Here is a 144,179-nt window from a genome sequence, read left to right as displayed (position 1 = left end):
GACGTAAGATACAATAGATTAAAATATATATACCAAGGAGACATAAGGAAGGACAAAAAAATAATTTTTTTTAAATTTTTTATTGGTTTTACTTTTTAAATATATGACAGTGGAATTCATCACAATTCTTGTTACACATATAGAACATTTTTCATACCTCTGTTTGTATATAAAGTATGTTGACACCAATTCTTGTCTTCATACATGTACTTTGGATAATGATGTCTATCACATTCCACAATCCTTCCTAATCCCTGCCCCCTTCCTTTCCCTCTCACCCCTCTTCCCTATCTAAAATTCATCTATCTATTCCTCTCCTTATATCAGAGAAAACATTCGGCATTTGTTTTTTTTTTTTTTGTTTTGTTTTTTTGGAGGGGGGGTATTGGCTAACTTCACTTAGAATTATCTTCTCCAACATCATCCATTTACATGCAAATGCCATGATTTTATTCTCTTTTATTGCTGAGTAAAATTCCATTGTGTATATATGCCACATTTTTTTTTATCCATTCATCCACTGAAGGGCATCTAGGTTGGCTCCACAGTTTAGCTATTGTGAATTGTGCTGCTATAAACATTGATGTGGCTGTGTTCCTGTAGTATGCTGTTTTTCAGTCCTTTGGGTATAGTCAGAGGAGAGGGATAGCTGGATCAAATGGTGGTTCCATTCCCAGATTTCCAAGGAATCTCCATACTGCTTTCCATACTGGCTGCACCAATTTACAGTCCCACCAGCAGTGTATGAGTGTATCTTTTCCCCCACATCCTCACCAACACTTATTGTTGTTTGTCTTCATAATAGCTGCCATTCTGACTGGAGTGAGATGGTATCTTAGAGTAGTTTTGATTTACAGTTCTCTAATTGCTAGAGATGTTGAACATTTTATCATATATTTTTTGATTGATTGAATATTCTCTTCTGAGAAGTGTCTGTTCGTGTCCTTGGCCCATTTATTGATAGGGTTATTTGTTTTTGGTGTTTAGCTTTTTGAGTTCTTTATATACCCTCTAAAAACTGAAATAAGACAGAGATGCCCTCTTTCATCACTTCTATTTAACATAGTCCTTGAAACACTGGCCAGAGCAATTAGATGAAAGAAATTAAAGGAATACATATAGGAAAAAAAGAACTTAAATTAGCACTATTTGCTGACAATATGATTCTATACCTAGAAGACCCAAAAAGCTCCACCAGAAAACTTCTAGAACTGGTAAACAAATTCAGCAAAGTAGCAGGAGATAAAATCAAAACCCATAAATCAAAGGCATTTCTGAATATCAGTGACAAATCCTCTGAGAAGGAAATGAGAAAAACTACCCCATTTACAATAGCCTCAAAAAACAAAACAAAACAAAACAAAAATCCCTTGGGAATAAACTTAACAAAAGAAGTGAAAAATCTATACAATGAAAACTAAAGAAATAAATCAAAGAAGACCTTAGAAGATGGAAAGATCTACCTTGCTCTTGGATAGGCAGAATTAATATTATCAAAATGACCACACTTCAAAAAGCACTATACAGATTTAATGCAATTCCAATCAAAATCCTAATGGCATTCCTCACAGAAATAGAAAAAGCAATCATGAAATTCATCTGGAAAAATAAGAGCCCCAGAATAGCTAAAGCAATCCTTAGCAGGAAGAGTGAAGCAGGTGGCATCACTATACCAGACCTTAAACTATACTACAAAGCAATAGTAACAAAAACAGCATGGTATTGCCACCAAAACAGACTGGTATACCAATGGTACAGGATAGAGGACACAGAGACTAACCCACAAAATTAGAATTATCTTATATTAGACAAAGGTACCAAAAACATGCATGGGAGAAAAGAGCCTGTTCAACAAATGGTACTGGAAAAACTGGAATGATATTACACAAAATGAAATTAAACCCCTATCACCATGCACAAAACTCAACTCAAAATGAATCAAAGATTTAGGAATACAACCAGAGACCCTGTGTCTAATAGTAGAAAAAGTAGGCCCTAATCTCCGTCATGTGGGATTAGGTCTCAACTTCCTTAACAGGACTCCTTTAGCACAAGAATTAAAACCAAGAATCAATAAATGGGATGGACTCAAACTAAAAGGCTTCTTCTCAGCAAAAGAAACAATCTGTGAGGTGAATAGAGAGCCTACATCTTGTGAGAAAATTTTTACCCCTCACACATCAGAGAGAGCACTAATCTCTAGGACAAGAAAATAAAATTTTAATCCCAGAAGTTCCATACATTTCCAGGCCTGTCCCTCCCCAAACAAGTCTCTTTCTCAAATCTATTACTTCCAAATTCCTGAGAAATCTGCAAATCACCTGTGCATTGTTAATTATTCCTTCAATAAATAGATTAAATAAAGATACTCTATTTTGACAAACCTAAATTTTAAGGGACATCCCAGTGCTATCAGTGATGGTTGCTCCTAACCAGATAATGAAGATCATATCAACTGGAGAATCCTAAGATCAACCAGATTACCATGAACTGTCTTGATATCAACAGATAGACTCATTTCTATGTACCTCTATAACCAGTCCCCACCCAATTTCCTTCAAAAGTGCCAGGAACCCTAAAAGAATCTCTCAGTCTCAAGATGCCCAGCATTCTCCTTTGAACGTACATTCCTTGCTTTACAACAAAAGGCATCTCTCTTGTGATTGTGCATATTCTCACTTGAATATGCTTTTTAAAATACGCCTGCCTATACTTCTGACAGTCTATGTCTTGCGAGTGTTGACATTCTTTTCCACCTTGCAAGCCAAAAACCCTGCTGTTCCTGAGTCGAGTTCCCCCTCTTCTCTGGGAATTCCTCAGATTTTTCTCCAGACATACCTCTTCTCTCATGGCATTACTTATTCCTTAGACTGTATGCTATAAGAGGGCTTCCATTGTGCCTACCTTATTCAGATTTTGCTTTAGCACCAAGCAGAGTGAATGGCACATGGTATTTCTATAATAACTATTTTTATATTGTTTATATTTTTATATTGTTGCTAACATATATGGAAACACAGAGAAAATAAGTGAATTACTTATTAAAGTGATTACTTTAAAAGAGTCACATGGTCAGAAAGCTCCAAAAATCAGAGCCAGAACCCAAACCCAGACTGGTATGGATTTGCAGAAACCAAACATGGTCTCACTCTCTGTGTTGTGGATAGAAACAATAACTGAATTGAACAGTCAGCTATGATGCAAAATCTTAAGAAATCTACTCCTTCTTCTCAAGGCATTTCATTCTCAGAAAAAAAAAATTAAAAAGATTACTTTAAAAAATAAAAAGTGGCCAAGTTGATAGTTTAAGGAAGAATATAAACAAAAACATAATGCTGCTGATATGACAATTTTTATCACCCTGTTATTGCTATTTTCCTTCTTTCTTCTTCTTCTTCTTTTTTTTTTTTTTTTTTTGTTACAGATTCTTCAGGTACTTATAAGCATGCTTTGAATTTAACTTCCACATAATGTAAGCTCTTTTAGGAAATGAATATTCATCAACAATTAGTATTTCTAAGGATGCATAGTTGCCTGTGTCGCCTTGTGATTTACTTTTATAAATAAGAGTGTTATCATTTAACAGTATTTATGTTGCCTCAAATATGAATTTCTATACATATAAAAGAAGTTTCCCTGAGAGCACTGCCTCAGCAGAGGTCTGCAGGCCCCTGGAGCAGGGCAGATTGCCCTTAATTACCTGAGGGTCTGTAAACAAACTCCCATAGGTATGGTTGATTTTCTTTCAATTTCTGAGACTACTGGAATTAATTGAAACTCTCAGAGTTTATGTCCAGGCCATTTGTGAAGCAATGCCATGCACATTTTTTAAATGCCTCATTGATTGAAAAGCATATCATTAAACTGTTTTTCCTCCACATATTCTGCAGCTGTGCATTCATGATGTTTTGTTTAAGGGGAAAAAAAGTCTTCTGAGAAATTAATTGATACAAGCCAGAACTTGGCCATTATAAGCACTTATCTTTCATTGTCTGTAAGTCCCACTTAATGAATAACTAGCTCTATTAGCCTCAAACCCTAGCGATTCAGCATGTGAATACCACATGAAATGTGACATTTTCTTATCCTGTAATACCTACTTGAAAATGAATGAGTGCTAAATTTTGTTTTGCCTAGGTTTTAAATGCTAATTTAAAACTGACTGTTTTAATGCAGATTCCAGATAAGGTTCTGATATGACTAATCAAAAGGAGTTAACCCCTGTTGTTGTACCTTTATTTCTGAAACTCAGCTAGAGTGCAACTCTTTTTCTAATTTGCTTTGAGTCCCTAAAATATGCATGAGTTTAAAAGGAAGATTTTATTTGTATACTACTTAAGTTTTATAATTCTACCCAAGAGAGTCTATTATTTTCTATATGAAAAAAAATAGACTTGGGAATTTTTTTATATTAAAGAGAAGAAAATGAATTCAAGGATATTTAATTACCATCTGATCTTTCCAAATGAGATTATGTTTGTTATGGTTTGGATGTAAGGTGTCTCCCAAAAGTATATGTGAGACAATGCAAGAAAGTTCAGAGAAGAAATTTTTGGGTTGTGAAAGCCTAAACCCAATCAGTGAATTATCCCCTAGGTGGGAGTAACTGAGTGGTAACTGGAAGAGGGCGGGGTATATATTTTTATCTGATGAGTAGAATTGTTCTCTCTGATTTCTGATCATCATGTGAGATGCTTCTCTCTGACAAATTTTCCATGTTGTTCTGCCCTACCTAGAGACCTGAGGAATAAAGCCAGCTGTTAATGGACTGAGACCTCTGAAACTGTGAGCCCTCAAATAAGCTTTCCCTAAGGCAGAGAAATGAATTACAGTAGATGGGGAGGAGGGAGAAGATGGGAGGGGAGGAGAGAGGAGGGGGGATAGTAGAGGATGGGAAGGGAGAAAAATAAATAGATAAATAAAGTTGTTCTGGTCTTTAAGTCACAGCAGTGATAAAGTTGACTAAAACAATGTCCTTCTGACCCCAAAGTCAAAGCTCTTTTTTTACATTATAATGAGCATGGTGAAGTGTGATAATATGACTACAGTTTTAGCATAAGGAATTGTATAAGTGGTCAGATCCAGAGTTTTGTTTCAGTACAAATCGACCTTACAAGTATCAGATACAAGAAAATAAAGAAAGTCATCCAGATATGCTTTCTTCAAAGAGCTTAAAATCTAACTGAGAAAACCTGAATCAAATCATGATAAAACAAATCCAGAGATGAAAAGAGAACGTGGGCAATGTTCTTTCATAATAAAAATGCAAAAAAAAAAAAAAACATTACTTCAATCAGAGAATACTACAAATGAATTTTGATTCACAGATGAGTAGTTTTCACAGCAGAAAATAGAAAGATAAAGAATGAAGAGACATAAATGGGGAAGTGAGAAACCCTGAGGAAAAGCAAAGGATGGATGAGAACATGACAGGTACATTTTGGAAAAAAAATACCTTATTAGCTTCAACTTCAATCTGATGAAAAAGAGTGGGAGGCACCTGTGGGAATCCCACCATTGGCTGGAAAATTTGTCCTTCCTCCTTCTTTACTGGACAAAATCCTACCCTTCCACTTTTTAAATCATCCAACATAGATTCCTATTCTTCCTCCTGGATATCCAGGTACCAGAGGTATTTTAGCAATCTATAATTGAATAACAAAGTATCCCCAAAATAGAGCCACATACAACAATAATACTTTATTATCTCCTAGTTTCTATGAGCTGGGATCTTGGAAGATGATTACTGAGTGGTACTGGTTTCAGTTCTTCACGGGATTTCAGGTAAGCTCTCAGCCAGAGAATCCACTTTCAGAGTTATCCATGTAGTTTTGACTGGCCTCAGTTCCTTGATAGCTGCAGGACTGAGAACATAACTCCTTGCCACATCGTCTTTTCATATTCATCTTCAGGCTTCTCATTACCTAACAGCTGATTTTCCCCAAAGTGAGTGATCCAAGACAGTAACCACAAGTTAGAAAGACAGCATCCAAGATGGAAGCCATAGTCTTTATAACCTAAATTTAGAAATCATGTCTCATCACACTGGGGGTGTGGCTCAGTGGCACAGAATGTGCCTAGCACATGTGAGGCTATGGGTTTGATTCCCAGCACTACCAGAAAGAAAAGAAGAGGAGGAGGAGGAGGAGAAATTATATTCTATCACTTCTTCCATATGTTTTTCATCAGTGAGACCCATCTTGGTAGAGAAGGAATGGATTACACTAGGATTTATATATCATAAAAAAGAGATCATTGTGAAACATCTTGGAAGAGGCTACTAATGTGGATTAAACAGTGTGTTCCCATTCAATGTTCAGATTTTGAGCTAAGATGGCCAGTGAGCTGTTGTGTTCTTACAAAATCAGTCCAGTGCTGTGAAACTTTCCGTTTATTGATTTCATTACTTGCTATTCAGAACACCAATCATTATTGTACATCTTTAACCTCCTTTACAAGAAAAAAAAAAGTTATATAATACTATCTGCAGGTTTCTGGAACCCCCAGATAATTTTATTCTCTTTCTAGGATTTATGTTAAAATTGTATGCGTTAGAATCTTCTTCCCCTATATAGTTTTAGGGGGGCTTGATAACTGCTAATTCACGCTAGCATTGATGAGAATTTTTTTCTCTAACGCTATCCATTATTCAACAAAATCAGCATCAATGTGATTCATTAAGCAGTAATCCCGTCTATTTAAATCCTTTCTCTCCACAAGATCTTCCTAGACTTATTGGAAGGGATAAGCTTTCTAAAAGCTATTGCATCATAAAAGCACAATTGATTTCTATGTAACATACACACTTAAAGTTATTATATTTTAAGATTGAATCAGTTGGTTTGAAGACAAGAACGGGAGCTAATGACATTATGTTTACAATTATAGATTTAGAATACAGTAAATTTCATTTTTTTCTTATAGGCAAGAATTTTTCACCAAGAGCAAGGGGCAAGAAGGCCAAACCTGGAGGAAGTCAATTAGTAAATAAGTATATAAAACTATTAAAACTCCTGACAGAGTAGTGTCAGGGTATACAATACCTGGACTTAGTCAGAACACTTGGATTTGTATTTGGGTTTGCTACTTAGTAAACCTATGACATTGAGTAATGTACTTGCCACTTCTGATGTTAAACTTTCTAATCTAAATAATGAGTATAACAAGTATCTATCAGTTGATAAATTTAAATAGCCAATGTAAATGTACCTTAATTATATGGAAATTACCATAAATCAAAGTATGTATAAATGTTGAGTTTATATTAAACCCTCAAAGACATAGCTGAATAGTTTTAAACCAATGTCAGACTCATATACAAGTAATAAATGATATATATTGCATAATAATTTGTATTAAAATATGCACTAACTACTTAACTATGTTTAATTATCATATGACTTGCCAAAGCTTAAATATTCCTGGGGAGCAGAGAATGCAGCATTTTTATTCAGTAATCTATACCTAACACTTTGCACATTGGTACATTATGATTCATATTAATCATAAAATTATCTACCTATTTAATTGTATGAAGAAGCAATTATATTATAAATATTATAATAAAATCTCATATTTTTATAATATTATAATAATCATTACATTTTTTTTGACTCAAATGCCTGATATTGCCCAAAGGTCTTAGAAAATATAAATCACTCTTTAATATAGAAACCAATGTCAAATAGTTATGCACTAAGATACATTTTGACATTATTACATTTTGGCAAGAGTTTAAATGTTCAACAGAAGAAAAATTATTAAGAAATTGTATGCATTCAAGAATACATTTTATAGGGATTTTAAATGATGGTTATAAACTTTATGCAGCAACTATGAAAATATTGTTTTAAAAGTGATACACAAAATTACATATACAATATGACAAGCATGTAGAAATATTAAACTTCACATGATGTATTATACTGATTTCTAAAAACTTAAAGAAATGGAACATTTTTAACTTTCTGCTAGTTTTCAAATTATTGAAAACATTAGGCTAATTTTACCATGAAGAAATAATAAAATATAAAATTCAATTTAAGTAATATATATTTTCTCTTTTAACCAGTAATTAGATTATGAAATAGTTACAATATTTAGTAACTTGATGTAAATAGGCATCAAAATCAGCATGTTTACAAGAAATTAGGAAATAACAGTAAGGCTTTACTATTGAACAATATTCTAAATAATACTGTTCTATAGTACTGCTTGTCATTTTATTGTAAATAAACTTTAAAATGTATGTAGAAACTTGCATTCATTTTCTATTATTGCTATAATAAATTACTAGAAAGTTGAGGTTGTAAAACAGCAAAAATTTATTCTCTTGGAGGTGTGAAGGTTGAAGTTCTGAAATGGGTGCTGTAGAGCTAAAAGCAAGGTGTTAGAGATGCTGCATTCTTTGGACATTCTAGGGGAGATTCTTTCTAGCTTCTAGAGGACAACAGCATTCTTTGCCTTGTAGCCCCTCCCTCTGTCTTCAAATCAACATTAAAACTTCCATTTCCATCATCATCTGAATCCTCTGACTTTGAACTTCTTGCCTAACCTCTCTCAAGAATCTTCCTGTTTACACTGAACGAACCTGCAAATTCCAAGAAAATCCTTCATCTAAGGATCCTTTACCAAATCACATGAGGAGAATTTCTTTTCCCATCTAAGATAACATATTCACATGTTCTGGAGATCTGGATGTGGATATCTTTGTGTCATTATTCTGTCTGCCACAAGACACAGATGGGAATTCATTATGGAATGAAAAGCTCCACATAGAGAAAAGGTATTTCTATGAATGTTCTATTTTAAATTTAATATTTACATGTAATAAAGAGAGTGATTTGATCATTAGAATCATAGGGATTTTAAAAAAGATTGTCACTGGAAACTCAAATTGTGTCCGTAGAGAATGTATTAATGCAAGCATCATGAAACAAGCATAAATGTCTCTCTCTTAAAATCAAATCAGCATTCATTCTGTTTTTGTAATTTCTCCTCTATTGCTGCCACTCTTTAAAAACAATAAGAGCAAATACCCTTTTAAACTTTAAGTATTATTTTATTGGCTATATCTAACTTTATACTTTAATCAGGAATAATGGTGATTGTATTAGCAGTTTGTGCTTATAGTATATTGCTATAATTAAAAAGACATTAAAATATTCCAACTTAATATTTCTACCATAGTTATTTTATGCATTACCTTAAAATTCATTTTCTGTAATACAAAGTCATTTGTACAAATGCATTCAATTGATTCAATTAAAATAATTATAAGCCAACTGATAAAATATATATGCACCTTGAGATGGAGTTACAATTTGTGTTTAGGAAATAGCAAATCTATGTTTGCAAATAAAATTTTTTATATCAGATTTAGTGATGTGCTTGCATAATTATGTTTATGCCTGGTAATCAGATATTTTTAAAACTTTATCTGACTTTAAAAATTCAAATAAAGTCATTTATATGATATATTGTCATCTGATGATCCTGAGTAATAGATCATTTGGGAATCAAATCACATTATTATTAATGGTGATTCAGATATAATCAACAAAAAGGAGGCTTTGTCCACACAAATAATTAAATCATTCTCATTAAGTAAATAATAGGTTACAATATGTTAAAAAGGGTAATCTCTCTTTAAAATTCTACACAAATTTCACACAAAGCCATGATTCTCCACACAGGCCATATAATTAGATCTTCTATCTTTCCAAAGCTTTTTGGGAGCATCATCAGATTAATTGGGTGGTATGGGAAGCCCTTGGCATTATTATATTTTTAAAGGCATCAAATAATATCATGTGCAATCCAGATCAAGAACCATTACATACACTGAACAAATATTGATGAATGACAACATGAAACAGTACTGCTTAGTCATTTTTAGTTACCAACACTTTGGAACTAAGTATGTTTTCAATTCGTTAATAATTATTTGTATACACAGTGTCTATGTGTATATATATGTACATATATACATTTTGTTACTTACATGCTATATATATATATATATATATGTTATAAACATATTATAAAATTATAAATACTGAAAATATTTTTTCCTTTTGAGTCTATTTATTAATTTTTTTACTACAATTTTTCAAATTAGATTAGATTTTTAGTCTAATGCAAATAAAGTGAAATCTAAACCCATTAGTGACAGACACAGGAATAGTTTCCAAATCCTTGTTTTGCATGATAATCAGTATCATCTTAATTTCTGCAAAATTATAAATGTTCTAAAGAAATAAAAATTTAAAGATTTTTTTTTATTGTTTGCATATGGTTGAAAGAAGTTGCCATTAAATAAACAAACATGGGGCTGGGGATGTGGCTCAAGCGGTGGCGCACTCGCCTGGCATGCATGCGGCCCGGGTTCGATCCTCAGCACCACATACCAACAAAGATGTTGTGTCCGCCGAGAACTAAAAAATAAATATTAAAATTTCTCTCTCTCTCTCTCTCTCTCTCTCTCTCTCTCTCTCTCTCTCTCTCTCTCCTCTCTCACTCTCTCTTTAAAAAAAAAATAAAATAAATAAATAAATAAACAAACATTTTGTATCTGTAGTTCGGATAATTACTGTGGCTAACTTAATCTTGAAAACTACCTTTGAGGTAAATTGTTGCTGTTTTAAATTTGTTTATAGCAAATTTAATTTTGCCCTGATACATAGTTACTTTCATTAAAATAATTCAAATAAGTTCAGATATTCATACAATATACATACACATATTTCTGTAAAGAAAATATTTTTATGGTTTTCTATTACTATAATGATATATATCTACTTTCTTTCTTTCAATCTGTTTTTGCTTTTGTTATTGTTGTTGGGACACTCTCTTATTATGTTGTCCACACTGGCCTCAAACTCTTGATTCTCCTGCTTCAGTCTCCCAAGCAGCCTGACTAAAGCATGCAACATTTTCTTTCATTCTCTTGATCCCTCCTCCACCTACCTCTCTCTCTCTCTCTCTCTCTCTCTCTCTCTCTCTCTCTCTCTCCCTCTCTATCTCTCTCTCCACACACACACACACTCACACACACACACACACACCTATTGTTCATTTATTCTGTCTAAAAACATGTGCTTTGGATATTCATCTTGATTAGTATATAAGAATCTTCATCAGTCTTAATTTGTGCATTGTAATCCATACAATGGATAAACAATTTATTTAACCATTCCCATATTGATGTCTTTTAAGTTGTTTCCAGTTTTTGCTATGAAACTTCTTGTGGAAACCATATTTCAATGAAGAGCCTTCTTGTGGAAATTGATAGGTGTTTCTGTAAGGTAGATTCTGAGAAGTGGAATCACTACATCATGGAATGCATGTGATTTTTATGTTAAGGGGTAAAGATGGCTGGAAGTACAGCATAGTGACAAAGTACATGATTTATATGCATGAGATCCTAGGTTCAACCCCCAGCATCCCTGCACAACCCAAAATAAAAAGTGATAATAATGAATTGTCTTACATATATGCTATTTGTTCCTGTTAACCATCAATGATCATGTGTTTTACCATTTTCATAACAGATCTTGATATCATTAAACTTTGATTTTTGCTGTGTGAAAAATCAGCATCTCCCTTGTTATAATTTTAGGTCCATAATTATTAGTGAGATTGAACATTCTTGCATTAAACCAATGGCTAATAAACTTTTAGCTATTTATTTTCCGTTTTTTATGAATTACCCAATTGTATCACCTACCTCTTTTCTATTTACATTACTAATCTTTTCTTCATAATATTAGTTATTTGGATATTACTTTATGTATATTACTTTATGTATATTTTCTTCCATTCAGTCACATGACTTTTAACAAGAGTTAGGGTGGACAAGAAAAGAAAACTAGAGTGCGCTGCGTCACTGTGCGGGAGAAAGACGAGGTGAAACGGATGAAGGCTACCTTGGTGGGAATCCCCAGTGAAATTGAGGTGCTCCAGAATCTAGAGGACAGAGTTCCAGCGCGCGGGATTCAGCTGCAGGGGCTTGGTCGCGGGTGATTTCTCCGCACGGAGGGAAGCAGTACCTGGTCGGCGGACCGCCCCGTGGATGGAGTCTGGGACGCTCCCGGGATTGCAGCGAGGCGGATTCTAGAGGCTCCTGCCAGTGGCGCACTGGCCGCGCTGAGTGCTGAGTTCCAGATTTGAAACAGAGGAGAGAACCGGTCCAGTTCGAATCCCGACGCCGGTCGGAACACGGAGGAGGACAGCGGCCGCCATCATGGAGAGCTGATGCAATCATCCCTGTTTTCTGCTGATCTCAGCTCATTCAGCTACGGAGCAGGTGATTCCAGGCTGGTATTTGCCTGCGCCGCGCGGATGGATCGCTCTGGCTCGGGACTGGAAAGCCTGAGGAGAATACTCTTCGGGCCTCACCCCTGGCAAGGCGGGCGCCGGACTTTGAGCGGCCAGACTCTGGTTCCCCGGGTTGCTTTGGCCCAGGGCGGGAGATCATTCGGGGACTCCGGGCGGAGGCCAGTTACAAGTGCATTGTGCCCTGAGGGGTGGCGTGGCTCTAACTCCCGGAACAGTTTTGGCTCGGGGCCAGGGAACCCGCGGGGACGGCGTCTTTGACCCTGCCCCTGGCTGAGCATACGCTGAGCTGGGAGAGGTTGGAGCTGCTAGGCTCGGGCTCCCGGGGCTGTTTGGGCCTGAGGCTGGGGTACCTCTGTGGAGCCGGCTCCTAGCAGAGTGTGGCAGGGATCGGAGAGGCTGGGTTCTGGCTCCCGTGGCTGCTTGAGCCCAGGGCCGCGGAGCCTGCGGGGACCGCGAGCTGAGGCCAGCCACAAGTGAGGCTTGCTACGAGGGGCAGCGGGACTCTGTCTCCCGGAACAGTTTTGGCCCGGAGCTGGGGAGCCCGCGGGAAGTGCGTCTTAGTCTCTGCTCCCAGCGGAGCGGGCACCGAGCAGGGAGAATCTGGTGCAGCCAGGCTTGGGCACCGAGCAGGGAGAGTCTGGTGCAGCCAGGCTGGGGCTCCCAGGGCTGCTTTGGCCTGGGATTGGGGAACCCGAGGCGGTTGCTCTGAGGAGCCTGATCCTAGCAGAACGAGGCGGGGATCAGAGAGACCGGCTCCTGGCTCCCGAAGCGGCTCTGGCTCAGGGTTGGGGATCCTGCGGGGACTGCTTCTTGGTCCGGGTCCTGCTGGGTGCTGCGGGGGCCGGGGGGGCAGAGTGGAGCTGCCTCCTGCGCCCAGAGCAGGCTAAGGGTCCCGCCGGTGTGGTATCGCGACACCCCAGCTGCAGCTGGGGCCGAGGAGAGTAGCCGCCCACGCCTGGAACAGGACCAGCGACCCGACGGCAGGGTAGCCAAGTCAACCCACTTGGAGTGGAGGCAATGAAGAGCCGCCGTCTGATCCTGCAAGGTAGGCAGTCCTGCATCCCACTGGCAGGACAGGCTCGGCAGCCTGCCAGTGTGGTGGACGAGTAGCATCGAGGCAGTCACGTCACACTGGTTGGAGTGGGGGTTGAACAGAGCCGCCGCCAGCGTCTGGAAGGAGTCCAGAGACCCGTTGGAGAGGCAGTTAGGTACCCCCACTGGGAGTGGGGGTTGAGCAGAACTGCCGCCCAGGCCCGCAGGGTGGGCAGATCTGAGACCCACTGGCTGAACAGGCTTGGAGGCCGACCAGCGTGGTAGACACGTCACATCATCTGGAGTAGGGGTGGAGAAGAGCTGCCGCCCACATCCGGATCAGGACCAACGATCAGAGGACGTGGTAGGAACGTCACCGCAATTGGAGTGGGGGCAGAGTAGAGCAGCCACCTGTGCCCGCAGGGTGGGCAGACCTACGACCAACCAGCGTAGTGGATAGATCACCCTGATTAGAGGAGGAGCACAGCCACTACCCGCCCTACAAGAGAGATATCCCAACTATACAAGAGAAATATAAATAAACAGGGGGAAAAACTTCAAAAACACAACAGTTTCACCAAGCAGAAAGAAACGCAAGCAATATGAAAAGACAAGGAAAGAAAGGACCACAAGCAATGCAGGTCAACTCAACTCTAGAAGAGGTAATAGCTGCAACAGATGGAATGTCAGATAAAGAGTTCAGGATATACATGCTTCAGATGATCTGGACTCTCAAGGAAGACATGAGACAGCAAAATCAGACAATGAAAGATCACATTGACAAGGAACCACAGAAACAAATCCAGGAAGTAAAAGATCAATTTCACAGGGAGTTAGAAGTAATAAAAAACAAACAAATAGAAATCCTAGAAATGCAGGAAGCAATAAACCAACTTAAAACCTCAATTGACAATACTACCAGCAGAATAGATCACTTAGAAGATAGAACATCAGACAATGAAGACTAAGTATTTCAACTTGAGAAGAACATAGACAGTTCAGCAAGACTGCTAAGAAACCATGAACAGAACATTCAAGAATTATGGGACAACATTAAAAGACCAAACTTAAGAGTCATTGGGATACAGGAGGGCACAGAGCTCCAAACCAGAGGAATGAACAATCTATTCAATGAAATAATACAAGAAAACTTCCCAGACTTGAAGAATGAAACAGAATCCCATATCCTAGAAGCCTACAGGACACCGAAAGTGCAAAATCATAAGAGATCCACACCTAGACACATCATAATGAAGATGCCCAACATACAGAATAAGGAGAGAATTTTAAAAGCTACAAGAGAAAGAAAGCAGATTACATTTAGGGGCAAACCAATCAGGATAACAGCTGATCTCTCAACACAGACTCTGAAAGCTAGAAGATCCTGGAATAACATTTTTCAAACACTGAAAGAAAATGGGCTCCAACCAAGAATCGTGTATCTGGCGAAATTAAGCTTCAGGATGGAAGATGAAATTAAAACCTTTCACGATAAACAAAAGTTAAAAGAATTCGCAGCTAGAAAACCATCTCTTCAAAAAATCCTTGGCAAAACATTACAGGAAGAGGAAACTGAAAATAACATTGAAAACCATCAGTGGGAGGTAGGACAGTAAAGGGGGGAAAGTAACCAAAGAGGAAAACTAATCAGGTTTAGTAACATAAATAAACAAATATGACTGGAGGAACAAACCAAATCTCAATAATAACCCTAAATGTTAATGGCTTAAACTCACCAATTAAGAGACACAGGCTAGTCGAATGGATCACAAAACAAGATCCAACAATATGTTGCCTACAGGAGACGCATTTGATAGGAAAAGATATACATAGACTGAAGGTGAAAGGCTGGGAAAAATCATTCCACTCATATGGACTGCGGAAACAAGCAGGAGTGTCCATACTCATATCAAACAAAATAGATTTCAAGCCAAAGTTAATCAAAAAGGATAAAGAGGGACACTACATACTGCTCAAGGAAACCATACACCAACAAGACATAACAATCATAAATATATATGCCCCAAACAATGGTGCAGCTACGTTCATCAAGCAAACTCTTCTCAAGTACAAGAGTCTAATAGACCACCATACAATAATCATGGGAGACTTCAACACACCTCTCTCACCACTGGACAGATCTTCCAAACAAAAGTTAAATAAGGAAACTATAGAACTCAACAACACAATTAACAACCTAGACTTAATTGACATATATAGAATATACCACCCAACATCAAGTAGTTACACTTTTTTCTCAGCAGCACATGGATCCTTCACAAAAATAGATCATATATTATGTCACAGGGCAACTCTTAGACAATATAAAGGAGTAGAAATAATACCATGCATCTTATCTGATCATAATGGAATGAAACTGAAAATCAACGATAAAAGAAGGAAGGAAAAATCATGCATCACTTGGAGAATGAACAATAGGTTACTGAATGATCAATGGGTTATAGAAGACATTAAGGAGGAAATTAAAAACTTCTTAGAGTTAAATGAAATCACAGACACAACATATCGGAATCTATGGGACACATTGAAAGCAGTTCTAAGAGGAAAATTCATTGCTTGGAGCGCATTCCTTAAAAAAAGAAAAAACCAACAAATAAACGACCTCATATATCATCTCAAAATCCTAGAAAAAGAAGAGCAAAACAACAGCAAAAGAAGTAGAAGGCAAGAAATAATTAAAATCAGAGCTGAAATTAATGAAATTGAAACAAAAGAAACAATTGAAAAAATTCACAAAACCAAAAGTTGGTTCTTTGAAAAAATAAATAAAATCGACAGACCCTTAGCCATGCTAACGAAGAGAAGAAGAGAGAGAACCCAAATTACTAGCATACGGGATGAAAAAGGCAATATCACAACAGACACTTCAGAAATACAGAAGATAATCAGAAATTACTTTGAATCCTTATACTCCAATAAAATAGAAGATAGTGAAGGCATCGATAAATTTCTTAAGTCATATGATCTGCCCAGATTGAGTCAGGAAGATATAGACAACCTAAACAGACCAATAACAATAGAAGAAATAGAAGAAACCATCAAAAGACTACCAACTAAGAAAAGCCCAGGACCGGACGGGTATACAGCAGAGTTTTACAAAACCTTTAAAGAGGAACTAACACCAATACTTTTCAAGCTATTTCAGGAAATAGAAAAAGAAGGAGAACTTCCAAAGACATTCTACGATGCCAACATCACCCTGATACCTAAACCAGACAGAGATACTTCAAAGAAAGAAAACTACAGACCAATATCTCTAATGAACCTAGATGCAAAAATCCTCAATAAAATTCTGGCGAATCGGATTCAAGATCGTATCAAAAAAATTATACACCATGATCAAGTAGGATTCATCCCTGGGATGCAAGGCTGGTTCACTATACGGAAATCAATAAATGTTATTCACCACATCAATAGACTTAAAAATAAGAACCATATGACCATCTCGATAGATGCAGAAAAAGCATTCAACAAAGTACAGCATCCCTTTATGTTCAAAACTCTAGAAAAATTAGGGATAACAGGATCATACCTCAACATTGTTAAAGCAATCTATGATAAGCCACAGGCCAGCATCATTCTGAATGGAGAAAAATTGAAGGCATTCCCTCTTAGATCTGGTACAAGACAGGGATGCCCTCTCTCACCACTTCTGTTCAACATAGTTCTCGAAACACTGGCCAGAGCAATCAGACAGACGAAAGAAATTAAAGGCATAAAAATAGGAAAAGAAGAACTTGAATTATCACTATTTGCAGACAATATGATTCTATACCTAACAGACCCAAAAGGGTCTACAAAGAAACTATTAGAGTTAATAAATGAATTCAGCAAAGTGGCAGGATATAAAATCAACACACATAAATCAAATGCATTCCTGTATATCAGCGACAAATCCTCTGAAACGGAAATGAGGACAACTACTCCATTCACAATATCCCACCCAAAAATAAAATACCTGGGAATCAACCTAACAAAAGAGGTGAAAGACCTATACAATGAAAACTACAGAACCCTAAAAAGAGACATAGAAGAAGACCTCAGAAGATGGAAAAATATACCCTGTTCATGGATAGGCAGAACTAACATCATCAAAATGGCGATATTACCAAAAGTTCTCTATAAGTTCAATGCTATCCCAATCAAAATCCCAACAGCATTTCTTGTAGAAATAGATAAAACAATCAGGAAATTCATATGGAATAATAAAAGACCCAGAATAGCAAAAACAATGCTAAGCAGGAAGTGTGAATCAGGCGGTATAGCGATACCAGACTTCAAACTATACTACAGAGCAATAGTAACAAAAACAGCATGGTACTGGTACCAAAACAGGTGAGTGGACCAATGGTACAGAATAGAAGACACAGTAACCAATCCACAAAACTACAACTATCTTATATTTGATAAAGGGGCTAAAAGCATGCAATGGAGGAAGGATAGCATCTTCAACAAATGGTGCTGGGAAAACTGGAAATCCATTTGCATCAAAATGAAATTGAATCCCTTTCTCTCGCCATGCACAAAAGTTAACTCAAAATGGATCAAGGAGCTCGATATTAAATCAGAGACACGGCGTCTGATAGAAGAAAAAGTCGGCTATGATCTACATACTGTGGGGTCAGGCCCCAAATTCCTCAATAGGACACCCATAGCGCAAGAGTTAACAACCAGAATCAACAAATGGGACTTACTCAAACTAAAAAGTTTTCTCTCAAAAAAAGAAACAATAAGAGAGATAAACAGGGAGCCTACATCCTGGGAACAAATCTTTACCCCACACACTTCAGATAGAGCCCTAATATCCAGAGTATACAAAGAACTCAAAAAATTAGATAATAAGATAACAAATAACCCAATCAACAAATGGGCCAAGGACCTGAACAGACACTTCTCAGAGGAGGACATACAATCAATCAACAAGTACATGAAAAAATGCTCAACATCGCTAGCAGTCAGAGAAATGCAAATCAAAACCACCCTAAGATACCATCTCACTCCAGTAAGATTGGCAGCCATTAAGAAGTCCAACAACAACAAGTGCTGGCGAGGTCTATTCCCTAAAGACCCCTTCTCGGTCTATTCCCTAAAGACCTAACAAGAGCATGCTACAGGGACACTGCTACATCGATGTTCATAGCAGCACAATTCACGATAGCAAGATTGTGGAACCAACCTAGAAGCCCTTCAATAGATGAATGGATTAAAAAATGTGGCATTTATACACAATGGAGTATTACTCTGCATTAAGAAATGACAAAATCATAGAATTTGGAGGGAAATGGATGGCATTAGAGCAGATTATGCTAAGTGAAGCTAGCCAATCCTTAAAAAACAAATGCCAAATGTCTTCTTTGATATAAGGGGAGTAACCAAGGACAGGGTAGAGACGAAGAGCTGGAGAAGAAGATTAACATTTAACAGGGATGATAGGCGGGAGGGAAAGGGAGAGTTAAGGGAAATTGCATGGAATTGGAAGGTGAGCCTCAGGGTTATACACAATTACACATAAGAGGAAAGGAGGAGTAGGATAGAAATTATACAAGTGTAAGAAACGATTTACAGTAGAGGGGGTGGAGAGAGAGAAGGGGAGGGGAGGGGAGGGGAGGGGAGGGGGGATAGTGGAGAATGGGATAGACAGCAGAATACATCAGTCACTAGAAAGGCAATTTGTAAATCAATGGAAATGTAACTGATGTGACACAGCAACCTGTATACGGGGTAAAGGTGGGAGTTCATAACCCACTTGAATCATTCTGTGAAATATGGTATATTAAGAACTATGTAATGTTTTGAACAACCAACAATAAAATAATAAAAAATAAATAAATAAAAAAAATAAAAAAAAAAAGAAAAGAAAACTATTGGCCAAGATGCCTGATACACACAGATGCAAAAATATGAAACAAAATAATAGCAATCTTCAACAGTATATGCAAATGATCATTCACCAAAATCAAGTGGGGGTTCATCCCAGAGATGAAAAGGATGCTTCCATATATCTAAATTAATAAATATGATACTCCATATTAACAAAACAAAAGTCAAAAGCTATATAATCATCTCAACAGGTGTAAAAAGAGCATTTGACAAAATTCAACATGTGTTTATACTAAATACTCTCAAAAAATGAGTATTGGAGGAATGTACCTCAATATAATAGAGGCCATATGTGAAAAATTCACAGATAGCATCATACTCAAGGAAAAATTAAAGGCTTTACTCTAAGGTCAGGAAAGAGACAAAGATACCCCCTCTCACCACTTCTATTCAACACAGTTCTAGAAGTTCTATCCTCAGCAATCGTGCAAGAAAGCAATAAAAAAGCATCAATACAGGAAAGAAAGAAATAAAATTCTCTGTTTGCTGATGACATGATCTTATAGAAAAACTTGTAAACTCCACCAAAAAATTGTTAAAATGACCAAATTCAACAAAATAGCAAATTAAAAAATATACAAAGATCAATAGCATTTCTATACACCAACAATGAACTATCCAATTGAAAGATATTAATAATTTCATTTACAATAGCATCAAAAAGAATAAAATACTTAACATTCAATTTAACCAATGATATGAAATATTGGTACACTAAAAACCATAAAATACTGATGACATGTTTTAAGAAAATATAACAAATGGAAAGATAACTCATTAATGGATTGGAAGAATATTATTAAAACGTTCATATTATCCAAGGCAATCTCCAGATTCAATGGGATCACCATCAAAATTCCACTCTCATTCTTCATATAAATATAAAAAAATCATTCTAAAATTTTTAGGGACTCAGAAAAGATCTCAAACAACCAAAGCAATCTTGAGTAAAAAGAACATAGCTGGAGGCATTGCACTCCCTTATTTAAAAATGTAGTGCAAGGATTTAGGGATGAAAACAGCATGACACTAGCATAAAAACAGAAACACCATCCAATGGAATAGGGTAGAATCCTCATAAATAAAACCACATTATCTATAGTCAATTAAGTTTTAACAAAATTTCTAAGACCATGCAATGGTGAAAGAGCAGTCTCTTCAATAAATGATGTCAGACAAGGTAAATATACACATGTATTGGTTGGATTGTTATCTCATCCCATAGATAAAAATTAACTCAAAGTGGATGAAAGATTAAATCTGAATTTATAAATCTACTAGAAGAAGATACAGGAGGGAAGCTCCATGCCATTTATCTGGCTAGGAATTAAAAGCATAAGCAACAAAAGCAAGCATAGATAAACAGGATTATATCAAACTAAAATTTATTTGCACAACCATGGAAATAATTAACAAAGTAAGGAGACAACCCAGAAATTGGGAAAAATATTTATAAACCATGCATCTTATAAGGGGCACGTTTATGTATTCAAGATAAATAAAGAACTCAAATAACACAATGGCAAGAAAGTAAACAACCCAATTACAAAATGGCAAAGAATTTAAACAGATAATTCTTTGTTCAGGAAATGAAAAAAATATGAGTGATCAACAGATATTTTAAAAAAACTGCTCATCTCCAATCATCAAAGAAATGCAAATAAATTCATAATGAGATATCATTCACACCTCTTAGAATGGTTATTATCAAAAAAATGAATAATAACACATGTTGGCAAGAACATGGAGAAAATAGAAATTTTATGCATTGTGGGTAGAAATACAAATTAGTAAAAAATTTTAGAAAACCCTAAAGTTGTTCTACAATATAATCTAACAATCCTAGTCCTAGGTATGTTTGCAAAGGAATTCAAACCAATATGTCAAAGAAATATCTCCACTACCATGTTCATTTAGCCAATATTCACAATAGCTATTAAAGCAACCTAAGTGACCATCAGTGAATAAAAGGAGGAGACATAAAGAAAATGTGAAACACACATACATATAAACACACACACACACACACACACACACACACACACACACACAAATACAGTAAATACTATTCAACCGTAAAAAGAAGGAAACCCTGTCATTTGTGACAACATGGATGAAAATGGAAGACATTATTCTAAGTGAAATAAGCCAGATACCGTAATACAAATACTTACTATGAAATCTAAAAATGCTGAATATAAAGAAGCAGAGAGAAAAATGATGACCAGAGGCTAGGGTGGTAGGGGACAGGAGAAGTGGGAGCTTCTAGGCAAAGAATGTAGAACTTCAGGTAGATGAGAAGAGCAAGTTCAGGAGATCTATTGTACAATATGGTGACTGTGGTTAATAACTATGTATCCTGGAAATTTATTAAGAGGGTAGATTTTAAGTATTTTCACCACCAAAAAATGATAAATTAGTGAGGTGATAGATATGTTAGCATGATTAAATCTTTCTGTAGTATATACATGAATAAATACCACATTATAACCCATAAATACACATGATTACTATCTGTCATTTAAAAATTAACATTTAATTTTTAAAAAAGAAGTCATACACACAAAAGCCTGGATGCAGAATTGCATATATGCATAAGCTCAATGATAGAAATATATTATGAATAGAAAAGAAGCAGCTAGCAATATTTATGCATAGATGAATTATTGAATAAATTTTAATTTGTATGAATGTTTTCTCTATATTATATATATGTATTTTTCAATGAGCATTTATCAAAAGGAAAAATAAAAATGTAAACTTTTGTCTCCTCAAAAAAAAAAAGAGTTAGGGTGATGTTTCTGGTAAATTAGTTGCTAATTTTTATGCAGTCCCAATTATCATTATTATCAGTTTCCTTTGTTTTTTCTTTCTTCTCTTATTTATGTTGTTAGGCTTTTTGACTGTTGTATGTTATTTAAACACAGCTTTCTTCTACACTCAAATCCATCAACATAATATTTTCAACTATTTTAATACTTTATATTTTGCCTTTTTATGTCACATTTCTCATTTCTTTGAAAGTTATTTCATGAATTGTGTGGAATAGGGGTAGATTTAGTTTTTCTAATGGAAAATAAATTATTCAGATAACATCTATTAAATGTATCACTTTTCTCCTACTGATTTGAGATCCTGTATTTATTATAAAGTTTCCATATTTATAATTTTAAATATGAATACTGTATTCTGTTCTGGTGATCTAGTGTCTATTCTTGTGCTCATACTGTATGGTTTTAAAATGGATATTGTTATAATATTATAAATCTTGACCTATATAGTAGGATGGTTCCCACTTGCTGGTTCTTTTTCAGGACAGTGTTAACTATTGGCTCTTTCGCATATGGATTTGGAACAGACTGTCACATTCTATCAAACAGCTGTTAGAGTTTTGACTGGAATTTATATTGGTTTATGAACTAGAGAAATTATTGGATTTTTTAATGGTATTAGACCTTTCTCTCTATAAACATGTCATTTCTTCCCACTAATACAGATCATTTTTATTCATGAACAAATATGTATTGTTAAAAGAGAAAAGGATCTTCTAGTTTGTTGTTGTTGTTGTTGTTGTTGTTATACATGACAGTAGAATGCATTTTGACACATCATACATAAATGGAGTATAATTTCTCATTTTTCTGCTTGTACATGATGTAGAATCACACTGGTTGTGTAATCATATATGTGCATAGGGTAACAATGTCTGATTCATAATACTACCCTTCCTATCCCCTTACCCCCTCCTGTCCCTTCACTCCCCTTTACCTAATCCAAAGTTTCTCTATTTCTCCTTAGCCCCCATGCTTATTGTGAATTAGTATCCACATATGAGAGAACATTCAGCCTTTCGTTTGGAGGGATTGGCTTATTTCACTTAGCAGGATATTTACTAGCTCCATCCATTTACTTGCAAATGCCAGAATTTCATTCTTTTTTTAAGGCTGAGTAATAGCCAATTATGTATATATACCACATTTTCTTTATCCATTCATCTATTGAAGGGAATCTACATTGGTTCCATAGTTTGGTTATTGTGAGTTCAACTGCTATAAATGTAATCAGCATCACCATAGTATGCTGGTTTTCAGTCCTTTGGATATAAACTGAGGAGTAGGATAACTGGGTTGAATAGTGGTTTCATTCCAAGTTTTCTGAGAAATATGAAATGATTATTGGGAGGAAATCTATAATTTTGATGCTATGATGAAGCAATACTTATGTCATTTTATGATTGTTTTATAGAAAATATATTTTCTCAGTAGGAAATAAGGAGCTTAATTTTCTCATCTGTTTCTATGAAATAACAGGTTATGAGTTATATTGTCATTCTTGCCAATCTGTGAATCCGGGCAAGCCCCATGAGTAGTGATAGAAGTCAAATTCCAATCCTTGCTGGTTAATTCTCTTGAATACCTAAATAGTTGCCCAGAAATAATATCATCTGAAAATATTGACACAACTATTTTTCCATTTTCTTTTTTTTAATCTTACCTATTTTTGTTGACTTGGTATATTTTCTAGAAGCCTCAGATGTATGTTAAATACTAAGGTTTTAGTGGAAATTTCTATTTTTCCTTAATATTCATAAGAATGCTTTTATGTATCACTTTTTTTAAGTTGAAAGAAAAATTATTGTAAAAGCTAAGGAAATAATCTTCCTTCAACTGATTTTTGATACTTTTACTTCATTTATTTTGAAAGAGAACAAACTAGCACTGGTTACATATATAAATAAATATCAGTAGGTTCTTAGAAATCTTTCTAAAATAATTATGATAGTAATAAGAGTCACAAATTATTGTATGCCTCAAATGGATGTGACATATAGATATTTTATGTACATCTATATTTTAGAAAGTACAATAGTCTGATATTCATTCTTATGGATTATAGGATGTTATAGTTAACATAAGTGGTGTCCCCCAAAAGTTCAAGTGTAAGAAAATGCAAGAAAGTTTACAGGTGAAATAATTTGGTTATTAGACCCTTAAACCTAATCAGTACATTAACCCACTTGAATGGATTAACTTGGTCATAACTAAAGGCAAGAAGAGTATGGCTGGATGAGGTACATCTCTAGAAAGTATGTGTTTGGTGTTTATTTTTTTTGTTCCGAGCAAGTGGATCTCTGTGTCTGCTTCCTTGTTGCCATGCCCTGAGCTGCTTTCCTTCTCCTCACCTTTCCACCTTGGTGTTCTGCCTCACCTGGTGCACAAAGCAGTAGAGTTGGACATCCATCTGTGGAATGAGACCTCTACAACCATGAGTCCCAAATGAACTTTTCCTCCTCTATTTTATTCTTGTCACATCTTTAGTCACAATGGTGAGAAAGCTGACTAAACCATAGGGTTTTAGGAGAATAAAAAAATAGATTTAGCAAAAATATGTTGAACCTCACCCATATGTGTTAGAACACTTCTACATAAACAAAATCTGGCCCTTGATTGCTTCTTCCTGTACTCTAGATTCCAAAGGAGCATTGAAGGAAAACATGAATATATTAAAATAGGTCAGACATCATTTCTCAGTCTCTTTGTACAATTGTGGAATGTGGAAATATTAAAGTATGTTTTATTTTAAATTTTATATTTGTGAAACAGATTTAATCTTATATACTAAATTGTCAATTTTATATTTTATCAAATGTGAATATATTAAAATGTCAGAGTTTCAGTTTCTCAGTTGTGTGGTAATCTATTGGCTCTGCCTGGTTGATATTGAGGACACATTAGTAAATTAAAAAATTAAATGAAATTTTTAGTTTGTTTGATATAGTTTAGAGAAAGTGGAAAGTCTGAATTCACATGAGAGCAACTTAATACACGTGGAATTAGACCTTTGAAGTTTGTAGGTACAGGATTCAACTAGGAACTACCACATCATTCATAGAACTAAAGAGCTTATTTTTGGTTTTTTGTTTCTTTGTGTTTTTTTTTTTTTTACTTATCATAAAGTTTCAAACTGGAGACAAAATCTCTGCAATAGTTCTATAATACTTCACCCTTGAAGCTGAAACAGAATTGTGAATTGAAAATATTTTATTCTCAAGGATTTGTGTTTCCTTGTGGATAAAATGTGTGGAGAGTGTTTTTAAAATGTTACTTGACAGCTGGAAATGGAAAATAGTATAAGTTTTTACCTTGAAGTTTATCGATACACTTTCTTGCCACTAGATAACATACTTAGTTTATTCCATCTGGAGTTTTCCATCCTCTTTCATATAATACAGCCTCTATTTTAAGCACATCATGTTACATTAAGTATTACAAAACAGAATGCATCAAGATTTCATGAAAATCTATCTTAAAGTCTTATTAATTTAAAATTCTAAATATACTACTTCTTTAAAAAATGAGCTATCCCATTAAATTATATAAATTATTTGTGTATTTAATTCCTAGACATCAACTACAACTTGCATATTGTAAGCAAATTGAAAAAGAAGCTTAAGACTTACACATTAAAAATATGGGAGTTATATATATGTGAACCAATTTTTAACTCTAATTCATTTTATTACATATTTTAACCCACTTCCTAAATAATAATAACTATATGCACAGCATAAGATTTATTGAAGTTGTATGAAGACCAAAAGGAATATGTCAAATAATATAGAAAACCAGAGATCTGGCTTATAGATTATAAGGCAAGATAAAATTTTATGAAATTAGTTATTAAGAGAAATTTAAGACAATGTAATTTAGCTGTGCAAGTTAGCTAGCAAATATAATTGCTGTCCCTTCTATAATGTTTATCATAAGTTGAGTCTTATTCTATTATCTTGCCATATAATAACTCAATGGTGCTTTCCAAAAACTTTATGACAAATTCACATATTTATAATTCCTTTTCTTTCAATAAGCAAACAGAGACTTAGTGAAATTATAAAAGTAATAAATAACATGATGACTATTAAGTCAGGCAATCTGGCTCCAAGATCCATGATCCATTATGCTAATGATTCAAAGTAGAGTGATTCTAAAATCAAATAACTATTAGAAGAAAGATACCTCAAGTTACCTAAATTGAAAGCACATGTTTCTCCAAGAACTATCTTGATTACTGGCAAATATTACTGGATAATTATAAAAATGAATCTAATAGTAAAGTTAGTTTAGATATCCCCAAACCCACCTGCAACAAAGTAGAGTCCTTTACATAGCACTTATATATTTAATCTCATATTCTTTCCTCTGCACTTATTTCTCCAAGTTGTGGCTTGTGAACCACATGGGTTCTTGGTTGCAGTAATAGAATGAAGACTGGCTAACTAAAACATGAAGGGAATTTAATTTGTGACATCTGAGGCAAATAACAGATGAATTGTGAAAACTGGAGAAGTAGGCTTAGAAAACGAGCAAAAGTCAAAGAAAATTGGATGCCAAAAATATAGCAAAGGCATTTAAAGGAATGTTCTACCTTAGACATTGCTTCTGGTATATCTCTACCCTTGATTCCACCACTGCCTCCATGAATAGTCTTGCTTGTCCCAGTAGTGCTAGTTACTCCCTGAAGACTGAAAGCCCTCAGAAATATCTGTTTGGTGATATTTATTCCCTTCAAGACTCAGACAATGGAAACCCTCTTCTCGACAACAAAAAATTAATACCAGCTGATCTGAACACAATAAAACCTTTAGCATCCAGGATTCAAATGCACCTATCTTAGATATATGTCATTTGCAATATTCTATAGCAGAGAAATTCTTAGCAAACTGTAGGTGATAGATTACATATTCCACCACAGCATTTATTTAACACATTGTACTATTTACCATGATCCAAGATTTTTTTTTAGTTTCATAGAAAATGGTATTTAATAAAAAGCTCTTTGGCCCAAGTATGATGTAAATACTGATATTACTCATGAAGGAATTGAGAAGTGGCTATATACACCTTTTTAAAAGTCATGCTGTAGACAATGACACAGGTTATATTTTACCAAGACAGTTGGGTTTCATAACCTGTACTTTAAACCATTATTCTGGGCTGCCTCTCACTGCAAGCTAAGGCCTTTCATATGTCAATTCATTGATATTAACAGCATTTTCATTGTTTGCACCCCCCAAGTAGTACAGAAAACCAACTGAAGATTTATTCATCTTTCCAAGAAAATATGCTATACAAATACCTATAATTGTCCAAACAGTTGTAGCAGATAGCAAGCACTACCATTGTTCCATCTATAAAGCTTCTCCCACTCATATTATTTCTATGGGTCCCCTCTTTTGGTACTCTGGAAAACGTGTAGTTTTTTTGCACCTATACTTCTCCTTCGAGACTTTCAGTGAACTACTGAAACTATTTTGCTTAAATAAGCAGACAGATACCTGAAGATATACACACACCTGAGATGAGTGTTTTCTGATACAAACTTGCACAGAAGTAGGAAACACAGGATATTGGCTTCAAAAGAACAATCTCTCAGGTGTAAATTACAGATTTCCCCTGGTGACTAAGCCAAACTTAAACTCCATAGAACTTTTCCTGAAAGTATTTCCATAATTCTTCATCCTATACCATATTCTAGTCAACATGTCCCTAAAACTTAAAGCAGAGCCTTTAAATCTTAGGTATAGAAACCCTCAACTTAGTGTCTACTCCTGGAGAACTTGACCAATGACAAGGACCTGGTGACAATCATACTGTAACTCAGTAACATAAGCAGAAAAATCAACACATTTGGGATGTATTGGACAGTTCATGAAACCAGTTGGAAAGTTAAAAGCTGGCAGAGAGAATTGCTAAGACACAAAGTGACTAGAAATCCAACAACATAAGCAATGTCACATTACAAATATATAGCTCTATAGTTCATACACACTGACATCACTAAAAACTGCTCATCACTACCATTACCAGGCATTGCCCCTTCCAGCAGAATCTCAACCCTGACATTCCTAAAATAAACTGTGCCTAATCCCTTAAAAAGGATGAAAAGGAAATGTCATCTTACTCTGCAGTTTTGTGGTGGGGTGGGGGCAGGGTACTGGAGATTGAACACAGGGTCACTCTTACAGTTATACTCCTGGCCCTTTTTTATTTATTTATTTATTTTTTTTAAAGAGAGAGTGAGAGAGGAAAGAGAGAGAGAGAGAGAGAATTTTTAATATTTATTTTTTTTTAGTTCTCGGCGGACACAACATCTTTGTTGGTATGTGGTGCTGAGGATCGAACCCGGGCCTCACACATGCCAGGCAAGCGCGCTACCGCTTGAGCCACATCCCCAGCCCCTCTTTTTTATTTTTTGAGAAAGGGTTACACGGAATTGCTTGGAGTCTAAGTTGCTGAGGCTGGTCTCATTTTCACAATCCTCTTACTTGAGCCTCTCAAATTGCTGGAATTATGGGAGTGTGCCACCATAAATAGATAGTCTGCTCTACTTTAATATTGGTCCCATGTAATGGGTGGAAGACCACAAATATCCACATTCAAATCTTTCTGGTTTTTAATTTTTAAATACTCCAATTTTGTTTTATAATTGTGGTAATTAATTTCTCAAAAATTGAATATCCTTTTGCCCAGTTATCATGCATTTTTTATCTTGAAAAATTTAGTTAAAAACTAGTTATAACTTTGTCCATTACCTTTTCCTGCTAAAAATGATCACTCCATACTCTGGACACTATTTAGTTCTTTATCAGTATCTTAGTGTTTACATCCTATAAGAGACTGATTTCTTTCCAGGCATTTAACATGGCTTAACACAATACCTTGATGACAATTACTATAATAAAATTTGTCAAATAAATTAGAGCTAGAGCTGTGGAAATATTAGGAGAGGGATTTGGTAGACTCAACAGGATTTAGTGACTGATTAAATTTGGAGTGTTTGAAAAGGAAAGTTGCTATGTTTATTTTTCAGAATTCAAGCTTTCATGTCTAGGTTGAAGATGATGTCATTAAGATACTTTTAAAATTAGAAATAACAGTATGGATAATTAGAATGTCAATCAATAATTTACTTGTGGCATAATTAATTTAGATTTCTTAACACTTTTTTGGGTTGATAAGTCTAGTACAGACTCAGAAAGTATATCTTAAACTCAAGGGAGATGTCTAAAAATTTATATTCAAGGATGTTCAGAATAAAAATGATAATAGAAGTTGCAGTAGTAGATAAGACCACTCAGGAGAAAAAAAAATCCATAAAATCAGACAGAAAAAGAATGAAGGAATACTGATAAGGAACCAAATAAAATGCCAACATTTGGGAAGCAAGAAAACACACACATGTACACACACATACACATGCACATGCAACAGGCAAGGAGAGGAAAAGAAGGGTAGGATAAAGATTAGGAAACCAGTGAGCTCCAAAGTGTGCATAGAAGGAAGATAGAAGAAATCACACACTGGCTGTGTGGCCCAGTGCTTCATCCATCCTTGCTATGTTGCTCTTTGCTTTGCGACTTTACATTTCCTGGTACAAGGAGCAGAGTGTATTTTCCAACCTCTTGACATACAGATCAGCCATGGGACTTATTTTAGCCAATTAAATATGAACATATGTGAAAGTGATCAAATTTGAATCTAATCATTAAGAGGATATACATGTATCCCTTTGTGCTGCTAGATTCTTGCCATTATCATGTACCAAACATGCCCTGATCAACCCAATAGTCTATGTAAAAGAACAGCATATTGAGCTTACTTGAACTCACTCATACCTGCACTTAGAAATGCCCTCCCTTCATAACCCAAAATGTTAGGATCCCAGATGTGTGAGAAACAAATGCATATATATTTAAACTTCACTGAGGAGCATGGTTGTACTGACAAAACATTGTTGACTTTGGTAAAATCATTAGCCAAATGCTAATGGAGCCATAAATCAGGCATCAATGTCTAGACAACGAGTTAGAAGGAACAAAGTTCATTGAGTAAGAAGTTGGTCATTAGAGAACTCCCACTAATTGATATACTAAATATAGGATAATGGAAAAAGGGTGGGTGCATGATTCCATAATCTTATTTTGAATGCTTCATTCAGGAAATGGGCCTCCACATATGCACTTTGATAGTTAAACTATGAAAGATTAGTAGTGAAAATATCAGCCAGCGAGGAAAAGTGTTAAATAAGTTTTTGAGATGACTGCTCAAATGATTCTGTATAAAAAAGATAGTCACTATTGTGAAATAATAAATTATTCAATAAATTTCCATTCGGCAGAAGAAAACTACCTTAATAATAACAACTTTAAAATTGAAAATAACATCTAAATAAATAAAACAAGATGATTCATATGAAAGCTTGAAAGATCATTAAAGAATTTCCAATTTGGCAAATTAGCCTGTATGCAAATTAGTAATGTTTTAAATAAAGAAAACATATCAAAGGGCATGCTTTTTCATTTATTTTGACATTTGATAATTTAGCTAATTATTTGTGAAAGTGTAACCCATTAAGCTGGCCTTTGGTATAGTTTGTGAAAAATAATGACATTTTAGTCAAAGAAGGACTTGCTTTCACTTTTCTTAGTACATTCAGGCAAGATACTAAGTGGAGTAATTAATTCAAAACTAAATGTCAAGTCTTACCCATATCTCTGCATTAGCCAGAGATACATAAAGACTAGAAACTAGAGAATTCAAAATGGATTTTCAGTTAAATCCATGCATTTCCAGAGACAAATCTGTATAATTAATTCTCTGAGAAGTGAATGAATTACATATTACTAATAATAATTAGCATTAGACATCACCTTCATTCAGACTAACATGTATGATTTTGCCATTTTACCAGTTTATCCAAACTTTGGATGATCTTACATTTCAGTGTGTTGCAACAATCTTCATCATAACCCCAAGAGTAATGACGCAGGAGACTTTTAGCTCTATTTTAGCTCATTCTTACTCTAATATCATACTTTGCAGGTGATTATTTTGAGAACAAGTAATTATAGATCTTTCTTTAAACTGAACTGGTTTATTTTTATCTAATTTATTTCATAAGAAATAATTTCTAGTTTTATCAAGGCTGCAAGCATATTTTGCTCACTGCCAATTATTGGGACCACATACAAGTGCAACCTAGCAACATTTCCTCCAATTTAGTTTTTTTAAGTAAACAAAGCCTGCAGCACAGTCTTCTGTTAATGAGGGATGAATCTGAGTCTTTTCTGATAAATCAAAGGCTGTGCTTATTAAACAAAGATGATGTTATTGATTCAAAGGGCATGCTCTTTAAGCAGTTTTGTCTAATTGTTCTGCTGATCCATCCACATTTTACATTTTGCTTCCCATTTTAGCCACAAACATTTTATAAAATGCCCAGCCAGGCTTAGAGGCTTATTATAGGCATAACATGGTACAATACTCACTGACCAATAAATAGTAGACCGTATGACCTTGACATTATTAATGGCAATTTGGGCTAACTGCCTGATAGGAACATTAATTCTAGTGTCAACATCAAGCAAAATTTCTGTAGGAGGTAATATAAATTATATATGCACAACTAAAAGAAGAAACAAGCAATATAAATACTCAGAAGTAAACTTTGCTAAGTTAAAAAGAAAACACATGTTTTCATCTTGCAACTGTGAAAATAACATTTTTGAAATAAAAGTAATAATTCTGATCTTGACTGGCCCAAACAGGAGCCCATGGACTATAGCACTCTTTAAGTGAATCAGCAATATTAACGCATAGGATAGAAAAGTGCTATAGAATTTTGTTCATTTCCCTTGCATAAAATGTAGTTAATAGAAATTCTGCTAGAATACCTAGTAGATTGAGCATGAAACACTTCCTTCTTTGGATGTAAAATTTTACTATAAAAAGATCATCTCTTGTCATTTCAGTAGTTGCTCCGTGTACACCTAAAATAATTTGAATTTTACCAGTATTAAATGTAGTGCACAAGATGTGGCAATTTGATCAGGTGTGTTAATTGCATTGTTCTTATTTTCTGTATGCTCATTGATTTGTTTTAATTGCAGGTATTATCAACACCTGAAGTTTTATGAATGGTAACTTTATATGTATGTTAAAATCATATATCGATAACATAGAGATTTAGAAAGGTCATGTATTTTCACTGAGTATCTCCCCTTTATCATGAAATGTCATTCTTCATCAGGAGCAGTACTTTTGTCTTAAAATTCTTTGAAACTAATAAAGTCATGAAAACATATCTTTCTTTCTATTTGCATGGCATATCTTTTATTTCAATCTTTGGATTTCAGTCATTCTGTAGTCTTATAATAAGATATTTCTGATAAGAAAAGCAAGCAGTTGAGTAATTTTATTTCCCCTAATACAATCTAATAGTCTTATTCCTTACTTGAAGTATTTTGCTCATTTATATTAAATGTAATTAAAGATATATTTGACTTCATACCTGCCATCTAATTCCTGTTGGCCAACCTACCTTAAACTCTCATGTTCTTCCTTCTTGTTTTATGTTAGCTTAATGTATTTTTTACCATTGTATTTTTCTGTGTGTTAATTTGTCATAGTTTCCTTTTTCATTCTGTGAAATAGGTTACAATATCTGTTAAAGCTAATATAAATGATCACTTCAGTGCTTCTTCTACAATAAAAGGGAAATAGAATCTTTGCTCCATTTTCACCCTCCCACTTCTTCCCACTACTATTCTCTCACACATTTTAACCATATATGTATACAAAACACTATGATTGTTATTGCTATTATTTTATTCAGTCACTATTTGTTTTTGCTTTGTTAATCATTCATTTCCATATTTACATCTTCTCAGATCATTTTCCCTCCACATAAGAATTTTCCTCTATATTTATTTAGAGCAAATTTATTGAAAATAAATTCTGCATATTTTTGTCTGGAATATAACCTTCTTTCATCTGTTTTTTGTTTGTTTGATTGATTTTTTTCTTTGGAATTTTTCATTATTTCACAAAATACAAAGCTCAGACAACTGTGTACATTCACAACAAAACAGAATGAAAAGAGTGGTTGGCACACAAACATAATGATCTGTTTCATTTTTTAAAATTAACAATGTTCAAAGTTTTGCAAGTTTCTTCTCAAATGTGCTTTTTTAAGGCTTTGTGTTGTAGATCCTTCATTAATGGTATTTGTCATCAGGATACCCTGCCCACCAACCAGGAAAACCAATGTGGATACATTCCTGATGGTGACACCCAGATCTATGGTGGTTAAAACCTAAATGAGCCATCAACATCCTCCAATCTCTTTTTTAAAGACACTTTTATTGGCAAAAAAATAATCTTAATTAATGTGGTTACCACTATTACTGTTTTTTTCTATCTTTGAAAATGATGCTCTTATCCCATCTGGCTACTTTGGATTTCCTCACTGCTTAGGTATTTCTACTGTTTTATTATGATGTACCTAGGTGTTTATCTTGCGTGGTTTTCATATAAATTCTCAAATTTGTATCCTTTTTCAGTTTTGAAAAATTTCTGCTATCCCACCTCCCTCCTGGAACTTTAATTCTACATAATTCCATAATAAGCTATTCCATCTTAAGATTTTAAAAAAGAGAACAATTTTTGTCCTCATTTCACATTTCTGAGTTTATCTTCCTAGACAAATAAAAGATTTATTTAAGTTGTTTTTATTATTTTCTGTTTACTGTTTTTTTGCAACTAGATAGTTCTGTTAGTAATATTTAAATTCATAATGATAAAGGTCTCTAATTTTTGGAATAATATTTAAATTCATAATGATAAAGGTCTCTAATTTTTGGAATAATCTAGAAACTGAAATTCAGTTCTATCACATGACACCTTTTCATTATATTTTATACCTCCTATGCTGTTTATGGTTTTTTTGCATGCACCCACACCCATATCTCAGTTTGGATATCTGCTATTGGTATGTGTTCCGGTTCACTAATACCATTTTATTCAGGTGTCTAATCTTCTTTTAAACACCAGGAAACTCTTATTTTGAGACACTTCAATGTTCAGTTCTAGAACTGAAATTTAAAATCATTTATAGGTGCCATTCCTCTGGGTTGAATTCTCTGATTTGTCTATTTTCTATGTTTTTATTTTCTTTAACCTGTTATAAAAGTTATTTTAATGTATTTTTATTAACTCTAATACTTGATCAAATATATCTTTTTAAATTGGTTTTCTTTTGGGTGTTGGCACCTCTAATCACATTTTAAATTAAATGCTGGACATTGTGTGTTTTAAAATCTGTGGTGTTATCTTTCTTTAGGAATAGTTTACTCCTCTCTTTGCTAGAAGACAGAATAGTGGCAAATGTTATAATCCAGTCAAGAGTACAGCTGAGTTGAGGCTGGATAGGAATTTTTATAAGGTAGTGGTGTCTCTGTTTCACACTTATTTCTAAAGTGAAGACCTCCAGGATTTTCAGTGGAAAGCTTATCAGGTAACCTCCATCCCCCGAATAATTTTAAGAACAGGCAAATGAAACTGCAGCAAACTGTTCTTCTCAAAATCTTTCTGCTTAGCTATCAGCCCCCTCACATTAAGACGCTTCAAAATTAGGTAAACAATTTGAAGGGAATTCTGACTGTGTCTAGTTCAGTTCCACGTCTATCTTTTCTCACAGAAATCGTGGTCCTTCATATCTCCAACTTCTCTCCCCAGTTATTAGATGTTGCTAAATATTCTATTGGTGCTGTTGGTCCCAAAAAATTGCCCTTTGTTCAGGCAAATCCTGAATTCTTCAAATGATGTTCTAAGCCTGGTATTATCAAATGACTTCAGAGAAATGCAGAAAGCCCCTATTTCACTTCCATTGTCCACATTCCAGAATCTTTCCCTTTTAGTTCATATTAATTCAACAGTTTTTGAATGTCTGTCAATAAATGATTTTAAAATGCTCTTTTGTGTTTTTTCTAGATATTTTCAGGATAAACTTGGTCCATAATAAGCTATTCCATCTTAAGATTTTAAAAAAGAGAACAATTTTTGTCCTCATTTCACATTTCTGAGTTTATCTTCCTAGATAAATAAAAGATTTCTTTAAGTTGTTTTGATTATTTTCTGTTTACTGGTTTTTGCAACTAGATAGTTCTGTTAGTAATATTTAAATTCATAATGATAAAGGTCTCTAATTTTTGGAATAATCTAGAAACTGAAATTCAGTTCTATCAAATGTCAGAATTATAGATTTAACTTGTATACCTGCTTTACAGGCATACTTACAGAATTATCAGAATAAATAAAAAAGTGCAACTAGACAAATTACTTAATTATCAATTATTCTGATCAAATACCATGTCATGCCTGATTTGTTGTAAAGCATAGTCCTGAAGAAAGTCATGTTTTAGCATGTGGGAATATTAGAAATTATTCAGCAATTTAACAAGTTGCATTATTTTCTGTGCACTCAAAGACACCTGCCTAAACCGACTACAGATTTAACTCAAAAAAGACATTGTCTTTCACAAGTAGTATAGAAATTCAGTATTCTGTCACTCGAATGAGGTATTAAGCCTCCCTAAATATTAATATGATTGAACTCAAAATCCTTTTGTTTGGTTTTAATTTTATTCTGTCCCTTTACTTTTTACTGGGCTAAATTTTCAAAATTACCACAATTTGGATTTTTATTTGCAAAATAGTCAACCAAAAATTTATCTTAAATTAGATATACAAGGAGTACATAAGTTATATATTTTCTTAACGTTTAAAATAATTTATTCTCATCTGTTTTCTCATCTACCACTTTCAGATTGTGTTTGTATTTATAAATCTACATATGAATGAGTATACTTCAAAAGTAAGAGAAAGACAAAGAAAATGACATTTTAAATTATTCTCATTTGAAGGAGGAAAAAATGGTTAAATGAATATTTAAACCTAGTTTCCAGTGTTACATGTTCTACTATATAAAGCAAACAGAAACTTTTGTGTAACACCCTATGAGTCACAATATGTTTAATAAGCAACTATGTTAAATATCATATTTTCTTCTCTGAACAACCTATGTGTATTCTCAAATAAAAGTAAATATTCGAATAATGACTATTTCAATGATGGATCCATTATTAAGAAATTAATTAACCAACTTTTAATTCCACATTTTTATACTTAATAGTAGGTCTGTTACAGAATGTCAAAATTAAAGTATCTAATGAGGATCCTACAGAGAAACTTATCCTGCCTTTTTATGAAGCCTCTGTGATTTTTCTATGAATATTCAGTTCAGCTAATAGTTTTTCAATTACCTGAGTTTTATTGTACTTATTAAGTCACCAAATAGCATTTGCAATCCAAAATGACAACTGAAGTTCCTAGGTTGATTTTGTATGAGTACCTAAATCTCTTTCTGTTCCTGCTTCCTGTCTGAAAAGCTCCAGTGAGATAAGAGACTTCTCTACTCTGTTCTCTACTTTCATCATCTCTGTGTATTTTGGAAATATGAAGAGTAAAAGATAGGCTGAGATCCAAGAGGGCAGGCTAGAGGGAGGCAGCATTCTGTGTAGCTCCATGACCTGGGACTCAAGTTGTGAGAATACTGCTTCTCTGTGAGAGATATATCTGCTCCCACATGGAATCAGAGCCTCTATGCCTGTCCAGGGCTCCAGGCCTCAGCATCAGAGTAAGTCTCACAACAACTCACCCACACAGAACTATTGGGGACCCCAGTAGGCACCAACACCCCAAAGAACTTTCAGCCACCCACCCAAGCAGAAACCATCGCTGCTATTCCCACACAAGACATCTGGCAGCTTCCCACATGCAGGAACTCTGGTCGCCACTCCCGTGTGGACACTCATCTATCAATGTGGGGCCCCCCTGGTCTTCACCATCATGGGACTCTGCAGCAGTGGAGACAGTCCTCTATGCTCAGTAGGCTGCCTGCACTCAAGAACACCACGCAGGCTCTGAAGTCAGCCAACAGCCACACACTGCAGGAGCTCATCTCTAAACTCATCCTCCAACACCATCACTCAGCTCCCCCCACCCAACCTAACTGCCTACAGCTGAAAAGAAGGCATCTACATCTTGGGCCACCTTCATCACCATCTTCAGTGGAGGGCAGCTCCCAGTTTTGAAACTCCGGCTGGCCAGGTACCCAGTTTCTAACTCCTCCCTCTCCCTAGCAGCAGCTAGCCCAGCACAGTGACACCCTGGTTAACTTCACAACCCAGAGGGCAGAGATACCAGCTAACAACAGACAATCCCACCTATTGGATGAGAAGGGAAACAGGAAAGACATGGATTTCCAACCAAAACAAACCTGTTTCTTCATTCAGGATTTTTTTTTCTTCCCCTCTCCCTCTCTATTCTCCTGCCTTCACATCCCCAACATATGTGAAACCAAGTACTACACATGAATTAGGATTTTGAGGACTGGGACGTCTGAATAGTATATTACAGCTGTGTTGTATATATGTATATATTTTTTCTTTTATCCCACAAATTTCTACTATTTTAACATTTTTCCCTCAATATATATGTGTTTGTTTTATGTACTCTACTGTCTTCCCACTTACTTGACTACCCACAATTACTTCCTCTCCCTTCTTCTGCTACTAATCTTCCTCTTTAGATTTTTCTTTCACACTTCCTAAGATATAATGACTCTATATCCTCAACTCTTACCTCCTCAGCATATCATCTTTCTCTTCACTCCAAGTGCTTTGTTCACCATCAGACTCTAAACTCGTTTACTGACCTAATGAGTATATTATAAATAATAATTGATTCACCATTTCTGTACATTGTGACCAAACTGTAAAAGTCGTAATAGCAAACATTTGTTTTTAGGATGTATACTCTTTATATTGGGATCTCATAACATTGTCCTTCACTGCAAAGAAGAGGTATTGGATGCCTGCCTGCAGGGGCACTATAAGCCTATAGGATAAAAATAGTTATACCTCAGTTTCACAGTGCTAGAAGGGAAGACACACAAGCAATATGAAAAGACAAGAGAAGAAATTGCCCCAAATATATCAAGATACCACATTATTAGAATCCATGGCAAGTGCAGCAGAAGAAAAACAGATAAGGAGTTCAGGATGTACAGGACTAAAATGTTCTGTGAATTAAAGGATATAAGAGAGCAAATACAAGAAGCAAAATATTATTCTGATAAAAAGCTACATAAACAAACACAGGAAGCAAAAGATTACTTCAATAAGGAGATAGAGGTTAAAAAAACAGAAATCCTTGAAATAAAAAAACAATAAACCAAATTAAAAGTTCAATTGAAAGCATCACCAACAGATTAGACCACTTAGAAGACAGGGCCTTAGAAAATGAAGAAAAAAATATATAATCTTGAAAAAAAATGTAGACAACACAGTGAAAATGGTAAGAAACCATCAACAGAACATTCAAGAAATATGGGATAACATAAAAAGACCAAATTTAAGAGTTATTAGGATAGAGGAGGGAACAGAGTTTCAAACCAAAGGAATGAACAATCTATTCAATGAAATAATATCAGAAAATTTTCCAAACATGCAGAATAAATTGCAAAACCAAATTCAAGAGGCTCACAGGATGCCAAATATACAAAATCACAACAAATCCACACCAAGTCACATTAAAATAAAAATGCCTAACATACAGAATAAGGAGAGAATATTAAAAGCCATGAGAGAAAGGATTTGGATTACATATAGAGGAAAACCAACTAGGTTATGTGCAGATTTTTCAACCCAGACTCTGAAAGACAGATTATCCTGGAACAACATACATCAAGCTCTGAAAGAAAATGGATGCCTAACAAAAATGTTATATCCAACAAAATTAAGCTTTAGATTTGAAGATGAAATAAAAAACCTTCCATGATAAACAAAAGTTAAAAGAATTTATGACTAGAAAGCCTGCACTATAGAATATCCTCTGGAAAATATTTCTTGAAGAGGAATTGAAAAACAACAATGATACTCAGCTAGGGGAAGTATTTCATTAAGGGAAAAACTAATCAAAGGAGAAACCAAGTCAAGTTAAATACCAAAAATAAACAAAAGTGTCTGGAAATACAAATCATGTCTCAATAATAACCTTGAATATTAATGGCCTAAATTCACCAATCAAAACACATAGACTGGCTGATTAGATTAAAAAAGACCTAACAATATGATGTATCCAAGAGACTCATCTCATAGGAAAAGATATCCACAGAATAAATGTGGCAGATTGGGAAAAATCAAAACACTCACATGGACTGTGGAGGTAAGAAGGGGTTTCCATAATCATATCAAATAAAGTAGACTTCAAGCTAATGTTAATCAAAAGGGATGAAGAAGGATATTTCATACTGCTTAAGGGAATAATTCATCAAGAAGACATAACAATAATAAATTTATATGCCACAAACATATACATTCATCAAACAAACTCTTCTCAGTTTCAATAGTCAAATATACCACAACACAATAATTCTGGGTGACTATAACACACCTTTTTCATTATTGGATAGATCTTCCAAACAAAAGCTGAACAAAGAAACTAGAACTCAATAATACATTTGATAACTGACAGATATAGAATATTTCATCCTTCAATGAGTGAATACACTTGCTTCTCAGCAGTACATGGATCCTTCTCTAAAACAGACCATATATAATGCACAAAGCAACTCTTAGCAAATATTTAAAAAGTAGACATACTACCCTGCATTCTTTCAGATCATAATGGAATGAAACTAGAACTCAATGATAGAATAAGAAATAAAAGCTACACCAACACCTGGAGAATAAATAATATGCTATTGAGTGAATAATGAGTAGCAAAAGACATCAATGAGGAGATTAAAAATTCTTAGAGGTGAATAAGGACACAGACACAACACATCAAAATCTCTGGGACACTATGAAGGCAGTACTGAGACGAAAGTTCATGGCATGGAGTTCATTCATTAAAAGAAGAAAAAGTCAACAAATAAATGCCTTAACACTACATCTCAAAACCATAGAAAAAGAAGAACAAATCAACACCAAAAGCAGTAGGAGATAGGAAATAATTAAAATCAGAGCTGAAATCAATGAAATTGAAACAAAAGAAACAATTGAAAAATTGACAAAAAAAGTTGGTTCTTTGAAAAAATAAATAGAATTGACAGACTTTTGCCATGATAATGAAGAGAAGGAGAGAGAAAACTCAAATTACTAACATATGTGATGAAAAAGGAAATGTCACAACCGACACTTCAGAAATACAGAAGATAATTAGAAATTATTTTGAATACTTCTACTCCAATAAAATAGATAAATTCAAATGCATTGACAATTTCTAGAGTAATATAATTTGCCCAAATTAAATCAGGATGCTATACACAATTTATACAGATCAATTTTAAGCAATGAAATAGAAGACTCCATCAGAAGCCTATCAAACAAGAAAAGCCCAGGACCAGATGGATACACAGCCAAGTTGTACAAGACCTTTAAAGAATGACTAATACCAATACTCTTTAATTATTTCAAGAAAGAAAAAAGAGGGAGAAATTCAAAACTCATTCTATGAGGCCAATATCACCCTGATTTCAAAACCAGACAAAGACACATTAAAAATAGAAAACTTCAGACCAGTATCTCTATTGAACATAGATGCAAAAATTCTCAATAAAATTCTGGTAAGTTGAATACAAAAACATACTACAAAGATAGTGCACCCACAATCAAGTGGGGTTCATTCCAGGGATGCCAGGTTGGTCCAACATACAGAAATTAACAAATGCAATTCATCATATCAATAGACTTAAAGATAAGAACCATATGATCATCTCAATAGATGCAGAAAAATCATTCAACAAAATATAGCACCCCTTCATGTTAACACTAGAAAAACTAGGGATAACAGTAACATATTTCAACATCATAAAAGCTAACTATGTTAGGCCCCAGACCAACATCATTCTAAATGGAGAAAAATTGAAAGCTTTCCCTCTAAAAACTAGAACAAGACAGGGACGCCCTCTTCCACCACTTCTATTTAACATAGTTCTTGAAACACTTGCCAAAGCAATTAGACAGACAAAAGAAATTAAAGGGATACAGATAGGTAAAGAAATCTAATTACCACTATTTGCTGACAATATGATCTATACCTAGAAGACCCCAAAAAATTCCACCAGAAAACTTCTAGAACTAGTAAATGAATTCAGAAAAGTAGCAGGATACAAAATCAACACCCATAAATCAAAGGCATTTCTGTATATCAGTGAAAAATCCTCTGAGATGGAAAAGAGGAAGACTACCCCATTTACAATAGCCTCAAAAATAAATAAATAGATAAAATACTTGGGAATCAACCTAACAAAAGAGATGAGAGACCTCTACAACAAAAGCTACAGAACACTAAAGAAATAAATCAAAGAAGATCTCAGAAGATGGAAAGATCTACCTTGTTCTTGGATAGGCAGAATTAATATTCTCAAAATGAACATACTACCAAAAGCATTATACAGATTTAATGCTATTCTAATCAAAATCTCAATTACATTTCTCATAGAAAAAGCAGTCATGAAATTCATCTGGAAAAAAAGAGATCCAGAATAGCGAAAGCAATCCTTATCAAGCAGAGTGAAGCAGGTGGCATCACTATACCAGACCTTAATCTATACTACAGATCAATAGTAACAAAAACAGCACAGTATTGTCAACAAAATAAATAGGTAGACCAATGGTACAGAAGAGAGTACATAGAGACTAACCCACATAATTACAGTTATCTTATATTAGACAAAGGGGTTAAAAACATACTTGGAGAAAGGATGCCCTATTCAACAAATGTTGCTTGGAAAACTGAAAATCCATATGCAACAAAATGAAATTGAACTCCTATCTCTCACCATGTCAAAACTCAACTCAAAGTGAATCAAGGTCCTAGGAATTAGACCAAAGACCCTGCATCTAATAGAAAAAAAAGTAGGCCAAATCTCCATCAATATCAGATTAGGCCCTTACTTTCTGAACAAAACTCCTAAACTCAAGAATTAATAAATGTGATGGATTCAAACTAAAAAGCTTCTTCTCAGCAAAACAAACAATCAGTGAGGTAAACAGAGAGCCTAGAGCTTGTGGAGCAAAGTTTTACTACATGCACATCAGATAAAGCACTAATCTCTAGGGTATATAACGAACCCATAAGATAAACTCCAAAAGAACAAATAACAAAATCAATAAATGGGCCAAGGAATTGAACAGACTCTTCTCAGGAGGTGGTATACAATCAATCAAAAATATATGAAAAAAATGTTCAACTTCTCTAGCAATTAGAGTAATGAAATTAAAACTACTCTAAGATTTCATCTCAGTCCAATCACAATGGTAGCTATTATGCATACATGTTTGCAATTAAGTGTTAGCGAGGATATGGGGACAAAAGTACATTCATACATTATTGGTGGAACTGCAAATTGGTGCAGCAAATATGGAAAGCAGTAAGGAGATTCCTTTGAAAACTCAGACTGGAACCACAATTTGACCCAGCTATCCTACTCCTTGGGCTATATAGAAAGCACTTAAAAACAGCATACTACAGGGACACAGCCACATCAATGTTTATAGCAGCACAATTAACAATATCTAAACTGTGGAACCAACCTAGATGTCCTTCAGTAGATGAATGGATAAAGAATATGTGGTATATACACAATGGAATATTTTTCAGCAATAAAAGAGAATAAAATCATGGCATTTGCAGATAAATGAATGGATCTGGAGATTATAATGCTATGTGAAATTAGACAATCCCCAAAAAACAAATGCCAAATTATTTCTCTGATTTAAGGATGCTGATTCATAATATACTGGGAGGCTGGGACGGAATATGGGAGGATTAAATGAACTCTAGATAGGGAAAAGGGGAAAAAGGGAGGGGGCACAGGAGTAGGAAGATGGTGGAATGCGATGGTCATCATTACTATAAGCATATTTATGAAGACACAAAGGATGTGACTCCACTTTGTGTACAACCAGAGATATGAAAAATTGTGCTGTAATATGAATTATAATGCATTCTTTTGTCATATATTAAAATTGTTCATTTCATCATGCTTTTTTTTTAGAGAGAGAGAGAGAGAGAGAGAGAGAGAGAGAGAGAGAGAATTTTTCAATATTTATTTTTTAGTTATCGGCGGACACAACATCTTTGTTGGTATGTGGTGCTGAGGATCGAACCCGGGCCGCACGCATGCCAGACGAGCGCGCTACCGCTTGAGCCACATCCCCAGCCCATTTCATCATGCTTTTATATTTCATTGTCAAAAAAAGAACAAAAATAAGCAGTGGTGAGATTATTATAAAAAAATACATCTTTGTGTTATTTAGTATAAAATGAAAGATTTTGCCTTGAGTATTTAGCAAAAGAAATGAATTATAGTCGCTTTAAGCACGTCTCTTTCTGAACAATTATGTATCTATAAACGAAAATACAAGTGATGAATACAAACTGGATCTTAATGAGCAGCAAGAATTCAAGAGATGTAAAAACAAATGAAAGGCCAAGAGAACCACTAATGATGTTACAATTGCCACTATGAGCTTTTCACATTTGGATAACAACCGCATGATTCATGAACTAACTAACCAAGTTTCATTTTTTTTCCATCATCAAATTAAAGCTTTTTTTTGCTAATTTTTATGACTTCAAACCATTAATTTTGTTTTGATTCTTTATTTCCAATCTCTACCAAATCAAGATGCTCAAGTTAAAAATGAGTCAGACTTCCACTTCTTGCCTGGAAGCTAACACATTCTTCTAATGGATAATTTATTACAAAACAACACATAAGGTTTTATGGCTTTAAAGCTAAATCAAAAGTGGAAAAACTGTGGTCTCTTCGTTAAATACTTAGCATTGTTAAGAGCGATGACTCTTCATGTGTAGATTTTTACTAAGAATTTGTAATTCTGCTGTCTCTATTATAATAGGGAAGTAAAGCCAATGAGTTATATTTGAGCATGGCAATTTCTGGAATATATTTAAGGATAATTTTCAAGAAATATTCGTATATTAAAGATCAGTGTTTCATTGAAAAATTCACAGATAAACCTGGTTTTGGGGGGTTGCCTCATGTATAGAAGCAAAATTTTATGTTGAAATATGATTTATAAACTGTTTACGTCTTGCTAATACCCACAATTTCAATTTTATTAGAATATACAAATTTTTATTATGGATAACATCTCCAGTACTGAGCCATTTGTAGGTGGGAAAAACCTCAGGTAAATATGCTCCTGGGGGAAAAATTTATTTGATTTTTGTTGTGGTGGTGGTTGTTTTCTAGTCCCACTTTTAGAACATGGCCTTTCAGTTTATGACCATCATCTGAGCACCCCTCTCCCTCCTCAAAACAGTGACAACATTCTAAATTTTTAAAAAAGTTTGTACCCCAGCTCTCTATGCCCAGGTAAGAAAGAGAAACTTGTTGAATACACAAAAATCATAGGAAGAAAGTCATTGTAGCATAAAAATTATTTTATATGGCTAGAATAAATAATATAACAAAGCAAAATCTAAGCATTATGAATACTGAAAGGAAGACTAACTGAAAGTAATAATAATTTAAATAAAAGAGAAGTCAAAATCCTAGAATCTGAATCAAAATTGAGAGACATCTAAAGACTTGCAAATATAAGTCCAATAATTTCTATATACATGAAAATTTAATAGATGCAGCTTAATTTCTCTACTTTCCCAAGAATTTATTTATTTTTCCTGCCTATTCAGTTCCAACATTATTCATGGAATAACAGATATTTTCCCTAATTATTGCTTTGCTGCTTCTGTCATTTATTCAATCTTAATTCATATTAACACTAACTACCTGCACAATGGAACTATTTCTGTGTTCACTTTCCAGTGTTTTCTTTCTAAATGACTATAGAATGTTTCACTGGGAGTTTGGATTAGTCAACTTGGCTTAGCTTTTATTCCTCCAGAAAGTTTCTAAATTGTTCTTATTATTTTATCTTTGTTTATAAACTTCAAATGTTGTTGACGTTTCAAAATATCTTTATAGCTTTTTTAGGATTGTATTAATGTTTAGAATTACTTGGAGAAAATTTTGTACATTTTTGCTTTGTCTTTTTTTTTGTTTTTGTTTTTCAAAGCCAAAGAATGCTTTCCCATATATTGAAATTTTCTTTTGTGTCTCTTACAAATATTTCAAAGTTGTGTGTGTGTTTATGTGTGTGTAAAACCTTCATTTCATATTTAATATAATTTATTAAAAATGTTATGTTTTTTTTTACTATTACAAGTAGAAAGTTTTGATAATTTTTATTGTATTTTCCTGCCATATACTTTATATTCCATTCTGAAAATTTATACTGCACTGTTTTCAAAAATAAAGATGTGTTATTTCACCTTATTATTGATGTTTTTCTACTCTCTTGTTCATAAATACTAGTTACCTAGATCATGACTCCTTTTTTCTTTCTTTTAAATTATTTGTTTATTCAACTTTTGTTTGGAGGATCTGTCCAATGGTGAGAGAGGTGTGTTGAAGTCACCCATAATTATTGTGTTGTGGTCTATTTGATTCTTGAACTTGAGGAGAATTTGTTTTATGAATGTCGCAGCACCATTATTTGGTGCATAAATATTGAAAATTGTTATGTCTTGTTGGTGAATGGTTCCTTTTAACAGTATATAATGTCCTTCCTTATCCCTTTTGATTAACTTAGTCTTGAAGTCGATTGTATTAGATATGAGGATGGCCACCCCTGCTTGCTTACGAGGACCGGGTGTGTGGTATATTTTTTCCCATCCTTTCACCTTCAGCCTGTGTATGTCTTTTCCAATCAGATGTGTCTCCTGGAGGCAGCATATTGTTGGATTTGGTTTTTTAATCCATGATACCAGCCTATGTCACTTTTTTGGACAGTTTAAGCCATTAACGTTTAGAGTTACTATTGATATATGGTTTCTACTTCCAGCCATGTTTGATTATTTATCCTTTTTTTAAAAAAATTTAGTTTGTTTCTCCATGATTATCTTTCCCCTTGCCCTCTGTCTTTACCGAGGCACTTCCCATTGATGGTTTGGTTATTGTTTTTCATTTCTTCCTCGTGTAGTGTTTTGCTCAAAATGCTTTGCAATGCTGGTTTTCTGGCTGCAAATTCTCTTAACTTTTGTTTATCATGAAAGATTTTTATTTCATTGTCATACCTGAAGCTTAATTTTGCTGGATACAGAATTCTTGGTTGGCATCCATTGTCTTTCAGTGTTTGAAATACATTGTTCCATGACCTTCTTGCTTTCAGCATCTATGATGAAAAATCCATTGTTAACCTTATTGGTTTACCCCTGAATATAATCTGTCTCCTTTCTCTTGTAGCTTTTAATATTTTCTCTTTGTTCTGTATATTGGATATCTTCATAACAATGTGTCTTGGCGTTGGTCTACTGTGATTTTGTGTGCTCGGTGTCCTGTATGCATCTTCAATTTATATATCTGTTTCATTTTTTATTTCTGGAAAGTTTTCTGTAATTATTTCATTCAGCAGGTTACTCATTCCCTTGGTTTGAATCTCTGTACCTTCTTCTATCCCAATGACTCGTAAGTTTGTTTTTTTTATGTTATACCATAACTCTTGGATGTTTTTCTCGTGATTTTTTACCAGCCTTTCTGAGTTGGCTAGATAACCTAGACTTAACTGACATATATAGAATATATCAACCACCATCAAATGGATATACTTTTTATCAGCAGCACATGGATCCTTCTTAAAAATAGACCATATATTATGCCATAGGGCAACCCTCAGTAAATATAAAGGGGTGGAGATAATACCATGCATTTTATCTGATCATAATGGAGTGAAACTGGAAATCAATGATAAAAGAAGGAAGGAAAAATCCTACATCACATGGAAAATGAACAATATGTTACTGAATGATCAATGGGTTACAGAAGACATAAAGGAGGAAATCAAAAAATTCTTAGAGAAAAATGAAAATACAGGCACAACATATCGGAATCTATGGGACACAATGAAAGCAGTTTTAAGAGGGAAATTCATTGCCTGGAGGTAATTCCTCAGAAAAAGAAAAAAACAACAAATAAATTAGCTCACACTTCATCTGAAAGCCCTAGAAAAGGAAGAGCAAAACAACAGCAAATGTAGCAGAAGGCAAGAAATAATTAAAATCAGAGCAGAAATCAATGAAATTGAAACAAAAGAAACTATTGAAAAAATCGACAAAACTAAAAGTTGGTTCTTCGAAAAAATAAATAAGATAGACAGACCTTTAGCCATGCTAACAAAGAGAAGAAGAGAGAGAACTCAAATTACTATCATACGGGATGAAAAAGGCAATATCACAACAGATGCTACAGAAATACAGAAGACAATTAGAAATTATTTTGAAAACCTATATTCCAATAAAATAGAAGATAGTGAAGACATCGATAAATTTCTTAAGTCATATGAATTGCCCAGACTGAGTCAAGAGGATACACAGAATTTGAACAGACCGATATCAATGCATAAAATTGAAGAAGCAATCAAAAGACTACCAACCAAGGAAAGCCCAGGACCGGATGGGTATACAGCGGAGTTTTACAAAACCTTTAAAGAAGAATTAATACAATACTTTTCAAGTTATTTCAGGAAATAGAAAAAGAGGGAGCCCTTCCAAATTCATTCTATGAGGCCAACATCACCCTGATTCCAAAACCAAAGACACCTCAAAGAAAGAAAACTACAGACCAATATCTCTAATGAACCTAGATGCAAAAATCCTCAATAAAATTCTGGCGAATCGAATACAAAAACACATCAAAAAAATTGTGCACCATGATCAAGTAGGATTCATCCCTGGGATGCAAGGCTGTTTCAATATAAGGAAATCAATAAATGTTATTCACCACATCAATAGACTTAAAGATAAGAACCATATGATCATCTCGATAGACGCAGAGAAAGCATTCGACAAAGTACAGCATCCCTTTATGTTCAAAACATTAGAAAAACTAGGGATAACAGGAACTTAGCTTGACATTGTAAAAGCTATCTATGCTAAGCCTCAGGCTAGCATCATTCTGAATGTAGAAAAGTTGAAGACATTCCCTCTAAAATCTGGAACAAGACAGGGATGCCCTCTCTCACCACTTCTATTTAATTTAGTCCTTGAAATACTAGCCAGAGCAATTAGACAGACAAAAGAAATTAAAGGCATAAAAATAGGAAAAAAAGAACTTAAATTATCACTATTTACGGACGACATGATTCTATACCTAGAAGACCCAAAAGGGTCTACAAAGAAACTGCTAGAACTAATAAATGCATTCAGCAAAGTAGCAGGATATAAAATCAACACGCATAAATCAAAGGCATTTCTGTATATCAGCGACAAAACTTCTGAAATGGAAATGAGGAAAAAACACTCCATTCACAATATCCTCAAAAAAAAAAATAAAATAAAATACTTGGGAATCAACCTAACAAAAGAGGTGAAAGATTTATACAATGAAAACTACAGAACCCTAAAGAGAGAAGTAGAAGATCTTAGAAGATGGAAAAATATACCCTGTTCATGGATAGGCAGAACTAACATTATCAAAATGGCAATATTACCAAAAGTTCTCTATAGGTTTAATGCAATGCCAATCAAAATCCCAACGGCATTTCTTGTAGAAATAGATAAAGCAATCATGAAATTCATATGCAAAAATAAAAGACCCAGAATAGCAAAAGCAATTCTAAGCAGGAAGTGTGAATCAGGCGGTATAGCAATACCAGATTTCAAACTATATTACAGAGCAATAGTGACAAAAACAGCATGGTACTGGTACCAAAACAGGCGGGTGGACCAATGGTATAGAATAGAGGACACAGAGACTAATCCACAAAGTTACAACTATCTTATATTTGATAAAGGGGCTAAAAGCATGCAATGGTGGAAGGATAGCATTTTCAACAAATGGTGTTGAGAAAACTGGAAATCCATATGCAACAAAGTGAAAATGAATCCCTTTCTCTCGCCATGCACAAAAGTTAACTCAAAATGGATCAAGGAGCTTGATATCAAATCAGAGACTCTGCGTCTGATAGAAGAAAAAGTTGGCTCCGATCTACAGATTGTGGGGTCGGGCTCCAAATTCCTTAATAGGACACCCATAGCACAAGAGTTAATAACAAGAATCAACAAATGGGACTTAATTAAACTAAAAAGTTTTTTCTCAGCAAGAGAAACAATAAGAGAGGTAAACAGGGAGCCTACATCCTAGGAACAAATTTTTACTCCTCACACTTCAGAAAGAGCCCTAATATCCAGAGTATACAAAGAACTCAAAAAATTAGACAATAAGATAACAAATAACCCAATCAACAAATGGGCCAAGACCTGAACAGACACTTCTCTGAAGAGGATATACAATCAATCAACAAGTACATGAAAAAATGCTCACCATCACTAGCAGTCAGAGAAATGCAAATCAAAACCACCCTAAGATACCATCTCACTCCAGTAAGATTGGCAGCCACTATGAAGTCAAATAACAACAAGTGCTGGCGAGGATGCGGAGAAAAGGGTACACTTGTACATTGCTGGTGGGACTGCAAATTGGTGCAGCCAATTTGGAAAGCAGTATGGAGATTCCTGGGAAAGCTGGGAATGGAACCACCATTTGACCCTGCTATTGCCCTTCTTAGACTATTCCCTGAAGAACTTAAAAGAGCATGCTACAGGGATACTGCTACATCGATGTTCATAGCAGCACAATTCACAATAGCTAGACTGTGGAACCAACCCAGATGCCCTTCAATAGATGAATGGATAAAAAATGTGGCATTTATACACCATGGAATATTACGCAGCACTAAAAAATGACAAAATCATGGAATTTGCAGGGAAATGGATGGCACTAGAGCATATTATGCTTAGTGAAGCTAGCCAATCCCTAAAAAACAAATACCAAATGTCTTCTTTGATATAATGAGAGCAACTATGAACAAAACAGGGAGGAAGAGCAGGAAGAAAAGATTGACATTAAACAGAGACATGAGATGGGAGGGAAAGGGAGAGAAAATGGAAATTGCATGGAAGTGAAGGGAGACCCTCATTGCTATACAAAATTACATATAAGAGGTTGTGAGGGGAATGGGAAAATAAACAAGGAGAGAAATGAATTACAGTAGATGGGGTAGAGAGAGAAGATGGTAGGGAAGGGGAGGGGGGATAATAGGCGATAGGAAAGGTAGCAGAATACAACAATTACTAATAGGGCATTAAGTAAAATTGTGGATGTGTAACCGATGTGATTCTGCAATCTGCATTTGGGGTAAAATTGGGGGTTCATAACCCACTTCAATCTAATGTATGAAATATGATATGTCAAGAGCTTTGTAATGTTGTGAAAAACCAATAAAAAAAGAAAATAACAGTGAAAAAAATAAAATAAATTATTTGTTTGTTTGTTTGTTTGTTGTGGTGGTGCTGTGGATCAAAATCAGGGCCTTCTGCATATGAATCAAGTACTCTGCAACTGAACTATACCTTCAGTCCTGTGCGTTAATACTTAAATTCTTAGACTTAAGTCATGCAGTAATTTTTATATGTGTTAATGTGTATACTATTCTAACCATAATTTTCTCAAGTCTTTGCTCTATTGATTTCTGTTATTCTTTCTGCTGTTGTTTTAAGCATTGTAATGCTATTTTTCTCAATTGCATTTCATATATCTATAGAGTCTCTTGATATTGTTTCATCCCATCTATAATTCTATATTTAGCTTAATTACCTTCAGAGTGAAATACATCTAAGTGTTCCTCTGTACCCTGAAATCAGTTTTATTCCAATGCATGTTAATCATGTGTCTTTTGAAGATATCATTATTTTATCACTTTTGGAATGCAAACTCCATAAATTGCATTTGTCTGAATGTTGTTGTTCCTGTTATGTTTGCTTGTTTATCTTTCAATATATTCTTTCTTATTTTCTCTTCAACAGGAAAGGTAGATTCTGCTTGGCACCTCTTTTTGTTTATCTAAACATTTTTAAAATATTTTGTTTAGAACATAAGATTAGATATTAAATATTGATTCTTCATATCAGTTAGTTACAACATTTTGAGGTTTAAGGGAGGAAAAGAAAGACATGGGCTTATTTAAGAGATATTGTTCCCATGTGGTTTCTCTCTGAATAAGTTGCAAATTTATAGGTGTCTCAGTAGAATGATAGTGTAAATTGTGCCACTGGGGGGTGAAATTTTGGGGGGATCATTTCAGTAATTCAATGAGATAATGAGTGAATGGTAACTTCTATAATTCTCAGACTTTGTTGGGGATGTGAAGACCCACCTGCTACTTGCAACCATTGATTTTAATGGTTGCTGCACAAGTTTTCCTCATGAGACCTTCACTCTAAGGTGGGGTAAAAAGTTTTCCACACTTATCATGACACATCTCTGGTTCCATTGATTTTTGCTAAATTGGTTTCTGTTTTAAAGATGGTTTAATCACAATTTTTTCCAATTATTTTCTCCATATAACATACTCTCTCAAAATTGGAAGCTGTGAATTTATTCCAATATCTCCTTCCAAATTGGTCTCAGTTTTATTACATTTGACCACAATTTTTAAGTATGGTATATGGTATTAGTTTGGGATTTTTCCAAATTTCATTAATGGCATAACATTGCATGGAACAAAGAGTAATTCCATTGATGAAGAACCAATTCTAAATTTAAATATAAATTGCACATTTTTTGCACTGAAAGTACTTAACAGTGTCTTATAACAGAAGAAATACAGACACGTTGTAATAAGAAAATCTGACATAACTATTTTAATCTCTGAGCAAGAAAGCAAATTATAGGTAGAATTTAGATCATCATTTGAAGCTTATAAATATATCTCAAACTTCATATACCATTATCTGCAAACACCTCATTTTTGAAGTGTTTCATATGTTTATAAAAAATTATAGCACACTGTCTTTTCAGACCATCCCCTAAATGAATAAATGGATTTTGGAAGAACAAAAAAGGGATTGGATTTTGTGCATAACATGTGATTTTCAGCAGAAGAATCATTTAAAAAGGTCTATAACTTACAGACAAATTGGCCCAATGTAGCTCATTAGAAGAGATACCTACCTAGATACCATTTTTTCACTTTTATATTGAGTAACAACAATTGAAGAGGCATAAGCTCAAAGATCATGAGGGATCATTTATCACTTATTTATAGATTTTTTTAAAAGCTTATTATGAATAATTTTTAGTATTTTAATTTTAAGATATAGGTGAATAATTCAATATTTTGCTACAAAAGATTGATGCTGCAGTTTTTGTTTCTCATTAATTTCTGTTTAACAATTAAGCATTGGTACTTTTTAAAAAATCAAGAAAGTAATCTCACTTAAATAAGTCACAAAAAATTTTACCTAGAAATAAACTTAACCAAAGGGGCAAAAGATCTCTAAAATGAAAATTATAAAACATGGATGAAAGAAATTGAAGAAGTTGCTAAAATATGGAATATCCTAGTGTCATGGAATGGAAAAATCATATTGTTAAAATGTTTATATTATCCAAAGCAGTCTACAGATTCCATGCAGTCCCTAGCAAAATACCAATCACAATCCTTACAGAAATAGAAAAAAAATTGAAATTTATATAGAACAAGAAAAATCCTTGAATAGACAAAGCAGTCTTAAGAAAAAAGGACAAAGCAGGAAACATTACAAATAACTGTCTTCAAAATATATTCCAAAACTACGGTCATCAAATAGTTGATATTTGGGGGCTGGGGGTTGTAGCTCAGTGGTAGAATGGTTGCCTAGCATGTATGAGGTACTGTGTTTGATCCTCAGCACCACATTCAAATATGCAAAATAAAGGCCCATTGACAACTAAAAAAATGTTTTTTTTTAAGTTGGTATTTGCATAAAAACAGACATGCAGACCAATGGAACAGAATAAAGAACAAAAAAATTACCAACAATCAGGAGAAAATACTTACTATGACAAGGGGTTAATATCCAGAAGATAGAACAATCTCAAACAGCTTAATATTAAAAAAATAACAATTATCTTATAGATAAAAGAAGGACAATAGATCTAAATAGACATTTATCTAAAGGAGACATCCAAATGGCCAAGAGATATATAAGAAAAAAAAATGTCTGACATCAATAGTCATGGAGGAATGCAAGTTGAAATAAAAATGAGATTTTCAGAATCTCACTCTGGTAAGAATGGTTATTATCAAAAAACACAGAATAACAAGTACTGGTGAGAGAAAAAAGAAACCTTGCATAGTATTAATGACAACATAAATTAGTATAACCAGTACAGAGAATATTATGGGAGTTTCTTAAAAACTTAAAAATAGAGCTACCATCTGATTCAGCAATTCCACTATTAGGTATATACTCAAAGGAAGTGAAATTAGCTTGCTGAAGAAACATCTACCATCCTATATTCATTGCAGTGTTATTCAGAATAGCTAAGAGATGGAGTCAATGTGAGTATGAAGTAGTGAATGGATAAAGAAACTGTGGTGTATGTATCACAATGGAATACTATTTCGCCAGAATAAAGAATGAAATTCAGTCATTTATGACAACATAGATGGAACTGGAGATCATTATTTTAAGTGAAATCAGCTACACACAGAAAGACAAGTTCCACATGAATTTACTCATATATGAAATCTCAAAACACTGATCTAGCAGTAGTTGACAGTAGAATGGTGGTTAGCAGAGAGTAATGAATTAGGGAATGTGGGTGGGAAGAGGTAAGGTTGATTAATGGGTACTGAGTTACAGTTGCATAAGAGTAAGAAGTTCTCATGAGCTATCAAACAGTAGGGTAAAGAAATGCAAATAATATATATTTCAAAAAAACAGAAGAAAGAATTTAAAGCACTTTTACCACAAAGAAATGATAAATGCTTAAGGATATAATTGTGTTAACCTTATTTGAACATTACACAATCAAAACATCATTTTAAACAAGTATGCATGATTAATTGTCAATTAATATATGTAGTTTAAAATGGCCCTTATTTAAAAATATTTACCAATTAGTAGTCCATTCATTCAGTAAATGATTATTTAATGCCTATTGCAAGAGATAGTGGTTGTGTTTTGTATGTTTTTTCTCCTTTCATCCTTATAACCATCCTATTAAGTAGATTCTATTAACATCCTAATTTTAATACCAAAGAAACTAAGACTGAGTAACTTATCAACTACAATGTCTAGAATGATAACTTAAATCAATTTCACTCTGAAAGTTATGGTCTTCCTTCTGGCTTCTATAATCAACGTCTAAATTGCCATGATAAAACTTTGTCAGGTATCAGTATATTAAAAAAAAAACTCATATGCCTCAACAGCTTCCTATAACTAAAAATTCTGAATCACAAGGAGTAGAGTAAGGTATTCTTAAAATGAAATTATAACAACAAAAATATCACACATGTGCAGGTATTTATACACACACACACACACACACACACATACACAAAACATCTGTCTTGCTAATCTGCCTCCAGTGTTGAGACCTCAGCTTAAAAATCTATGTAACCATTGCATTAATATTGCTACACCAAAATGCATCTTTCATTAATTTTAATAATATTTAACCAATTTATATTGTTGTGTTTTTTTTTTCAAAAGATTGCAAAAATTTTGGCCCAGGGTAACTGCAGATAATTTACCTCATCACTTCCAATTTTTGCATATGATATATAGAGTTAATAATTTGTAAAGATTCAGTGTTTCAGTTTAGATTTTCACCAGCCTCAGACTGTCTTAACACTCCAAAATTCACATCCAACATAATCCTTCTGCTCTTTTTGCACTTTTTTCTCAGCACATGAACACTTTGGCACCTTTCCAGACATATCTGCCCACTGACTCCTATACAATTTGCTGCAATAGAATTGGGTAGGAGAAGATCCGGTATATGAGGTTGGTTCAGCACGAAAGTGCCACTTTCCTTACATATTTGTCAAGCTTTGCCTGGTTCTTCTACTCCTCAAATTTGTTCACCTCAACTTGGGAGGTCAACTACTAATTTTGGTCACAGCCTTGCCATGATACTCTAGTAAATGTGTTAACTTAAATAACAGAGACTTGCAGAATTTAATTTCCACATCTATACAAAATCAGCCTGAGCTTACACCACTTTGACTTTGCCTCAGTTCTGATGCATGATTTCAGCCTTTTCTCACTTGGTGTCATCTATCACTATGTGTAACTGTTTCACATGTTTGATCATCCTATATGTGTTTAATAGCCCAGATATATGAAATCTAAGGAATAACATTACCATGTTTTCTTATAGTTTATACATAGGTTGATTTAATTGTATACTGAAGAACTGCAAGCTCACACAGCAAAGCCTGGATATTGGAATTCAATGGACAAAGAAAAAAGAATGCCTGCCCCCCTCTGTCTGTCAATCTTGTTAACAAGATACAATACTCCGATTTTCCAGCTGACTTCCTTTTCAATGGATTTGCTGGTGATGGGTGTAATGCTAGCAATACCTCTGGGACCCAATCTTTACTGTTGCTTGGCTCCAATTGCAGCTGCTTCCTTAGGAACAGCCTTGAATTAAATATGTTCTTAAAAAATCATCATAAAAAGCAACATGAGTCATTCAACAGGCTTACCCTCACCATATCACAATAATTTCTAAATATCTCTTCTCTAAAACCAGAAATCAGAAATGATGAAATCATGCCATTGGTTCAGACCCCCAACATTGTTATTTTTTCATAAAAATATTATTTTAAAAAGTTTGCTATATCAAAGATCAAAATTTCTCCCTGATTCTTCAAAAATCACTTTCAAGTTATAAATATGTTTGACATTTTTTTCTTCCTTTTACTGAAGGCAAGGTAATGCCAAACAGAGTTTAGAGAAATCACTTTTGCATGGGTTAGTTTTTAATTATGGTTTATGGTCTCAATGACCTAAATTATAATTATATTTATTACTTTAGGCAAAGGTTTGGCTTAGCCTATTTAAAGTGGTATCATACTGGTTGTGTCTATGAAGAAAATTAAGTCACCTTAATGATCTTCTGAAGTGTTATCATTCAGCAGATAGAACAAATGAAGAAGGGTGTAAAGTCTACAACGTGCACAAATCATTGTGAAAATTTTTATACTTCATATACATAATTTACATATTATACATTATATATTTACATTTATATGTATTTATGTAAACATAGCACATATAGTTTACATATTTTTATTTTTACCTTCCCTTGTTAAAACTAATCTCTAAAAAAATCTGTACAATATTTCTCACTTCAGATCATGGTTAATAGTCTTTCTGCCTGTGAAGGTATCTGACTGTGCTTTTGACCAAGATAAGTGACAAATATCATTCCATTCTCTACATGCCTTTTCATCTCAAACAATCTTATCATCCCTATCTAAATAAATATATCCAAATACCAAATTATGTGCTAGAATATAATAACACCTGAGAAAGTGTAATAAAAATAATTTTAAAAAGCTTTGTGGGTTTTTTCATATATGCCTAATGAATGTAAGCAATATTTGCAAGGCATATTTCACTAGTGATTAAATATGTGATGAGACTGTGATCACTGGGTTTAACATTTAGAAGCAAGATACATATAATTCTTGTACAATAGCCTCATGCCTTTACGTTGCAATTTTTTTACACAAGATTATTAATCTATCATTCCCATAGTTTTAAAATTATATATATGAACTTGAAATTAATTCCAGATATTCTTCCTATCATGTACTGAACAGAAGCTAATAAAGCTAGTGAAAAGCTGGTCAAAGGCTTTCTATATAGAAACTCAAAGAAAGTCTGCAAGCAGATAAGGAGACATGAGGTTGCTTTATAGGATTGATGACCACTGGGTCAGTAACAGAATCAATGAAGAAGTTCAATAATGAGAAAATCATGGACTTTGGCATTAGGCATATGTAGTGTTTAAATTCTGACTTTACAATTTATATCCTGAGGAAAATTAGGAAAGTGCATTAATTTTTTGTTGTGCCTAATTTTTTCTCATCTGTAAAATGGATATAAAAATTCTACTACATATTAAGTAAATAGTTAAACAAATAAAAACTCAGTGATTACTATATGCTATCATGCTTAAAAACTCAATAACAACTTGCTTCCATTATTTTTAAAATTTTCCTTAGTGTGTTAGAATTGCTTGTCTTTGTAGCCTGGGCACTTTGAAGGCTGTCTTGTGTTTGATAAGTCTCACATACAATGTGTGTGGAATTTCTCTTTAATTCCTGGAATTTAGACATTGCTCATACGGGCAGTCACTATATCCTGCTCTAGCTGTTGGCACTGTATTAACTTAGAGGGAGTCCACCAAATAGACATGTAACAGAAATTCACTCTATTGTGGCAGCTTCCTAGCAATTGGATCCCTGCACAGCAGTGTGTCCAACTGTGCATTCATGCCTTTGTTGTTGTTGCTGTTATGCAGCAGAAACTGAATCCAAAGTTTAGGTGCCATGCTCTTCATCTTCCTATGCCACAATGCCTCTTTGTGGTTCAAAAGCGCAAGGGAATATTTTTCTGCCCATTATTATTGCAGGTTCATATCTCATTTGCTCTGCACTATCACCCAGAGATTTATTTTGCCTCTAACTGTTTTCTTGGGTCTTTCTCACCCTCTGAGTAGCTGCATTAGGTTATTTCCTCCCCTTGTGTAATGATTTGCATTTTTACAGCTTAAATCTTGGTTTTATCATTTCCTTACCATACTTCTAATGCCTCTAGGTTCTTTATTAAAATTATTTCCCTCTCCTCCCCTGTGTATGCAACATCATCCAAGTTAGTACCATCCACAAATAAAAATGTGTTGCTTATTATCTTTTCCTCAGCGGTCACAAAATATTGAATATAAATGAATTTAAGCATTACAACTTTGAAATATCCATATTTGTTTGTTCCTAAGAACCCAAACATTTTTTCTATACCTTTATTTATTTATTTTTATGCAGTATTGAGGATTGAACCCAGTGCCTCACATGTGCTAGACAGTGCTCTACCACTGAGCCACAACCCCAACCCAAACTTAAACATTTGTTTTTATTTGTTGAACACCATAAAACCAATGTAAACATATGTAATATATGATACATAGGCTAATTGAAATATGTTACATCAAATTGTCTTGTGCATAAGGTTAAATGCCTTAAGACACAACAGATATTCTTGCCTTTTTCTTTTATTTTTCCTCTTAAACTCTATGCATCATTTTATTGGCCTTACTGAACCTAAACTTATCTAATTCTATTTTTTTTTGCAAAGAGAGAGTGTGAGAAAGAGAGAGAGAGAGAGAGAGAGAGAGAGAGAGAGAGAGAGAGAATTTTTAATATTTATTTTTTAGTTCTTGACGGACACAACATGTTTGTTGGTATGTGGTGCTGAGGATCGAATCCGGGGCCGCATGCATGCCAGGCGAGCGTGCTACCGCTTGAGCCACACCACCAGCCCAAAACTTATCTAATTCTAATTGATTCACTTTTATTTTTTTCTAAAGTAAGCATAGGGTTTAAGAAAATCATCCTGGAAGGTTGATTGGCTCTTCTGGGTCATGGTATTGACTTTTAATAACTTGTACAAGATGCTTCTCTGAGGAAATTTTAACTAAAGTATATTCAAAAGCAATTTATGTGTGAGTCAGGATTCAGTTATGGGTAGTAAAACAAATTGTCCTTCATAAACTACAATTAACTATCACTATGCCAGCAGTAAAAGTGCATTGGTTGAAATACTTAAAAACTAATCTTAGGTGTCAGTTTTCCTCAGGGGTCTGCAGGAAATGATGTGGAGGTGAAGAGAGCACATTTTGAGGTCTAATCTGTGTGGAATTACCTGTCTCCTGAGAACAACCTCAGTCAGTCTCTGTAAATGAAAATCCACAAAAGGGAGTACACATCATGAATGTTGGAAGTGACTTCAAAATCATCTAGTTCAACCCTTCATTTCACAGATGAAGGAAAAGATGCCCCAGAGAGATTAATGTAGGGGACAAGGTCACACAACTGAGGAAACCAACCGTCTGTTTCACATTACCAGTATGGACACCCTCTGAATACTTCTGGGCTAGTTTTTTCCCTTAGGCCCAAGGCACACGCTTCCAGAATTTTATTAGAAAGGGATTACTTTAGGCTATATGTCCTTGAATTTGTTGAATTAAAACCAATTTAATGCTAGGTGCCTGGAAAGATCATTTCTATCTTTATGAAAAAATTAGATCATTTCACCTAAAATAGAGTAGATAATAACCTAATTTTATTACTTGAATTTCAAAATAGTACATTCTAAAATTCCACCTAAATGGCTTCAAAGCTTTGTTATTTGGCACAAGGCCAACTAGAAACCTCTAGAAATTAATATTGGTATTGTCTGTTTTATATATTTCTATATCCCATTTCTTTATGAATGTCTCATATAGAAAGTGAATGAGAAAAAAATAAAAAGTTAATGAGGAATTTAACTGTGAGGAAAAATGATTGACTCCCCAGAATCTTCATAAACATTGCTATCAAGAAAGGTTTTGAGATGGTACATTGGGTTCTGTTCCCTATGAAGGAAATATGTTCAAATAGAATTGGTTACAACATGAGAGCAAGAGACTCACACATTCTCAGAAGTATGGTCAGCAACTTCACTACTCTGGAAGACAGAAGAACAGAAAAAATATTTTCCCAAAATGAATGTTCTGAAAAGAAAACCATATTTAGCTTCATAAATTGTCCATTTATATTGCTTGACAAAGACAAACACAAGAGAGATCTCACAACCCTGAAGAATTTAGATTTTACTCTTTCTAGTTTTTCTACTCATTATTGTTACGTCAATATTTTTAGATGATTATCTACAAGTCTATCTAGAAACCCAAAGGCTTGGAGGTCATATTAAGCACATATATTAATGACATACAAAATTTTAAAATATTTGGCATTAAGCATGTGCAACTACTTGGAACTAAGATATCTATAACCTAGAGCTGAATAAATCTTACTAATTAAAGCTCTTAATTACCAAAACAGCTTCAATTCTTTTAATCTAGCATAACTAATATTTTTTACCAGCTAATCAAGCAATGTTGCTTAAACAAGAGCAACATTGTTGAACCTAAACATTCCCCTTTGCATTCAGTGCAAGATACTGTGTTTAAATTTCAATGTCAATCAGTTGGTAATATGAATATGTATTTTTCAAGATTAGAAAAATTACGGTACAAAATTGTTGATAGAAATGTTGTTAAGCCACATATAACAAGTGCAATATATTAATTCTCATAGACCTTTTGCAAATGACCTTGATGATAATTATGCTTGTGGAATTAGGAATGTCTTTTTTTCTGATTTGTACATAACAAATAAATATTCAACTCAGTAAAAATATTTGAGCAATAAGTTTCTTTAAGGAATTATGATAGACTAAAATGTAGTGCCTGCCATAAAGGGGCCTGCATTCTAAATAAGAAAATAAATGATGTTATTCATTTTAGATTTTACTAGCTAGAGAATTATACAAGATAATGTATTCAATGTTCTTCAATAGCAGAAAACAAATTCAAAATTTTCTAAGCAAAAGGTGAAGCATTACATATGAATAATGATAATATTTCATAATAATTCTCTAATTTTTATATCCTGCATAAATTACATTAATATCTGCTTGTGGCATTAAAAGTGATATTATATGGCCAGTATATGAATTATGAATAATCATAAAATTATGATGAGTTCTTGAAAGGATAATTGTATTACTAGTCACAAAGTTCATACTGCAGCTTTAAAGTGATCTTTGCTTCTCAATCAGCCCAATTTAAACACAGTACCTTTACTTGTATCTTGGCTAGTATTATATACTTACTTGTTAGTGCCCTGGTATTGTAATCTTAGCATACTTAGGGAATATGTGTGTGCCTTAAATACTTAAACTAATACAATTAAACAAGGTCACTTACAGCAATAGAAAGTTAATTAGAGCTGTAACCACAGTAACAAAAATAATGTCTGCAACATCAATAACAAGACAATTGGGGAAAAGAAGAAAGCATCACTCTCACGCATGTGTGGTGTGTGTGTGTACATGTGTGTGTGTGTGTGTGTGTGTGTGTGTGTGTGTGTATTCACAGCTGCCATGACCTGTTTCATAAGACTGCTTTGAATAAAATATAGTATAGGCATTTTCTAATTTACCACTTACTCCTAGAGCTGTACTATCAAGCCAAGTAGGAAATCATTTCTCACATACATACTCACTAACACTTTTATTTCCTGAATAGAGCTCATTTTGGTCATCTGTATTCTAAAACAGAACAAAAACACTTATGGAAAAGACTGAATGTGAGTAGAATGTATTTCATCATATATATCTAAAAATAACAAATAAAAATCTAAATAAATAAATCCACTAAATTTTTAAAAATTCTACATGGGCAGAGATGAATTGCTGCACTCACCCATACATGGAGAGAGAAGTAGCCTCTTCAAGTTTCTCTCATTCCCATTCTTCACAATAATAGAGATATTCAGCTCAAGTCTTCTAAAAGCTACCACCATAATTTCAAATTAATAAATGCTCTCTCCTTCCATTTCTCCCTATTTCTCCATGAAGATGTTATACAATCTTCATTATTACCATCTTCATTTCTAAGCATGCATTACAAACCTCTCCCAGATTCCTTTCTGGTGTCCTGTTAGTGAATGCCTCCTATTTCACAAATGCGTGTGTGTATTTCAGATGCATTTTGTCTCAAAGCTGACGTTATTCATTCAGATACACTTATAGAATTGAATTATAGTTTTGCCGAAATGACTAAGATTGAACTGTTCTGTAATTCATACTATTAAGTATTCCAGACCGTCACAGATTGGGCTCTGCCAGTTTAGTTGGATTTGCCACTGAAACCTGAGCCATCTGGTTCTCTTGCCACAACTTATTTAGTTGGGAGTTCACACCTCTGGTTTCAAAATAATGCTATATTTATTGAGCACTTACTCTCACATGACATTTTGAAAAAGATTAGGAGATGATATAACTTTAAAATGGTGAAGCACAATTTATCAGTTAAGCTAAATGAGGCCTTGGAATTTTAACTTATGTTCTCAGGGTTCTTTGCATATGCTAGCTGTACTTTTTGTTCAGCATTAGTGAAAATGAGAATAAAGTTGCAGTGTAGTAAAAGTTTTGATTTTTGTGGAAAGGTAGAAGCATATAGTGAAAAACTAGAAATGGGGAAATGTTGCAACACCCTCTCAGGATAGGTCTACATAAGATGACCCTACTTCCAACAATCACTACCAAAGTAAACAGTAAAGTTGAAAAATATGTCCTTTTTAATTCATCTTAAGTGAAAAAGATTATATGTTTAACCACATAGATGGAGTACAAATAGCTGTACCTTTTATGTAGGAAGAATAATGAGATTCTCCTTCTTGCCAATAGATCCAATTGTATTCCCTCTATATTTACATCTCCATCCTATCAATACATCTATTCATATAGATTGATATTATATTCAACTTAATGTATTCACATAAATTGATATATATGTACATTTAATATTGAGAATATTATATTTTAGGATGCTGTCACTTATAGACAAACTTAACAAATTATTTCATCTGCCATGACATTTACTCATTCAGTTCTTAGACCAGATCTAATTTAGATATCTTCTGATTAAATTAATCACAATGAATTTTAGAAAACTGAGAGTTAAAAGTGCCTTTCTGGCATAAATGAGACTATCTGATTTTTCAGGAATATGACTTTATTTATAATATGCCAGGAAATACATACCTTCTATAATAGAAAATATCAACAGAAACACAAGTTGTCCTTCGGGCATTCTTTGAATATGTTACCTGGCTTTGAAGCCATACATTTTGGAGTCAGACAGACCAAAATCTAAATTAGAAGTTGACCACAGCAATGGGATTGCCCTTATCTTGCTTCTCTTCCTTCTGTAACACTTAATTTATGCTGGTAACATCTGGAAAGGCTTGCAGGAAAAATATGTATTTAGAATGAAAATAATTTTACTCTGAGAGAATTACAATCTGGAAACCAAAGGATATTACTAAAGAGTTCTTCATCCATCCCCCTAAATCTCAACACAGTCATACAGAGCTCCTACCTAATAGACACTCCAGGGTTCCTTCTCTGTTTGAATTCCCTTCTTCATCCCACCAGTCCTACCCTAGGACTTTTGTGTTCAATCACACAAGGGCAAAGTCCTGAAGAGGTGTCCAGACTTACAGAGTGCCACTGGAGGACACTTCAAATGTCTCTGATTTTTCAGCATAGAATACCTACAAAGGTAACTTGTTGATGTGGTCAATCTCCCACCCGATGAAAATTATTTGCTACACATGCCTTGTCTCCTACCTCTATCAATGGAGACTTCCTTCTGGTGGTTGGAGGAGGATGTGTTAGAGGTGGGGGAAATGTAGTTTAGAGAGTTCCATGTTGCTGGGCTTCAGCTATCCATAAAATAGATGCAACATTACTTTTCTCAGAGGAGTATTGTGAGGACTGATTGTAAAAGAATCTATAAAAGAAGTGACACAGTGGAAATATTGAATAAATTGGAGTTATATTTAATCATTCTCATCAATTCCCCAAAGAGTCTAGAGTTCCTAGAATTATCAGAGTTTATCCTTATTTAGTCTTCTCATTCATATTTAATGCCAATATTATATTCTCAATATTTTTGATGACCAGATTGACAAACAATATGTTGGTGAATATAGATACACATATAACACACACATGCATACACATGCATATTCAACATGATTATGGTCCTGAATACAAGCTGGAGAGAAGAAAAATCTTTTAATCACAGTAACTTGTGGACATTTCCTTTCTAACCAAGAACAGGACATAGAAAATCTATTACAATTCCTCACGCTGTTCCTCCTCCCCTACTCCATTCTCCTTCTTGCCCACATCCTCAGTCTTCCTGTCAGGAATGGTAGAGTACACACCCTAATCAAAGCAAGGCACTGCGGAGGCAGTGAGATACACAAGGAAGATTAGGGTGGAATAAAAATGACTCCAGAATAGTCCACTGATAAGAGTAAACTTGAGAACAGACATTTTGGACAGGTACAAATGTAAGAGAATTCACATAGGGGTGTCTCAACGTGTCACCACTGAGGAAAACCCATAACGGGAGAGATAAGACTGAGCTGCTTGCTATCTTTACATTTGTATGCACTGCAAGTCTCTGCCTACAGCAAGCACACTACACTGATTAGCTCTGTTTATTGACGTAATAGTTGTAGCCCCAGACGCATGTTGGGACACATTAAATCACTTATTAATAGGAATTATTACTTTTTAGCTGTCTTGAGGGCTTCCACGGGAAAATTGTCACAATGCTTTTACATTCATTACACGAACATCATGACAGATTTCACATTTGTAAAATCATATTTGTGTTGCCTTGAAGCTATTGGAACATTTAAATCTATGAATAGCCACCATATTCTTTTTTTTTTTAAATTAGAAGAGAAAGAAGGAGGAAAGTATCAGGTTTTAAAGAAACCACATGCTATTTTAAGAGTAGTCAGGAGCTTAACCAGAAAAGGCAGCTGTTTACAGTTGGTTTTTACTTTTTAGAAAAATAAATGCTAATAAGGCTTGAATGGAATAATTTTCTATAAGTATCTTCATAGCTTCTCAGAATAAGCTACTGGTATTGACAGATTTTAATGTTTTTTTTCACATACAGTAAAACATAAAGCAGGCCAAAAAGAGAGTTCTACTAATAGACAATTCCTTTAGTGAACTGTTTAGCAATCAGAAGGGACATTGCTTAGTAGTCTGCCATGACTCTAATGCTGTCTACTAGACCATAATCCCAAAAGTAAATAAAATAATTGGGGAATTTATTTGCAATCCAGAAATTCATAAAGTCATGATGAAATTTTCATCCCACTCCTATTAGCAGCCAGTCTTCTCATAATGAGGTTTGGTAAAAGCATATTACCAAAGGGAAGAGAAATTAGTCAGAGTAATGTCCTTACATAGATACGTACTTAAATAGCATTGGATTCTTATTACCAAGCTGCTCCTCTGCCATGCTCAGGATTGCCAAATCATATGGGACAGAGTAGATTACTTGACATGGTGTCAAGTGCTTATAGGATTCTGGATGACTAAGCATCTTTATTTAACCACCATGCTACTAACCTTACAAGGGAAAGGGTCTGAAAAGGTTAATGTAAACATTGTCTGCTTCCTTCAAACCATACCAGAATACTACATCTGGTGGGTCACCTCACCCTGCAGTCAAAACTCAAAGGACATTTGCTTTGTGAATGTCAGGATAATTTTATGAGAACCAGACACCAGGCAACTGATGTGGGGCTCAGAAAAAAAAAGGCAGATTGTTGCACGTGAACTGTTTGGGTTATAATAAAAGGATATGAGTGTGAGGCCAAGACCTACTATAGTAGTCATTGAAGCTTCCAGACAAATTATATCCATGCTATGCCTAACATCAAATAGCAGGGAAACTCTGCAGTAATGAGATTTTGGAGCACAGTGACTCCACATGAGTGAAAGTCATGGATTAGACAATTCAGTCACATCTGGCCAGTTTTGTGGTAAGAATAAAGAATGCCAGCATGAAACATGGGACTCGTGTAACAAAAAAAGCACTACCTTTATTTGTTGCTTACATTTTCATTGTATACACAACTTGTTTATTGATTCAGTTGTGGATTTTCAAATTGTTTCCCACTCTGCCCTCTTCCACCACAAATAATGCACTAGTGAACATCCTTGAATATCCCACTAAGGGGAGTTTTTTGAGGTAATACACACACACACACACACACACACACACACACACACACACACTCACAGGTTATGAAGTTTGTATATACTAAAATTGCCCAAGTATGGCTATGTTGTCTTGCTGCACAACAGCTGAAAAATTCTTTACTGAAAATACATTGTTTTTGTAATTAGATGAGATAAATAATGTTAGACATAGAAAAAAAATGTTTTCTTTCTCTTATCTCCCCCTATAGGAGCACCTTAATCTATTCAGTTATACAATATAGCAATCTATCTAATCCCAGGCAATTACTTGTTTTTTTTTATTTCTCTTTATAAATGTAACAAATCTATTGAATCTGTAGTATCTAACATGCAGATAATATTGACAATAACTTCTGCAGTTCATTGTAATTCTCTCCAGTAATCCATCAGCACTCCTACTTATCTATCAGCCTGCCTTCCTTCTTCTTTAACTTGTTCCATCCTAATTTTTTGATATCTGGATATCTATTGTTCTTCAACTCAATAGCATTATACAGATGTCTACGTGGACCCAAAATGTCTCCTATTACAATAATATTACAAATAACTTGAAGGGCTTAAGAAATTTGCCACCTCTCCCACAAACCCGTGCCGGTTTACAAACATTGTTTCTTACACTAAATTTCATATTTTTTTGCAATTATCTTTCAATATTCATTTCTTAAAAGTCACAAAGTCCTCAAAGAAGAAGTTGTATCTTCTTTGTATACCCAGAACCCAAAAATACTGTTCCACAAATGTTTGTTAAATGGGTTTCTTATTATTCCCTTGGCTTTATTTCCTCATTTCAAATTATTGTTAATAGACAAAACAATCCTACATTAAGTTGTTAATATAAAATAATATCCATTTTAATATACTTTTAAAAGCAGTAAAACTGCCCAATATATTTGTTAAGCATTTATATGTGTCTGTGTGTTGGGGTGGGGATGTTAAAATAAAAACAAAACAGTAAGCTTTAACTTTGAGAGATATATGTTACTTCTAGGTTGAGAGGCCAAGGACATGATATGGGAGATGCATATAGGTAAATGTAAATGTTTAGAAATACTCAAATTCTTGGGTTGAATGATACATAACATGTGTTAATTTTATTACCAACAATATTTAAACATAAATAAAACAAAAAGGATCCACATACGCACCTAGATTCCACTAAACTGTGAATCACAAAGCATGATTAATCAAATTCTGTGACCTGCCTCTCAGAAAATAGAGGAAGAAAGAAAAGTGTGTGTGTGGTGTGGTGTGTGTTTCTAAAATGAGTATTTTTTCCTCAGAAAATATTGGATTTTATAATGTTATGTAGGAGAATTTTTAGAAACAATCTTTTAATTTAAAACTAAGAACATAATATTACCAATGTTCTGTGATTGTGAGCAAAATTACAGCTTTCCTTTTGCTTCACCTAAAACATGCCTGTTTCCAGCACTGCTTTTTAGCAGCAAGGGTTATAGTCCCATAGATAGATAGCCTTAAATTATTATATAGCCAAGGATTCTTTCATCATGCCTCAATTCATGTCATCCAAGTGGCTGGCTGTTCTATACATGCAATATACAGGCTTCTGGAGAATTTATGGAAAACATGAACTATGATTGTTGGAGCCACTGAAGCAAATAGTCAAAACTTCAAATAAATCAATGTTTCTCAACATTGATAAAGAAGCCAAATTACTTTCCCCGTAGGTGGCAGAAAGTAGCATATTTAAATGTTCAATAAGACAAGGATCTTTCTCATAATACTCCATGAAGAATCTCCGCTAAACCTCATTCCTTGCCATTTTCTGTTCGGACCTCCCCATATTTTTTGATAAATTTTTCTGTTTCCACTTAGCATGCATGTTTACATTCCATTTTCAATGTTTTTCTTAATTTTTAAGGAGTAGTCAAGTCACTTTTCCTCCACATTTATTTTTTATTTATTCAGTTGAATCAAATTTCTTTCTACAGTGTTAAAGTTCAATTAACTCTCTTTTTACTCTGATTAATATTCAATCTAGCTTTTGCACATCTTTTCCCTCTTTCACCACAAGTACATACTATATCTCCCCCAAATTGTTTGTTGAGTGAATTACTGACTATTTAATAAGTTTAACAGCTTGCAGAGTCCAATAAGGGGGAGATAGCAAATGGACAGTTTTTTTTAAAAAGGCATGCAGTCAGATCAGAAATGATGGTGAGTTCTTGGACTCTTGCAGTGCTAGGGATTGAACCCAAGGTCATGTGCATCCTCAGCAAGAGCTCTACCAAGGAGCTCTACTCCCAGCTCATGAGTTTCTTGAACTGCTGATGAAACGGCCTATGGTTCTCTTCTGGCCAACTAACAACATGTGGTGAAATCTATTTATCAAAGTCAAAATAAATGAGGGAATACTTAGTCATGGAGGGGGCAGCAAGGTATAGGGAAAAGCTTGCTCTCTAACAGGCTGTCAATTTTGTCATTTATGAAATTAAATGTTAAATTTAAGTAATCTCTCAAGTTCTCCAAGTAGACATAGGGTGATTCTATATACGAAGATATTCAATCTGAGACAGAGTAAAACTGAACTTGCATTTTTCTGAATTCAATATTGATGCATCTTCTTTTGTATTTCATTTTATTTAGATATTTTCAGAAATCTGAATTACAGGAAAAAATCACCAAGTAGCCATCTTTTATTCTGTCTGGATTTTTTTTTCTTCTTTTTTGCTTTATGGTACTACATGGCATTGAGTGGTACGCTATAGAACATTTTATGACAGATGTCCATTGAAAAGGGTATAATAAAATCAGATCTTATGAACACTAGAAGTTATTTTAATTTTACAATTGAAGACCACATTGAAACTAAATCTTGACTGGTTTTTGTATTAAGAATTTTTTTATACTTTTCTAAGAGGCTTAAAAAGAGAACAAAGCCTTTTCAATTATTATTTTGTGTTCACTTTTTAAAGCAAGAAAAAAATAAAATATTTACAAAAATTGGCATCTGTATATTTGAAGTTTTATATATTAAAATCCTATATGGTCTAAACTGTTTTGGAAATCAAGTGACTGCTTACTAATATAGAAAAATTGCTTCAATATTTAAAAGTAAGTATAGCACTGTACCATTTTCTCCCAATATAAAATCCCATTCTACATTGAACTAAATTGAAAAAGTACAGTAAGATGCAGCTGCAAATAAACCTATTTGTTATTTACATAACTACTTTTCCAATTATCTTTCTGAGGTAGAAGATGAACTAAAATGCCTGCTAAGAATTTAAAGCTAAACAGGAATAAAGAAAAGATATGAGCTTAGTGTTCACATCTAGCAAACCTTGAAAAAGATATCTTGTTAGCATATGGTGCTCAAGGTAGAAGAAAAATCATTAGAGGGAGCCACTGAGGGAGAAAAACTAGATTTTAAGAGAATAATTATTTTTTTTCTTTTTTGTAAGAGATTGTCTAGCCAAATGCAAAAGAAAGTAAAACAAAAGACTAAATAAGTAACCTACTAAATATACAGTTTCTGGAAGTAGAGGTGGCCTTCTTTGAAGATTTATTAGGGATTATTTCCTGACTCACAACCCAAATTTCTCTGAAATGTACTAATCTCCCTCAGGAAACTCTGTTATAACAATACTTCATATTTTTTTTGGTTTTGACTGCAATTCTTCTTAAATATTAAGTTTAGTGGAGGTTTTTACTTGCAATTTACCATGGAATTATACTGTAATCATATGGAATTTCACACTCCAAAGTGAATGTAGCATAACCCAGACCTAAAAAGGAAGTAAAGTTAACACCCACTGCGTTACTAGGAAGTCAGACCTCCACTCTAGCACCTTCATGAATTGGAGATACAAATATCAAATGAAAAATAATTTGCTGAAACAGTGAAAGGGAAATACCAAGACTATAGAAATAAAAAAGGTATGCACCCTTATCTGTTTATTTAGCCAAGCCTACTATCAAGTGGGGGAAAAATGAATACCAAGGAGGAGGAAAAGGAGGAGAAGGAAGGGGAGGGCAAGGAGGAGGAGGAGAGAAAGGAAGGGGTGGGGGAGAAGAGGAAAACAGACAGTGCTTCCTAGAATTGGTAACAAATGCAAACGTGTGTTATGTGGATTTGACCCAGTTGAAATGCAGATTGTTGTAAACCCACTGGGAAAGGGCAACAGGCATACCTGAACAGGATGCTCCATAGCCAAAACACTTGCATTGGGATTCACAAGACATTTGTGAAATTTTTGAAGACATTTGCAGCTTTGGAGAGTCCTAACATCTGTGTCTCAGTTTCAGAGTTGAAAAAATGAAATTTAAAAATATTTAGATACTTAAATGAAAGAGAACTGTGGAAGAAAACCTATGGCTTTAGCTTCCCTGTTAACTTACATCTTTGGAAAACTTAACAAGCAGTTTTCCAGTGCAAGTCTATTCCTGTGAGGTTGAGTTTGCTTAGACAGCTAGGTTTTTGAACTCAAAAGGAGAATCTAATACTTGAGAAAATACATCACCCAGATGCTGTAAAAAATGTTTGCGACAAATATGACAGTTATACAGTAAATACATTTTTGGAGTGATAAATACTTATCATTTGGGAATATGTGATGTTGCAGGTTACCTAATACTTTGGATATATATATATATATATATATATATATATATAGAGAGAGAGAGAGAGAGAGAGAGAGAGAGAGAGAGAGAAAGAGAGAGAGAGATACATATACACACATATTTATGTATTCATCTCTACAAAGATGAATCTTTATTTATTTATCTATCAAAATATAAATATAGATACCCTTTTTTAAAACTTCCAAATTATAATTTCAACATTTCAATTTCATAGATTTTTTTTAATGAAGGCAGAAACTTGAAATAGAGTTTTTCCAGTATTTGAATATAAGTTTGGGCAACTCTAATACTTGTTTACTTTCTACAGTCCTAGGCTGCTGGTTAATTTTTTTTATTTTTTTATTTATTTGTTTTTTATTCTAATTTGTTGCATAGACCCAGATTGATTACAACTCATATTACAATATAGAGCACAACTTTTCATATCTGTGGTTGAATATAAAGTATATTCACTCCTGGTTAATTATTAAGAAATATAAAAGAACCCGGCAATTAACTCCATAATTCCACTTCTAGATAGGAACCGTAATTCATAATAAATAATTAGAAAAATATCAATACCAAATAAGAGAGGACTAAATAATTTATGATTTGACCATATGATAGAATATTATGTGAAAAATAGACATAATACCATCTTAATTTTTAAAAGCTTGACATAAAAGTGCACTTATCTACTGTATAATTTAATTGAAGTTTTATGTCCTATCTATTTATAACACAATTTTTTGAATTATGTCTATCAATCTTTCTATATATAGGTATTGTCTTTTGTTATTGGGAACATGGCTGATTTTCCTTTATTATGTTTACTATTTTCCAAATTTTATTCAATCACTGAATATTACTTTAATAGTTCACAAAACCCATGAATATAATAGTGAGATATATGTAACAATAACATGCAATTAAACACTTGGAAGGATAAAAATTGAATTCACTAACCTGGAATCTAGTAATACACTAATATTGGAATTGTATTTCTAGTAATTTTGCTCAGAAAGCCTACTCTATATATGAAGCTGAATGCAAGATAAAACTAACAAAATAATCAATAATTCAACTCCCATTCACCAACTCCCCAAGGAATTTCAGAAATTACATTGCTCAGAGAATGATGTGGCCTCTTCAGGAAAGCTAAGCTAAAAAACATACAGAGAACCTGTTAACTCTACCAGTATCTTCCCTGATAAAGGTAGCAAATTATGTATCAAAATGGAACAATACATCTCTTGACATTTTCTCAGTAATAAGTCTTAATTCATATCAAATCTGTGTGTGTGTGTGTGTGTGTGTGTGTGTGTGCGCGCGCGCGCGCGCGCTTGCACTGTACTGGGGATTGAACCCTGAGTTCAATCTAGGTCATGATAGGCAAGTGTTCTATCACTTAGCTACACTTCCAGACATTTTTTTTCTTTTTTTTGAGACAGGATCTTTTTAAATTACTAAGGCTGGCCTAGAACTTTTAATACCTCTGCCTCAGCCTCCCAAGTAGCTGTGATTACAGATATGTGTATATGTGCCCAGCAAGCTCAAATCTTTTCAGTTTATGCTATGAGTCAGACATAAACTATAATAATAACTGTATATGTACAACTTTCTAAAAATTGCAGCCCCAAGATAGTTTTTCTGGGCCTTTCTCCATCTGTTTAGGACACCACTAGTATAGATCCCTGATCCTGCCTCATATGAAGACCTCTTTAACAACACTCTTAATAAAAAGACTGTCTATCTTTCTCTGAAATGCAGGAAATTTTTTATTACATATTCTTAATGACTTCACATTCAACAAAGAATATGTTTATTTGCCTGCTCTGCTTTGCAGTTGTTACTGGAGCTCTCTGTGAGAGCTCTAAGTTTTCCATAGGGACAAAAAAAGTACTAAAACTTATGTGGTATTTTTGTGGTAGTGGTTTTTTGTTTGTTTGTTTGTTTGTTTGTTTGTTTGTTGTTATTGTTTTGTTTTGATATCACGGATTGAACCCAGGGGTACTTTGCCACTAAGCCACATTCCCAGCCATTTTATTTTGCTTTATTTTCAGACAGAGTCTTACTAAGTTGCTCAGGGCCTTGCTAATTCTCTAAGGCTGACCTCAAACTTGTGATCCTCCTGCCTAAACTTTCTGAATCACTGGGATTACAGGTGTAAGCCATCATACCCAGCCTAAATGAGTTTTTAAAAGTTCAAAACTGAGCTCAGTTTATTTCAGGCAGCAAGAAACAGGTAAGAAACAGCAGATTATTTCTGTTTTCTTTTGGCAATCTGTTCTACTTCTAAACATTTTTGGTGGTGTTGTTGTTGGTGGTGGTGGTATGAGGGATTGCACCCTGGGGAACTTCAGCACTGAGCTATATCTGAGCTCTTTTTATTTCTTAAGTTGCTTAAAACCTTGCTAAATTGATGCGGCCTAGCCTAAAATTTGCAATCCTCCTGCCTCAACACCCCAAGTCACTTGGATTACAAGCATGAACCACCACACTCACCTCTAAACTTTTTGGAAGAGTCAAATTTGTGGTAAACCATCTCATTTTCTTTAAAATATACTTTAAAAGCTTTATTTAATCTATAATGTTCTAATTGTATGTGAAGGCCTCTTATAACTTTGAATATATTGCATTTGTGTTTCCAGGGGTTTTTTTCATATCGATCTGTCTGTATGTAAATGTGCATAGGTACACATCTATCTGCTTGTCATCTATCTATTGACCAATTTATCATGTCTGTAACATATAATTTGTTGTTTGTTTATTGGTGTACATTACAGTGTTCTATTTAGGTTTTTTGAAACAGTAGTTTAGAAATACCATGTGACTTTTAATATTAAGTGTATCTTTGGTAGATGTTATGATTTTGATGTTTTAAGTCAGGGGATTTCGAACAATTAAAAGCAAGTATTCTAAATATTATTTTGATTGCATCATTTTCATGTGAAGTTATCTCCTCTCTTTGTATTTATGTGTTTTATAATGGATACTAAATTCTAATGCTTTTTAAATTGATTTGTAATTTCATCAATTTTATGCAATATTTTATGACAATATAATTAAGCTGAAATCTAGTTTTTGTAGTTTGCTAATGAAATGATGTCATTTTATAGGTAAATGTATTATAATTATTTCTTTATTATTTTCCTTTATGACTTATTATGTGTCTTTCTTGGATTAAACTTTCCCTAGCCATACTCACTTTCTTCTTATATCTTACAGACTAAAATCCTATGAATTTCTGTCTTCTATGTTCCCATTATTCACATTTTGTTCTAATTTCCTATATCATTTTACTTTATTCCATTAATCTAGTGCCTAACAATTTTTCTCATGTTTATTAAGCATTTTTCATGTGTCTTGATATACTCATTTTTTTCCTGTTCAACTTTGTTATGATGGGATTATTGAAAAGTGGTTTTATAATTTTTAAGCATTCAAAAATTTATTCGGAAAGAAAAGGTAAGCCTGGTGTGGTATTGCATATGTAGTGATGACTCCTGTCTTAGCACTGGGGTACCTTTCCTTCAGAGCAGAGCCTGGAGCAGGGCGGGATGTATGTTCAAGACATCCTTGTTATTGCCACTCCTGCTTTTTGGGTAGTATATAAAGTCTTCTCTTTGTTCTTACAGACTTAAGCTTTAAACTTGAAATCTTTAGTTTTAAGATATGATCTGTGGATATCTGGGAGTGGTATGCAGTCTGCATAAGGAGATTCTCTACCTTTATTTCAATTCTGAGGAAATATCATAATTAACAATGTCTTCCACTCCGGTTGTTAAACTCCTCTTCCCCTATTTGCAGGCATTAGGCTAAATGCCTTACATTCATGGTTACATTTAATGATATCAAAAAGTTTATCCCAAAGATATAAATGGCCCACTTCCCATGAGATAGCTGAGCTTCAAAAAGATTAAATAGCAAGACCAGAGAGCAAGAGGATGACAGATTGGGGATAAAATTGCATGTATGTGTAACTCTAGAGACCATTTATGATACCTTCATTTTCTGTTGCCACTATTTCAGATGACAGAACCTTTGTGTCTTCATAAGCTTTTACATTCTCTTGCATGTAACTGTTTCTATCAGTGACTTGATTTGAACATTGGCATTTTGTGCTAGGATGTTAATTCTCTTGTCTTCCGTCATTTTCATTTTGTTTCCCATTTTCATGTTTAATACTGACTTTTTCAATATTTAGGGTTTTTTTAGTTGTAGTTGGATACAATACCATTATTTTATTTGTTTACTCTTATGAGGTGCTAAGAATTGAACCTAGGGCCTCACATGTGCTTAGTGGCTCTATTGCTGAGCCACAACCCCAGCTCTTTTAATATTATCTTAATATCACAGTTATCTTTTTTTCCTTCAAACTTGTTCTGTTTTATCTCTTTTTTTAATTTATTTATTTATTTATTTATTTATTTATTTATTTATTTATTTATTTAAGATATGTCGGCTTTGTTGAGCCACAAGGTATCCAGATATCTGGATAAATTATTTTTTATTGTGTTTGTGAGGATGTTTCTGAAAGAGATTAGCATGTGATTTGGTGGACTGAGTAAGCAGATAGCCCTCCCCATGTGAGTGGGCACCATCCAACAATTGAGGGCTAGGATGGAATGAAAGGGCAGAGGAAGAGTGAATTCTCCTTGTCTACCCGAGTACTTGAGCTGAAACATTAGTCTTGGACTGCTCATGGTACCATATACTTTACTGGTTCTCAGGCCTTCTGACTTGGACTAGAACTTACACCACTGATTTTCCTGGGTCTCCAGGCAGCAGACAGCATATCGTGGAACTTTTTCAGCCTCCTTAATTACAAGAGCTAATTCTTTATAATAAATCTCCTTCAGAATATCTGGGTATAGATGTAGGTAAAGATTTGGATATAGATATAGAACCTGAGAATTCTATATCTCTGGTGAACACTAAAGCAGCTTATACTGAAAGTATATGATAAAACATATTTTGTTTTGTTTTCAGATGTGTTCCTTGGTTCTCAATCTTAATTGTTGGACCTTTATTATTTTGTTATGTTAAAATTCCTCTTATTATATTTGGATATTATTTTTATTATTGAAAGGCTTTCTAAAGTATACTAAATGTTAGATCAATAGAATGAATATTATGGACATTCTGCTAATTGAATGTATGCTCAAAAGAGTTTGAGCATCATTTTTTACAAATGACATAATTGTAAAAGAATCATAACTATAAACTCCAAAATACTTGGAATCTCTCAGGGAGAGAGGAGAGCTATTCAGATCAAACCAGAACTCCTGATTTCAGCACAAAGAACTTTTTTCTCCATCATGTTCCATATTGAATTCTTTCATATAAGAATCACTCTGTTAAGGAGTTTACTTTTTCCATCAAAATCATTTAGTTTTAAGAATCTTTTGTTATTCTGGTGCAAATATCAATATATTATATCTATTGAAGTGCTTAATTTTTCTTGTACAGATTTTTAATTTAAATGGAGAATATATTTCTTTTTTTTTTTAAGAGAGAGTGAGAGAGGAGAGAGAGAGAGAGAATTTTTAATATTTATTTTTTAGTTCTCGGCGGACACAACATCTTTGTTGGTATGTGGTGCTGAGGATCGAACCCGGGCCGCACGCATGCCAGGCGAGCGCGCTACCGCTAGAGCCACATCCCCAGCCCGAGAATACATTTCTTTTTAAAAAATATTTATTTATTTTTTTAGTTTCCGGTGGACACAATATCTTTGTGTGTGGTGCTGAAGATCGAACCCGGGCCGCACACATGCCAGGCGAGCGCGCTACCGCTTGAGCCACATCCCCAACCCATAAATGGAGAATATATTTCTTGATGTGAGATGAAAGTGAAAGTTAGAAATTAAAGTAAAAGAAAAATTAGATCAAATATGTTCTCATGTATTCATGTAAATAAGTTTTGGAGATCTTTTTATTCTAATAAATTATATGAATTTAAGAGTTAAGGTTTGTATGAATTATATACACAAATAAAATGTCTGTTTCAAGACCAATATGGATTTTCTCAATAATAAGAAATTTCAGAGGTAAATTGAATCTCTAATTCCCCAAACATTAAGTTTAAAATTTGTCACAGAATAATCTTAAAGAGTTCTCTTTATAATGATTTCCAGGTGCTTATACTGCAGATGCATAAATTAAATAAAAAATAGTTCAATATTTCAAAAACTAATTTTAAAATTCACAGAAGATTCAAACATTATTAAAATATGTCTTTTCCTTTATTGCTAAAGGAAACAATCCTAAGAAATCAGATGTTGAAAATCTGAGATTTCTCCCTATCTTAGAATCTCATCAAAAATTTCAGCTTTCCACCTTTTGTTAAATGTGGAAAAGATTAGTTTTATTATTAAAAAAAATATATAAAGAAGTTACAAATCTCTTTGAATCTTCCAAAATAGTCTCTCAAAGATACTTGTTTAATCTCTCTCAGATACTTGATTAAGTCATATGATTCTATAACTGCCATTCTGGCCTATACTTCAAAAGATGGAGTAGTTATATCGCATTCTGAAGGAGAAGTAAGTATGCCTTCAATGAATAATTCTGTAAAAGAGAATATTTATTTGTTTAACTTTATTGTCTTTTTTTAACTGGAACCCAGAAACTGATTTATTTTATTTATTTATTTATTTTGGTAGGGGGTGACTAGAGATTGAATCCATCCCTTTTAATTTTTTTTTTTTTTTTTTTTTTTTTTTTTTTTTTTGAGAATGAGTTGCTTAATGCCTGGCTAAGTTGCTGTGGTTGTCCTCAAACATGTGATCCTCCTGCTTTAGCCTCCCTTGTTACTGGGATTACAAGCATATGCCCCTGCACTCAGCATAGAAATTTTGATTTTTAATAGGATCTGTACAGCTACAAGCATTTAAGAATACCTAAGTAGCTTGTTTCCCAGTAAATATTATAAAATAACCAAAAGGGCTTTTTAAAAATTTTTTGATCATATATCCCTAATAAGAGTAATGTATTTTTTATCATACAAGTTTATATATATGAATTACAAATAATATACTGTGTCTTCTCAAATACATTTATAAGCTCTTTTCACTTACAAAGTTCCATTTGAACCATTGAGTCTGGATAAATCCAGATCTATATTTAGCATTCTAGAATACTATTGCATCACAATGGTACTCTCATTTTGGGTTGTTCATTACTATGATTCTAAAATCCTTGGTTTTTACATAGTAAGTTGATCAAAGTCAGTGTGCTAAGCAAGGAATTTATCAAATGGTCCCTCTACTACACTTAGTAAAATGTTAGCTTCTTTATTACTTTAACATAAATGATTATATACAGCTGTGAATTTCTTTCAAACTTGACTATTCATCTTATGTTTGTCTCTTTGCTTCTCTCTGCCAATATTAGCATTCCATACTTCATGATGAAAGAAGACTCATTTCAAAATTATCTCTTATTGTATTTTCTTCTCAAAAGTAAGAACTTACAACAGACACTATCCTTGGATATTACTATAAATGGACACACCACTGAAATTTTCCTATATATCATCCAGTATACCCACTATGAGGACTATATCTAAACAGAATTGTTCTTTATTTAATCTATGAAAGTGCAATTTAATGTGAATTGAAAATACACCACCAGGGGTGTGTGTCTGTGTAATTCTCTATATTACATGATTAATATGATGAAATAGTCAAATATTTATTGAATAAACATCAGTAGTCAACACTGTAATATTGTATACCTTTAATATCTGTAGACATTAAGATTATTAGGTATTATTAATCAACATAATATACACACCTTTATTTGAGATGAAAACATTATCCCAATATTTGAAATTCAACCCATATTTCTCAAAATTATTCAAAATAATTTTCTATAGTAAAAGGTTTTGATTCTTTGCTTTTTATTATTATTATACCTATTAGAAATTTTTGCTTGTTGTTACCTATATGGATTCTCTGTTTCCTTTATACTTCTCATTACAGACCAGAAATAAGCAATACAATTGCCATCTTTATTCATTGCAAATTGACATGTCCATTCACTAAATAAGGAAGCCTAAAGTTGTTTCTACTTACTTTTTAAATCTGAATTTTACATCATGAGAATTATCTTAAAATATATTTCAATATGAAAAACCTGAATCAATAGTTAATGTGCCTGTGATAACAGATAAGAATTTTTTAAAAAAATTTTAAGGTTAACAGTAAAAAGCCAACAAACTGTTTTCTTCCAGTTCAAGCTTTTTAAAATCTCATATGTATATCATATGTATATATCAGAGCAGCCAAATGTCATTATAGATAGTGTACCTGACTCAAATAATCCTTCTATCAGGAATTGAACAAAAATATGTCCAATGTCTCTCTCTCTTATGCCATGATTACCATGGCATTGTCTGTGATTACCAGCAAAGATGTAGGTACTAACTAGCAAATACCCTACCTGCATTTGAAAGTGGAGTAGAAGGCCACTAGGGACTTATAATCATCTCCTTTAGCAATAGTCTTTCTTATTAATGCTGTTTAGCCAAGGAAAAGATCTGAAAACATATTTCCTTCCTAAATACTCTAAAAAGTAATAATTAGATATGTGAAACATCTGTGCTAAATGTGAGTTTTGTAAGGATAGGTTTTCAGCTTTAGAAAACAGTAGACATGCCCTCATTTCAAATACACTTGTGCAGATTATTATTCTTGACTGAAATTGACATACCCCAGGATTCCTGTTTGATTGCTTTAGGAGACTCACCTGAGTCTACAGACATATTGATTTAGAGGAAATGTAAACAGCATTAATCTGGGTACCAGGAGGTTAGAATTCCTCAGGCCTGTCAATAACTTATATTTCAGGCATTTACTTGTCTTTATAGTGACTCAGTTTCTCTACTTGCAAGTAAGTTCAGAAAATGTAAATAATACAGTATTTAGAAATGTATATTTCATATGCATGTCTATTTTTATAGAAACACTGTTAGGAAAATGGGAGAATAAATCTATATCAATGTGAACCACTAAGTCTTATAATCTAGAACTATTAAGATTTCAAAATTATTTCAAAATTTTGTAAATGTTTATGTCTTCCTCCAACATGTATTTTTAAACTGTGAATGTCTAGAGAATTTAGCAAATCAGTTACAAATTTCTGAGAAACAAATATGCAATTTGTACCAATCTATGCCAGAGTCTTCCAAATACATTTGTGTGTGTGTGAGAGAGGAAAACTTATAATTCCTTGCAAAGGTATTCTTGGTTATGCAACAAAAGAGCTATACGTAGGAACATGGTGCAGTTGAAAGCTAATTATATTCATATCCTTATTTGCATAGATTTTTTTTCCTGTTCAATGTCATCCAGGAACTATTGAGCAGAAAAGAGTCAGCAAACTTCTGGCAACTGTTCTACAATCTCTCCTTTTCTCTTAACAACATAATCTAAATCAAAGGTTGGCAGAGTATGGTCCACGAGCTAGATTTGACTCACCACACTATCTGGTTTTGTAAATTGAGTTATTGAAACAGAGCCAAGCCTCTTCATTTACATATTGTCCATGGTTGCTCTTGGACATGGTTGCTCTTCACAAGTTGACAGCTTGTGAAAGGGAGTAAGGACCACAAAGCCCCAAATATTTACTGTCTGGCTCTGTACAAATAAATTCTGTTGATGCCTTATCATTTTCTTCTTTCATAAAGTTATGGAAAGATAGTATATTCATAAAAATGCAAATTAAATATCAGAAGCTCTTCTTCATGCCCCAAACCTCAACTCTGCCCCCTGCAAAAAAATTACAGATGAACCTTTTCCTTCCCATAAATACGGAAGAATTTTACAGTCTTGAAAATTATGTGTTGCATTTCTTATTCTTAATGTATTTAAATATTTAGAATCCAAATTACTCTTCTTCCTTTCATGAGTTAAAAACACCCATGAGTCGAAGTATATTGCTTGTTTTCTTTACCACAAACTGCTCTATAAGAATGCTGAAGTCAATTCTAAGAAAAAAAATGGGTAAAGGTGCTCTACTATCTGTGGTGAACATAAAACTTTAAATATATGAATCATATAGTGTCATTTGTCTCTGCTTATGACTATGCACAGTTTCACATTCCCTTATCTTGCCTCTATCATGCATAAGCTCACACACCCTTACCTGTACTCTCACACCTTGTGCTACTCCCCTCAGTGCTCCAGTGTACTCAGACTCGCCTCTATGCCTTATCTGAATCACCCAGGAAGCTCAAAACATAAAGTTTTTATGTTTGCTGGACTCTCTCAGTCTTTGCACAAACACCACCTTTTATCAATGTCTCTAATTTTTTCTAAGACCACTTCTTCAATTTATTTTTATTTTTATTTTTAATTATTTTTAAAATATATTACTCTTTATTGCAAAAAGCTTGCCTACATTAAACTAAGATGTATGGGGGGTCTCTGTTAGATAATATTTTCCCCTCTATATTTTTAAATATATATTTTCAGTTGTCAATGAACCTTTATTTTTTTAATTTGTGGTGCTGAGAATCGAACCCTGTGCCTTACACATGCTAGGCAAGCACTCTACCACTGAGCTACAACCCCAGCCCTATTTTTTAATTAATTAATTAATTAATTTTAATTAGGTATATGTGACAGCAGAATGCATTTTGATTCATTGTGCACAATTGCACCACGACTTTTCATTTCTCTGGTTGTATATGATGTACAGTCATACATGTACATAGGGTAATGATGTCTGTCTCATTCCACCATCTTTCCTGCCTCTATGCCCCCTCCCAACCCCATACTTTTCTTTGCCCAAAATTCTCCATCCCCCCCCCTCACCATTATGGATCATCATCCCCATATCTGAGGGAACATTTGGACTTTGGTTTTGGTAATTGGCTTACTTAGCATGATATTCTCCAACTCTATCCATTTACTTTCAAATACCATAATTTTATTGTATTTTAATGATGAGTAATATTCCAACCTGTACATATACCACAGTTTCTTTATCCATTCATCTATCGAAGGGCATCTAGTTTGGTTCCACAGTTTAGCTATTGTGAATTGAGCTGCTATTCACATTGATGTGACTACCCTTCAATAGATGAATGGATAATTTTTTTTATTTCTAATATTTCTTATCACCTTGTACCATACTATATAATTGCTTTATGTGTTTTCTGTTTGTTGCTCTTCTTAAAGATTCACAAGGGCTTATTTTTTGTCTATATTTTTCTCCATTGTATCCTAACCATCTAAAAGAGTGCCTGGCCCATTTAGGAAGTCCACTAAAAGTGTTTTATGAATGAATGAATGAATGAATGAATGAATGAAGTAAATCTTAAGATAACAGTGAAAGCTTATGAATAGTTAATGTATATCATACCCTTTGTATATGTGTGAACTATATATGTGAATAAAACACAATATCTGTTCCTAACAAACACACAGCCCAAGACAGCCTAAAACGTTAATGAAAATAGGCACAATTTGTATAGGTTTTATAATTAAATAAGGTAATTAATGTGAAACCTATCACTATTAATTTTCTTTTTTTTTCTTTTTTTATTGATTATTTAAAGCATTACATAGTTCATGATATATCATCTTTCATACATTTGACTCAAATTGTGTTTTGAACTCCCATTTTCACCCCAAATACAGATTGCAGGATCACATCTGTTACATATTCACATTTTTACATAATGCCATATTAGTGACTGTTGTATTCTGCTACCTTTCCTATCCCCTACTATCCCCCCTCCCCTCCCCTCCCCTCCCATCTTCCCTCTTTACCTCCCCTGCTGTTGTTCAATTCTCTCCCTCTTTTTCCTTCCCCCTTGCCCCTCATAACCTCTTATAATTTTATGTATCATTGAAGGTCTCCTACCATTTCCATGTGCTTTCCCTTCTCTCCCCGTTTCTCTCCCCCCATTCGTCTTTGTTTACTGTAGTCTTTTCTTCATGCTCTTCCTTCCTGTTCTGTTCTTAGTTGTTCTCATTATATCAAAGCAGACATTTGGCATTTGTTTTTTAGGGCTTGGCTAGCTTCACTTAGCATAATCTGTTCTAATGCCATCCATTTCCCTGCAAATTCTATGATTTTGTCATTTCTTAGTGCTGCATAATACTCCATTGTGTATATATGCCACATTTTTTTTTATCCATTCATCTATTGAGGGACATCTAGGTTGGTTCCACAGTCTAGCTATTGTGAATTGTGCCGCTATAATCATTGATGCAGCCGTATCCCTATAGAGCGCTCTTTTAAGGTCCTCAGGGAATAGTCCGAGAAGGGCGATAGCTGGGTCAAATGGTGGATCCATTCCCAGCTTTCCCAGGAATCTCCATACTGCTTTCCAAATTGGCCTCACCATTTTGCAGCCCCACCAGCAGTGTACAAGTGTGCCCTTTTCCCCACATCCCCGCCAACACTTATTGTTGTTTGACTTCATAATGGCTGCCAATCTTACTGGAGTGAGATGGTATCTTAGGGTGGTTTTGATTTGCATTTCTCTGATTGCTAGAGATGGTGAGCATTTTTTCATGTACTTGTTGATTGATTGTATGTCCTCCTCTGAGAAGTGTCTGTTGAGGTCCTTGGCCCATTTGTTAATTGGGTTATTTGTTTTCTTATTGTTTAATTTTTTGAGTTCTTTGTACATTCTGGATATTAGGGCTCTATCGGAGGTGTGGGGGGTAAAAATTTGTTCCCAGGATGTAGGCTCTCTATTTACCTCTTTTATTGTTTCTCTTGCTGAGAAAAAACTTTTTAGTTTAAGTAAGTCCCATTTGTTTATTCTTGTTGTTAACTCTTGGGCTATGGGTGTCCTATTAAGGAATTTGGAGCCCGACCCCACAATATGTAAATCATATCCAACTTTTTCTTCTATCAGACGCAGTGTCTCTGATTTGATATCTAGCTCCCTGATCCATTTGGAGTTAATTTTTGTGGATGGCGAGAGAAAGGGATTCAATTTCATTTTGTTGCATATGGATTTCCAATTTTCCCAGCACCATTTGTTGAAGATGCTATCCTTCCTCCATTGCATGCTTTTAGCCCCTTTATCAAATATAAGATAGTTGTAACTTTGTGGATTAGTCTCTGTGTCTTCTATTCTGTACCATTGGTCCACCTGCCTGTTTTGGTACCAGTACCATGCTGTTTTTGTTACTATTGCTTTGTAGTACAGTTTGACCTCCGGTATCGCTATACCTCCAGATTCACACTTCCTGCTTAGAATTGCTTTTGCTATTCTGGGTCTTTTGTTTTTCCATATGAATTTCATGATTGCTTTGTCTATTTCTTCAAGATATGCCATTGGAATTTTGATTGGCATCGCATTAAACCTGTAGAGAACTTTGGGTAATATCGCCATTTTGATGATGTTAGTTCTGCCTATCCATGAACAGGGTACATTTTTCCATCTTCTGAGATCTTCTTCTATCTCTCTCTTTAGGGTTCTGTAGTTTTCATTGTATAAATCTTTCACCTCTTTTGTTAGGTTGATTCCCAAGTATCTTATTTTCTTTGAGGATATTGTGAATGGAGTGGTTTTCCTTATTTCCATTTCAGAGGTTTTGTTGCTGATATACAGGAATGCCTTTGATTTATGCGTGTTGATTTTATAACCTGCCACTTTGCTGAATTCATTTATTAACTCTAGCAGCTTCTTTGTAGACTCTTTTGGGTCTGTTAAGTATATTATCATGTCATCCACAAATAGTGATAGTTTAATTTCTTCTTTTCCTATTTTTATGCCTTTAATTTCTTTCGTCTGTCTAATTGCTCTTGCTAGTACTTCGAGAACTAAATTGAATAGAAGTGGTGATAGAGGGCATCCCTGTCTTGTTCCAGATTTTAGAGGAAATGCCTTCAGTTTTTCTCCGTTCAGGATGATGCTAGCCTGAGGTTTAGCATAAATAGCTTTTACAATGTTGAGGTAAGTTCCTGTTATCCCTAGTTTTTCTAATGTTTTGAACATAAAGGGATGCTGTACTTTGTCAAATGCTTTTTCTGCATCCATCGAGATGATCATGTGGTTCTTGTCTTTAAGTCTATTGATGTGGTGAATAGCATTTATTGATTTCCGTATATTGAACCATCCTTGCATCCCAGGAATGAATCCTACTTGATCATGGTGCACAAGTTTTCTAATATGTTTTTGTATTCGATTCGCCAGAATTTTATTGAGAATTTTTGCATCCAAGTTCATTAGAGATATTGGTCTGTAGTTTTCTTTCTTTGAAGTATCTTTGTCTGGTTTTGGGGATCAAAGTGATGTTGGCCTCATAGAATGAATTTGGAAGAGCTCCTTCTTTTTCTATTTCTTCAAATAGCTTGAAAAGTATTGGTATTAATTCTTCTTTGAAGGTTTTGTAGAACTCTGCTGTATACCCATCCGGTCCAGGGCTTTTCTTGGTTGGTAGTCTTTTGATGGCTTCTTCTATTTCTTCTTTTGTTATTGGTCTGTTTAAATTGTGTGTGTCTTCCTGTCTCAATCTGGGCAAATCATATGCCTTAAGAAATTTATCGATATCTTCATTATCTTCTATTTTATTGGAATATAGGGTTTCAAAATACTTTCTAATTATCTTCTGTATTTCTGTAGTGTCTGTTGTGATATTGCCTTTTTCATTCCGTATGTTAGTAATTTGAATTCTCTCTCTTCTTCTTTTTGTTAGCATGGCTAAAGGCTTGTCTATCTTATTTATTTTTGCAAAGAACCAACTTTTAGTTTTATCAATTTTTTCAATGGTTTCTTTTGTTTCAATTCCGTTGATTTCTGCTCTAATTTTAATTATTTCTTGTCTTCTACTACATTTGCTGTTGTTTTGCTCTTCCTTTTCTAGGTTTTTGAGGTGTTGCGTGAGTTCATTTATTTGTTGGTTTTTTCTTTTTTTGAGGTAAGAACTCCAAGAAATGAATTTCCCTCTTAAAACTGCTTTCATTGTGTCCCATAGATTCCGGTATGTTGTGTCTGTGTTATCATTTGATTCTAAGAATTTTTTCATCTCCTCCTTTATGTCTTCTATAACCCATTGATCATTCAATAACTTATTGTTCATTTTCCATGTTATGTAGGATTTTTCCTTCCTTCTTTTATCATTGATTTCCAATTTCATTCCATTATGATCAGATATGGTGCATGGTATTATCTCCACACCTTTATATTTACTAAGAGTTGCCTTATGGCATAATACATGGTCTATCTTTGAGTAGGATCCATGTGCTGCTGAGAAGAACGTATACCCACTTGATGATGGTTGATATATTCTATATATGTCGGTTAAGTCTAGGTTATTGATTGTGCTGTTGAGTTCTATAGTTTCTTTATTCGATATGAGTATGGCCACTCCTGCTTGCTTCCGAGGGCCATGTGAGTGGTATGATTTTTCCCAACCTTTTACCTTCAGCCTGTTTATGTCTTTTCCTATCATATGAGTCTCCTGAGGGCAGCATATTGTTGGATTTGTTTTTTTTGATCCAGGTTACTAGCCTATGTCTCTTGATTGGTGAGTTTAGGCTATTAACATTTAAGGTTACAATTGAGATATGATTTGTACTTCCAGTCATGCTTCTTTATTTATTTATTTTAGTTTGGCTAGTTTTGCTTTTTGGTTATTTTCCTCCCCATTTACTGAGATACCTCGTGCTGTTAGTTTTAGGCACTATTTTTCAATTCTTCTTCTTGTAGTGTTTTGTTCAAAATGCTTTGCAGAGCTGGTTTTCTTGCTGCAAATTCTTTTAGCTTTTGTTTATCGTGAAAGATTTTAATTTCATTGTCAAATTTGAAGCTCAATTTTGCTGGATATAGTATTCTTGGTTGGAATCCATTATTTTTCAGCGTTTGAAATACATTATTCCAGGATCTTCTCGCTTTCAAAGTTTGTGATGAGAAATCGGTCGTTAACCTAATTTGTTTACCCCTGAATGTAATCTGCCTCTTTTCTCTCGTAGCTTTTAATATTCTCTCCTTGTTCTGTACGTTGGCTATCTTCATAATTATATGTCTTGGAGTTGGTCTATTATGGTTTTGAATGTTTGGGGTCCTGTAGGCTTCCAGGATTTGGCAATCCATTCCATCTTTCATCTCTGGGAAGTTTTCTAGAATTATTTCATTTAATATGCTGTCCATTCCTTTGGTTTGAAACTCTGTGCCTTCTTCTATCCCTATGACTCTCAGATTTGGTTTTTTTATGACATCCCATATCTCTTGAATAGATTGCTCGTGGGATTTAAGCTTCTTTTCTGTGTTGACTATATTCTTTTCAAGTTGATAAACCTTGTCTTCATTATCTGATGTTCTGACTTCTACTTGATCAAGTCTATTTGTAATATTCTCGTTTGAGTTTTTAATTTGGTTTATAGTTTCCTGTAATTCTAGGATTATTGTTTGATTTTTTTTTTAAGATCTCTATCTCCTGGTAGAGCTCATTCTTTGCCATTTGAATTTGTTTGTTTAATTCATTTTCAAAATATACTTTTATTTCTTGGACTTGCTGTCTCATGTCTTCTCTAATATTCCTTTCCATTCGAGTTAGGTATGCCTTGAGTTCTTTCGCTATCCCTGTTTCTGATGTTTCTATGTCCTCCTGTAGAATTGGGTTGTCTTGCATTGTTTGTAATCCTTTTTTCCCTTGTTTTCTCATGTTGTCCACGTTACTTTCCAGCTCTTTTTGATTGTCGTGTTTCTGCTCTCTTCTATAGATTTGTTTTGTTTCTGTATTACTCTGATGTCCCTCCTTTGTGTTGTTAAACTATGCCTGCTAACTTGGATTCTGCTGGGAAGGAATTCCGACGTCCGAGCTCCAATGACGACACTACTCTGCTATGACGGGCCCCAGTCTCCTTGCCGGGGTGCCCTAATGGGGGGGTGTGACTGGACTGTCTCTGTTTGGTTTCAGCTCCCTGTCGCGGTAGGCGGGCAGTCTCCAGCCGCCCAGTATCACAGGCCGCGAGCAGGTGATCAGTCGCCAGCGGGTGGGCGTTCTCCTACCGCCCAGTTGCGCGGGCAGTGGGTGAGCTGTCGCCGGCGGGCCTGCAGTTTACAGCTGCTCAGTCGTGAGGGCCTTGCCTCTAGTCTCCTTGTTTCTCCTGCTAGTCTTGGTTTCTCCTGCTAGACCAGATTTCCCCTGAGTGATGGTTCTCGGCAGTTCAAACTGTACTCTGGGCCTGCCGTTTGTTGGGTGTGGAGGGTGGCTATTGGGAACCCCGGCACTCTATTGTTTTGTTTCCCTTGTGGTGAATAGAACCGTACCGCTTCCTTCCCCGTCTGAAATCCCGTACTCAGCCCGGGGGTCAGTGCGGGCTAGGCTGGCGGGATTCCACTTCGTGGCAACCACTTATCTCCCTGCTTGCTAGTTAATCCCTTGTCTGCAGCGCCACGCCTCTGTAGCCGCGGGGCAGGCTGCGTGAATCACACAGCCTGGATCTCCGGGGTCACACCGTTGTCTTTTGGGATCCCCGGCTCTCTATGGTTTTGATTTTTTCTGTTTGTTTACCCCTCCCCCGGCGCTGGCTAGACAGGTTTTGTTTTAGCTGCTGATGGGAGGGGGGGTTGAAGGTCAGGTGCCTCTAATTCTCCCTTAGTCTTTATGCAGGCTCACTGTGATACTCCCTTCCCCTGAAAGTCTAGGAGAGAATTTATGCGAAATCCCCCTATGTATGGGGGCTGAACTGAGTGACACACACCTGTCTTGTTTTTGCAATCTGTCAGAGAGTGGCGGTGGATACTTCAGTTCTCCAAGATGGTGGCCGCTGGTTGCCTTAGTGGAGTGTCCCTTGTGGGGGAAGGGACTGTATCGCTTCCTTCCCCGTCTGCAATCCCGAACTCAGCCCGGGGGTCAGTGCCCACTTGGCAGTTGGGATACCACCATGTCCCAGGCCCTTATCTCCCTGCTTACTATTTAATCCCTTCTCTGTGGCGCCACGCCTTCTGTAGCCGCAGGGCAGTCCGCCAGAATCAGACCGCCTGGATCTCCGGGGTCACACTGTTGGCTTTTGGGATCCCCGGCACTGTGGCGCCACGCCTTCTGTAGCCGCGGGGCAGGCCGCCAGAATCAGACAGCCTGGATCTCCGGGGTCACACCATTGGCTTTTGGGATCCCCGGCACTCTATGGTTTTGATTTTTTCTGCTTGCCCCTCCCCCAGCGCTGGCTAGACAGGTTTTGTTTTGGCTGCTGATGGGAGGGGAAGTTGAAGGTCCGGTGCCTCTAATTCTCCCTTAGTCTTTATGCAGGCTCACTGTGATACTCCCTTCCCCTGAAAGTCTAGGAGAGAATTTATGCGAAATCCCCCTATGTATGGGGGCTGAACTGAGTGACACACACCTGTCTTGTTGTTACAATCTGTCGGAGAGTGGCGGTGGATACTTCAGCTCTCCAAGATGGTGGCCGCTGGTTGCCTTAGTGGAGTGTCCCTTGTGGGGGAAGGGACTGCATGGCTTCCTTCCCCGTCTGCAATCCCGAACTCAGCCCGGGGGTCAGTGCCCGCTTGGCAGTTGGGATACCACCATGTCCCAGGCCCTTATCTCCCTGCTTACTATTTAATCCCTTCTCTGTGGTGCCACGCCTTCTGTAGCCAGAATCAGTCCTCCAGAATCAGACTGCCTGGATCTCCCACTATTAATTTTCTACAATAGAAAAACTCTAAACCTCTCATCTTATAGACCAAAAATCTCCTGGGCTTTCTTATTCTTCTATTTCTTTTTCTTTTTTTAAATAGTGATGTTTATTTTTTATTTGTCATTATTTTTGTTTATTTAATTCTCAACATCTTAATTTCTCCTGATTTACTGTTTATTTTTTTAAATATTTAAAGAATGACTTTTACCATAACTACTTCTTTCAGTGAATAAATGCAAATCCTCAATGTTGTACTTGTCATTGTTATCTTCTTATGTATTTGCCTATTTTGATATTTTTGTATTTAATTTATCACAATTTAAAAATTTTCTGACATTTTCCATTAACTTCCATATTTGGTATATTTATATTTATTGTACCTATATTTTTAATGTTTGCTTTTATGAAATAACTTTGTTGAAAATATCCTTTCATTCTCTACTTCTGGCTTTTATTCTTAACTTAAATATTTTACCTTAAATTATTATTTAAAAAAACTTAGATTCACCTGTTATATTTGATCTCTATTTGTTCTACCTGTGTGGCCCTCCAGTTACCCATTTATATAATATTGCTGATTATCTTCCACATAAACTTTTTCTAAAAGTTAAGGGAAATGTTGTATATGAAAAGCTCACCACTGTCAAATCCCATTAAAACAAGTCTGCAGGGGAGCAACATTTTTTTTTTTTAATCATGAAATTCATATGGAAAAACAAAAGACCCAGAATAGCAAAAGCAATTCTAAGCAACATTTTTATTTTGTTTTGATTTTTGTTTTTGAGATAGCATCTCACTAAGTCATAGAGGCCCTTGCTAAGTTGTTGAAGCTGGTGTTGAACTTGAAATCCTCCTGCATCAGCATCCCCACACTGAGATTACAGGTGTGTACCACTAGGTCTAGTGGAGAGCAACACTTTTGAAATGCTCCAAGCTTTCAACTGATAGAGACCAGCAGCAGAGCTGAGAAAATGTGTTTCAAAGCACTTCATGAATATAATGGCACCATCTTCAATATTAGGAGCACCACAGCATTACATCAGGGCTGATAGAGTTTTGCCAAGGTGAAAAAGAGTGAGGGTTGGACTAGAGAGCAACAGTCATTTTTAACTCACCCAGAAAGCTGACATTTAATTTGTAGAATAAGAAAGATAAGATACAGTATAACAAGACAGCAGATTCTCTCTAAAGTACTAATAAGGCACCAGAATCTCACCAGAACTCACATTCCAATTCTACAAAAGGGGGAAGCCCTGATCACAATCTCAAAATATTTTGAGCCAGCATTGAAACATAGCTCCCAAACTGCCTATTCTCGATTTAACTACATATCAGACTGATTCAGCCTCAAATTTATCAGCAGATTGATAAATTATGCCGTGATGTTTTCTAGAGGCAAATACAGTATAATTCAGTACCCAGTGTTCAAGAAGCGATAAATAGTTCAAAGAACAAACTGTCAATAGAAGAAACACAGATGATTTGATGAAGCAATCATCTGATGATATTAGGCAATAAATAAGTGAATGTATTTATAGGAAATGGTGAACAACATGCATGTATTAAAATACATGGAAGAACCAGTGGAATTCTATAAATTAAAAAAATACTATCAGAATTGAATTTGTTAGATTTAACAACAGATTGAGCAAAGCAGAATAATGAATTCATTACTTAGAGACAGACCAATAAAGTATATGCAAACTAAAATATGAGAAAAATGAATTAAAACTATAAAAAAGAGATTTTTTTAATTTAATTTTTTAGTTGTAGATGGACACAATACCTTTATTTATTTTTATGTGGTGCTGTGGATTGAACCCAAGGGGCACATTCTACCAATGAACCACAATCCCAGCCCCCCAAAAAGAGAGATTTTGACCTGTGGGAGAATATAAATTTGTCTCTCCCAGCATAATTGTTATCCTGAAGGGACAGGACAGGGATGATGGATTTGAAGACCTATGTAAAAATAAAAGTGTCTGAAAACTTTAAAAACAAATGAAACATATCAACCCACAAATTCAGTTACCCCATGGAAGAACTTATACAAGTAACAACAACAACAAAAAAAAAATCACTAGTCGCATCATAACAAGTTGCTGAAGACAAAAGATAAAAAGTAAATCTTAAAGACAAATGGTGAAAAGACACATTTAATACACAGAGAGTATACTCATCTTGATAGAAATATTGGGAGGCCAGAAGGCAACATAATAATATCTGTACAGTAATGAAAAAAGTGTAAACCTAGCATCTATATCCGTTGAAAATATCCTCCCCACCAATAAAGACATTTTTTAACTCACAAAAAATATAAAGAGAACCAGTCCCCAGGAAAGCAGTACTAGTTGCAGTTCTTCATCTTGAAGGAAAATAATTAGAAGAAATCTAGATATAATGACGATGAGTAGAAAAAGTAAATTAAAACAGAAATATTATACATATAAAATATGGTTTTATATACATAGATATTTAAATATATTTAAATGACTGTAAAGTATTACAAGTTAAATAATTTATAAAAATTCATTGTGGGTTTTATAGCATACATAGAAAAAGAAAGGATTTGCTGTTGTGAATCCTTCAAGACTTTGGGAATTATTACAATATAATGATATTATTTGAAGGAAACTTAGAACCATATGTCACTAGAAAAACACTAATATATAAAAATAAAGCAGTATAACTAAAAAAAGTAAAAACATAAAACGAACACTAAGAAAATAAATCACACAAAAGGCATCAGGGAAAGAATCACAGGGGAAAAAACCCATGTGGGATGACTATAAACCACAAAGCATGATAAAATAGTTAAATCTAAGGATAGTGATAACTATATTTAATATGAAGGACTTCATCTCAAGCATGAATTCATTACTTAGAGACAGACCAATAAAGTATATGCAAACTAAAATATGAGAAAAAATGAATTAAAACTATAAAAAAGAGATTTTTTTATTATTTTTTTTAAAAAGAGATTTTTTTAAATTTAATTTTTTAGTTGTAGATCTTTCCCTTCTAGTTAAAGCAAGATCCAACACATTTTACATATGAAGGCAGAAATTAGTTGAAAGTAAACATATGGAGAAAAAGATACACCAATGTCCAGTTTCAGTTTCAACATGAAAGGAAAAAAGAAAGTCATTACTCTGATTCTTTTAAAAAAAGAAAAAAAGAAATACTGAAAACTGGAAAAGCTGAAAAAGGATTAACCAGGAACTTCTTCTCAACTGTTCTATAAATCTTTTGTTTTTATTTTTGGTAATGGGAATTGAACCCAGGGTGCTCTACCACTGAGATATATGCAAACGAGTTCTTTTATTTTTTGAGACAAGATCTCACTAAGTTTTTGAGGTTGGCCTCAAATTTGAAATCCTCCTGCTTTGGCTTCTTTAGTCATCAGAATTATAGGCATGAGACACCACATCCTATAAACTATTCTATAAATCTAACACTATTCTAAATTGTAAAAAAAAAAATAAAGATATTTAAAATGAACAACAAACAAAAACACAAGGAAAATATGAATTTCAGATTGCCCCGATCAAGTGGAAAGAATGGAACATGTTTATTAAGAGGACCACCCAGGTCATCCTCTTGACTTTTGACTGACAGCAAGGTCACATCGGACTTTCAAGTTCTCACTGTCATAGCAAGTCTAGGTCACCTTGGCCTATGCTGAAAAGTTCAATTGCATTCTTAATCATGTATTCTTACAGATTTTATGGTTAGGAGAAACTATCCTTATCTCCCAGATTTTTAGTATCTGGTCACAAAAGTCTCCCTCTTTAGGGTAACTTGGGTTCCCCTTATCAACATTATTTTGCGTCTGCATTTCTCCTGTAGATAGTTTGCTAAGGAATGTGATCTATCCTGTCCATTTAGGCCAAGCAGGGCCATAGGTAAAATTTCCTCTTGGAAAAGAAGCATGTGAGGGTCAGCACAGTGGACTCATTTTATAGAATTACTCTCTTAACCCTGTGTTCCCCCCACCCTCAACTGTCTTTCCTCTAACCAAACTATGAAATTATTAAACAAATATAGAATGGAAATACTTCATCACATTGAAATGGACAAGAATTTTTTTTTTTTTTGAAGAGCTGAAGAGCCCCAAAGCACAGAAAACAAAAGCAAAAAATAGATAGACAGGATTTCATCAAACTAAAATCTTATGTCCAGCAAAGAAAACAATCAACAAAGTGCAGAGACAACATGTGCAATGGGAGAAAATATTTACTTATCAGAGATTACTCTCCTAAATATATAGGAAACTCTAAAAACTCAATAGCAGAAAACCAGATAATCTGATCACAGTCATTATAGAAAATAATATTAAGGTTCCTCAAAAACTTAAAAATACAACTACCATATAATTCAGGAATACCACTGTAGGGTATATATCCAAAGGAATGAAATCAGTATTCTTCAAATACTGATTTGAAGAAACATCTGTATTCCCATGTTCACTGATATGCTGTTAATAATAGCCAAGAAATGAAAGCAATCTATGTGTCATCAATTAATGAATGAACAAAGAAAGTGTGGCACAGGGACATAATAGAATTACATCTCAACCATATAAAGAATGAAATAAGCCAGAAATGAAAAAACAAGTACCACATGATCCTATCTCATTCATATATGGAATCTGCAAATGTTGATATGATAGAAGTTAACATTAGAATGGTATCACTAGAGGCCAAGGAGTGTAGAAGGACAGATGGGTAAAGGATGATCAATAGGTACTAAGCTACAATTAGATAGGAAAAAGAATTTCTAGTGTGCTCTTGTATAGCAAGATAACTACAAACAACAATTAACATGCTGTATATTTCAAGAAGCTTAAAGAAAGAACTTTGAAAATTAGCACCATAATGAAATGATAAATATTGGAGAAGATGTGTTTAGAATGGTATAAATATTAAAATAATTACATAATGTATGTTTGTTATTTTACTAATATGTACAAATTTTATGTTTTTATGATAAAACAAACTTAATTTTTTAAAAAGGTTTTTAAAGTGAGGAAATGTTTTAGGAACAAACAAATTACAAATTTCTTATTTTGAATTCAGATCTTCATTATCATTGAAAATGTTTCCGAAGGTAAGAGAAGAAAGCTAACAATTAGATTTTGGCAACCTTTTGCTTTCTTCCTGCCAAGGTGAGGAATTGGTAGTTGATTCCTTAAAGAGTGATCTTACTCAACTCGTATTATAATTATCATAATACATAGCAAAAGACAATAGAAGCCCCAAATCTGAAGGACATTCTCTTAAGCTCACATGGTATACCCACTTAGGTATTTTTGTTCCTTAATTAGTTGGATAATTTAAAAATTCTTACTTTCATTTCCTCTTAAAAATCAAAAGATGAGGCAACATTAAGCTCATATTACCACATATCAATATCGGGGTAGATATAAATAATATTTTTTTCACATCTTCATACATGTATTTTGTATAATGATGAGGGTCTCCTTTCACCATGCTTGCTATTCCCCTTCTAGATACAGAATAGGGGTGGGAGGGAAAAGGAGGTGAAGGGGAATAAATAATATTTTCCATTCAAATAGGACATGCATTCTGCTGTCTGCCACAATCCCCACTATGCATACAGGCTGCTTCTATTGAGACATGTGTCACTTGCCTATTTGTATCCTTGTTTCTGTTCCCCGCTTCTCTCCCTTTTTCTTTTCACTATAGTTTCATTACAGTTTTAAAAATAAAAGGAGTTTCCATCCACCATTTGTCTTATTTCACTATCTGTTGTGTGCATTTGAGTATTCTAAACCTCTTGTAAGCATTTTCCTATACAAAATATTTCTCCTAACCATCTTCCTCCTCTCTGAATATTAACAACCCAGTGCAGGGGCAGCGTGTAGCCTTTTGAAATCCACCCAATTTGGAAAGAAGATATCCGTTTGTCCAATAATGTACATTTTCCCAGCTTACCTGCAGGTTCTTCAGTTTCTAACTCTGGTTTAACACTTTCTCATGTAACCAAAACCTTAGTGAGTGCTTCTCCTGTCCAGATGAACAAGCCCGAAAACATGCATATGCCTCTTCTCTCTGTGTCTGGTTATTAGGAGTGGCCTAGCTGATCCAGTTCATTCAAACAGCAGTATTAGGTTTATAGAATGCTTTTGTGGATTTGGAACTTCTAATCTTAATCCCAAATTTTCTCTGAGGGCCTCAAAATAAGGTAGCACTTCTCATTCTTGACATGATATGTTTTGCCTGTTATGTATTTCATACAAAGGGATTTTCATACATACAATTTTTTAAACATAATTTCATCACATTTTCCCCTTCAAATGTGTTCAGCAATTACTGTATCCACTTGCAATTTATTTGACCATTTTCATTTTCTTAATTTGTTGTTCCTTAGGACTTGCAAAACTCTATAGCACCTTTTTTTTTTTCTTTTCTATAGCACCTTTAATCTTGCTTTAAATCACTCTTTCCCATAATCTTTCCATTTCTCTTCTCTGAGGTTCTTACATGTATACACAGCTCGTAGATAATGAAGTACCAAGGCTGAACATGGTGACCCAGGACCATTCTTGACAGCCATTGAGAGAGGATGTATTTCATCCCAGCTCTGTGATGTGGAGCTTTATATGTTATTATAGGTAATAATGGTTTCATTTTTCTTTCCCTGATTCTCTACCTCATTTTAAATCATTTACTAAACAAATCTCTCACTAGAAAACTTTCTTCTTTTCCTTTTCTGTCAGTTATACATCCTGACATTTATTAGTCAATGATAAAAATATCTTCACTTTTTCTTCTCGTGTCTCCTCAAGTCCTACGTGTTTTAAATCATTCACTTACTTTTCAAGAATTTCATACAATATCTTAGTCAATTTTATTAGTGAGTAGATTCAAATTATTTAATGTAAAATCATGTTAAAAAAAGAGAGATTCTGCAAAGAATTATAATGTTAGTTGGGTGTAGGCAGAAGGCAGATTTGTAGTTTATGATGACAGTAAGTAATAAGTACTACCTCTTTCTCATCTGCTATTTTCTCAAGCTCAATGTCAAAGGGCATTGTCACCAACACATAAAGTACTTTTGAAGAGCAAGAAGAAGGACTCAAACCAGCAATGACTCTTTTCCTATACTTGTTATTTGCTGTCTCTGGTATCCTATGTTCTCCAGATATAAACTTCCTACTTCCTCAATGCCAGTGTGACAGGCACATTTGTTATCAGTGACCTTAATGAACATCCAGTCAAGGTCAGAGATTTTCCACTTAAGGAACTGTAAATTCTACAGGACCATCAGATGAACATTCCTTCTTTCAGTTGAAGAATGGAAAACTATTGTTACTAAAGATTGTAAGAGAAATAATGGATAACTATTGTTTCCTTTTCTTAAAAATTCACTTGAAATTTAATCTTGATTAATTTGTTGTTTTATTGGTTAATGATATAATATGCTCATTTAAAAAGTTTACATTACTAATTAGTAAGTAACAGTTTTTGGACTTGGTCAGCTTGAAATTACTTTTGCACTGCATCATTTATTAGCTTCTGTAAGTAACTGCATTTAAAAATAAAATCAGTGATAGTCTCTTCCCTAAGGTTGTTTTGAAGATTAAATTAGACAATAGTTATAAAGTGCTTAATTCAGTATCTGTATAACATTAATCTTTTAATACATGTCAACTCATTATCTCTGGATAGTTTTTATGTGATCACCAAAGGGCATTTTAGGATTGGATTGTGATATATTAGCTATTCATTTTTCTTCCTAGGTATTTTATTTTATATGTAAGAGTAGTAAACATAATCTAACCACAGGTAAGGATTATTTGTGAATATAAAGCCAATATAGACATATTGCACAATTATTAATGTAGAACTAAAACTAAAAATCATTACAGTCTTCCTGTGTCAAAGGAGTCAAAATAACATTTAGAGGTTATTGGGTAGCTAACTCTGAAATAAAAAAGCATAGGAAAAGCTTCTTTTTAAGCATGCTTCAAGCAAAGTAAACATTGAATGAAATAAAAACATTTAATGCATTTTAAAAATGTATAATAACCAAGGAATATACTAGAAATGACATCTTACTGCATTAAGTCAGTGTACTGAAATTCTCCTAACAATGCCTAATGGGCACTTACTGATTAAATATTAGTGATTTGGATGAAAAAAGTCTGTTAACATCTTAGAGATACTATTTTTGTGGAATTATATTATTGCAAATTTCATGGTAAGAAGAAAAAATTGTGCATATGATGACTTTTAGACTGGAATTCTAAAAAGGAAAAATATTTCATTTCATTAAATGTTAAAGGAACTATACACTTCATTTGATAACTGGATTAAAAGAAGAAAAATTCTAGCTAAAATAAACTATCTCAAGGTCATGAAGAGGGATTCACCATTTATTATGTTAATTTACATCAACTGATAAAGATATATATATATCTTTATTTATATATATCTATATATATAGATATATATAAATACCCAGACACATATGACTTTAGGAAATTTGATCATGCATGTTTGCAGAGAAAACAATATGTTAAGATAGGCAAAGGGGTAATATGAGAGGTAATTTGATTTAGTGAACTCTAAATGACTTTAAAGACTGCACAAGAAACTTTGATGACTAGTCGCAGCTAGGTTGGAAGAGCCAAAGATTAAACTCAATACTTCTGGCTACTTTGTGTTTCTCTTCTTAAGCCATAAAAAGAAGCATTCACTCCCTAAGAAGAAAAATCTTCATTGAAGTGAAACTTAATATATTAAATAATGTAATACTATCAATTATAAGATCACATTTGTTAACTTTGTCTTCCTCTTTTATGTAGAATATAGACATTTATTTTCCCTTTGTATTTTACTTAATGAATTTTTTTCTATGAGGCCTGAAGGATGGCAACAAAGGAATAAATGAAGTATTGAGATACTTTCTTTATATACAAATTAAGAGATTGAGTGTTTGAACAGCATAATATAAAGGCAGACAAATATAAAAGTTTTGTTAAGTTTTGATCATATAAGCAAAGTATTTCAATTAATTGAGAGGGAGTTTAATGCTTGAGGAAATAATATGTGAAATGTTCCTTAAAATAGTCAACAATCCCATTTGTCTCCAGGGCTTAATCTAAATTTCTTACAATTATCTCAATTTCACTACCTCGTATCATTTCTCCATTGAACAGCTTATGGAAACTGCTTAATGTATTATTCCTGAAAATATTCTTGGTGTGTATTGATTTTAGTAAATTTCTCCTTATTAATGTGCTTTTCATAATGCCCTTCCATCTTCCCCATATTTATATAAAATATGCACCTTTTGTTTACAATGGGGGTTAAGACTCACTTCATCTTTTTGTCATCTAGTCCATGGAATTCTTTTCCACTTTTGATATCCTAGTGCTGTTATTAAGATCTAGGTCATTTGCAGAGAACTAGCTCTAGTACTAGAAAAAGCAAGCTGGAGAGAGTATCTTTGGGCCTAATAACCACACTTCACTTTGTAAAAAGTAGACAAAACAATGATTATTTTCAGGTGAGCATGTTAGTCAGCATTCTCCAAAGAAACAGAAAAAAAAATAATATTAATATATGTTTTGTAATATTTTTAGAATTAACTCACATGAATATGGAGGTTGAAAACATTTGATTACTAAAATTTGCTCACAGGAATATCGGGGTTGATCTGCTAGTTCCAAGCTGGAGAAGGAGATAAACCAGTGGTGCAACTTATTCTGAATCCCAAGGCCTGAAAACCAGGCATCTAAGAGTATAATTTTCAGTTAGAGACCAAAAACCATAGAACACGGTTTGTAGAGAAGAGCTAGTGTAAGTCCCTAGCCTGAAGGCCTAAGAATGGAAAGGCAGAAGATGAATAATCCAGCTCAATAAGGGAGAGAAAATTGATCCTTCCTCTACCTTTATGTGCCACTGGAACTTTCAGTGGAGTGGGTGGTACCATTCTACCTTGGTGAGGGGATCTTCTTTTCCAGTCTACTGATTCAAATGCTGATCATCAATTCTGAAGACACCCTCACATCCAAAAATATTGTTTTCCCAGTTACCTGGGCATCTCTTTGACCAGTGAAGTTGTCACACAAAATTAGCAATCACAGTAAGGATGTTTCTGCTAACTAAATGGAAGGTGACAAACTTTATATCCAGATACACTACTTAATGTTCTGTAGGAAAGTGCTCCTTTATAAGCCTAGAGAACTCTAGTCAACCACATATGGGTATTAGTGCATCCCTCGAAATTCTACTATAGGAATGTAAGAATCTGGCTGCAGTTCTTTATTAAATAGAAAGAATTTTAGAAAAACAAAGGCAAATTTAGTGTATCTAATGAGAGATTATTATGTACTAGGCAACTATCCAAGCACTATTTGCGGGAAAAGTCAATAACTATAGAATATTCTATTTTTCTTCTTAATAGCTTTATCCTCATTTAGTAATATTGTCCTATGTTAACATTACAACTAACAGTGAATGTACAAACTCGATGAACCCAGTATACATTTTTTCAATATATTTTTAGATGTTGATTCATTGTACATTTTTTTACAATATACTTTTTTAAAAAAATGGACACAATAGATTTGCTTTATTTAATTTATTTAATTTATTTTTATTAGGTGCTGAGGATCGAATCCAGTGCCTCACATGTGCAAGGTAAGGGCTCTACTGCTTCACTAAAGTCCCAGCCCCTACAATATATTTTTGATAATAATTTCTCTAGCAGCTACAGCTGCCTTTACCTCTAAATTATACATATTACATCTAATATTATTTAATATTATATTAAATTATATTGTATATTATATGTTGCTGATTCTTACAAATTAGATAAAAAGAGGTTTAAAATAATTTTATTCACAAGTATATTTTACAATATATCTGAAGAAAATATTTTCCCACAAAATCACTTAATTAAGCAATCTACAAACTAGTGAGCATGAAATCATTTAATAAGAATTGAGTGGATGTAGTGGGAATAGAGGTGAATAAATGACACAACAGAAAATATTTAATGGTATTTAATGAAAAATTTCTGACTTATGTGTCTGTTTTATAACCTACAACAGATGTCATTTTCAAATGCCAAGAAGAAAATATCTTACACTTCAATGTTAAATTTTAACCCTTTCTTCCAGTACTGAGGGAGGATTGCTCTTGATAGATACCTGAGAACACAACACACAGATCAAGCAGAGCAGAACAGAGAAAGCAACAGATCTCTGTGAACGCAAATAGGACCTCCCTTCTCGCCACAAGCATTCAGACAGATGGCTTTCAAATATCAAAAATAAAATGCAAACTTTGACTTACACAAGATACAATCAATTTCCACAGAATTTTTAAAAACATACAATAAGTAGTTGCTTTGCAGTTACGGTTTCTACCAAAGCATATAGAACTAAGATGATCAAAAGCATCCAGCTTATTTTTTTTCTCAGTTAAACTTTTTGATCATTCAAATCATATGTACGTTAAAAATACATTGTGTACACAAAGCATTGGTCATTCCTTTAAATTGGTAAAATCCCTGTAGCTAGCTTTAAGCAAAAGGTAAATTTTTCACAATGATGGTAGTGACACATGAATGTCTGGAAAGGCAAGAGAATCAGGCTGTGAGGCTGTGCAGCCTGGAGGAAACTCACATTATATACAGTAAGTCTAATAAGAACCTACTGACCCCACATATCACACCCTCTGATGCAGGACAGTGTTCTCTATATTTAGAATCTGACACCAATTCCTTCTATCTGAATACATACATGTGTGCATGCATGCATTCATGAATAGGCAGAGATTTATAGATGCAATACATTATCAAGTTCACACAGGTCCCCTCCAGCAGTGTACGTGTTGGTTATTCTCAGTACAGTCTTTGATATTTTCACAGACTGCAGAGTTAAGAGAAAACTCCAGGTATTGTGTCACATACACATTATATGATCAGGGTTGATAAAACCAGGAAAGAAACAAGTTTATTTGTAGTTTACTTACCTAGTTCCATAATGATTTTTGATCTCTTATATTACACCTGGGCCTTAATATGTTTGGATTGTAGTTGAAAGGAAGAGAGAAGGAGAGTTGTGCATTCAGAGATAGGGCAGGAGCGTAGAAATCTACAGAGGCCTTTCTTTCTCTTTCGCTCTTTTAACTTAGACCAAAATCATTTTGCCATATGGAAAGGAATGTTGTCAATGATTAAAATGAAAAAGAAGTGAATTAAGAATATCATGTTCAGGCAATCACAAAAATTCAACCTAAAAGGAGGAAATGGACCCAGGAGAACTATCTTTAGCGTTCATGAAAAGCTCCCAAGATTAAACTGATTTCTGAGGAACAAAGCATTGACTAATTCTAATTTAAAAAAAGAAAAAAAGTTTGCTCCAATTTAAATTAAGTACATTTTTGAAGCACATTCTGGTTTTACACTCAAAGAGAGTTTATTTATAGACATTCTATTTTGAAATTACATAATTAAGAGTGATAACAATTACAAGAAATGGTAGGTCTTTCTGCAGTCTTATTCCTTTCTAGTACTGCTTTGTTTTCAGTAATTCTTCTTACTTACAATATCACTATTTCTTAAAAGAAATACCTTAGAGAACTTTTCATGATAATAAATTTGAGTTTCGGTTGCTTGTTTAAATTTACCACGTGTTTCTGAGAAGAAGATGTTTGTAACATTTTTTAGATAAAGGTGGTTAAATTGTATTATAACCATCAAAATTATACAGCATAACAAATCTAATCAGTGATTGATATCTAACTTTGATGACAATATTATATATTGAAAATACTCAATTTAAAAAATCTTCTAGTGCATTAAAGATGAAAGGTAGTCTCCATTATTTCAAGCATTTTCCATTAAATTTGTCTTAAAATGTTCTTCAAAGAGTATTATTTTTATAAGATAGAGATGATTATTTGAACAATGAAATAATCATGAAAAATAAGTTATGATGACAAATGTATATATGTGATTAACTTTTGGTCTCAAGGTAATTTTCACTTTGGTATGAAAAACATTGAGTCACTAGTCTTACAAAAACTAATGGGGGAACAAACAGATCCCTTGAAATGAATTTTGTTCATTTTGATACTGAAATGCTCAAGAATAAAAGATGTCATGAATTCTTCCTGATCTGTCTTAACCAACAATTCCTAGTGAGTACCAAGACAGAAATGGCCCTCAGATATATCTAACTCACGTGATCATTCTACTATGAGCCATTAGGTTATTATGCATTTATGCTATTTTATTATAGTGACTTACCTTTTAGACCTCCCTTTCTTAAAAAAAAAAAATCCCTTCTGTGATTTATATAGAACAGGACTTTTTTGAAAGGTTTTCTTTCAATATTTTATCTGAGGGTCTCATGAAGGTTTTGTGAATGTCAACACAGTCTTGTGTTGCATGTCTAATTCTTAAAGAAAAAAAATTTAAAAATTAATATCTAAGTGATAACCAGCAATAGAAAGTCAAGAAATAATAAAAAAGTATCAAATTGATGAATATAAGTAATAGCCAAGGGAGCACCAGTAATAAACAAAGACCTGACATGAAGGTGGCAAGTAGAAATCCAAAAATGTCACATAACACATCTTCTACATATTACATAATACATATTTTCTATATATTATATTTATAAGTATACATTAACAAAACTTCCTATAATTATGTTTGAGGACATGATAGAAGGTAAGGTATATTTAGATGAAAAGTTTAAGCCAGAGAAAAGGATTAATTCCCTAAAGTTCTCTCAAACTACAAGCTACAAAACAATTCTAATATAAGAATTATAATAATGAAATTTCCTAAGTGATGAGTGTCAGTAGCACAACATTTTCAGCACAGTATATCCACTTTGTTACCTTTAGTTACCAAAGAAGGAGGAAGACAGGTGAACAATAAAGGTTAGTTAATACCCAGATGCTCATTGACAATCTGAATCCATCTATCTTATATGTCATTAAATGGATATTTGTTATTTTTCTTTTGAAATAGTAGATATAAAAAACTCAGAGCTTAATTGTTTTAAAATGATAGCATGTTCTCAATTATCTTTACAACTGAGAGGGCAGTAGCTGTTTCTTAGTGGTACTTAACAATAAGTTGCATGCAAGGAGACATGTACGTGAAATGACAGGATCCAATCATAAATGCTCAGAGAAAAGAAAAAGACTTTATGGCTTTATGGCTTATGCTTTATAGCTACATCAAAAAAAAAAAGAAAGAAAAAAAAAAGAAAAAAAATCCTGGGTGGCAGCCAAAAAAGCACCCAGAATGCAAATTTGTTATATTTATGATAGAGTGTTTTGTGAATTAAATTTCTACCTCAGTTCAAAAAAAAAAAAAAAAAAAAAAAAAAAAAAAAACGAGGAACTAAAGTTCTCACTGCCAATAACTGTAAATGTGACTTTACTTGGAAATAGGATCTTTGCAGATGTAAACCAGTTGAGGTCATACTTGATTAGTGTGGGTCCTGATTCAATACAACTGGTATCCTTATAAGACCAAAAAGTATTAAATATGAGAAGAGACAAACAGGGTGAATGTCATGTGACAATAGAGTAGAGATTGGAGTGATGCTTCCACAACTCACATAATATCTAAGATTTCTAACAATACCAGAAGCTAAGAGGGCAACATGGAATGAAATTCCTCTGTCAAGTCCAGAGAGAGAATGCCCTGCTATTCTTTTGAGCACTGACTTCTGTCCTTCAGAGACATGAGAGAATTAATTTATGTTGTTTAAATTATCTTAGTTTGTGGTACTTTGTTACAACAGCTCTAAAAAAAAAAACTAATAGAGAGAGAATTCCCCCACACTAATTCCATCCAGGATTTATCTTTCTTCAGAAAGGTCAGAATGATTCAGAAACTGTCCAACAAATCTGAAAGAATATAAAGTGTAGTGCCTGTTAGTGTCATGTACTCACAATGGACAAAAGTCAATATCTGGCTTTCCATCTTTGTTTATCAGAACAGAAATATAGACATTGCAAAAGAAATACTAGCAATAACCACAAAAGTATTCCGTTCAATTAACTTATTAGATACAAACAAAAAATTTATATTGTTCTGGTTTGGATCTTAAATGTCCTCCAAAAGCTCATGTGTTGAAGATTTGGTTCCCAATGCATCAGTGTTTAGAGGTAGGGCTTTTGAGAGGTGATTTGATCAGGGCGTCTCCCTGGCCTCATGAATGGATTAATCCATTGATAGATTGATAAAATAATGAGCTATTGGGAGATTGTGGAAACTTCAGGAGGTGTTGCCTTGTTGGAGGAGGTAGGCTACTACAGGCATGCCCTATAAAGTTATAATTTGTCCCTGACCCCAACCTCTCTACATCTCTTTGTTTCTTGGACACCCTGAAGTAAGAAGTTTCAACCAGAACATGCTTCTGCCATGATGTTCTGCCTCCCACTGGCATAAAGTTATCAGGCCAAAACACCATGGACTGAAATCTCTGAAACCATGGGGCAAAATAAATCTTTCCACTTTTTAAATTGATTTCTCAGGTATTTTGCTTCAGTGATAACAAAACTGATTAAACACATACGTGTGTTAATGACAAAGGATAATACTATAACAAATATGCATGAAACACCACTTCCCCCAAAAACCACTGGGCTCAATAATCACGTGCATCTGCCCTGTGTATCACCCCCTCCTAATCTCTGCTTTCCCCTCAGTGCAGCTTCCCCCAATACACATGCCCACACACCAGGGAAAACTCCTGCCCAAATTTGATATCTGTCATTTTCTTTTTGTTGTTGTTGTTGTTGATAATAGTTTATCACTTGTGCATATAGACCTACAGGAAGTTAGCAAGCCCCAAAAATGGCAACATGAGTAATATTCCATTGAGTATATATGCCACATTTTCTTTATCTATTCATCCAAAGTGTATAAATGCATTCTATTGTCATGTATAACTAAGTAAAGCAGATAAAAAATTAATTAAAAAATGACAGCATGAATAATACCTGAATCATTTGAATAAAACTAGGGTTCAAAGGTGCCTCAGAGCATGGTAGAGAAAGAAGACAGTACCCTTCTAAACAAGAACCAAGACTGATATCTGCTAAGGACAATGCCTGTAGGATAGTTGAAATACAAATACTTATTGAATAAATGAACTTCAGAGAAAGATGTTTCTTCCCACATCTGGTACTGTTGCATCTCCAGACTGTTTCTCAGAAGAGGAAAGAGAAGAGGGGAAGAAAGTGAGGTCAAAGAAGGAATAAGAAGCCAGTGAACTCATGTTGAGAGCATAGTGTTTTACTATGTGTAAACAGAGAAGCTATCCCAGCATTTGTTCTAACTTATATGTAAAATTGACCTCTCTGCAAGGATCATCACAAATACACAAATATCCTCTTGTATATTCAGAGCTCTGGTGCAGCATTGTGCTTCCATGTTGATTGACTTAATAATATATGAGCAGTCTCAAGTATCACTGATGACTCCGCATAACTCTTAATGGAGAGACCCATAAAATCAGCCTTACATTCTTTTAAGTAAAACATTAAGGTAGCATTATATACTGGCTAAGAGCACAGGCTCTGTTCAAGCTGCATGGGTTTAAAATCTTGCTCACTGTTTCTTAGTTTAAAAGCTTCATTTTCCTTATCATTAAAAAGATAGTAACATGGGCCATACTTACTGTGAACTCATATGAATGTTAAATGCTAAATATGAAATTATGAGAACCCCACAGTATCATCCTGGGTCAGAAAAAGAAGCCACTTGTGTGTATGTGGTGTCATATGGTAGTTGTAAGGGTTTCATGAGATAATCCAGGTACCAGCACATGTAGTAAACATGCTACAACATGTATGTGTATATATATATATATATATATATATATATATATATATAGTGTATCATCACTATTGTTACTGTTGGCAAAACCAACTTTAAAATTACATTATTAAACCTTATAAATTTTCAGGCAATAATTTAATACACTCCATGGTATTTAACATGCAGAAAGAAAATGACAATTACAACAATTACAATTACCATTTTAATCCAATGCAGTTCAACAAAAGATTAGATACTTGTATGAACACGAATAATGTTTGCAGAAAATTCATGACAAAAGAAAATTGCAGGCTTCTAGAAACAATAGGGTCAGAGAAAGAATATTAAACAAAACCTTTCATAGCTGTTGATATTATTTCTTTAATAGTGTACATTAAAATCTTTCTTTTGGTTTCATGGACATTTTTCCTACAACACACTTTTTCGTTAGGTAGATAGATAGATAGATAGATAGATAGATATAGATATATAAATAGATAGATAGATAGATACATAGATAGAAAAGATATTTTATTAAAATTGTATAAAACTGTATAAAAGTATATAAAATTATTCTCACCCTCCAGACCCCTTACCCTACTGCAACAATGCCCCATGCTCAGTAAACAAGGAAACCTCAATGGATTCTAGCTCTAGAAGTTTATCAAGTCAATAAGAATTTAATGTTTCTTGAAAAGATACATTCTAGGCATTGTTTGAGCTTTATCAAACTATTGCAATTTCTGAAACAGGTTGGCATCTTGATAAATCACAGTTTCAATGTGGATACTATTATTTTTCTCTCCCTTATAATCAGATTTCAATGGGCAGCCTACCACTTTATCTTTACCCAGAATTTCTAGAGATTTTTGCCCTTTAATTTAATGTCTAAATTTATTCCATTCTCTTTCCACAACTAATGACTGTATTTGGTTCATTTTCAATAAAACGTAATGACTAAATTAAAAAGGTTAATCAGGTTTAAATAAAGATGAGGGTGACATTTCTTCCATATTTGTCTGGCTCACAACTTGCTTTCTGCTAACTTTGAATTCTGCGTTCTGTGGAAATTATGCCCTCTAAAAACAAGTGTTGTGAAAAGGGCCATATGGGGCAAAATTGAGTTTTGGCATCCAAAATATAAGAACATTTTTAAATAAAATCTTTATAGCAAGTGAGGTAGCCATTTAATTAACATTTTAGGTAGGGGTCATTGCTTTTTATTTGGATGAAGAGAGGCTAAAAAGAAAACCCCAGGAGAGAATATAACATCAAAACAATTTGCTAAACTAAAAAAAAAAAATGGGCACAAGACAGTAACACAGGGTCTGTACTGAATCCTATTGAAGGCTGTAATTAGCCCATGCTTCAGTGTTTTGCACAATACAATGAAGCACTATTTTACCCAATATATCTTAATTAAAAGCAAAAACACAATACAACACAAAGCTACCATCAAAGAGGCGTTATTGGCACTTGCATAATACAGAAGATGGGGAAGGATTTTGTTTTCTTTGTTTGGCAAGAAAATTGGAACTAGGCATTCTATTTTCCACACTGCTCTCAATATAGAAGCATTTGTGTACCAAAAATTGCATTTGCACTGTAAATTATATGGATGAAAGCCACAGAGAAAGAGATAGTTTGTTGTTTTATAATTCAATAGTAGTAATGCTTGGATTTCTCTGCTTTCTTTTTCACAAAGAAAATAATTATTGAAGGCTTGGTTTTTTATCATAATAGAAGAGTTAGTTGAATATTATAATGTTCATGTTTTGTATTCCTTTTTACTGGGATGCAATAACATTAAACTATACACACAAAATAATTTTCTTATTATGAAAATTTTGAATTTTGAATATCAAGGAAACCAGAGGAGTCCACTGTGGTCTGTTCTTTATAGTTTTCTAATGTATGGGAATAAAAACAGTGAAGAAAGTTCTATCACAAAAATTAGGAACAAGCTATTTCCCACTAAGGTGGTTATCTCTATAATGAATATAAGAAAGGTGAAAAAAGTGAAGTGAAGGTGATTCAAATAGCACCCAAAATTTTTTATGTGACGAGTTACAGAAATTTTAGTCAACTTGAATGAGACAACAGAAGAATAAAAATGTAGTTAATCCTCCAAATAGTTCATATTAGAGAAAGACAATCCAATACTTACACTTGAGTCAACCATAAGATAAACCATAAGGAAAGTCTGGAGTTCTAACATCTTTTACTTTACATATGACATCTAAGATGTTATTTCTAGCAAATTTCTCAAGGATTTTCATACAGCTATTATGCCTTATCAACTGAGAAGCAAAATGAACAATAGTACACCAGCTGATTATTTCCCACAGTATGCTGTATGAATCTTTTCAAATTGACATAACCTTAAACTGCACTATGAGAATTGGTTCATTTTAACTTCTTTTGAAAAAAAAATGGGAAGAAGTATGAGTCAAGAATCTAGTCTAATGTGATTCAGAAGCACTGACTACAGATGGGAACCAGAAAGGCAATTGGGTTTCCTTAAACAGTAGTTGGTACCAAAGGAAAGGCAAAGACCCAGAATATCTGTTTCTGAAGACTTTTTCTTTGCTTCTAACTTTACACAGGTAGCATCTTTTTTGGTATTAATGTCTGCAAAACATAAACCAACTGATCAAAGCATCAGAATGCTAGAAATTCCCTGCAGTGAACCAGTTCAATTTTGTGGATCACCCCCGCTAATAGAAATGTGGGCTTGCATACTAAGGTTTATTGTGTATCCTGCACTCTTTAAACAGCATATGGCTCCATCACACATTAGAAAACTAGACTCCAAAAATATTCCAAGGGAAGAGGAAAATAGTGTCTTCCAGTGAACAGATCATAACCAATTTTATGTGTGTGTATCAGGAGAATTGTGGGAACAATGTTAAGACAAAGAAATGAGGAGGGGCTCTGATAAGATGAAATAAGAAGTTTTGATGGATACTGAAGAACAGTGAAATTAAAAATTTTTGAGTTTTCTTGATACACAGATATATGGTATTGTTTTGGCAAAAATTGATTCATCAGTGTTAGATCTGATGAACAAGACTAAAGTATGAGGACAGACTTCACACAAAAATTAGTTAGTATAACATGTAGATATGTCACAAATATATAATCAGTGAGAATTAGATATTGTTGGTGATGGTGTTGCAACATAGTGTGTGCCTTTATAAGTTACATTACTCATTAGGTTAATAAATTTACATATTTTTTAAAAAAATTATTTATTTTATTTTTTAGGTGTAAATGGACACAACACAATGTCTTTATTTTTATGTGGTGCTGAGGATCGAACCCAGATCCTGCCCATGCTAGGCGAGCACTGTACCTTTAAGCCACAATCCCAGCCCCAATAAATTGACAAATTTAAAACTCTATCCAAGCCAGGGCAGTACTTGTAAAGGTCAATATGAGAAACACATTGGGTAAAGAAATAAAAAGCAAGGCAATTCTGGGGCTGTAGCTCAGTGGTAGAGTACTTGCCTAGCATGTGTGAGGCACTGTGTTCAATTCTCAGCACCACATATAAATAAATTAATTAAATATCCATTGACAACTAGAAAAATAGAAGCTAATCAACCAAAAGCAGAGCAGTCAAGCCCCAGAGTATAAATGGATGATACAGATAAACCACCTAAAACCACAAAGTAGTTCCAGTGTTACTTATATAAACAAATCTTGCCCAATCTATTGGAGAAAGAAATAAAAGGAGAAGGGAGGAATCTTGGAAAGGAAAACAAAAGTCATGACCCTCCACCCTTTCTAGCTTCCCTTAGTGTCTGCTGTTTTCCCCTATTATTGAATCTTGTCAATCAAAGATTATCTTTAGAAGTAGATAGTTTTGAAAAATCCTGCTCTTAACTAGCATAGTTTTTCTAAAGAAAAAAAACTTTAAGAGAAAAAAATCTTTATATGACATGTGTATTCGAGTTTATAGTCAATTATAATCTATTACTTATTTTCTCACTTAAATGAGATATTTACTTTTCTATTTTACAGATGATATAGATTAAAAAACCCTCAATTTTGCAAGATATAAATAAATACTCTTCATAACAATATCCTTGATTCTTTAAAATCAAAATTTCTAATTTACTGAATCTCAGTGATTACCTGCTATTTTTTAATACAAAGCGAGGGATACCACCTTTGTATTCTTTCTATGTCTAAAGCCTAACAAGCTGACTGGTACATAATAGGTACTTAAAATATATGATATATGTAAACATAAGAAACAATTAAATATGGGATGTAAACATGGTGAATCTAAAATGTTTTTATTTTGAAGTGACATTATTATGTCATAATTGAAAAAAATATAATTCCTTGTGGATCATATAATTTGTGTATTTTTCTCTGTCCATTTGCTCTGGTATCTAAGTTTGCTTTAAAATAGCAATAATTTGTTTCATTATGAATTTTATAATTGCTCTAGAATTCAAATTAAAGATGTGGACTTAATTATACCTTTCCTTAGTGATCTAGTTGTCTTTGATATATTTAGAAACCATTAAGCAAAAATAACTTGATTTTCCCAAGCTCTGATTCAAAAAAAAAAAAAATCCCTGCCTTTTATAATGAAAATATATGCATGCATTTGGATCTTATTCAGATCCCATCCATAGTAAAACAGACATTCTGTGACATAGTTCTAATTTGGATAATTAGAGATTTAAATCCTGTACAATTAAATTCAAAAGACTTCTTACAACCATATATCTTGTGCCTAATAGTCCCTTAAATGTTCTTGTACCTATAAGTCTTGTCATTAATATTTCCTTAAATAACTTGCTTGGACTCTAATTAAAATAGTTGAGATCTCAAGTAAGGCCTTATGTTTGCTTGTTTGTTTTTGACCACAGTATTCTGTGTTCTCAGAACTTTGACAAATGAGTGCAGGATGGTGAGAAACTACAGATTGAATGCTGTCTTTGGAAAACCTCTGTGTGGATCTGTCACCACTATGGCTGCTGCTAAAACATTCAGTATTGTAGAAACAGTGAGGAAATTAAATGAAATGGTAAATAATTTTTCTGTCATCTGAGCATAAGTTTATGTTTGGAATGGGTATGCTTTCTGTCTTAGTCTGCTGGGGCTGCCCATAACAAAATATTACAGGATGGGTGGCTTACACAATAGAAATGTATTTTCTCACAGTTCAGGAGGCTGAAAAGTCAAGATGAAGGTGTCAGCACATTCAGTCTGTGGTGAGAACTCTCTTCTGCTTTGCAGACCTCCATCTTGCTGTGTCCTCACATGGCTGCAAGTGAAATCTCTGTCTCTTTCTGTTATTAAACCATCTCCAATTCTAATCTGATTTAGAGCACTATCCTATGATCTCATTTAACCTTAATTAACTCCTAAAAGCCTTACATCCAAATACGGTCACAGGGGAGTTAGGTCTTCAATGTATGAAGGTAGACAAAATCAATGCACATAGCACTTCCCTTTTTATAATTTCAGTTGCAAAGATCACATAAAATAAACAATTGCGATTAAGAAAAAGATAAATTCAGAATACATTTTGGAGTAAGGCGGGTCTGCTAAACTGACATTTTTCAATTTAGTTTGAGCCACTGGTTTTGTGACAATATAGATCTGACAATGGCATATTCTGGGAAAACGTGACCTAGTGATACACTTTGTTTCATACAAAATTGTTTAAATAAATCAACAGGTATTTTCCCTGACTTTAAGTTAGATTTATTTTAGTCTTCAAATTATCCCTTCTGGGAGATTATGAGCATCTGAAAACAGTCATCATATTTTCTCCATTTTAATTTCCTCGTCCTACATCTGAGTGCACTCAAATCCCTTCCTCCAACCGGGTGATTGCTGCTACTAATGTTGCTGCACTGTAACACTAATATGATGCTCACTTCAGTGAGAAGCTTTCTGCATATCTTGCTTTCATTTCCTGTTCTATTTGCTATAAACATAGTTATTTCCATTCTGTTGCTTTCAGTCACATATGGCATTTTGAAACTGTTAAATAAAGAGATTATCAATATTAGATCTATCTCAGCTTTAAAACCTACATTTATAGAGAAATATGATCTATTCAATTTCATTTCTGAAAGCCCAGCATCCTAGCAATGGTCATAAATTCACATGATTACCCAAAGCATTAGATTTTGCATTTGGAACACTATTTAACTAGAAAAAGAAATCAAACATTCATGCAAGCAAGAAAGCAGCTCCCCACTAATGGCATGTGAAGAGAAACTGCAAAATATAAATGATTCTGACTATGATCATTAATAAAATTTGACACTCAAACAAAATGATTCCATAGTATCTCCTTTGGGGACACAAAGCATAAGGAGGATATTATAGCCAAATTCAACTTTTTGCAGGAAATCACTTTCTTTTTCATCATTTTGTCAGGAAAATAGTAAAATGATAGTAAAAAAGATACATACCATTATCTCTAAAAAGTATAAAATACACATTTACTAACATTTAATTGAAATTTTCCTGAAAGAACTTCAGCAACATCAATTATTTTAAACATAATCGTATTGAAATTCATTTCATTTAGATCCTGAAGAATAATGTACTAAACATTCATTTAAACAATGTATCATTTAAAAAAAATATGTAAGTTTAATGACTATAAAAATAAGCTTATTTAGAACATTTCTCAGTGGAAAGGAATGATGTTTGAATATCTGAAAAATATATGAAAATTTTATTACAGCATTTTCTTCTTGCTATTATCCAGGAAATTTTCTGAAGATTAATTTTAAATGAAAAACTAACTCAGTGGCTTTATCTTTGTTTCTCCAGCTCGTCTAAGAACAATAGTCCAAGTTACCATGAATGGAAATGGAAGTCTTCAAAGGAGTTTCTTTCCTGTAACTGACTAAATTCTCCCTACTTATTCTAATGGTATATCCCTTAGGAATGTTTGGGGACTAAGACATGTAGATGCTATAATTGGAAGCCAAATAGGGGCTAATGTCCACCACAGGGGAGATAATTAGAAAAATCATGTATTGAGCTACTGTTGTGAATGATAATCAAGTAGAGCTCTACCATTTGATTACAAGCCTCATTCAGTACAGCCCACGTGTTCTTGGGTATGAAGTGATTAAGCAGTAAACATGCTGAGCTACTGCTGGGGGGTATTAGGGATGTGGCAGACTAGAGGGATGGTAGAGAGTTTATTAGTATAGCAAGTGCACGTCATGGTATAGAGCAGGGAAAGTAAAGAAAACTAAATAGCATACAACTCAGAGAAATTCAGAGGATACATGATGTCAAATAGTCCTTCCTGATACTAAGCAATGAAGTAGGCAGTCAGGGTTTTATTAGATGGTTCTCTTGCCATTAGAGTGATTAACAGAATTGATAGTTAAAGACTGGACTTTAAGAAAAGCATAATTGTGCTTATTATTTATTAACTACTAAATGTGCACATGTCCAAATATATGCCCATTCCACTTATATGAGGATCTCCTTGATCATAGTCTTATTGTTAAAATGTTTCTTAGTATATTCTGATTTACCAGGTTTGAGATCCCCTGGTACAAGTAAACTTAAGCATCTTTGAGTGACCAATACCATCTTCTCTAAAGCAAAAAATATTTAAGCAAAACATTCCAAAAGAGAAGCCACCTGGGATATAGGTGAGAAGGTTCAGATCAGGTTAGACAAAAATGAAACATTCTGTTGGCAATACACTTTAATGAGGCAGAAAGTGGTATTTTAAATGTTGACCAACATTCTGGTTCATGAATCTGAATGGAAGGAACCTCTTGAGGATTCTGTTTCTGTGTTTGTTTATCTAGTGGAGAGGCTTTCTCCTCTCGTATGAGTTTGAAGACAAAGTACAAAACTAAAATTTTTGGAAAAATCTTACATATAATATGGCAAGAACCCCTTTAAACATTATTCCAGTACTTTTTAAATCCTTGGCTAATATTCTGAATATTTTATCTAATCAATGGTTATTTTTTTCTTATATTCATTTTCAGAAACTACAAGCCATTTCAAGATATATGTTCAAATTTCTTATCCAGACAATCCTTAAATTAGAGGAAACCATGCACTCATTATGGTCACCAGGAATTGTATGAGTAACAATGAAAATGCACAGCAACCTAATACTCATGCAAGCAATCAGACCATCAGTAGTTACAAAACAGCACAGATTCAATAAAATGAAAATTTTCCAAATCAATGTACCGTATGTAAGCACATAAAAATCATTCTTTCTTTCAAAAACATGACTGTAAGGTATGATTTGGTAATTATGAAAGCACAGATCCTTTTGGGGAAACCGTAGTTTAACATGTATAGTGATTTTGTATTTTGCTTCTACTCATACTGGAGTGTTGGAAAATGAATATATGTTTGAATAGAACTAACTGTACATTGTCTCATATTGGACATTGGAAAGTGATTATCCTCCAAGTTATAGTTATTCAAGCTATATTTCAAAAATTGTTGTGTATAGCTATTATAGTTATTTAGTATGCTACTATATCCTATAATCTTAAGGTGAATGTAAAATCACATGAAACAATGAAAAGGGGGAGAAGGTGTTTATTTGAATTATATTTTTAAAGATTAAATTTTAGGTATTTTTCCTATGACCTGGTCTTTTCTGACCTAGATTTTACCTTAAGCTCTCTAACTTGCTCTATTGACCCTGACAGGAATGCCGAAAAAGGTTTTGAATACTGGACTTAAAATATACGTTATCACCATGTATCTCTCATATTGAATGCTAATATTTTCAATCTGTATTTTCCAATACATTTCAGTTACAAATGCATGTTTATTGCAAGAGAACTTTATAAAATAATAGGCCTGTTTATGAATAGGAAACAGGTTTAGAATGTTCCTATTTTCACTCAAAGATGAAATTCAGTCTTCATAGTGTGACCTGTGAGCCTAATCATGGGTGACTCACAGACATAGATTTCCCAAATGACACACACACAGACCACATTTTTCAACACTCCAGTATGAGTAGAAGCAAAATACAGAATCACTATACATGTTAAACTATGGTTTCCCCAAAAGGCCTGTTATATTACATGACAAAAATATATCTATGAAAACTTTAATTGTGTATAAATGTTGAATATTTAAACTAAGTCTCTCTATAAAATATTTCCAATATTTTATTTTTTTACTTACCCATTACAGTAGAATACATTTTGACATAAGTATATGATCTTGCGATATGTCTTATTCTAATTCAGACTCCGTACCCTCTCCTTCCCCGTCCCTTTACCCACCCCTCTGCTCCCCTCTCTCTATTGATTTTTCTGCCATTTGTCTATAGTTATTATTATTTTTAAGTTAATTTCTTGTGGGTACATATGGTGTTGAGATTCACTGTGGTATATTCATATATGTTCATGTTTTAATCAAATAAGTTATTGAAATTTCATTAAAAATATGACCAAAAGTAACAGGATTCTCCAGATAAACAGAACAAGCAGAATAAATGAATACATATACAAATGTATGCATGTATATATGTATATAGATATGTGTTGTGTGTGTGTGTGTTTGAAAGAGATTTATTTTAGAGAATTATCACATGATCATGAGGCAAGTTCAAAATGTGCAGGGCAGTCCAGTGAGCTGAAAATTCTGTCAGAAGTTGGTGTTGCAAATCTTGAATCCAAAAACAATTTGAAGGCAGAATTCCCTTCTCTTCAGAAGACTTTAATTTTTTCACTTGAAGCCATCAACTGACTGTATGACTCCCACTCCCATTGTGTAGGTCAGTCTACTTTATTCAAAGTCTACTAATTCAACTGTTAACAACATCGAAAGATACCTTCACAAGCATATATATGAATTTCTGTGTGACCAAACAACTAGGCACCATAGCCTAGCCAAGTCAACACATGAAAATAACTGCCACTAACTGAATCGGTATCTTTCTTCTTCGATTCCTTAAAATCAAAACCAAGTAACATGGAAAAATAGAACAATACCCTCTATGTCCATTTTGAAGGCAAGTAGGAGCCAAACACAATAAGCTGCCTTCATCGTGCATATGACCAATGCCCAAAAAGCTGAGAGGGACAGAAGCCCTCCAAGAAGGAATGAAGACAAGAAGATAAAGAGTGCAAGATGTGCCAGTAGGAACTGTCCTTAGCACCAACAAAGGTAGCAGAATCCATCAAAAATGCATAAGCTGCATCCCTGGGACAAGAAGTAGGAGAGCCTCTGAAACAGGCTTGATCAAGAGACACAGAAGATGTAGGATGTCATGCAGGAGGTGCAAGTATGCAGACATACACAGGAACCATATGCGCAGGAAGAATCCCTCTCTGTGGCAGAAGGAGAGCTTTTGTGTTGTGAAATCTGAAATGCTACCCAGGATCCTCTCAAACTCAATCTTCATAGGAACCATCTGCAAATAGGTATTTTAAGATAACCTGACTCACTCAATGATAAGAAAAAAAAGAAGGGAAGAGAGGAAGGAAGGAAGGAAAGAAGGAAGGAAGGGAGGGAGGGAGGGGAGGAGGGAGGGAGGGGAGGAGGGAGGGAGGGAAAAGAGAGAAATAAAGAAAAAGGTACAGCATCAATATATAAATATTACAACTAAATGGAGTAAAAATTATCCAATTCACCAAAAGATGAAAAATATTCAAATATTTTCATCTTCTATACCATCTACTCCCAAGCTCTCCTATCACCCAAGCAAAAGATAAGCCATTAAAAGGCCCACAAGGAAAAGTGGTGTATCATAAGCAGAGAGGACTGGTGATGTGTCATTTGGGAAAACTATGTCTGTGAGGCACCAGTGATTGGGCTCACAGGTCAGAATATGAAGACAGAATTTCATCTTTGAGTGAAAATAGGAACATTCTAAACCTATTCACTATTCATAAACAGCCCTATTATCTTGCTTCACATTACTTCTCTCTCTCAAATTTATCTATCCCTTCTTCTTTTTTCCTTTGCCGGAATATTCCAGGCAAGATCAGCCTTTAAAGTCTTTCTCCTTGCTTCTTGCTCTGCATTCACACTTCCTCACACACCAATGCAGCTCACTCTCCTAGCTCCTTCAAGTAATTTTAATCTTTGTATCCATTTACAATTTGTGTAATACAGTTTCACAGGGTGCATGGGCATATGGATTTAAGCAAGTTCTGTGTGTGTGTGTGTGTGTGTGTGTGTGTGTGTGTGTGTGTGAGAGAGAGAGAGAGAGAGAGAGAGAGAGAGAGAGAGATCGGATGGTGGAGAGTTGGAAGGGTAAAAATTTTCAAATGCACTCAAGTTACCATCCTAAACATATAATTTTTCAAATGTACAAGTTATCTCCCTAAACCCCAAATATGCCCCATTATCTTCCTGGTGAAAGTTAAAACTTCCTCAGTATTTGGGAGCATAGATATAAATACTACTGAAATTAGAGGTGAACGGGGCTGTGTTCTCATTCTGGTCGAAGTATTTAAATTTGATGAACATTAATTTATGTTATTTTCTAAGAAACTGTAACAATAACAGCTATAGTTTAAGGATAAATACATTACTTTGTATTTTTAATTTTTTAGATTTGATCTGTTTAGATCCATATGACAATAGAGTGTATTTTGACATATTATGCATACATGGAGTATAACTTAGGATCTCATTCTTGTGGTTGTATGTGATGTGGAGTTTCACTGGTCGTGTATTCATATATGAACATAGGAAAGTTTTGTCTGATTCATTCTACTGTCTTTCCTATTCCCATCCCCCCTTCATTCACTTCATTCCCCTTTGCCTAATCCAATGAACTTCTATTCTTCCCACTTCCCCTTATTCTGTGTTAGTATCCACATATCAGAGAGAACATTTGGCCATTGGGGTTTCGGGGTTTGGTTTATTTTTCTTAGTGTGATAGACTCAGGTTCCAATCATTTTCCAGCAAATGCCACAATTTCATTCTTCTTTATGATTGAGTACTATTCTATTGTGTGTGTATATACACCATATTTTCTTTATCCATTCATCTATTGAAGGGCACCTAGATTAGTTCCATACCTTTGCTATTATGAATTGAGCTACTATAAACATTGATGTGGCCACGTCACTGAAGTATGCTGATTTTAAGTCCTTTGGGTATAAACCAAGGAATGGGATAACTGGGTCAAATGGTGGTCCCATTCCAAGTTTTCTGAGGAAACTCCACACTGCTCTCCAGAGTGGTTGTACCAGTTTGCAGCCCCAGCAGCAATTATGAGTGAACCTTTTCCCCCACAACATCCTTGCCAACATATATTGTCACTTTTTTTCTTGATAGTTGCCATTCTGACTGGAGTGAGATGGGATCTCAATGTAGTTTTAATTTTCATTTCTCTAATTGCTAGAGAAATTAAACATTTAAAAAATATATTTGTTAGCCTTTCATATTTCTTCTTCTATGAAGTTCCTGTTTAAAAAATTTATGAACATCTAACAATTTACTTTCTCTAACTAGTCTGAGAGCGCTCGCATAGCAGTAACACAGGGCCTTACTTTAAATAGTTACTCTTGAAAGAATTAAGACATGATGAATAACCACCACAGTAATCCCTAGACTGTCTGTACACACTGGTTCTTAGATAATTGGACTGTGTAATAATTTCTGAACTGAAAATTCAGGGAAGCATATAGAAGCTATCTTATGTCCCTCAGCCCTTGACTGAACTGCATCTTTGAAGTTATGTATGAAAGATGGACTATGCTACTGTCATTGTAATACAAAAGTGAATGTGCTGGAGTTTCTAGAGTCAAATTTGGTGCTACTTTTTAATAGAGGAGTACATTAGCTTCCAATTTGGTCAATTGTATAATAAACATAACAGCAGCAAATTTATAGATCCTGTTCAGATAATTAATAAATAATACTGCTTTGGAAATATGTTTGAACTATTTAATAAATAAAAAAAATTGTTTCATACATACCTTCATCCTACTTGAGAATTTGCTTATAAAAGATCAACACAAATACTTTGGGATTTTTCCCTTGGATAGATGTTCCCTCTTCCCTTAAATCTGAGCAACATCTGTGAATGCTTGACCAAGAGAATATGGCAGAGATTACTTTGTGCCAGGTTTAGGTCCAGACTTTAAGAAAAAGGCAGCCTCTTAATTGCTGTTTTCCTGAAACCTGGAGACACCCTTGAAAGACTGATCTGATTACCCAGCTGAATGTATCAAATAGAAAGCCCCTGAGACTCTATGAAGAAGCAAAAAGGCCCAGTTGTGCCCAAATATCTATTTGTTCCACCAAAGCACCAGGTTCCTTAAACCCTGTAGACCAGATAAGCCATCAGATGGATATTATGAAGTGGTCTGGGTCAATACGTTGTGAAGCAGCAGTCTAGAGTAACAGCACTGAATACTGAAAGCTAACAGAACACATGAGAAAGGGGAAAAGCTGAAAGATGTCTCTACAGGATCTCAAACAAAACAAAGATGCCCACTTTACACTTTTATTCAATATAATATTGAAAGTTCTAGCCAGAATAATCAGTCAAGAAAAAGAAACAAATGGCATTCAAATTGGAAAAGAGGAAATCAAATGGTCGCTGTTAATAGCTGACCTGATCTTACATATAGAAAACCCTACTGACACCACTCAAAAACTATTAGACAAATAAACAATTACAGCAATGTTATATGATAAAAAATCAACAAACAAATCTCAAAATTATTATCATATACCAACAGTCCCTTTTCTGAAATATAAATCAAAAGACAATGTCATTTACAATAGCAATGGGTAAAATAAAATTCCTAGGAAGAAAATTAACCAAAGAGGTTAAAAATCTCTATAATGAAACAATGAAAACTAAGAAACATTGATGAGATAAATTGAAGGTATCAAAAAAACCCATTTTCATGAATTAAATAGATGAATATTGTTAAAATGCTCATGCTACCAGACATAATCTTCAGATTAGATGCAATCTGTATCGAAATACCAATGACATTCTTCACAGAACTTTGAAAAATTTCTGAAATGTGTATGAACCCCCCCCACATACACACACACAATAATGAAAACTATCTTGAGAAAAAGAACAAAGCAGGAATCATTACACTACCTAACTTCAAAATATATCACAGTATTGTAGTAACTTAATAGGTTGTTATATATAGACTAGTAGAACATAATATAATCTAGAAGTAAACCCACACATCTATAGCCAGCCAATTTTTGACAAAGGTAATAATAACATGTATTGGACAAAGGACTTTTTTTAATGAATAATGCTGAGAAAATTGGCTATCCACATACAGAAAACTGAAACTAGATACATATTTCTTACCATTCACAAGTATGGATGCAAAATGGATTAAAGACTTAAATTATTAAAAATCCCAAAATACAAAACTACTAGAAGTAACAACAGGGAAAATGATTTATGACATTGGAATGGGCAAGAAATTTTTGGAGACAACTTAAAAGCACAAGAAACAAAAATGAAAAGAAAATAGCATTAAACCAAAAAGCTGCTCTAGAGCAAAGGAAATGACTATCAAAGTGAAGACACAACCCATGGAGTAGAAGAAAATATTCAATGACTATATATCTGAAAAGGAGTTAATATTGATGTTATATAAAGAACTCCAAAAGTTCAATAGCAAAAGTATAAATAAATACATAAATATATTTTTAAATGAATGATAAACCTAAGTGACCTACTTCCTCCAACTAGGTCCCACCTCCCAGTAGTTCATTCAGTTATTAATGGTCAGAGCCTTTATTGTCCAATCATTGCTTAAAAGTCCCATCTCTGGGATCATGCCTTCAACACATGACCTCTTGGGACATTCCAGATTCAAAGTATCACAGAACCTATACACACTGATTATGGGAATCAAATTTAGTATAGCCATTATGGTAAATGCTATGGAGGTTCCTTAAAAGATAAAAAATAGAACAACCATATGATTCAGCAATCCTTCTGTTGAGCATTTATCCAGAATAAATGAAATAAACCCTAGAATGAGATAATTACACTCCCATTATTGGAGCATTATTAACAATAAAGGAAACAACCTATGTGTCCCACAACTGATAAATAGCTGAAGTATTAAATTTACATAGTGGAATCTTTTTTAGCTACAAAAAAACATTTTTTTATAAAGGAAATCTGGTCATTAGAGACAACATGGATGAACTAGATGTCACTATGTTAAGTAAAACAATTCAGGCATAGAAAGACAAGTATCATATGATCATATGTGGAAACTAAACAAGTCAATCTCATAGAAGTTCAGAGCAGAATGATGATTACCAGAGACTGGGAAGAGTAGGGGTGGAGGGAGGAAGAAGAAGGGTTGACTAGTGGATACTAAGTTATACTTAGGAATAATAAATTTGATTTGCTATTACACAGTAGGGTAACTATAGATTACGATAATGTACTATTTCAAAAGTCTAGAAGAAATTTTGAAAGTTTTCACCATAAAAAAAGAATACAGAGGGCTGGGGTTGTGGCTTAGCAGTAGAGCACTTGCCTAGCATGTACGAGGTTCTGGGTTTGATCCTAAGAACCACATAAAAATAAATAAACAAATGTATTGTGTCCAACTACAACTAAAAAACAAAAATGTTTTTAAAAAAGGATAAAGATTGTAGATTAATATGCTTACCCTGATTTAAACAGTATAGGGTCTGGAGCTGTAGCTTGGTGGTAGAGCACTTGCCTTGCACATGTAAGGCACTGGGTTTGATCCTCAGCACCACATAAAAATAAATAAACAAAATAAAGATATTGTGTCCATCTAAAACACACACACACACACACACACACACACACACATATATATATTTTTTTTAAGATTTTTAAAAAATTATAATATGTACACATGTATTGAAACATCCTATGATACTCCATAAACATGTATAATTTATGTTTCTGTTTTTCATTCAGCCAAACAAATAATGAATTTTTGACATTTGCCAGCAAATTGATAGATCTCAAGACTCTCTTGCTAAGTGAAATAAGCTAATCCCACAAACCAAAGGTTGAATGTTCTCTCTGATATGTGGATGCTAACCCACAACCAAGGGAGGGGAATAAAAGTTCAGTGTATTAGAAAAAGGGGATTGAGGGGAAGGGAGGTGGGATAGAAATGGGAAAGTTAGTGGAATGAATCTGACATAACTTTCCTATGTACATATATGAATACATGAAAGTGAATTCCACCATCATGTACATCTACAATAATGGGATCCTAATTAAGATATATTCCATATTGGTATGAATATATCAAAATATTGGTATGAATATATCAAAATATATCAATTGTACTGTAATGTATAACTAAAAAGAACAAATAAAAATTACATTTAATCAAAAAATTCATTGAACCCAGTGCATTTTTTTGCACATGTCTCACACGGAGGATATGTTGCATGATTTGTTGACCGCTTGCAATTTGCTGAATATATTGTACTTATAAATAAGCACTGTATTTTCATAATGCTAAGTAAATTATATTATTTTTAAAACTATTTCTTCAATGTTTGAATAGTTATTCATAGCATCTCAATATCCAAAATTCACAATGAACATATTTTATTAGATGACTACTATTCTAAATAATAATGATAATATTTTTCAATTATTCTAGTCCCTTTTCATTTTTCAACCTATAAGTCCAATATTCCTAAGACTGAATATTTGGCAGGCCTCTAGCGGCCTGCCTAGGTCCCTTTAATAACTTGTGTTTGCTAAGAACAGAGATGCTGACATGGACCTGCCTAGAGAAGGCCTGTTTAATATTAGCTTTCTATCTCAACCCAGTGGTATGACCGAGACTCTGAGCTACATTGCTTTAGGCCTGCTGGCAAGAGAAAACCTGTTTAATTACCTGCCTCAGCTGTACTTACTAAGTGGAATGATTATTAAATCTGTCTCTCTATTTCACAGTTTCAGTATACAATTCAAATTTATGCCAAGATGAATGGGGGACATAGATTCTGTAGAAGTAGGCAGGACTAAAATCATCATCATGACAGGTGTCTTAAGAGCATTGTTGCCTAGGGCTCAGCCAAGCTTCATCTTTTAATATAAAAATGGGAGGCACTTAGAGGCTCTGCCAGCTTTGAAACTGTGCATAACCTCTCATCATTCAGCCACACTACTGCCTATCTAGTTCATGCTCAAAAGAGAATAATACTTGGTCCTTTCCCTTCCTTACCTGCTGACAGATAACTTTGAATTTTTATGCTAAAATCCAAAGACAAGATAAAATTCCAAACTTATTATTATGGCTAATTTTAAGTGACAACTTCATAGGGCCATGAGGTGCTCAGATAGTTTGTTGAATGAACATTATTATGGGTGTGTCTGTGAGGATATTTCTGAATTAAATTATTTGTGTTAGGTAGACTGAATTAAACAGATTGTTCCCCTCAAAACATGGTGGAACAATTCCAAACACTCGAAGGCCTAAAGAAAAAAACAAGGTTCAATAAGGGGACACTAATTCTGTTATTGTCTCAAGTTGGAATATCAGTCATTTCCTACAACTGGACTTGATCACAGACTGGAACATCAGCTCTTCTGATTCTCTGATCTTTGGAATGGACTGAAACTACACCATTGATTCTGCTCAATCTCTAACCTAACAACTGTAGATCTGAAGGATTCTCAGTCTTCATCATCATATAAGTCAATTTCTTATACAAAAATAAATATATGTTTCTCCTATTACTTCTTTTTATCTATTTTTTGAGGGGGGAAGCAGGGAAGGTTACTGAGGATTAAATCCAGGGGTAATTGACCACTGGGTTACATTCCCAGTTCTTTTTACTATTATTATTATTTGTGAATTTTGAGACAGGATTTTACTAAGTTGCTGAGGCTGGCCTTGAAATTAAGATTCTATAGTACTGTTTCAGCCTCCTGAGTCAGTGGCATTACAGGTGTGTGCCACCGAATACATGTGTTGCTCCAGTTTGCAAAACTCCCTTCATGTGTTTCTTGGAGCTTACTGCTCTTCTGACCTAAATGGCAGAGGAAACCAAATGCATAACACCAGGGAAGACAGATGTAACCTGCTTTTATAATTCTTACGTTATTATGAAGTTATTCAAACTTTACATTCTACCTCACAATGTATCCAAGTTTATAAATAAAAAACAATTATTCAAATCATTAAATATTTGATTAAATTAGATAAAATTAGGAAAAATGAGATATCTCTTTTTACTATTTTATCCTGTAGCTATAAAAACCCTGTTACACTCCTCACAGGCAATTTTGATTTTAATTTTGAGAAAGTGTTTTTAATATATAATCTGACTTTCACTAATATTTTCTAAAAATAATTTGGCATTCATAAAAGCCCTTTATTGTCTAAATTCATAATTAGTCTCTTTGATATTACCCATCTAGTTTTTAAATCACAAGTGTATTTAATATCATTCTTAGCCATAGACTTAGCAGAATACTTGTCAAATTCTACCACCAGAAAGTAAACTAAATTTTGCATTCATTTCACTACTATTAGTGATTGTGTAAGTGCAAGTTGAATAATTATGACTAGCCTTTTGGGAGACCTTTAGTCTCCCAAATCAAAAATCACTTTTATTTTGCAAGTTTTGTTTTTACTTTAAAAATAATAATTGCCCCAATATAGCAATTCTTATGTAAAAATGAATAATGCAGTAGACTATGTGAACTGACCAGAGCAGTAGTGTATTTCCCACCTACCATGTATGACAGCCAGCATTTGGTTTGACAAATAGGGTCCAATATAAATCCAAATCATAAAGACAGAGACTATGTCAATAGGCATTTTGTAAGGTTAACAAGGGAAAATGTATCCTCATCTTTCATCCCACCACACCATGAAGTTCTGAGTACTTTAGTACATGGGTCATAAACCGTAGAAATAATGCATTGTTATTTGGGGTTTTTATAAATCCAACATAATGAGTCATGTCTTCTTTAAAAAACATAGGAAATAATACCAATATTGGATAAAATATAAGTCAAGCATATTTTTGTGCTCATTTTTAATTTTTTTATTAAAAGGATTATATCAGTAATTTTATCTAATTCAATGAATTACCACTGAGCCCTTGTGTCATCTTTGAGATCCAGATCATGAACCAAAGAAATAGCGTGATAGAAGAAAAACACAGTGGATAACTGGATACAAGATCCATTCTGAGTGTAATTCTGACTCATTTTTTATTACATTAATCCTTTCATTCTTTTTGACATCAATTTCTTCATTTGCAAAATGAAGGATTTGTCCCTGAATGACCATTTAAAAGTTGTCTTCTAAGTTTAAAATTGTAAAAATCACAAACCTTTTCTGGATTGTTGGTTGGTAACAAGGATCAAATAACTGAATTCTTTTAATTTATGCAAGCTTAGCACACGGGCCTGGCACACAGAAAATGTTCACCAAATGAGTGTTTTGGACATTTCCCTTTGGCTAAGTTTAGTTAGTCTTATGCTACATAACTTCACACTGTAATGGGTTTGCATTACCTTTCACTGCGATTTGTTGTTTTTCATCAATAATTGGTTCCCATTTCCCTTTGGGCATAATGAAGATTCCATGTATCAGGCCTCTGTATAAATTGGATGGGGCCATGTGACTAGTTTTAACCAAAGAAATGTGAGTGGAAGAAATATGTGTTTCTTGACGGAGATAAAAATGTTCCATGGTGATTCTACAGATTGTTCTTCCCTGTTGCTTGGATGTATCTTAGTTATTGCAAGTAAAGATGGGGTCACCTGTGGCAGCATGAGTCCCTGAAATACTTGTGTGGGCATAGACCCCTCACATTCTATGTTTTATGAGTGAAAAACAAATGTGCTGTAAAGGCCCTGAAAGTTGTGGGTATTTTGATTGCAGCTGAGCAGCCTATCCTGAATAACATGCTGCAGGCCATTAAAATTTATTCACATACTTTTTGAGAGGTCTATTTCATCCTACATTTCTAGTGCCACTCAGATACAATTATTCATTTCCGTCCCTTCAAATTCATCATTAAACCACAAACCAATGTGGTTGATAATATCTTTGCCTCCTAAATCCCTTCCATATATGCCCCTCCTCTCCAATCCTACCATTACTCCCTATTCAAGGTTATTGCAGTAGATTCCTGCCTGGTCCGTTTGCCTCCAGACTACCCCACTTAGACCTCCTCACTTTACCTATGGTTAAATCCAAAATGCAACTTTGCCTTATCAGTCACATTTTTTTAAAAGAATTTAACCTTTATTTTTCATTTATATATTTTTTATGTGGTGCTGAGCATAAGACCCAAGACAAGCCCTTACCTGTGCTAGGCAAGCACTCTACCCCAGTCCACCAGTCACATTTTTAAAACTTTTCCAGAATTAAGAATCAAAGGTTAGTAGTGTATTGCCCTTCCATGACTTGTCCTATTAATCTCTCCAATTTCATTTTCTTCCATTCTTTACTTGGAAAGGGAACTTCTAATAAATACTAACATACCCATTGTTCCACCACACATAAGCAGATTCATACCTCTGTGACATCACTCAGGCTAGTCCATCTGCCTGGATTGACCTCTGCCTCTTTCTCCGTCTGACTCGTGGCTCATCTTTCTTCAAGATTCAGATCATAAACATCTCCCTTGAGATCTCAGGCCACATTGTGCTTCTCTGTATCTCTGAACCTTCTATTCCATTATAATAAAACTGTGTGTCTTTTACCTACTAGACCCAGAGCACATAAAAGGAAGGCTATGTATGTTCTGCATTTTCATATTTCTCACCTGCCCCCACAATTCTTCTACTGTTTTTCAAATGTAATTGTCACTGTTCCTACTGTCTCAAGTTCCCATTTTCTGCCCGTTGGGCCTTTACTTGCCCCCATTGATCCATCTTGTTTCCTCCTGAGTAGCAATCCTTCAATTGTGCTTCTGTGTTAGTTTTCCTGTTGTGACAGAAGTCAAAGACCAGGTGCACTAGATGTGGATGAGCCCTGTTTTGTTCTTGTCATTTTCCCTTTCTCACAGCTAAACTCTCTTCCGTGTGCTCCCTGCTAAGAGAAAGGATCCCACTATGAACAAATTGATGATGACCTGGGATTCATGATGCACAACTCTTTCTGATGTCAAACATCACCCCTTCCATGGAGTCTTCCTGTCCTATTCCACCTACTAGATTAAACTTTTCACGTCTAGCTGAAGCACAAATCAGTCCTAACAGACCACAGTTCTGTCTTATGCTTTTCGACATGATTCATTCTCCTGCAACAGAAACAACCATTTTTTCAGCATCTATTTCAGTTCAGCATTAAAAAAAATACTTCAATGGTGGGAAAGCCAGTTCTCAAATATCTTTCAATCATTTTGGAGGAAAGAGCAGAAAACAAATTTTCTATATATGTAAAAGAGTTGAAGAAAAAATAGCAATTCATATTGAAATGGTAGGTGATGTGGTTGCATTGTCCAAATTAAAAGGGAAGAAGGGGCTGGGGTTGTGGCTCAGTGGTACAGCGCTTGCCTAGCACGTGTAAAGTCCTGGTTTTGATCCTTGGCACCACGTTAAAATAAATGAATAAAATAAAGGCATTGTGTCCATCTCCAACTAAATTTTATTTTTAAAGGAAAGCATTTAGAAGCAATAAGACACCAATGAATAGGGAAACAGATTAACTGCTATAAGACCTGCATCATATGTTTTCAAGTTAAAGTCTTCCTTAATCTGGACAATGTCACCATTTTAAGTGATTCCATGCTAAAAATTTTACAAAGAGGAAATGAAACATTGTATTTATTATAAATGAAATAAATTTATAATTAATTTTATAAGTATAGTTCATTATTCAGACAGAAAGCCGACAGTCACCATTAACTCTACTCAGAAATGTCTCACATGCTCTCAAGAATCACTGTGTCCTGTCTGTGGTTCAAGTTAAAGCCCATGTTTTAGAAATTACTTGGAACCCTTTCCTAAACCTGACACGTACTTCACTGTACTTCATTAACACTCATGCCCTAACACTCATACATGAAAGAAGGAGACAAGGTAACTCTAAAGAGCAATATCTGAATTGCCAAACCTAATGGAAAAGTCCCAACTTCGGGAGTGAGCAACCTAGCAAAGCCCTAAGTGGTCCTGCTCTTTGCTTAAGGCTTATTGTCAGCCTCTAAAATATATTAATAAAATTTGAACAAAGCCTCACATTTTCATTGTGTATTGGGTGCTATAAATTTTGTTGCCATGGCTAAAGTGGAGATTACGAGTTTCTCATGAAACCTTTCATTAAAGCACCAACACCAGTAATCTACTGTATTTTAATTTGGGGCTACATGTGGAAAGTGAGAGTTAATTATTCCTTAGCTATTTTTCTTGTCCTTTCCAAAGTTCTTAGGAATTGCATAAGAACTAAAACAAACAAAAATGCAGATATGACCCAAGAAACATAACTGTGTTCACCAATAAAATACTTGATAAATATTAAGCAGTATATCTGAAAGAAAATCTAATTAAAGAAAAAAAATTTTTTTTTAAAAAAAGATGATTTCTAAGAGGCAAGTTTCTTCCTACTTGGAAAACCTATAGATGAAGAAGTAAACCATCATCTTGACAGTGGGTAATGTGCTCCTCTTCCTATGTAATCTCAATTGGAAGAAACAAGGTGCTAAAACTTTAGTTATTATACCAGTATTAAACTAAATTTAAATTCTTTTCTTGATAGTTTGTCAAATCACAACCAAAGAAGAATTGTTGCACTGTAAAGAGCTTTACTGTATTTACAATTAATTCATTGAGTCTTCTTTTTAGTAGTCTTGATCAGAACAATTGTATTTGTTATTCATGCAGATTTGCATAAATGCTCCACAGCAGTTTACCATGAAAGGACACTTAAAATGAAGGGCAACATTCACTTCTCTCCTTTTCTGGGCAATTCTTTATTTCGTGTATTATTTGAAGAGGGTTGTTATGATCAGCAAAGAGGAGCTAGCAAAAACATAATTTTAAGCCTCAAATGGTGATCATTTTCAATCCTTTAAAGACTGCTAGCCTTAATTAATTTGTCTCCAGTATGAAGTGAATGATTACTTCTAAAGATAAGCTTTCTTTAATCTTTCTTATATTCTCAGGATCTAAGAATGTGTTTCAAAAAAAAATGATACAACTAACTCATTCATTCATTCATTCATTCATTCCTATAGCCCCTTACTTAAAAAGTTTTAGTGAAGCATTTGCTATGTGTTAAGCACTGACCCTAAGGTCTTCGATAGGAGTTACAGAGATAGATAAAAACAGACATGATCCTAGAGTATAAAGTCTAGGGGAAGAGGCAGACTTTAGTAATCATAGGAACAAAGGCAAAAAGCATCTGTGGCAAGTTAAGTACATATGATAGTATCCAGTGCTAGGAAACATAGAGGAAGCCAGACAGTTCCTAAAGTAACATACTGAGTGAAGATAAGTCTTTTAATATCTAGATGTAAAACACTGCGATAAATTAGTTAAAGACAAATGGCCTCATGTAACTTTTGGTATGCAGTTCACAAAAAAAGAAAATTAACCAATAAAAATATGAAAAAATACTTGGGCTGGGGATGTGGCTCAAGCGGTAGCGAGCTCGCCTGGCATGTGTGTGGCCCGGGTTCGATCCTCAACACCACATACAAACAAAGATGTTGTGTCCACCGAAAACTAAAATAAATAAATAAATAAATAAATAAAATCTCTCTCTCTCTCTCTCTTTAAAAAGAATATGAAAAAATACTCAACCTCATTAGGTAGTGATCTGAAATGCAAATATAAATAAACTGTACATTGACATGACCAGGTTTGGGGAAGCACATAGAGAAATGAAGCTCTCAATACAGGTGGAGGATGAACTGTTAAAATTGTAAAGAGCAATGTCACAATGTTGCATTGAAGGGTAATACTCAAGCCCTCTACCCAGAATGATTTTCATTATATAAACAGAAAAATTCTTACATATCCAGGCATACATAAAGCAGAGGAATACTCACTAAAGTCTTACAACAAAGGAAAATGAATATTGAGTAGATGCATAATTGAATTATGGCAAAACATATATTAAGGCATATCAATCAATACAAATACATCAAATAACATGGATAAGTCTACAAAAAAACTCAATGTTCTTAAAGCAGCAGAAATTATATAAACCATTTGAATCCATTTATGTGAATTTCAGAAATGTGAAAAATATTACACACACACACACACACACACACACACACACACATATTCAGAGATCCCTAGCTATTGAAATTTGCTATTCAACCTTAGAAAATGATAGACTCAAATATATTTTAATATAATATAATATAAATCTTTATGTCCCAACTTTCATTATTTGCTGTTTGCAATTCAGGAACCAAATACATTTGGGTAATACTCTATTCTTTGCTCTAAAACTTGTTTCTAATTTCTCATTTTCCAAATTCAGATAAAGATTATAATTTTATACAGAGGGAATTTTTTAGTATAAAATCATTGGTGGGAATGTGACAGATTCAAAAGACTTATTTGAGATTAGGTGGGAAGATAATAAAGTAAGAGCTAAGGGACTTGCAATATTTCTGTGACACATTTGAGGTTTTTAAAATTCTATAACAAATTTGACAAAATATTTATTTGATAAACAATATGTAAGATATAATATTTGCTGTGCTATTTCATATATATTCTTGTGTTTAAAATAATTCAGAATTTATAGGCTATAAAAAAATTAAGATATGAGGACATTAGGACATTCTAGATGGAACAGGAGACTCTTAGCAGAATGGAACATGTCATAAACAAGAACCTTACCCAATTCCTGTGTTCTAGAGTGGAAAGACCCAGCAAGCTAGGGATTAGATGGAATCCTGAGGACTTCTAAGGACTGTTAAGATCTGACATCTTCATTGTAAGAGCAAAAGAAGCCCATTCAGAATCTCAGAATCTTGGATATGTGACTATGGGAGTTAGAGGTACAGTAAGATTGAATTTTAATAGAATTCAATTTAGTTGGAGTGTAAGAAATGATTTAGGTTGAAGACCATTTGGAAGGCATTGCAGTTCTCTGGGTGATAAAGAAAAGTAGTGAATAAGAAAAACAACCTTAGCAGAATACACTGATCATGATATCAGTGCAAAGCTTGACACTTGGCACTGAAAATACTTATTACAAGATGGAAACTTCTACACACAAAAAATATGGAATTGATCCATAGATTTGATAACTCCTCCATCTAGAATCAGAAATAAGTAGCAATATTAGCTATCCTGTAATTCCAAAAGGAAATTATATAAGGCATTTCCTCTGCACAGAGGATTTAAACCAGAAGTACCAACTGATAGATATTCTACTGTTTTATTTATGTCACCATGGACTCCAAAATAAAGACATATCTGATATTTGTAGATATTAGATCTCATCACTCTGGTCTCAAATTAAATATCACCTCCCCTAAGAGAACATTTTTGACCATTACCCATATCAGATCAACTTCATAGCAGTTACTCTATGAAATCACCAGAGATTAATCCAGTACATTTTCTTCCTCCAGCAACATATAAATTCCATGAAGGCAAAAATGTTGTCTTTTAAGTGCTTTCTTTCAGCACCTAGAGCAGAGTAGGTTTTCAATAAATAGTTATTAACCCAATGAGTAAATAATTTCATAGGTGAAAGCAAAAAGAGCAAATGAAGAAAAGGTTTTTACTTCTCTATGCATCCAAATTTTAAGGGCGGGGGGGAACAGAAAAAAAAACAGAGAGAGAAAGAAAAGTGCTAAGAAATGTCTTTCATTATATTTATAGATTCTTTCTTCAAAAGAGCTCAGAATCATTTTCAGAGATGTCAGCCTTATTATCCATTACACATCAATGTGTACATTGGCATTCAGTATGGAAATTCCATACGCTTGTAGTCCATCTCATAAATTTTGGTGTCATGCTTTACAATTAATAAATATTTACTACCACCATTGTCTACTTCAAATGCTGAGGAGCAAATTTAAGGCTCCTCGGGAGACATAAATATTTCATGTTAAGCATTCTATGTGACAAGTACAAAATATAACAACAAAATTCAGCGGGTGGAGCACATTTCACATAATCAATCATGTCCTAAGACAAGTATTACAAATAAAATGGATGAGTTCAACATTTCTGGGTCAAATATAATTGCCACCATGCACTTACATATTTGATAATAGTGAAATAAATAGGAACATTAGGTATAATACATATTTTGCATAAATATAATAATATACATTAAGAACAACTTATTAAATTATCATATTCATGTGGAGAAGTAAATTTAAACTTAATCAAAATGATATTTGAGTAATTTTAAGTATATATCCATAAACTCCTGATTACTAAATAAAAACCCTAAATTGACAGATTTCTTGACATGTTTGTCAGAAGCTATGTTCATAATGAAGAACCCCAAAATTTCAGTAGCTTAATAGCAGTTGAAATTTGTTCTTCATCCATGTTAAGTATTGAGTCCATGACACTTTCCTGGACCTGTCTCATCCATATAGTGACTCAGAAATCCAGGACACCTCAATTCTCTGAGTCTGACATTTTAGTGTACAGTGTCTAAAATTACCATAGGCAAGGAAAGAAAAACACTAGATAATCACTAAGAGACTTTTAACTTCATTAGCCTGGCAATAGAACTTATCACTTAAACATACACCTGATTGGCAAGAAGTAATTACATGCTCCCCTCTAATTGCACGGTGTGAGATTATGAAACTTTTTATTTGCCCAGGAGGAAGTGAGAAACATACTTTTTCTTTAAACTCTAAAACTTCATTATTAGCACAATAACATATTACAGACTAATTCGAATAGAGTCTCCATTTTAAAAATATATTTTGTATAATTAAGGCAAATTATCATTCAAGAGTTTACAGAATACAGATGGTGAGAAATAGTCCTAACATCTAATTTGATGTATGGATTGAATTCAGTTGGCAGATGTGTGAATCACTTTCCAAAAGAACATTTGGTCAGCATCAAATTGTAACCAAATAAGCAGGCTTTTACTTTGTGGCCCAACTGAATCAATCTCCTAGAAAAAAATGTTAATGCCACTAATTGGGACCAAGAAGAAATTACTAGTAAAATATAGAAGGACAATCAAGAAAAAGATCTTTTAGCTTGGAGGTGCAACTCAAACTGTCACATTATTCTTTCTTCTTATAATGTTATTCTGTCTTCAAATATCCTCTGAAAGTTTTGAAAATTGCTAATAATTATTCAGTCTTTATTAGAAAAATACTCAGCAAATACATGACAAGTTTAGAAATGTAGCTAAATTATAGAAATATATCTAGAAAATGATTAAAACTTTTGAGTTTTAAATATTAATTTGAACTTGTGATATTAAGGAATTCCAAAATATACATTCCATTTTTATTATTTGTACTTAAGATTATAAGCATTTTAGAAGAGATTAAATGTTATTAATTCTGCGAATTTCCATTTTTAATACATTTTCAACTTATATAATTATTTCAAAGTGTATTTTTGCATATTTGAATCTCATTTGTTTTAATTTTTATGGCATTAATGATAACTTATGGTGTTTCAATATTTTCCAACAACTGCCTCAGCTTAGCTTTCTATTACATTTCCAGTAGACATGATAAAAACCTATGTTCTCTTAGAAATAAGTAGTTTGAATAACACTACCTAAAAATATTTTATTTTAAAATATTTGTAATTGAGCAAATAGTACTTGCAATTATTTTTAATTGTACATCAGTCAAATAAAAATAATAAAAGACATAAAAATGTACAAAAGGCAAATAAAAACAGACAATGAAATTTAGTTCAGAACATATATATCATGTTATAAACAGAAAATATATATTTTTCCATGTTTTTTGAAAATAGTTTAAGATTTATGACTTATGATTCACAAAGAAAAAAACACAGCAAATTTAAAAATACAAAGCATGAAACCAAATTTCTATATTATAGTGTAGTAAGTCTAAAAGTTAATTAAACAAACATTAAAGAATTTTAAGAAAATAAAACTATAGGTAGGCACAGTAGTACACACTTGTAATCCCAGTTACTCAGGAGGCAGAAGCAGGAGGATCACATGTTTGAGGACAATCTTGACAATTTAGACCTTGTCTTAAAATAAAAAGTAAAATGGTTTGGGAATGTAGCTAGGTGGTAGAGTGCCCCTGGATACAATCCTCTGTATTCCTAAAGTGCAAAAAGAAAGAAAGAAAACTATAAAATCATGTTTAATTTATCTAAGCTACTAATTAGGAATATAATAAAATCTCTCTCTCTCTCTCTCTCTCTCTCTCTCTCTATATATATATATATATATATATATATATATACACACACACACACACACACACACACACATATATATATATAAATATATATATATATATATATATATATATATATAATCTATGACTATAATTTAAAACATTATTTTAAAAGGACATTAAAATGAGAAATAGGAGAACATGTGGAAACTCATAAAATCATCAAATTTTAGTGTCCATGAGATTTCACAAATATATTTTTATCCTAATGAAATAGATTCCTTAGAAAATAAAATTACTAATAGAATACCAATAATAATTTCAAAAATTAAAAGTCAAAACAAACCAATGATAATAGAAGAACCAGAAAACTCAAGAGAGAATTCTCTCTAAAATAACATCTTAGTCCATTGTGTTTCCAGAGCTAGGACCAAAGGCCAGGCTGCAGGGGTCCAAGGGATGAATGCTATTCAAGGCAGGGAAAAAAGTGTACTCTCGGTGTGGCTGCACCATGAAGAGAAATCTCTGTTTAAGATTAGTAACAATGGTTTTAGGATTAGCCAGTAAATAAAAAAAAAAGCAAGGGTTGTTGCTTGCATACAACTAGCTATGGTAGGACTACAGTTTGGTTAATCATGATCTCAGGATTGGTCATGTGGAGCCTTCAACAATAAGAAGTTGATGCTTGGGCTGGGGATGTGGCTCAAGCGGTAGCGCGCTCGCCTGGCATGCGTGCGGCCTGGGTTCGATCCTCAGCACCACATACCAACAAAGATGTTGTGTCCGCCGAGAACTAAAAAAAATAAATATTAAAAATTTTCTCTCTCTCTCTCTCCTCTCTCATTCTCTTTAAAAAAAAAAAAAAAAAAAAAAGAAGAAGAAGTTGATGCTCCCTGGAGTAGTTTTGTCCCCTCTCTCAAGATATTTATTGATCAGGTCCATTGTTCATGAAATCCAAGGTGACTTCAGAGAAAGAATAGGTCAGAAAGGCAAGATTGAGTTAGTTAGGTCAAAAACCAAGCCCTCCTTCAGTTTAGGGCAATGATTGGAGACTTCAGGACATTGCTCCAGTGGTCTAAAACACATGTAAAAATTGATGGTTGACAATCTGTTATGATATCCAGTAAATCTTTAAAATGTCTTACTTACTCTTACTTTTTGTCTTCTGCCTTGAAAGGGAACAAGAATGTTGAAGTAATTTAGGGCTAATATGAACAGTGCTTAAAAGACTAACCTGTCTACGTGTAGAGTTGAGAAGAAAACTGACCCAAAGTTTTAAATAGAAAAAGGAGTTACAAAATGAAGGTAGAGATGCCACATTTTATCCTATTTTTATTTTTATGTACTCATTGAACATTTTCCCAATGCCCAAGGGAAGAGTCAGTGCTTTTAGCAAAAACATCCTTTAAGTTTCTGTTCAAATATAACATCACTAGTAAATTCACACAACTATTAATCACCAGATAATTTCTACCACTTACAATAGCTTTCAGAATATATGAGTAGATTAAATAGTAAATATATTCTCCATGATATAAAATACAGAGAGAAAGGTGACACAATGAATGAAAATATATATATATATATATATATATATACACACATATATACATGTATATATATAATAAAACAAATTATATGTAAATATATCAAAAATAATATCACAAATTGAATACAATAATTTGTTTAAATTTAGTTCACCATAGCTAAATAAGATTTCTCTCAGAAATGTAATAATCTTTTTTACGCAAATAATATTTCGTCAGCTTTTTCATTGCTATGATCAAAAGATCTGACAAGAACATTTTTAAGGAAAAGAAGATTATTTGGAGGGCTCACAGTTTCAAAGTTCTCAGTAGACTCCATTCCTCAGAGCCTGAGACAAGCCAGAACATCTTAGTGGAAGGGTGTGCAGAGGAAAGTACCTATGGACTTGGTTCTAGGAAGCAGAGAGCAAGCTCTTGTCAGCAAAGACAAAATGTAAATCCTAAAGTTATGCCTCTAGGGACTATCTCTTCTAGGTACACCCTACCAGCCTTAGTTACCACCAAGTTAATCCATATCAGGTGTTTAATGCATTGATTAGATTAAACCTTTTATAACCTACTTATTTCATCTCTAAACTTTCTTGCTTTGTGTCACTCATGTGCTTTGGGGGGACACCTAATCTAAACCATAACAAATGAGAAGCCATAGGATCATCTCAAAGATACCCCCAAATTATCTAATGAAACTTAACATTATGAGATGAAAAATTCTACCAAGAGAGAAATAGATGAGCATTCCTATACAAATGCTATAGAATCTCCACTTTATATGAACAAATACTAATTAATGAACAAGTATCAGGTATACCCAAAAAAATGTGCTTTTAAAAAATATCAGGCTAAGAATGGTTAACCTCATTTTATCCAATGCAATAAGACAAGAAACAAATAAAAGATGCAAATTTTATAATGTCAAAATGATCATATGTTTAATTATCTTTCTGGAAAAAGTAAGAAAACATATTAAAGTACAATTAGATTTAAACAGCAAGTTTATTTAGTTGTTCAACAGAAAGACTAACCTGACAACTCCAAAATATATATAATAAACTATCAATAAAAATTCGTAGAGATTATAAAACAGGTAATCTAAAAGTAAAAAATAAATATGTGCATGTGAATTACATATAGAGAGCATTAAATTATGCTAAGCAGTAAAAAATCAGTATTGACTATATAAGGAGATATAATATGTGCTGGATGGGAATTATGAGTGTGATGAATATGGTAATTTTCCCCAATTTAACATAATTCCAATTAAAATCCTCATTAAATCAGTTCAGACTTGAAAAAATGCATTTTTAAAAATGATTATGCAAAACAGAAGAATTTTGAAAAAGAAAAGTCATAAAGGGAAATAAAGATCAAATTAAGAGTCCCATGAATTCATCCACATATCTCATAAAAGGAGTGTAGTTAAAGATTATAATTAAAATGGGCCTGGCAAGCAGACCAAAAAATGTTCTACATATTTTTTTCAATTAATCTATTTTGTAGCAACTTGGTTTACTTCTGGGAAATGTTAGTTGCTTTTTCAGAAGAATTACAAAATAGCATGCAATGAGGAGAAACAGGGTCAGAATTGCATTAGCTCATATGGAGATCTTAAGAACATGGCCACAGAAATGAAAATTTGAACATAACACATAAGTTTTAAAATAAATTTCATACTCCTACTAAGAAAAATTTTTACTCTGGAAATGAAATGTTTTTCAAAGACAGTTGCTCAATATTTTGTCTGAAGTTTAATGAGTTGATTTTTGTCACTCACTTGAAATAAACTTAACAAAAATTTTATCAAGTGTTCATAATTTTAATTATTTTCTTCTTTAAATTCATATACTTACTTGTAATTAGCATGAATGAGGATGAAGTTAACAAAGTTAATTCATTCAGAGGGAAACAGAATGGCATTGATTTTAATACTCATTCTCTAAAAAACATACAACATTATCATACTCAAATGGCCTCCTGGGTTTCTCCCTTCATTGTTACAAATTATTATTTCACAAGCATAGTTTGAAATTAATGTTAATTAGTATCAAATTAATATTTATGTTTATAAAATATGAAAAAATTTAAAAGTCTTGTAACATAACTGGAGTTTCCTGCTGTCCACTCACAAATTATAGATCTTTGAAAAGGCAGCTAGTTTCAAATTTGACCTGATGTTTCTGCCAAAAGAAAGCTAATACATTATTTAAATGCATTTGCAATTTTTGAATTTTACATATTCCTAACCTATACATTCTAAGATTTTTAGTTCTATTTTAGCTGCTCTACTATTTGTTTTTTGTTTGTTTTTACATATTTACATTTCTAACATCTTCTTACTCATTTGTGTTTTTACTGTTTCTATTTCAGACCCCTCTTGATCTTCTTTAATGCTTTTAACTGCAAGTTACGCTCTGTTGGACAATAATTTTACTATTCTCATTTCCACTTTGTTTCAAATGATTGATATTCTTTTGTCATCCTTATCTTTGCATTTTATTGTTATCTTATTTAAAATATATTTCTTGGAAACAGCAGATATTTGAACTCTACAGTCTATTTAAATTTGTGTTACTTTTATTGGATGATGTCAGTCTATTCACATTTACTACAATTAATGATTTCTCCTTTTTTCCTTCCAACTTACTGCTTATTGTTTAAGATTTTTCCTTCTTTACTCCTTGATCTATTTTCTACTGATTATTTTATATATTTCTATCATAGGCATCTCTCAATTAGATTGAAGGTTTTGAATTTTTTCCTTTTTGTAGTTATCAGCCCTTTTATTAACTTTCTCAATGCACATATACAATTCTATTTTTATTTGTAAACAAGACACCAACTATTCTTTCACCAAAACCTAAAAACGATAGGTTTTATTTCTCACCATGATTTTCTAATTCCCATCCTTTTCTGCTTTACTGTTTTCTCCTCTAGAATAAGACCTTTAAAATAGAACCCCCTCCTTTTTTTTCTTCCTTATAATGATGAGTGAGATCTTTGGAATTTTTTTTTAATATGATTCCTCCCAACCTTCCAACTGGTTGATTTTGCAGGACTAGTTAAATTACGTCTCTTCTTTTTAAAGCAATCTTATTTATTACCTGTTATATTTCTCCAGGAAGTTTAATCTTAATCATTATATTTATATCTTTATATTTGTACCTACAATACTCTCCACTTATCCAGGAGGATATGTTCCTTGTGCCAACATGGATGCCTAAAACTGTGGATAACACCAAACCCTACACACAAGCACTGCAATACCATGACATTTGATCTGTCATTGAGATGGCTACTGAGTCTCTCACAAGCAGGTAGTGTATATTGCATGGACACACTGGACAAAAAGATGATTTACATCATAGGTAGAACAGCTCGATTAAGTGAGATTTCATCAAGTTACTCAGAACAGTGCACAAATTAGAATTCATGGATTGTTTATTTCTGCAAAATTTCCTTTAACATTGGACTGTGTTTGACTGCTGGTAACTGAAATTGTGGAACAATAAACCACAGATGAGGGTAACTATTGAATATCTCTATATTTAGGTCAATATGCATTGCTCATATTCCCTTTTTTAGGTTTCTATTCATTTGGGTTTTTATTCATAATCTTTCCTTTGACCTCAGATGTTGATGGCAACCTTTATTGTTGACTGGTGGGACTCCCTCCCTCCCTGAAGGCATATGGTGAGTCCACACTTCCCACTCTATTGCAGGGTAACAAGGCCCTGACACCAGTCTAGCTAATGAGCTATGAACAGAAGTGCAGTGTTGCTTTGTTTCTACCACCACTTATTTTGGTACATTCTTGTCAATGATGCTAGTTTGTGTTGGCAGTGACATAAACTGATTTGACTTACACTCATTTTGAAAAATAATAAATCATGTTTATAAGTTCCAAAAAGAATTATGACTTTGTAACACTGGCTTGTTTACTGCTATACCAAGAGTTTTATATTCACCTATTAATAAAACATTTTTTCCTTAGATTTCTGCTTTTTGAAATGTTGTGCTCTCTGTGCTTTTTTGACCAAATTTTACCATAAAAGCTGTCAAAAACCTAGTAAGTTTTCCAAACCTGAAAAATCTCTGGAAGTTCTTCCACACAAACCTCTAACCATCTGTTCTAATGGGAAGGATTACTTCTTTCCGGTCTTGAAACACAGCTGTCATGCTGGAATTTTAACTGCTCATCCTCCTGTATTAAATATCCTTTTCCTTGACTAGCACATATTTGTGTATGTTTCTGTTTGGATCATTTATATTTCTCAGGTAACTACTCTAGAACCTTTCTATGCCAGATTTTGTAAGAGTTAAATTATTGTTCCTGACAATTTTGAAATTATACTTATTCTCCTTAAACAAGTGCCTGACTTGTATTTAAGGATACAAAACACCTTTTCTTAGAATATTAGAGGCACATTTCAAAGTCTGGTAGTACATGAATTAGCATTTGGGAGATGAAAGAACTTCTAGTTTTCTATCATTTGTAACAGACCTCTTCCTCTTGTACAATCTTTCCTATCTTTTATAAATGTCTCTTTAGCTCTAGTGTAGTAACAGTACACAATGCTGTGCACTGGTGTGAGTTTGGCTTTTGTTTTCTCTTTGTTGGACACTCAGTGGAAATTTGATCCTAGGGCTAGTATCTTTCAGATCTGAAGGATTCTTTGTATCATTTACTCAACACTCTTCCCTTATTTTAACCTCACCATGCCTCTTATTTTCTGCAAGCATATACACTTTCTTTTCTGCTTCTCAGAATATTAAATGGTTAGTCTGGTCAATGTTATAGGAAATGTAAAGACATAGAGTCAATAACTTTGATTATGAGAAGTAATTCATTAGGAAGCCTGAGAAAACAATAAAAGATAAAACTTAATTAGAATTAGAATTGAGACCTCAAATTACAAAAATATAGATGCATTTTGCACACATGTTATTATAATTAGGCCTTAAGGAAGCATGAAACAGAAAGAATGGTAACATAACATATGTTCATTATGTCCAAGTATCATGCTAAGTATCATTTATTTGGATTCATATAACTGTTTTAAAGGTTATAAACTAGAAAGGAAAGAATTTGGAGAATAGTTGCATGTGCACACTAAGTAAGCAATGGAGCGGGTCTGTCATGTAGGTTTGATGGAATAAAAGTCCCATGGCCCACACACCCCTGCCTCCCAGGTTTCCCTGTTTGTTGTAGTTCAATAGTTTCTGTCATCTGGGGATGGCCTTATGAATAAAGTAATATTTCACATGTCACAACTTGACAGAAAGACAGCAGTCTGTGATATTTTAAGCTTGTTCTAGTCATGAAGTATAGTGTCCAAAGAAGAGCACATTCAAAATGAGATGATTAAAGAAATTAATTTGGAGAGGTCGGTGCATCCACATCAGCCTGAATTTTTAGACAGAAGAAATGAAGAACTGTTTTTTTTTTTTTTCTCACTCAGTTGATATTTATTTTTTCCCTTTTTTCATTCCCTGCACATTATGGGTAAGTAAAATGAATTGGATAATGAATTCTGCCCTCAAAGAACTTAAAAGGCTATAGAGTATCAACTCTCATAATGAGGGTTCAGAGGAGGTGAAATGACCTGTCTGAGTCGCAAAGTGTGCAGAGCTGGGCATGCTAAAGTCAAGCAGTTCCTCAGTGTAACAGATGCACATGGAAGAGTAAAAAAAAAAAAAAAAATGGCCATCAAAAGGCAAGGTGGCCTCCAATATCAGAGCACTAGTAGGAAAAGCAAGAAATTTCCACCTCATCCTATGAGTCAATAGCTTACAAACTGTTTTTGGTCAAATATCCTCAATCAGTTTTTAAAAATTAAGTAACTGATTAAATTGGAGTAAAATCAGTAGCAAATTTTAGTAGTCATTTGGAAAAAGTAGTGTGTGGTGTATATAATGATAGATAACAGTTACATCTGTAACAATCATTAGCTAATATCTATAGACAAATATCTACATAGGTTGAGTGTCATCATTTTAAGTCAACTGTCTTCCATCTTCCTAAAAGTCCAAAAATATTCATCTTCCAAATAATCTCCAGATCATTTAAAAAAAATATTTGGCAACTTCTCATGATGTCATACAAGATGAAAAGTATTTCATTGGAAATACTTGTTTTCATCTTGTATTAAGGCTAATAAAATTCTCACAAATAAAATTAAAAAGAGCAACACCATTATTTTCATTTAAATTGACATTATTTATAATGCTTTCAACCTGTAATTTATTTATTTATTTCGGTACCAGGAATTGAACCCAGGAATGCTTAACCATTGGGTCACATACTCAGCCCTTTTTAAAATTTTTTATTTTGAGATATGTTCTTTCTAAGTTGCTGAGGCTGCCCTCAAACTTGTGATCCCTCTGCCTCAACCTCCCAAGTCACTAGGATTACAGGCATGTGCTACCATACCCCGCTCAACTTGAAATTTCTTTCTAGGAGCATTTTTCATTCCCTTCTATAATTTTTGAAAGTTCATGTGGTTAAAACTAGAAAATATGATTGAAAATTTAACTTATTCTGGCACAAATAAACTGCATATATAAGAATATATTAACAGGAACAAAAAAATAGAGAAGACTCTACTCCCCCTCTATGTTCAATGTGTCACTTTATTTTTTCTTCAAGGTAGATCTCACCTTGTGTATTACGTATGACCTACCTTCTTGTCAATTAACTCTAGAGATACTCAGTATAATATTAGTAAAGACATTTCCTATTTTTAGATTTAAAAAGTTAAATAAGAAATTTTGATGTTCTTCCATGCATCAGTGTGTCATCTTGAAGCCATCTAGAGGTTAGGCACATGCTTGTACTTTGAAGATTTCTCTGTGCAGACAGGAGCAAATTGACAGTCTTGGATAGAAGACCTCAAGCTATGATCGAAGTAAGGGAAGCTGACAGCAGAGAACCCAAAGACTCTTAGTACCAGCAGGAGATACTAGGGAGTTATAGAAACTATTAAAGTTTAATTCAGAAATGAGCATCCATACTTAGGGAGGTTTTATTGATTTATAAAGAGATGGCTTATACTAAATTTTACAACACTGATATAGCTCTTTATATTTATCCCAACATTTCCCATTGAGATACAATACAATTTTTCAGATAGCACTGAAAATGCAACTAATAGGTTTGAAAATATTAATAGTATCATTTAATATCAAATCAAATTTGTATCTAATGAGCATTCTTACAGGTGGGAATTGTTAACAAAGCAATAAATTTTTAATTAGATATTTTTATTGAATAAATATTAAGGAGTTGTTTCTAATAACTGAAGGAATCTGTGTTCTCAATGTATAGCATTATATGAGCATACAGTATTTTAAATCATAATTTGAGAGTGTATTGATCACTTACATTCAAATTGTAATTGAGTTACAATAAATGGAATAGCTGACAAAATGTGGCTGAAAGTATTAGTTCTTAAGCAGCAACATGCATCAGAATTACCAAAAGGGCTTATTAAAACACAAAATTCTTGGTTCAGTTCCCAGAATTTCTTATTCAGTAATCTGACAAAGAGAACCAAAATTCTGTATCCTAACAAATTTCTAGGTAATGCTAACGTTGCTATTCCAGGGACCACTGGCTTAAATTAACAAGAATTCCAGAGGAAAGCGGTGGTAGTATTGGCTAATTTAGTAGCACAATGGATTCATCAGTATCCTCTAAAATACCCATCTGTCAACTATTCCATTTTTACAACTTTATTACATGAGATGGATGCTGTAGCTCCATGTATCATATGTTCATATAACCATTAACCAAGGAAAGGCAATGTGGATGAGTTATCATTAAGGAAAACTTTTCCTCATTGTCCCCAATAGTCCCTTCCCAACAGCTCTCATTTACGATTTGATAATGTCATTGCCTATTTTAAAGGGAGGCTGGTAAAGAAATATATACTATAGGAATCCTACATTTAAAGTCCAATATTCTTAGCCTAAAATTCATAGAGACGTGTATGAGCAACTATCTTCCAAAAGGTTACTCTAGGCTTACCTCCCCCAATGTCCTTCATATTAACTTCAAAAAGACAGCAGCTTTTTAAATATAAATAATACAAAATACAACTGAGTTTTATGTGGTTCATGTTAGCCCATGACCCAGCAAACCTCACTAGGAAAATAGGTTTCCTAGAAAAATTGCAGGACACATTCATAAAAAAGAAAAAGATAGGAGTCTCACTTCAGTTAGATAAATATTAATTTTGTACCTCAAACTTTGTGGTAAAAGCAGCTCTGGTGCCTGAAAACACAAGGACTATGGGATGTGAGATTAGGCATCTTTACATAATCT

The sequence above is a fragment of the Spermophilus citellus genome (genome assembly GCF_964194105.1).
Source record: "Spermophilus citellus genome assembly, chromosome: 1".
Taxonomy (NCBI): domain Eukaryota; kingdom Metazoa; phylum Chordata; class Mammalia; order Rodentia; family Sciuridae; genus Spermophilus; species Spermophilus citellus.
The sequence above is the reverse complement of the archived record's forward strand: the minus strand, read 5'-3'. Positions refer to the sequence as shown.